The sequence below is a fragment of the Taudactylus pleione genome, unplaced genomic scaffold (assembly GCF_031769625.1).
Source record: "Taudactylus pleione unplaced genomic scaffold, aTauple2 ptg000333l, whole genome shotgun sequence".
NCBI classification, from domain to species: domain Eukaryota; kingdom Metazoa; phylum Chordata; class Amphibia; order Anura; family Myobatrachidae; genus Taudactylus; species Taudactylus pleione.
Genome location: NW_028284734.1, coordinates 9,056,374 through 9,185,589, shown reverse-complemented (window position 1 = coordinate 9,185,589; position 129,216 = coordinate 9,056,374). Strand labels below are relative to the sequence as shown.

Genomic DNA, 129,216 nt, shown 5'->3' with positions numbered 1-129,216 from the left:
CCAACTTATTCATTTCTATTGATGGTATTCCAGTGGGGGGTGGTTTACCAATTAATCCTATCGTCTCCTCCTCCTTTCTAGCCTGACTCCTCCCAGTCTGTTTTTATCACATATGTGTGTTTAAAAAAACAGATGGATAGTATATATATATATATATATGTTATATTTTAAATTAATTGGTCCGTTTGTTTGTCTGTCTGGTTATGCATTCATACACCACAGCCCTGATTGGGCTGAAACCAACAGAAGGTGGTCCAGTTGGTTCTGAACCCGGTTTATCGCTGGTTAGGGTCCCGGTCAGACCTCCCGTTGGTGTATGCTGGGCAGAACTTTAACCCAGGGAGCCTGTTCTGAGCCTTCCACTGTATGTATTTGAATGAAAACTTCACAGAGTGGTAACATTGGATCCCAGAAGATATATTAGGAGGTTGAGGTCCCGCGCGGATCTCCCGTTGGTATATGCTGGGCAGAAATTTGACAGGAGACGCTGGGCAGAACTTTGACCCAAGGACCCTGTTTTGGGCCTTCCACTGGATGGATTTGGATTAAAACTTCACAGAGAGGTGGCAATTGGTCTAGGATGCCTAATGGAGTGGTTGGGGTCCCGGTCAACCTCACGGCAGCAGAACTTTGATCCAGGGAGCCTATTCAGACCCGAGGAGCCTGTTCTGAGCCTTTCACTGGATTGGTTTGGATGAAAACTTCACAGAGTGGTAACATTGAATCCCAAGTGGGTTGAGGTTCCGATCGAAGCTCACATTGGTACCCTGGGCAGAACTAAGCAGCAGGGATGAACTAATGCAGGCTTATGAGCAACTTATGAGATACATCCAGACTCTGGCAGACTTTGCAATCAATATAAAATCCTCCCAGCAGGGAGGAGTGATTGCAGCAGGCACGGGGGGGCGCAATCGCCCCCTCTGGATCCGCCACTGATTCCGTGATTCCTGATCGGATGTTGATTGGGGTGTTAGGAATAATATAGTTGCAGGAGAAAAGCTACCTCCAGTCACAGTGTAAGTGAAGAATTTTATTGGGAGGGGGGATGCAGCTTTGCAGTCCCTAGGTCAAATCTGCCACGGCTGCTGTCTGTTATCCTGCTGGCGTTGTGTGGAATCCAAATATGCAATCGCCCCCCTCTGGATTCACCACTGATTCAGTGATTGTACAAATATGCCAGGGATCCTGAACTGCCTCTGCTGCCTCAATATGCTGGGGGAACTTCCACAATCGTCATAGTACAGGGTATGGCTTAACCTGTTTCCTGGCTCTCTGCATGTTTCCTTAGAAGCGGCTGCTAAGTATTTACTAATTTGCGTGTTGCTGGCGCGGCCAAACCAGGGCGCCCTCCTCTATTTGGCGCCCTGCTTGGCCACATGACCAGCATATTGGTAAAACCGGCGCTGGTTAATAGTAAACTTAAGTAAGTCTATTGAGGGCAGAAAGATCAGAATGATCCAACATCTCAGGAAATGAACGGTCCATGCTGATGTACTCAAGATTTATTACAGATTTATACAACTGCGAAGCCTTACATCAACTACGATTACTGGTGTTCCTGCCGGTGGTATCTATATTAATCTGTATATTTGTGGTGGTTTATGACCACCACCCTTGGTACGCATGCCATTTTCTGTTTTTATTCTGATTGCTTAATAAATATTTCAACAGTTTATACACTATCTGGGGCCCTTTTTTTCTGCTCTGCCTTTAGAACGAATACTTTTCCCATTTTAGATTCAGGTAATTAGATGGGGAAGATGCCGACCTAAATCTGGTTCTGGTTTCTGTGCAAGTGGACCAGCGGTGCTGCTCAATTGAACTTATGAGACTGGTTCATCGTTTCAGCAGTCTACTCTGAATCTTGTTGTTCAACAAAAACATCGGAGAGGGACTTGTATATAGTGCACTGACTTGCACTATATATATATATATATATATATATATATATATATATATATATATTATAGCATCTATTTTGTTTTTGGTTGCAGTGCAGTGATTGCATTGTTGTCTATGCCACAGCTTGAATCGACTCATTTGTTTTAACCACAGAAAGAAACAGAGATCAGGATTATTATGTTGGCAGATGTGAAACTTCAACTCATCAGATTTGTATGCATCAGTTTCCTTGTATTGTCCACTTCCATGAAGTCAGACATGAAGTGAAATTAAATTAAACTGATCATATGCTATGGAGAAGTAAGTTTGTAAGAGAACTGAAATGAAAGTATCTTTCCTAGATTGATACATGGTAAAGTTCTTTTTCAACAAGTTGTTTCTACACATTTCACACATTGCTCAAGGCCATCTCATTGTGGCAGGGGATTTCAATCTTGTTCTTGACCCCAGGCAACTGCTTTACATAAGCAGTACTGTATGACCTTCATGACTCATACTGTAGTTTTGGTAAATATTCTCGACCAAAGACTACACAAATTATTCAGCCTCTCGCCAGGCATACTCCCACATAGATATTTTTTTTTTTGTAGATTGCCCAGGTGTGAAAGTGGGGCTGGCAGGACACGTGCCCTAGGTGACGAAGAGGAGGGGATGCCAGCAGGGGAGCCAGAGTCATGTGAACTCTGTAAACTGGGTATGGAGGGTGGGCAGTTGGTAGCATATAGTTATCTCCCTTCTGATGGCTCCTCCTCCTCACAGCTTTGGCAGGACCTGCCTGGCCGCTACTTCCTGAACGCTGCTCTGGCTGCAAGAAAACCAAGTAAGATCTCCAACAGCTAAGTTAGGGTATAGGTAGTAATGGATATAGCTTATATAATCGAATAGGAGGGTAAGGGGTTAATGCTTTATTGGGGAAAACTTAGATGAAGGGGTTTTTGTTTTGATTTTTTAATGGACCGAGGGAGGTAATTGGGGATTAATGTACATGCATGGAATTATTTGATGTTAGAGCTGGTCAGAATACCGACAGCGGCATCCCGACACCCATAGGAAGTTACGGTGAGTATTTTTTTAACCGCTACCCTAACCAACCCTCCCCGTTGCTTAACCCTAACCTCCTCCCTATTGCCTAAACCTAACCTCCCCGCACCCTAAACATAACACCCCCTCCCCGCACCCTAAACCTAACCACCCCCCTAGTGCCTAATCCAAACCTCCCCGTCTCCGCACCCTAATCCTAACACTCCCTACCCAGTGCCTAACCCTCCCCCTAATGCCTAACCCTAACCTCACCCTAACACCCCGATACTTACCTTTGGGATGCCGGCGGTCGGGATACTGGTGCTGGGATCTCAACCTGTTTCGGCGTTGATATTCAGATCGTCAGCATCCCGCATGCCAGGATGCCGACTACATCCCATTTAACCATGTGGATTATGAAGGTAATGATTATAAGGATGTACTTAGTAGTTTTTGAGGAAGGGCTGATTATTGATAAAGGAATGATATTGTAAGGCGGTCAAAAATACTCTCTGTATTATATGGGAGGCACTGCACTGTTGTATTATAATGTATGCTCCTTTTAATAGTGCAGACACCCCAGAACTACAGAATAAACACAGCAGGCATTGGCACCTAAATGTAATGGGTTCTGCCCTCACCCTAGAATTATTGAGCTTACAATGGTGATGTATGTATTAAAGCAAACCAAGCGTAACAACTATGTGGGGTTTAGGTTGATCCTTAAATGAATTAATACAATTCCACAAGCTATAGGCTTTTTACCTCACTGAATAAAGACTTAGATTTATGTGGAAAAGTTTTGGCCCCTTAGTCAGACTTACCCCCCTCCTTCTCGGTCTTCTAGATACAGACTAGGGCCCGTATACAATTAGAGGTGATTAGCCATGATCTGCAAAATTTTTTTTTCGATGCGCGGTTTTCGCCTGTTTCCGAAGTATAGCCCTATTCAATTCCAAGATGTTTTCACCAGGCGAAAACTCCATAGGCAAATCAGGCAAAAAGTTTCTACACCCAAAAGCAGGAGATAAGATGTGCAAAATCCCTATTTTGGGGTACAAATGTGGGGACTTGGTTCAGAACCATTTGGACATCCTTCCTAATGACTAATTAAGCAAAAAAGACATGTGATTTTATAATTTATTTTATTTATTATTATTACCAGTTATTTATATTGATGTATCTGAGTAAAGCCATTTCACATCAGCCATTTTAGAGGTCAATTACCCGCAAAGGATGTGAGTTTCTTCTCGGTGGAACGAGATAAGATCCTTTGGATACAAAGACGTTAATCAAGCTACACAAACAATTATCAGTTAAAAAGACATTAATTACAAAGTAAAAGTAAATTATTAACACTTAACTTGCTTGTCAGATCATCTACTCAGAACATAAATGGTTTCTTTCCCAGGAGCCCCTAGAACACCTTGGAGATGGATCTCTTACATCGAGCAATAGGCTGATTGTATAATGACAAATAACAGCTTACTGTATATAAGAGAAAAACTCCTACATAAGCAGTTTAACAAGTATAAAGGTCATGTTTGGAAATATACATACATAATAATAGACAGTAAGGGGCACTGTTGCCTCAATTATGAATGTTGGAAAAGTATGGTGTATGTACTCAGATAAATTGAAGGTAAGACAATGTTTACTCAGGATTAAGGCCCTCATTCAGAGCCGTACGCTCTGAGCAGAGCGCACGCTCTGAATGAGGTTCGCCCTCCATAAAAATGGAGCGTCCTCCTGGACGCTCGTATAGCTGTGGGTCACCACCCACAGCCTATACGAGCGTGCAGTTTGATGGTCGTGACCATCGCGACCATCGAAACTGCGAGCCGGAGCCTGCGGTTGAGGTTTTCAACCGCAAGCTCCGGAGTGATTTTGGCTCTATCAGAGCCAAAATCACTCCCACTGACATCACTAGTGATGTCAGTGGGCCGGCTTCTGACGGGAGGCGTTCCCGTGGGAACGCCCCCGTCAGGGAGGCACGCCCACCAAAGGGGGCGTGCTGTCAATCAACATCGACAGCACGCCCCCTTTGATCAGACACAACGAGCGAAAGACTTTCCTTCGCTCGTCGCGTCTGGCGCATGCGCACGACGGAGCTCCCTCCGTCGTGCGCATGCTCAGTGCAGAACATCGACCCACTTGCGAGCGGACAGCGGCTCGCGAGTGGGTCTGAATCAGGGCCTAAGTTTGTCTGGTCACAGTGAACTTTGTCCTTTTCTTAGACACCTTTCTGTCAAAAACACCTTATGCAATGTCTGACCACCTCCTAATGTCTGACCATTATTTAATGCCTGATACATTTATAAAATCACTGCACACAATAGGGCTTTCAGCAACCATTTTGTGCACTCCCATTACAATCCACCCTTGGTTTTATCATGTAGAAGGCATTCATTCATGTACCACCTTTCTACCACTAAGGTAATACACATCATCAGGTACACACACAATCATCTGACACTTGGACATATTGAGTCCTTGATGGTATCTGATATTGTCCTGTGTGAGATCACACTAGATTCCAGTTGTTGTAAAAGTCTCATGTAAAGTCAATGGCCCTCATTCAGAGCCGTACGCTCTGAGCAGAGCGCACGCTCTGAATGAGGGCCGCCCTCCATAATTATGGAGTGTCTTCCAGGACGCTCGTATAGCTGTGGGTCACCACCCACTGTCTATACGAGCGTGCAGTTTGATGGCCGCGATGTTCTTGACCATCGCGATCATCGCCACTGCGAGCCGGAGCCTGCGGTTGAGTTTTTCAACCACAAGGCCCGGAGTGATTTTGGCTCTGACTAGTGATGTCAGTGGGCCGGCTTCTGACGGTAGGCGTTCCCTCGGGAACGCCTCCGTCAGGGAGGCACGTCCCCGGCACGCCCACCAAATCAACATCGACAGCACGCCCCCTTTGATCAGACACAACGAGCGAAGGAAAGTCCTTCGCTCGTCGCGTCTGGCGCATGCGCACGACGGAGCTCCCGCCATCGTGCGCATGCGCAGTGCACAACATCGACCCACTTGCGAGCGGACAGCCACTCGCGAGTGGGTCTGAATCAGGCCCAATGTCTCCCCACCCTGCATTGTGTGTGATCCCTTGCAATTTAACAGTCTTCCCTTGTTGCCATCAGGCACTGTCTCTGATATAGTAGACAAGAAAGCTCTGGTATCACAAGCCCGGGATAAACATGAGGGACATCATCTTTCTTGATAATACATCCTGAAAGAAGGAAGAAATGGTTGAGTCTCAATATCTAATACAACATAATACATCAGTCCTATAAATATAATTTTCTACTTAAATATTTCAGTGTAGTTGCTTAACAGCAAAATCTACACCTTAACACTTGTTAAATCTTACTAAACAAACAGAATAAAAATTTTCTTTAATCAGCTGCTATACTGTAATAAACACATATACATCCTACTGTAATATCTAATCTATATATAACATTAAACTTTTCAGTTCCCTAAACAAAACATTCACACTGGCAGTTTTGTGGTTAGTAAGAAATGCAAATGATCATCCAGTGTACTCTGTGCTGTGTTTGTTTAAAGTTTCTCAAAGATGTTTGTCTCTGTCAAATGTGACAGTTGTCTGCATTGTCTCTGTCCATGGTTTGGTATAAGGCTTGCTGGAATGTAATATCAGCTCCTTCATAGCAAGTCTTTGCATAATCAGTGCTGCGTCTGCAATGAATTTCACACTATTCAGGCTATGGGCATGTGTATTAGCATGTACAGAGGGTGAGTGACAATCACCAAAGAGTAGGTGTCCACCGCAGTGCAGCAGAATTTTGACTCCCCCCATGTCCAGTGGACACAGGGCCAATAAAAGCTATCTGCCACACCTGTCCTGCTCGTTCTCCTCTGTATATAGAGCCCATGTCTTCGGTTTGCTTTTCCTTGTAGTTCCACAGCTGACCTGTTTTGCATTTCTCCATGATGTTTCTTGCCATCAACTGTCATGGGAATTCCTTTTCTCTGGGCCTAGTTATACGTGCCTTCTGCTCCTCTGCGGCCACACTGCACATGAGCCCATTCTCCCAGATTGTACAGTTCTCTCTGCTCTTCAGGGGTAAGCACCACAGTTCTGCCTTGAACCTGTACATCCGCAACTTCATTGCCGTCTAGTCCAGTGTGGGCATGACTTGGCCCATGGACACAGGCCTACGGTTGCACAGGGCAATGCCACCCCAGATTACTTTGCCATTGACTTGCCAGTTGTTCTGCTTCCATGTCGGCATCCAAGTGTTAGGCCTTACAACACGGCTGTCTGTGCAGAGAACTATAGAACTTTGTGTTTCTTTCAGCCCTATCAGCACAGCTCGCAGATCTGCATATTGGTTTGATCCAACTTCACTGCTATCATACAACAGTTCTTGTGTAACTGGCTGGAATGGTGCTGCTGTCCAGCAGTGTCTTTGCATTGTCAGTGTGGCTAACCCATCTGTGAACCACACAAGTTGCAGCATGTCTTTTAATTTGGCAAACGACTCCTGAACTGGTCTCCCACCTATTTGCAGTAGGGGTAGCTCATTTTCTTCATTTCCCTGTCTGAAAGTCTGAAAGATTGCTGCATCTCTACAGAAAGAGTCCATAAAAGTTCTGTATTGGTGCAAGCAGCACTATTATCAAGTCCTGGTATTGTTGGCAATAATGTTTTAAACTTGACAAGCCCAGCAGACTGGACTGCTGTGATATAACTGGCACAGCGTAAGGGCATTGTTGTTTCATGCGTATCCTTTCTTGTAAGTACCATCGTCCATGTATCAAAGACTGATTTTGCATCCCTCTGTTATGCACAATCCATTCCTCTGCTTTGAACTCCCAGCAACCGACATGCCAGCTCTGGTAACTGCTGTTGGTGACTGTGCATCTTTCAGTTGATTTAAAACCATTGACTGATAGGGTTTTATCAGGCAATACACTGGGGTCTGATCTTTCTTACTCACAATCTGCTTTTCTGCAGTACAAAACAGTGTTTACATCCCAAATTTTTCTCTGTTGCTCTCTGTTATCAAACAGCATTTCCCCAATCAGTTTGTATGCTGTGGGTGCAAGACTGTTGTGCATTGCCATATGTGATGGCTCATTGGTTATCAGTGTGTTTCCCACCACTACTGTCTCATCAATAACTGATAACCCATAAACATGATTTGCAAAGCATAAATTTTCATCATTGTGAAACTTCACAGTAACTCTCTGGGAATCATGCCATATAAATGAAATCTCATCATATGGACAGTCTTCTGTCTCAGGGGTATGGAATTTGACTGCAATCCTACCATCTCCCGTTCCCTGGCTCTTGCTAATTCCCATTCATCACTGGACATCATAACCACTCCCCCATCATCACTTATCCCCAACCTTTTCTGATGGGCACTCAGGCACTTCCTGGTTCTTGTTCAATTCACCACATACAGTAAACTGGGCAGAGATTGGTAATTAAGATTTACCATCATTAACCTCAAGAGTGCCACAAACCAATGTCATTTTGTCAGAAACATCATTTTCTGATACATCTTGCACACATTTGTTTCCATTTAATTTAGAATCAAACTCTTGTTCTAACAATGTGTGAATATCACAGGAATCTTCAGATTCATTCAAAGTTTCTATCTGAAAACTTTTTTTCTCAAAGGCAGCTGTATCTGATTTCTCTCCCTCAGTAGCTGCTAAGAAATGAATCCCCTCACTGCCCCTCCCTTATGAATTCACGGGACACTGTGGATTCAGGTTTCGTCTCTATCTGTGAGACAGGTTTGCTTATCACTGCTGCATTCTTCTGCATAGCTTTTACACTCCCTCCTCCCTTCACGACATCTACGGGACTACGCAAAATTTCACTATATTTACTCTCATCAATAACAGGCAGTGAAAAAACAATATTATGCTTTCTCTGGAAAGCAGCCAGCTGAGTTTCCAATTTCTGTTTTACAATATTTCTTAAACATAAAATGCATTTTTCCTTGTTTGTATAAATCAAAGACCGTAAATAGACAACATACACATATACTGTGACATACAGTATACACTCTGTGACTGATCAGGTCACACCTCCCTCATTAAAATGAGACAGTGGAGCATTCCTTCAGGACAACACTGAACCAAGAAGGCAATTTACAATGGGTTTACACAACCCTAAACCATCAGCTACACATCCTAAGCAAATTTATGACTGTATCCCACTTCTGACACTGTTAATGTTCTCGGTGGAACGAGATAAGATTCTTTGGATACAAAGATGTTAATCAAGCCACACAAACAAATATCAGTTAAAAATACATTTATTACAAAGAAAAAGTGAATTATTAACACTTAACTTGCTTGTCAGATCATCTACTCAAAACATAAATGGTTTCCTTTTAAGGAGCCCCTCCAACACCTTGGAGCTGGATCTCTTACATCGAGCAATAGGCTGATTGTATATTGACAAATAACAGCTTATATAAGAGAAAAACTCCTATATAAACAGTTTAATAAGTATAAAGGTCATGTTTGGAAATATACCTAAATATTAATAGACAGTAGGGGGCACTATTGCCTCAATTATGAATGTTGGAAATCTTGCCAACAACTGTGTTTTATGGTGTATATACTCAGATAAATTGAAGGTAAGACCATGTTTACTCAGGATTAAGTATGTCTGGTCACAGTGAACTTTGGGCCTGATTCAGAGCCGGACGCTCTTTGAGAGCGCTCGTTCTGAATCAGGTCGTCCCTTTTTTTTTTTTTTTTTTAAAGTCGGCCCCTGGCCGCTCGCATAGCTGTGGGTGACCACCCACAGCTTATGCGAGCGGCCAGGTGATGGTCAAGACCATCGCGACCATGGGGCTTGCGACGAGACCCTTGTGATAGGGTCTCATTACCGCAAGCCCCAGTGGACTTCCTGCTCTAATAGAGCAGGAAGTCCGCCTACTGACATCACGTGTGATGTCAGTAGGGCTGCCCACAAGTAACAGGCGTTCCTTCAGGAACGCCTCCATTTGTGTAGCCACCCCCCCCGCCCTGCCTACAAAACGGAGCGAGTTGTCAATCAACATCGACAGCCGCCCCTTTTGTAGTGAGTCCCGGAGCGAGAGAATTTCTCTCTCGCTCCGGGGCTCGCGCACGCCGGAGCCGGCTCCGGCATGCGCAGTGGGGGACCATCGACCTGCTTGCGAGCACTGTGCGCTCGCGAGCGGGTCTGAATCAGGCCCTTTGTCCTCAAAAACACCTTATGCAATGTCTGACCACCTCCTAATGTCTGACCATTATTTAATGCCTGATACATTTATAAAATCACTGCACAGAATAGGGCTTTTAGCAACCATTTTCTGCACTCCCATTACAGAGTTGCGTTGCCACAGCGTTAAAATGCCAGCAACATCCCCACATCTCGCGGCCCGATCTCAGCCAGAATGTACTTATTTTTGCTTGCAGCCCCATGGGGCTGTGGGTAGTTTTGGGGGAGTTCAGACGTAAGGTGCCGCTGTTGCCGCCCTAAATTGCACCCACGGTGTATTTGCGGGTAATTGTATTGACCCCTTCAGGCTGCAAGCAAAAATGAGTGAATTTGGGTGGAGAGCGGGCTGCGAGATGCAGATTATTTTATCAGGCCTGATTCCTGCTGATTAGCATCTGGTGAGTAATCTGTCTGCTGTTTGTTGAGTAGTAACTCTATACACTGACAGTCTACATGGAGTAACACTGAAGATACTCATTCAGCTTCCACCAAAACATAATGTTGCTCACTTAGTCTGGCATTTGTCTTGGTTTCATGGAAGAATCTTTGACTGGCAGAGCTATACTCCCTTGGCCATCACTCAGAAGGACCCTCCTCTCTAAGCAGATCCATAAGTCCCTCTCTCATTTCTTTATCTTGCCCTCACTGCTCTGCTCTCTAACACACTGAGGGCCTGATTCAGACCTGGTCGCAAGCGCTGTGCGCTCGCAACCGGGTCGATGGTGGGCAGGTGCGCATGTGCACGACTGAGACGGCTCCGTCGTGCGCATACGCGAGACCCGGATAGCGATGAGCACTCCATCGCTCCGGGTCTCGAAACAAAGGGGCGAGCTGTGGATGTTGAGTGACAGCTCGCCCCCTTTGGTGAGCGGGCCGGGGGAGTGGCTGCCCAAACAGAGGCGTTCCCATGTGAACGCCTCCGTTTGGGGGCGGCCCCACTGACATCACGAGTGATGTCAGTGAGAGAGATTTCGGGTCTGTTAGAGCCGAAACTCTCTTGGGCTTGCGGCAACGAGACCCTACCACAAGGGTCTTGTCGCAAGCCTGATGGTCGCGATGGTCTTGGGGTCACCCACAGCTATGCGAGCGGCCAGGAGGCCGTTCTAAAAAACAAATAGCCCGGCCCTGATTCAGAGCGAGCGCTCTGTCAGAGCGTCCGGCTCTGAATCAGGGCCTGATTACACTACTCCTATCTACATGCTTGTCTGTTCCCTGCTCTTTATCTTTACTTCTGCTGCTTTTTTTTACTGCTTCTAATGCTTTCTCTCTCTGGGGTAGATGTATCAAGCCTTGAAGAGGGATAAAGTGGAGACGTTGCCCAAAGCAACCAATCATCTTCTAACTGTCTTTTCAGAAATTGTGCTAGATATAGGGCTATTTTTCTGGAAAATAGGTTGAGGAACTGGGGCTGGAGAAAAACATATATAGAATATATAGAGAGAAACACAGATGGTTAGCACTCCGAGACTGGTAAATCGTGAACCAATCAACGTTTCGGGTTCAGGAACTCCATGAGGGAACACTGATGAAGTGCAACATACAAACGGTAAATACTTTCATTGAGCGACTCTCCCCATCCGGCATCCAGAGCCCCACTTCCGGTTGCGGCGATGATGTCATCCTGGAAGTGGCGTCAACCAGTCCTCACTACTGTGCGCTAGCTGGAGCAGATTTGTTGCTGGGTCTCAAGATGTCTATGGCTCTAATAACGGCAGAAATATGATTGTTAGAGTAAATTATGTTAGATGGAGTGCACTCCGGTGCTGCCCGCAATCCAAGGTGCCCACAAGGTAAGCTTGACTTTTGGCAGTCACTAGGACCTACCGGAGCTCAGCCAGCAGGCCCAACCTCTGAAATGCACTAGTACAAATGTGCAGCGTCTCAGTACGTCTTTCCTCCATGGTGTTCCATTCAAATGGAGGAACTTAAAGACTCTCCCACCATACAGCACTATATGACCACTGCTGTAGTTAGGGGCAATAGTGCTTCCACCCACATGGGCACTTACCTCGATCTTGCCTGGTGCACTACAATGCCCAGCAACATCTCAAGGCTGCTTTTATATGTTTATCACTATTATACCTATGACATCCCTGTATTCTATAGGGATGGCCATTGACCATCGATGGTTTTACCATCAATAGTAGAGTTCCTCTATCAATGACACAGAGCAAAACAGTGGTTTTTTTTGTCTTCTCTGTTCAGGACACAAGGCATAGCTCTGCCCCTGATATAACCTGCAAAGCCCCACCCCCACTCTCTGATTGGCACGCAGCCCGGCAATTATTAAAGTAGGGATGAACATTGGTGGATGAAACTATAGATGGTTGTCAGCGGATGGTTTCATAGCATCGAGGTCAACCACAGATGGCCATTCCTATTATTTTATGCTAAATCTTATACCTGTTTCAATAAAGAACTAATTAAGCTGTAACACATGTACACTAACCACCATATTTAACACCACATATATTCTGGCCAAGTATATTGTATCCTGATTCATCAATCTGTCTGGAGGACTATTGTACCCAGCACTTCTCGATGCACTTAACATTGATAGATCATCTTCTGCTACCGGCACTCTGTTAGTAGGTCCTAGGTGCAGAGTGTTGTCACAATTGCTCTGCTAACGGGCTATGGGCCTGGTCAGCGCCAATGAGCTGACAGATACTGCCATCATCCCTGCTCAAACAGTACATTAGACATCTCTATCTACCAAGCTAGTGCAAGTGGGATCTGAACCGAGGCCGTCACCTTGAGAGAATACAGCTTCCAAAAGTACAGATACCCTCGGTGGGGAACAAGCTGATACCATAATCAGCCAAGCTGCAAATGATATGGAGTAAGAGGATCTGAGTGAGTACGGACAGACTCTTATTCACCTGCATAAGAAAAAATGTACAGTGCAGGGAGCAACATGAGTTTTGAGAAGCTGGCAGATACAGAAAACTTTGCTGCATGGAAGTTTGCCATGGAGATGCAGTTAAAGTGGGATAAGTTATGGAAGGTCAATAGCTATCCTGGTGATAATCCAAATTCTGAAGATGTAGATAGAGCCTAGGGGACAATTGGTCTGGCAGTGGAATTACATGTTTATTCTATTATCCACTACAGCACATGAAACAAGGATAGCTCTGCAAATCGCTTATGAAGATAAAGGACTAATGAGAAGAATTAATTGGAGGCGCACATTATATGCAACAAAGCTTACTGCATTTGAGAACATGAACGATTACATAGACAGAATGTTATACATCTCAGCAATTGACCAGTTGGCATCATAATCAATGAAAAAGAGCTTGCTGTGGCGATGTTGCAAAATCATACGCAAGAGTATGACTTCTTGGTAGTGGCAATAAAATCTAGTACTACAAAGCTAAACACCGAAACTGTACATGCAAAATTATTGTTTCAAGATTGCATACCTACAGAAACAACTGAAAATTCTGTACTGCTGTCTAAAAGTTCAAAGGACAAATAGCCTAATTACAGATGCTTCAAATGTCACAATCAGGGCCACTGAGAGGGGGGGCGCAGGTACTATTTACCCAGTCCCAGGCTTGTTGATAAGGTCCTATAGGGGTCTGGGTCCTCCGCCACTCCCCCCCCAATTACCCATGAGCAGCAACAGCAGCCTGCTGTGTGTTGGGCTGTAGTGGGATCAGGGTGGCTACGAGCAGAAACGTGCATTTCTATACATCCATTAGTTAAGGAGCCTGATAAAAGAATTGATTTGACCTTGAGCGAGGGGGTGTGTGCGGGATGGAGTGCATTCCTGAGCTGCCTCCATGCCAAGGTGCCCAGATGGTAAGCTAGCTCAACAGTCACTAGGACCTGCCAGTGCTGAGCGAGCAGGCCCGATCTCTGACATGCGTCTCCGTGCATCTTTTCTCCCTGGTGTTCCATGTACCCAACACATCACATTGACTGATCATTTTCTGCTACAGACACTCTGCTAATAGGTCCTAGGCCCAGAGTGTTGTCACAGATTACTTTGCTAACAAATTACGCCCATTTTGAGACCAACATTTTGCATCAACCCCATAAATCTTAAGCTATGACATTGAACATCCCTAAAAACAGACTGAAATTACAGCAAGTGAACTACAGTAGATTGTAACAGAACCATTTTCTATGTACCAGTCTCTGTGTCAGTCTGGTGAATGTCTTGTATACATATTTCTTAATGTCTAGGAATTTATTGCACTTTACACACTGGTATGTACAAATTTTATAGTGAGTTAACTTTACTATGTTTAGAAAGAGAAGGACATTTTTATCTTTCATGTTGCTATAATTTTTCCAGATTATTGCTGAAATAGAGGCTCATGAGCAGCTCAACGCTTGATGCATTCAGACGTGACAGACCGCATAATCAATCCACAATCTTTGATCCTGGCAAAGCTTAGCATATGGAGTTTACAAACAGCAGGGGAGATTGATTGCAGCCACACAGTGCCACTGCGGGCAGGCCCCCTTCTGTCTGGGAACAGGACTCCAGTCTGGTATTCCACCCCCCCAGGTGGCATGGTCTTCAATGTTGGCCTGGAGAGTGATTTCAGGGGGTGATTCAGCTGCAGACGCAGTGGCTGAAATCATGTAGATTCTTGATTATTACTCATCTGCGGCAGCCGGCTTGCGTGACCCCATGGTCACTCAGCCAGATGAAGGGATCACAGATGATCCGATGCTACTTCCTTGGAACTCCTGTAAGGGTGTGTTCATAAAATTGTGAGAATATGCAGACCAGGAAAAGGACTCATTTAAGTCTGGGAAAGGAACAAAGGGCCTGATTCAGCATGAATCGCTATTCTCCTTATACGCACGTTAACGCAGTTGCTAATATCAGTGGTGATATGTAAATGTTTGCATTCGTATTGCGATCGCAGCTTTGCATAAGGATGCCCACTTCCCCTTACTCACATCCGTATGCTTTGACAACATAGACAAACAATCGGTAACATTGGACCCATATGCACAGTTAAGGCAGGTCAGACCTCACTCATGAATTGCTTACTTCTGCGCACGCTATGAGACCTCAGGCTGCGTATTGTATCACTGTGTATAATTTATGCATGCCCCTGCAACTCCGTTGAAACACACTGGCACACCTGCTTTCGCCCGACCACCCCACATCACAGCCCACAAATGGCACTTCCTGTCATTCACTCTGCCATGGGTCTGCATAGCCCCTGTGATGACAGTCCCGCTCGCAGTTGCTAGTTTGTGCACTGCGATGCATATATATCTGCAGAACGCATCAATAGGCCGATTGTGTGCATATAAGCAACTGCGATCCTTGCTAAATCAGGCTCATAGTGTGTAATGATGATGATGATCAGGGGCAAATGCAGGATTTCTAGAGAGGGGTTTCCTCATGCTTGCAGACATTCTGGCTGCCCTTTTCGGGAGGGAGAAGCTAGATCAGCATAGTGGGGGGGCGTGGCCGGATACCTTACCCAGCATTTATGGGTGGAATGGGGGGGCGTGTACACAAGATCACATAATTTTGTCCCCGCCCCTGCTACACAATGCTGATAATACCGGCATTGTGAAGAAGGTGGCGGGGCCAAGATTACGTGATTCAGTGTGAATTGCGTCATCGCCCACCCTCAACCGCAGAGGGGGCTGGAGGGAGGGTAGGCAAGTATGGGTTTCCTAATGCTTGATTTTAGAGCTAGTGTGGCCATGTAGAGGGAATAATTAGCACCTAACAAGCTAGAATTTGCCTCATACAAAGTACAGTGTATGTAATACATCAGACAAGGGGGTTGGATTGGGCCACTGGGAGTTCTGAAAAGTTCCTGCTGCGCTGGCTCAGATGTGCCCCGTCCCCTTCTATCAGGAAAACGGGGAGTGTCTCAATGCCTCCGCTGCATGAAAGCCAGGCTCAATGTCTAACATTTGCCATTCTGGCTGAGGACAAGGAGGGGAGGGTGGCAGGGAGGGCAGTACGGCCGGTGCCTCAGCTCACCCACCACACCCAGCAGCTGCAGTCACAAGTTGAACTGTCTGCCAGACACACATTCACTGTATGGAAGGAGGGGGTGAGCCGGGTGAGGTCGGAGCTGAGCCATTACCTCTGTTCAGCTGTTTGCAAACACTCTGCTGACACTGATTAATGATTTCTTCATTGTTCAGGGATATATTATGCTTTTGTGAATATAGAAAGGTTTTTTGTAGTTTAATTTCTATATATCGTGCACATAAAATAAATCATTTACAGCATGGGAGCAAGTTGAATGTAAATATCTGTGCATACATGCCTACCCTCCTGATTTTTCGGGTAACCCCTCGCACCCCCGGAAGGGTAGGCACTACTCCCGCTCTCTGCCCACTTCCTAGTGAAGTGGGCAGAATGGGGAGAACTTTCGCAGTGATCGTGGGTCCCTGTTAGGGGGCGGGGCTTAATGACGCAATTGTGCATGAATTGCATCATTTAGCCCCACCCCTTATGTAAGTTTGCGCCAATCGTAATTCGCGACGAAGGGGGTGGGATTTAATGACGCGAGACATCAGGCCCCGCCCCCCGTCGCGACCCAATCTTTTTCCTCCCCAGGTTTTTTCCGGCAAGGAGATAAAAAATGTAGGCAAGTATGTATCTGTGATATGTGCCTGGCCTAAACCAGATGCACTTTCTGACCGGTAACATAACAAACTGCATATTGATGGAAGTGCTTACAGCCCTGAGTCGGACACAAGTTCAAATGTGGGCTGATTCCCAGGATTTCACCAGACTGCGCATAAATGTCGAAGGTCGATGTTTGCCGACTATCAATGTTTTTCTTTCGATGTTAATGTTTTTACCATTCGATGGCAGCATTCCGGTGTTTACTGCCATCGAATGGTAATTCGATGGTGTTCCAATGGTGGCTTCTGTTCTACCTAGAATCAATGCCTCCCCTGTGTGCTGTGCCTCTGATAATCTTCTTGACTCATGCTGCTGGGATCGTTGGAGGCTGTCTCTCACTGCCTCAGGCCTGGCCCTCAGTCCCTCCCACCCTCCCCTCTCTGCTAGCTCTGATTGGCTCTCTGAGACAGTGAGAGCCAATCAGTGTGCAGCCCTGGCCCTGCAGCAGCAGTCACTCACAGACACACAGAGTGACAGCTAACAACGTTTACACCTGCAGAGATGGAGAGTGATTCCTCTGCTGGTGCTCTATAGCTGCCCATCCACTAGACGATTAAGTTGAGCGATTGAATGATAACAATAATTCAATTGTTTGCAAATAGTTTTCAAAAATGTCTCGACCAGCGATGCGCGTGCCTGCTGGTTGTTTAGACATCTATCATCGTGCAAACATACTGGACAACCTGACGATAACGTCAGGTTGAGCATGTTTACAGTTGATTGATGAGCCTGCACTAAACGACTGCTCGTTCACTGCAGGCTCATCACAGACTGACAAACGACTGCACGATTACAATGTCGTAATCATTCAGTCATTTTCATGTCTGCTAGTGGATGGGCACCTTAAGAGGTTCGTTTTCTTTGAGTTATAAGTATATTTTACATATGTTTTTAGACTTCACTTTCTTGTTGCTTTAAGTGCCAGCAGCAGCAGCGTGGCAGTGACAGTGTTTCTCATTCTCCTCCTCGTCCTCAGCCTGCCTTGCCTGGGGTTTTGTTTTTACTTCGTGTCCGAGCCTCCCCCCCAACCCCGCCCCTTTACTATTCACATGAATAGTTTTTACCATTGAATGTTTTTATGCGATGGTCAGTTACCATTACATCGAAAGATTCAATGGTGGAAGCACTGCCATTATATGATGGTGGGCTTCCGATGTCCAGCTGGCAGTTTCAACTCGAGTTGGTTCCAGCCGCGAGCCCTTCATAGCTCGTGGACCGACAGCCATTTGGGGCTGCCGCAGCGGTGGCTCCTGATTTGCTGCCGGGCTGCAAGCTCCCATTGGCTCGCACCCTCTGTGTGCGCGGTATGCCTGGAGCAAGAGCAGCAATACGGCAACCGCCTGCCAGTGGGGGAGGGGGGAAGCAGCAGCAGCAGGGGAGAAGCTACCTACAACTGCTGCTGCATATTGGTGAAGAAGTACTGTACTGCTCGGACGGGCAGGAGCAGCTGCAGGGGATCTCACTTCACATACAGATATTGCTGTGGTGGAGACATACCAGGTATAGAGACTCCCGCTCTCACCCCCTCACCTTCCGCTCTCACTACCTCACCCTGCACTCTTGCCCTGGTCACACCCTCACCCTGCTCTCACACCCTCACCCTGCGCTCTTGCCCTGCTCACCCTAACCCTGCTCTCACACCCTCATCCTCCTCTCACTCCCACACCTCACTCTCACACTCTCACCCTGCTCTCACACCCTCACCTTTCTCCCACACCTCACTCTCACACCCATAACCTCACCCCACCCTCACCCGGCCCTCAACTTTATAGACATGTTATAACACCCACCCACACAGCCCAAACTTTGACAATTTTTTTAAAACAGGTTTATGCACCAGTTGATGCCCCACTTCCGCTGTAGCTCCAACCACAATATCCTCAGCAATGGCAACCTCTGACATATTGCCCCCCGCCACCCAAGGGAAGGGGCCCTGTCTGTTTTGTCAATCCCGGGCCCCACATTGATGGCAGCCCTGCGTACCATGCCTTCACACACAGATGGAGACTGAAAGTGTGGATGGATTACTGTGAAATAGGCATTTATGGGCAGCTACCACACGAGAGCACGTCATTATTTATTTCTGCTTTCTGTGATTTGTAAGTTAATATTTACTTAAATGATTATTAAGATGAATATTGACAAAATATAACATTACAACAATGCTGAGAAGTCATGTGATGGGAATTTTCTTTCTGACTTCCTTATACCAATACGCTGAGAAACAGAATGGAATGTGATTTATGTACACAATTCACTACATGTGACTGACGTTATGCTGGGAGGAGCTATTTCTTTTAACTTATACATACAATTCCCTTCTTTGTTCTTTCTTACTACAGACAAGTGTTGGAGCTAAGGTAAGTTTCATGTATTATTCACAGGCTGCAATAGGTTGCAGCATATCACAACAAACCAGTGTTTACAATGTATTATGTTTTGAATTATCACAGTCTGTATTTAAAAGCATTTGCTATGTTTAATACGAATCTCACTCTGAAGAGCTTGATGCAGATTTATTTCGATAACAGACTTTAGAGATAGCAGTGTTCGCTGGAAGGGAAGCAAGCATTCACGTAACTTACTAACAGGTCTTAGCTCAGCTATTTAGCACTGGAAGCTTTCTTTTCCTTTAAGTTAATCAAATATAAATAATATACAGTGGTGAAAGTAAGGCAGTACCATCAAACTATTAGAGGTCGCTATGTACCGCCCGACTACCTTACCGCCACGGCACCGCTATTATCTCCACAGTGCGACGCTGTGCAAGTCATAATGTTAAGTGCCGCTACAATACATCACCCCCATTGTGCTTTATAACCATTGCAGGGAAATTATACTAAATATTCCATTTGAATGAATGGCGGTAAGGTGCAATCAGGGAGATTACTAGGGGTATATTTACTAAAGTGAGAGTTTTTAGAAGTGGAGATGTTGCCCATAGCAACCAATCAGATTCTACTTAACATTTAACTAGCACATTCTAGAAGATAATAGATAGAATCTGATTGGTTGCTATGGGCAACATCTCCACTTCTAAAATCCCTCACATTAGTAAATTTACCCCATAGACTCTTCAGGGAGTCAGGGAGATTGAGTCTCCCTTACAATCAGGGAGAGTTGGCATGTATGTGTCACACCACCTGTCACAACCCCTGCCCTGGTTGCATGCGCCTAGAGTGCCGAAGAATGGGGGCATGTTGCTCTTGCAGGAGATGAACCAGGGCACAGGACTAACATTTTTTGGTCTAGTTGGGGAGTGCTGCTTTTCACAGATATTTTTTTATATTTTTCCCCATACTTCAGGGTGAAGAAACTTTTGTCTTTATTACGTTGTTTCACCCCGAACACTGGTCCTTTTTTTTAGGACCGAAATGTAATAATAAAAACTTTGTTTTCCACCTTTGGAGATTGCTTTTCATTGATCTCTTTTTATTGCTTTCAAAGTTTGTTGTGTAGCTGTACTTTATCAATATATTTTTTTTATGATCCATTTCACGACATCAAACTTAATGTGTGCTTTATACATGGTCTTAAAGAGCAATCTTTTAGGCCCCTATTTACTACAATCTGCATGTAAAATGCGGTTGTAGTGTGATATTTTCGACTAAATTTGCATTGCGAATTTAGGAAATATCACTTGGATGCACCAACATCTTCATGCAGGGCATACTTGCTGCGCCATTCAGGGGGCGTGTAATTCTCCACCCAAAAGGAATATCTAGTTCCACCTATGACTTTGAATTCTACGAGGTGTTAGGCACTAGCGCTATAGTGTTTCTCACTTAGATGTCGGAAGCTGCTGGGCACACGAGTTGTCCAGACTCGTAGGTAAGTATCATAAAGGAATGGGGAGGTTTGTGTCCAGCGCTAACCTAAAGAGTGATGGCTTAAATCAATATGTGACCTGTACACATCCTTAAATACTACGTGTTCAGCATATAGGAAAACTTGAAAAAAAGGAAGAAAACAGAGTGGGTATATGTCTAAATAAATTGTATTTATTATAAAAATTTAAATTGTTGTAATAAAATATGGCAACAGTATTGGCAATAGTACCTGTTGGTATGGCACTTACTAGGAGAAGGCAGATGGCTCCTTTAGGGTGCCTCTTTCCGTAGGTTAGAGCTACACCTACGTGCACCTATGGCCAGTTGCTCTAGAGATGATTGAGCTGTCAATAATGTGCTCAGTACAAAAAACCTCCTTGTAAAACCACCCTGGTTGCAGGTTACATAAGTGGACTCCTTAAGGGTGTCCCTTTCCGTATAGCACTTAGTGCCTACGTCTCCCTTTTAACACTAATCGTGACAACCTTCCGGGTGTATGTATATAGTCTCACTTGCGTCAAAATACCTTATGCTTGGGTATATGGCATAGGTAATGATGGATCTCTGTTTATGTTCACACACTGTCCTCCTGTATGTGCGTGTCAAGTCTTATGGAGGTACAGATGTAGTGAGGGGTCTTGGTCTGCCCTTGCTAAGGGGTGACCTTCCGCATGATTAGCTGTAACATATGTCCCCTCAGAAACAGTGCTGAACAGAAAAAATGTGTGTGAGTATCCAGCGGCGGCGTCCCGCACTGCTGGTCTTACCGGTGGTGATCACTTTCGTGTGGAGCTTCACCGCATCCCGTGTGGACTCTGTCAGCCGATGGTTGGAGAATCACCTTCCTCCTGCTGAGACGTCGCTTGTTGAGACTGAGTCCGGGAAACGTTGTGCCGCGTAAAGCTGCACCTATCAGGAATACATGACTAAGATACACAGCAAGTCCAAAATACAAAGATCGAAACAAAACACTAAAATACTAGAAATAGCCAAGAGAAAGTGCAATTTCTCGATCTTGAGATATTTATAAGTGACAATCAGATACATACAAGAACATATAAGAAAAACGTAGATGTAAATAGTTACATACTATCTACCAGTGGGCACCATAAAATTTGGCTTGAAAACATACCAAAAGGACAGTTTAGAAGAATTAGGCGCAATTGTTCAAAATTAGAGGATTATGAAGAACAAGGCAGACAACTAAGTGACCAGTTTATTGAAAAATCATACGATCCTATAATAGTGAAACAAGCTTTTACAGAGGCAAAATTAATGGAAAGACAATCACTGTTAGCAAAAAAGACGTTAGGAGATAAAGATAAAAAAGAACAGATTTATTTTATCACACAATTTAATAAATCAGCCAACATAATCAAACAAAGTCTGAAGAAACATTGGGACATTTTACTACAAGATGATGATCTTCACAAGATACTTGGGACTACTCCAGACATTGTCTTCAGAAAAGCCCCAGACATAAAAATGAAATTGGTGAAAAAACAAATAAAACCTACTTCCTACATACAAACCTCATTACCATTTACAGAACAACCTAAGGGATTCTTATACCGTGGCAAGTGTGCAGGGTGTTAAAACATGCTAAATAGAACCACAAAAAGACACGTAGAATTCCACTCCAATACAGTGGATAAAACTTTTCGAATTAATCAACAAATCACATGTGATACGAAAGGGGTCATATACATGCTCAGATGTGGTGAATATATAGGCAGGACGACAAGACCACTCAAGAACAGGCTGTATGAACATATATACGGAACATCAAGATTGGCTATGACAACCATAGTGTCTCAAGACACTATAAGGAGGTACATAGATCCGATCCATAAGGTTTGTTTTTTATAGCCATAGAACAACCACAGAGAAATTGGAGAGGGGGCAATCATTTGAACATCTTGGATAAACAAGAGATGAAATGGATTTTTAATTTGAAAACTATGACACCGAAAGGATTGAATGTAGACTTTAACAACAGTATACTAATTAAATGATTGATCTTGGAATATACTAGTGGAATGGAGATATTATATAAAGTGGATTCATTAACTAGAGACACAATAGATATACACATATAACTATGTAGGGTTAACAATGTGCGGTAAGTACATTAGTATCCAATAATAAATAAGGGCACTATGAGCAAAAAAACAAAACAATGAGATCGTGCACACTACCATACCAACTACAATAACTGGCACATTGATATATATAGTTATCCTCCGTTTTATACTGATATACAATTTCAGTTATATTTATTTATTCATTAGTATTTGTCTACTACTTTTACAATAAGTATTAAGAATGTATCAATCAGAAATATAACGGAATCATTTAGATATTGGGGTAGGTTTAAGATTCATAAATTTCCCCACTATGTGTACCATAATAGATTCATGCACAATACCTAATTGATTAGAGTGTATGGCACGTACAGTTTTTATATTATAGTATATAAAACAATAGATTAGACATCCATTAAACATCATCACTGAATAATATAGAGTGATCTACACCACTTAGAAAGCGCGACATTGCGGTCAAGCTACATAATATATTCTCTTAATTTTCACTTTCACAGAGTTATCTCTGATAATGTGCTCCATTCCCCACTTTTTTCATGCATAACATAGAGAGATGCAATGTAAGAACGGATTTAGTGACATACAGCCTTAGTGGATCCACCGGTTTATTTACAAGTACATTCATATTAGGGGTGAGCGGGTTCCGATTTCTGAAATCCGAACACCCCCAAGCCCCCCCGATCCGAGGCCGATCCAAGTCAGGCTCGACTTTTCCCGCCTGACTCGGATCTGAAATCGAGGCAAAACGTCATCATCCCGCCTTCCGGGTCTCGCGGGTTTTGGATCCTATATAAGGTACCTGCGTCGGCGCCATTTTCTCACTCGGCTGTGGACAGTGAAGAGGGAGGGTGGGAGTTAGGGCTGGCTGGGCTGTGTAGTGTAGTGCAGTGTAGTGTTGTGCTGTGCTGCGCTGTGCTGCTGTTGTCCATAGGGGCTGTGTCCACTCCTCCAAAGTCCATAGGGGCTGGCTGTGTTGTGCTGTGCTGCTGTTGTCCATAGGGGCTGTGTCCACTCCTCCAAAGTCCATAGGGGCTGGCTGTGTTATGCTGTGCTGCTGTTGTCCATAGGGGCTGTGTCCACTCCTCCAAAGTCCATAGGGGCTGGCTGGACTGTGTTGTGCAGTCAGTTGTCCATAGGGGCTGTGTCCACTCCAAAGTCCTGTGCAGAGTTCCAGTCCTAAAGGGGTGCTGTAGTGTTGTCCAGGGGGTGCGAATTGTGTGCGCAGTAGCCGCACGTGCATCAACAAAGTAGTGCCAAGCGTGCGCCTGTGTCATAAGTAAAAGGCCGGCTGGCTTGACCGTTAAAGGGTGCTGTAACCCCAAAGTACACTCCAAACAAAATTAAAAAATATTTTCTGTGTTTGTGAATTGTGTGCGCAGTAGCTGCACGTGCATCAACAAAGTAGTGCCAAGCGTGCGCCTGTGTCATAAGTAAAGGGCCGGCTGGCTTGACCGTTAAAGGGTGCTGTAACCCCCAAAGTACACTCCAAACAAAATAAAAAAAATATTTTCTGTGTTTGTGAATTGTGTGCACTGTGGCTGCACGTGCATCAACAAAGGAGCAGCGCCAAGCGTGCGCCTGTGTCCCATAAGTAAAGAGCCGGCTGGCTTGACCGTTAAAGGGTGCTGTAACCCCCAAAGGGCACTCCAAACAAAATAAAAAAATATTTTCTGTGTTTGTGTGCGCCTTAGCCGCACGTATATATCAATATAACTTAAATGGAGGACCAAACTTTCTCAGATAAAAATAAAATAGGGAAAGATCGAGAACCACTTCCTCCTAGTGCTGAAGCTGCTGCCACTAGTCATGACATAGACGATAACATGCCATCAACGTCGTCTGCCAAGGCCGATGCCCAATGTCATAGTAGAGGGCACATACAATCCCAACTGACAAAGTTCAGGAAAATGACCTTGAAAAAAACATTTAAATCATCTGAAGAGAAACGTAAACTTGCCAATATGCCATTTACGACACGGAGTGGCAAGGAATGGCTAAGGTCTTTCCCTATGTTCATGACTAGTGGTTCAGCTTCACATGACGATGGAAGCCCTCCTCCCACTAAAAAAATCAAACGAGTTAAGCTGGCAAAAGCACAGCGAAGAACTCTGCGTTCTAAGGAGATATCACAAATCCCCAAGGAGAGTCCAAGTGTGGTGGCGGTTGCTATGCCTGACGTTCCCAGCACTGGACGGGAAGAGGTGGCTCTTTCCACCATTTGCACGCCCCCTGCAAGTGCTGAAAGGAGCACCCACAGTCCACTTGCTGATATGCAAATTGAAGATGTCACTGTTGAAGTACAACAGGATGAGGATACTGGTGTAGCTGGCGCTGAGGAGGAAGTTGGCGAGGAGGATTCTGATGGTGATGTGGTTTGTTTAAATCAGGCTCCGGGGGAGACAGTTGTTGTCCGTGGGATGAAAAAGCCCATCACGGTCATGCCTGGGCTGAAGACCAAACATTCCACCTCTTTGGTCTGGCAATATTTCTATCCAAATCTGGACAACAACTGTCTTGCCATATGTACCATATGTAAAGGTGAAATAAGTAGGGGTAGGGACGTTAACCACCTAGGAACATCCTCCCTTATACGGCACCTGCAGCGCGTTCATAAAAAGTTACTGTCAAGTTCAGAAACTTTGGCTAAGACCGTAAGCAGTCCAGGGACACCTAAATCCCTTTGTCCTGTTGTATCCAAGCGCCTGCAAACCACACCGTCAACTCCCTCCTCGTCAATTTCCTCCTTAGGATCGGAAGTAGTCCTGCAGGCCATGTCACTGGCACGACTGACTCTCCTATCCGGGATTCCTCCGGAGGATCCTGCATTGCTACGCCTCCTGCTGCCACTGCTGCTGTTGATGCTGCTGGGAGTCGTTCATCATCCCAGAGAGGAAGTAGGAACACCACTACTTTTATTAAACAATTGACCCTCCAACAGTCCTTAGCGAGGAGGATGAAGTACGACAGCAGTCATCCTGAAGCAAAACGTATAACTGAGGCCTTGACTGCTATGTTGGTGCTAGACGTGCGTCCGGTATCCGCCATTAGTGCAGTGGGATTTAGACAATTGATGGAGGTAGTGTGTCCCCGGTTCCAAATTCCATCTAGATTCCACTTCACTAGGCAGGCGATACCGAGACTGTACAGAAACGTCAGAAAAAGTGTCCTCAGTGTCCTGAAAAATGCTGTTGTACCCAATGTCCACTTAACCACGGACATATGGACAAGTGGAACAGCGCAGACTAAGGTCTATATGACTGTGACAGCCCACTGGGTAGATGTATCACCTTACGCAGCAACAGCAGCAGCGTCACCAGTAGCAGCATCTCAGAAATGCCAGCTCGTTCCAAGGCAGGCTACGCTGTGTATCACCGGTATCAGTAAGAGGCACACCGCCGACAACCTCTTAGAGAAACTGAGGGAAATCATCGCCCAGTGGCTTACCCCACTTAGACTCTCCTGGGGATTTGTGATATCTGACAACGCCACCAATATTGTGCGGGCATTACATCTGGGCAAATTCCAGCACGTCCCATGTTTTGCTCACACAATAAACTTGGTGGTGCAGAATTTTCTGAAAAGCGACAGGGACGTGCAGGAGACGCTTTGGGTGGCCCGAAAAATTTCTGTCCACTTTCGCCATTCAGCGACTGCGTGCCGAAGACTGGAGCGCCAGCAAACACTCTTGAACCTGCCCCGCCATCACCTGAAGCAAGAGGTTGTGACGCGGTGGAACTCAACCCTCTATATGCTTCAGAGGATGGAGGAGCAGCAAAAGGCCATTCAAGCCTATACATCCACCTATGACATAGGCAAAGGAGTGGGTATGCACCTGACTCAAGCGCAGTGGAGAATGATTTCTGTGTTGTGCAAGGTTCTCCAGCCCTTCGAACTTGCCACACGTGAAGTCAGTTCAGACACTGCCAGCTTGAGTCAGGTTATTCCCCTCATCAGGCTTTTGCAGAAACAGCTGGAAAAAGTGAAGGAGGAGCTAAGACGGAGCGATTCCGCTCGGCATGTGGGACTTGTGGATGAAGCCCTTCATTCGCTTTGCCAGGATTCCAGGGTGGTCAATCTGTTGAAATCAGACCACTACATTTTGGCCACCGTGCTCGATCCTAGGTTTAAAGCCTATGTGGTGTCTCTCTTTCCGGCCGACACAAGCCTGCAGCGGTGCAAAGACCTGCTGGTGAAAACACTGTCAGCTGAAGCGGAACGTGACACGTCAACAGCTCCTTCTTCATTTTCTCCTGCAACTGGGGCTGCCAGGAAAAAACTTAGGTATCCTAAGCAACCCACTGGCGGTGATGCAGGGCAGGCAGGACCAAGTTTGGACATCTGGTTCGGACTGAAGGACCTGGCAACAATTTCTGACATGTCTACTGTCACTACATATGATACTGTCACCATTGACAGAATGGTGGAGGATTACATCGGTGACAGCATCCAAGTAGGCATGTCAGACAGTCCATACCTGTACTGGTAGGAAAAAGAGGCAATTTGGAGGCCCCTGTACAAACTGGATCTATTTTACCTGAGTTGCCCCCCTCCAGTGTGTACTCCGAAAGAGTGTTTAGTGCAGCCGGGAACCTTGTCAGCGAAAGGCGTAGGAGGTTGCTTCCACAAAATGTGGAGAAGATGATGTTCATAAGAATGAATTATCAACTCTTTCAGGGAGACCAGCCTCCAGAACGTACAGAGGGACCTGTAGTGGTGGATTCCAGCAGGGACGAGTTAATACTCTGTGAGGATGAGGATGTACACAACACTGAAGAGGGTGAGGAATTGGTGGATGAGGAGGATGAGGACGACATCTTGCCTCCGTAGAGCCAGTTTGTTCAGGGACAGATTAATTGCCAGCTTGTTTTGTGGGGGCCCAAACGAACCAATCATTTCAGCCACAGTCGTGTGGCAGACCCTGGCGCTGAAATAATTTCTTTGTTAAAGTGTGCATGTCCTGTTTATACAACATAAGGGAGGGTGGGAGGGCCCAAGGACAATTCCATCTTGCACCTCTTTTTTTTCTTTGCATTATGTACAGTTTGGGGCCTAGTTTTTCAAACTGCCATCCTGTCTGCCACTGCAGTATCACTCCTAGATGGGTCACGTGTTTGTGCCGCCCACTCGTGTCGCTTAGCATAGTCATCCAGCTACCTCGGTGCAACCTTTTGGACATAAAAACACTATTGCGAGGTGTGAGGTGTTCAGAATAGACTGGAATTTAGTGTAAATTAAGGTTATTGAGGTTAATAATAGCATAGGAGCAGAAAAACCAACACATTCTGTGATTTTAGCTGTTTTTATGTTTTTTTAAAAAAAAAATACAGATCCAAAACACAAAACCCTGAACCCAAAACACGGAAGGGTTGTTTTGGCAAAACCAATCCAGATCCAAAACACGAAGAAAGATCCAGATCCAAAACACAAAACACGAAAAGTGGCCGGTGCACACCCCTAATTCATATAACAGCAATGAATCCAGAGAAGATCGAGGGATAAGAAACATACTATATAACCATGATTGACAGGAAGAGTCACGCCCATGCGTCATGATTGGAGGACTGATGAATTTAAGCAACACCCATGTGCTTGCGTGTAACCTTGAGGAAGGCCCACAGGCTGATACGCGTTGTTCCACACGCGACACGTGACCCCATACCGGCTGCTTGCATATGCAGCAGGAGACAAAACAGCAGCTTCACGAGGCACACCGTTTCCAGGACTCAGGACCTCATTCAGAGTCGGTCGTTGCGGCCGTGCGGTCGTACGGGAAAAGGGCCGGATATACAAATGATGCACTCGCAAGTTGCGTCCTTAATATCGGATCGGTAGCTGCCTGACCAAGGGGAGGATGCGGCCGGAAGTCAAAAATATACGCCCCCTTCTCGTATGCATTACACGTCATCTCCGGGCATATAAGGATTAATCGAGACCTTCGGAACTGGTCGTAGAGCTTAAGGTAGACCATCCCCTCTCTTAAGCACTACGATCATGTCAGTGTAAAAACATCCCATGTCACGTGTGCTATGACTCTACTTTGTTAATTATGCACTCCCATAAAACGCAGTTCGCATAATTAGGCACGCCTGCGTTCGGATCTCCACTCCCCCGTTTTCAAGCACCTTCCCCTGTTACCACCCACAAACGCCTCATCCTGTCACTCAAACTACCGACCTGGCTATGTTCAAGGAGAGAGAAATTTCTGATCGTAGCAGCTAGTTTGCGCACGCGCATTGCGATCTTTACGCATGCGCAGTTTAGCGAACATCGGTGGCGTACGACCGTGCGGCCGCTACGACCTACTCTGAATGAGGTCCTCAGTCTCAACAAGCGACGTCTCAGCAGGAGGAAGGTGATTCTCCAACCATCGGCTGACAGAGTCCACACGGGATGCGGTGAAGCTCCACCACGAAAGTGATCACCACCGGTAAGACCAGCAGTGCGGGACGCTGCCGCTGGATACTCACACACATTTTTTCTGTTTAGCACTGTTTGTGAGGGGACGTATGTTACAGCTAATCATGCGGAAGGTCACCCCTTAGCAAGGGCAGACCAAGACCCCTCACTACATCTGTACCTCCATAAGACTTGACACGCACATACAGGAGGACAGTGTGTGAACATAAACAGAGATCCATCATTACCTATACCATATACCCAAGCATAAGGTATTTTGACGCAAGTGAGACTATATACATATACCCGGAAGGTTGTCACGATTAGTGTTAAAAGGGAGACGTAGGCACTAAGGGGGTCATTCAGACCCGGTCGTTAGCGCCGATGCGCTCGGACCGTGTTGATGCCCCCCCACAGAGCATGCGCGCGACAGCGCCGGCGCCGTCGTGCGCATGCGTGACACCCACTACGACCGACAGCGCCGGTCGTAGCGGGTCTTGATCCAAAGGGGGCGAGCTGTCGATGTTGATTGACAGCTCGCCCCGTTTGGAAGGGGGGGTGGCAGCCCAAACGGGGACGTTCCCATGGAAACGCCTACCGTTTGGGGGCGGCCCCACTGACATCACTAGTGATGTCAGTAGAGAGCTTCTGGCTCAGACAGAGCCGAAAGCTCTCCGGGGCTTACGACAAGGGAGACCCTACCCTAGGGTCTCGTCGTAAGCCCCGATGATCGCGATGGTCAAGACCATCACCTTAGGCGGTCGTAAGGCTGTGGGTGTTAACCCACAGCCTTACCACCGCAAAGGAGGACGTCTTGAAAATTCAAGACGTCCTCCCCTCATTCAGACCGACCGCACGCTCTGTGCGACCGGCTCTGAATGAGGTCCTAAGTGCTATACGGAAAGGGACACCCTTAAGGAGTCCACTTATGTAACCTGCAACCAGGGTGGTTTTACAAGGAGGTTTTTTGTACTGAGCACATTATTGACAGCTCAATCATCTCTAGAGCAACTGGCCATAGGTGCACGTAGGTGTAGCTCTAAATTACGGAAAGAGGCACCCTAAAGGAGGCATCTGCCTTCTCCTAGTAAGTGCCATACCAACAGGTACTATTGCCAATACTGTTGCCATATTTTATTACAACAATTTAAATTTTTATAATAAATACAATTTATTTAGACATATACCCACTCTGTTTTCTTCCTTTTTTTCAAGTTTTCCTATATGCTGAACACGTAGTATTTAAGGATGTGTACAGGTCACATATTGATTTAAGCCATCACTCTTTAGGTTAGCGCTGGACACAAACCTCCCCATTTCTTTAGTTCCACCTATGGGCATATCTTTTCACTCAAGGGAGTATCCTGCAGTGGCAGGTGAAAGCTGTAGTACTAATAGCAGCACGGGCAGGGTAGAGGGGTATGGAGGGACAGGATAATGCTTGGTGGGAAGGGGGAATAGGGGGTGCAGTCACACACATACAGTCCACACATATACACATACATGCAGTCCCACATATATACACATAGATGCAGTCCCACACATATACATAGTCCCACATATATACACATGCATACAGTCCCACACCCACAGTCGTATACATACAATAGCACACATACACTGTCACACACATAGATATAGTCATACACATAATTACAGTCTCACACTTATACACAGTCACACATACATAACACATACACACACATACATACTGTCACATACAAATACACAAACATATGTACTGTACTGTCACATACATAGATATAGTCATAATTATGCACAGTGTCCCCCCTCCTTGTTACTACCTCTGCAGTTCTCCTCTCCCTCATGCTGATTGCATCCTGCTGTACACTGGTCCATGTAGCCCCGCCCCCTTACCCCTGCACAGACTTCTCCCTTCCTCGACCTCTTCTCTTCACTGTTAGTTCCTTCAGCACGCAGTACACTTTTGCACTACACAGCTGTGAAATCAAAGGCATGGGGGACCCGGAGCACTTACCCTCTGTGCTTTCCTCCACCCCCCTTAATTCCAGCTCTGGACCCGTTATTACTACACTACTGCTTTCCTGCCTTCTCTCCATCTCTGCCCCTCCCGGTTTCTCTGCCCGCAGCGCAGCTCCCATCACAGGGCGCCCCCACCCTGAGCACTAAACACTCCTACCTACAGTATTACTTACTTATGCAGGGGGTAGGAGGAACCGCTGCTAACGCTGAAGCAGGAGAACAACTCTCGTCTCTGCCTGCACGCTGACAACTCAGGCTCTGCTGGCTTCTGCTTCCTTCATGGGCGAGGCAGCTTACGTTACCAACAACCCCGCGGTGCGTGGCCAGCCTATTTTAAAGACCGATGTCAGATGGTGACCTGGCCTCTGTCACAACGAGGCTGTGGGGAATGCAGGGGATTTTATAAGGGTTGCGGGGGAGCGGGAGGCTTGTAAAGAAATACGGAGCCTTCTGCAAGAATCGGGAGGGTTGGCAAGTATGATGCAGGGACAGAGCTTACGATAAAGCTCTGACCCTATGATACCTCTTTGCACACTTCTCAAGGGAATTTTTCGCAAAAAATACTCTTGAGATGGTGTCTACGCATGCACCTGTGGCTACAACCCCCACACCAGGCCCCCCCCGCGTGACTTTCCCCGCAACTTTCTCCTTTCCCCCTCTAACAGCTGACAATTACCAGTGATCCTTTGAGCTCTCTCCTCCGGACAGCTGGTCTCCAGGCTCCTGGTCTGTGACCCCGGTCATCTAGAGTGTGCTGTAAACTGAGATGCCGGTTTAGAGCACAGCTGGCCGGGGTCACGGTGCAGGAGCCCTGGCGACCAGCTGACTGGTAAGTAAGCAGGTAAGTGTTAAATTTTTTTCTTTTACAGTGATCAGCTTGTGGTCTATTTAGACCACACAGCTGATAACAGGGGGCCAGCTTTAGTTTTTCACGAAAGCTGCTCCAAAAGCCCTTTAATACATTTCAGTGAAACTAAAATAATGTGAAAAGGGCGTGATAACACCCTAAGTCACATTATTTTAGTAAAAAAGGTTGATAAATAGGTGCCATTAGGTGCCATAATCTTATTGTGAAGGGACCTAGATTAGAAAGCTGTGCATTTTAAGTTCTTTACTCATAAGGGGGAAATTTATCACGATGTGATAAATGTTTTTAGTCTTCACTTTGCAATGTGAAAATGTGCATTTTCACACAAATTTAGCAGTAATCTCTTGCTGGGAGATGGCTCCGATAAAAGCCCATTCTGGTGAAGAGCTGGAAGCAGAGTTTGCATCCAAGGCACTTACTACTCATGCGTGGTCGTCGGCCGGTGCATGCGTCAGTGTAGAACGCAGGAGAGGGATCTGTAGGATTCCTCTCCAAAAGAAACCTTGATACAGGCAAATGCCTTCTTCACATGGCATTAGCTATCAGGGCCAAGCTCCAGAATAGAAAGCTATGGAGGTTGCTTTACGGTTAGAAATAGAGAGGCTGTGGCAGATATCAGAGATATCTGCTGTGGTCCCTCCATATTAAATCCGGGGGATCCTTAATATTTTGCAGGTACCCATGGAATTTTTTTTTCTTCAGGGGATATTCTGCAAATCTTAAATGATAAATAGGCCCCTAAATATTGCAAGTAGCACCCTCTTACCACCTTGTCTTCATATTAATACCCAGGGGCAAAGCCAGGTATGTTTTGCACTTATATTAGTAACACTTTAATTTTTTAGGTAAAATTTGCTGATGAGCGGCGGCATGGAAAAGCCACTGCTTCGCAGGGCCGTAACTAGGGTAGTGCGACCTGTGACATGGCACCGCACAGCAGGAGGCGCTGTTCGGGCCTGTCAATTTTTAGTTTTATTATCATTCTCCTCTTCTTTTATCCCCAGCCTGTCCTGGCCTCCCCCAGCTCTTCCCTGGCCCTTCCCCAATGAGGCCATGGCCCTCTTTTTCGTCTTATGTCCCTATCTGAAAAATAGGGGGGGAGGGGCGCCAATGCTCATTCTGGTATAGGGCACCAAAAAGTCTAGTTACGGCTCTTCTACTTAAAAGTATACCCCTATGTCTTGTTTTATTACTCTTTGTCCCAAATAATTGTAAAGCAACAGAGCATGCTGGCACTATATAAATCTTAATAATAATCTATTTTTGTTTATTAAAGTTTCATGTAGGAAATGGCTTCTGTCAATCAGAGTGAAGATGGCGAGGATAATGTGGATTTAATTAATTTTAAAGAGCCGGTTCCTGTAGAGACTATAAACAATCTTTTAACCTTTTTCTCTGGTTTCGGTTTTCCCACTGATAATCACAAAAGTCATGTCGCTATACGTCAACAACTGGGGACAAGTTACAATTTTGAAATGAGATGTGAGGCCAGGAGATTGAGATCTTTCCATTCACATGACAAATTGTCAAGTTGGTGTCCAAAAGAGATGGCCAGTGCTGGGCTATATTTCACTGGTGTCAGCATCAGCGTCCAGTGCTTCTGCTGTGGGATTGTTTTCAACTGCAAATCTTTAAGAACCCCACCAGGCAAATATCATGCAAATCACAACCCAACCTGTAGTTTCTTAAAAGGAGAAGACATTGGCAATATTTCTAAATACGAGGTAAAGGTTCAGCATTCACAGACTGACCAGGAATCTCTGCAGGTATATATAACAGAGGAATCCAGATTAAACTCTTTCACAAGTTGGCCTTTCTATGCCAGGATTCAACCTGCACAACTTGCCATTGCGGGGTTCTTCTTTACTGGTGAGCTCACATATGTGTTATTTATGTAAAGAGAAATGGCAGGTTCAGATGTTCTTTGGTTATTTAAAAATCTAAAACAAATGTTAAGTAAATAAAGTTTTATGCGCTAATCATCAAGCAGTCATTTTATCCCACATAGTGTAGTCAGCTTAATAACATACAAGGAAAAATGAACTGTTGGGTAGACAATACCCCACACAAAAGGCATAACCTACCCAAAAGTTTATGTAACTTGGATAGGGCAGCCATGATAGAGCATGCAGGAGCCAGGATCTCAGTGTTATGGGCAGGTAGAACATAATGAATCCATCTGGCTTCTTCACCATGGGACAAGTGATTAAACTTTATGGTCAGGAAGGATTCATATGAAACAACCAGCAAAGAGGTGCTGTATGATCAACACACAAGAAAGGTGAGCGGTTTCAGGAGCCTGGTCTTGGCGGTATTTACTTACTGTAGTTGACATTCATGCACCAGTAGGGGTGCTGAAAGTGAAAACCAGTAAAAGTCTAAATAGTATGGTGGATCAGGGTGGCATATTAAGCCTAGGGACACCGGGAGGGAGTGGGAGCAGGTACTAATTACACAGGCTTGGCCTTGTAGGGTCCCGGTGAGCTTTGTGGCAGGCCGCATTATATTTTCCATTCAGTTTTTTTTCAATGCCGGCATGGCTACGCCTCCCAGATTTGGTCTTGTCCCTTTACATCAACTGGGCTGACTGAATGTCTTGACGGCCCATTCTGGAATTCCATGCTATTTTTTTATAAAATAGGTTCAGGAACGTATGGGGTAGAAGTGGGGGGAGCTGTGGGTGATGTGGGAGGAACTACAGCAGGGCAGGGGCATCAATTGGTGTGTAAACTTTTTTACAAACAAAAGTCAAAGTTTTGGCTTTTGGGGGTGGGTGTTGTTATAACATGTCAATCTATAATATAATATGTAAAACTATGCAAATACCGAAATATAGGAGAGACGATTGCTGTAAATTTACGCACACACACCCACCCACAGGAAACCAGAACCCATACTAAATATATAGGGAAAGCCACATTGATTCTACATATATAAGAAAAGCAGGATCTATATTTATATTGAAAAAGCCAGATTCATATCAAATACATTGAAAAAGCCAGATTCATGTAAAATACATTGAAAAAGCAAGAACCACTTAAAAAAAACATTAAAAAAGCCAGAACAACATAAAAAAACATTGAAAAAGCCAGATCCACATAAAATACATTGAAAAAGCCAAATCAATGTAAAATACATTGAAAAAGCCCGCATCACATAATAAAATACATTGAAAAAAGCCAGATCCATGTAAAATACATTGAAAAAGCCAGATCCACTCAAAATACATTAAGAAAGCTAGAACCACAAATAAAATAACTATGAAAAATCCAGAACCACATAAAATACATTGAAACAGCCAGAACCACATAAAATTTTTTGAAAAAGTCAGATCCAAGAAAATACATTGAAAACTTTTTCTTAACACTATATAAAACCCCATTTATTATATATTTCCAAATCCTAAAGGTAGAAGAGACACTGTACAGTGCTTCTCCTGTGCCGGCTGCCTAGGACACTGGGAGGAAAATGATGACCCATGGAAAGAACATGCCAAATGGTTTCCTGAGTGAGTAACAGAACATCTACTGTAATGTTCAGCGGGCCACAAGAGAAAGGTAAGCAGGAGATATCTGTGATATCTCCTGCTTAACCTTTTTGATGAATGGCCAGATTTTTCTACAATTGCAGGTGAAATTATTAATTTTTACCTGCTTATGTAGAAATTAAGTGATGATGAAAAGGTCACAATGACTCCACTTTTCCCACTATCTGGTCATGTTTTCAGAATGTATATTTTTTGTGCTTGGACATCAGCATATAACACTGTTTTCTTGTACTCTACTGCTTTTATACCTAGGGTATGTTTTATTTTTCTTATTGAGAAATTTTTATTTGATTTTCACATAACAAAAAGAAACATATACCTAAACAAGAATCAAAAAGCCAATTAGCAAAAGGGCAATTACATACATGCTTGTGTTTCAGCATATTATCAACATACAAATACTTGCATATAAGGGTCATCTAATCAAATCAGTCCCTCTCCAATACAATAGTAGCTGTCACAAGGCCATGCCCAATTTTTGTGCGCACGCCTGTGGTATGACATTATGCAATGGCCCCTGTAGTAGTGCCCATTATGCAATGCCCCCTGTAGTAGTGCCCATTATGCAGTGCTTCCTTCCTGTAGTAGTGCCCATTATGCAATGCCCCCTTTAGTAGTGCCCATTATGCAGTGCTTCCTGTAGTAATGCCCATTATGCAATGCTTCCTGTAGTAGTGCCCATTATTCACTGCTTCCTGTAGTAGTGCCCCTTATGCAGTCCCCCTGTAATAATGCCCATTATGCAGTGCTTCCTGTAGTAGTGCCCATTATGCAGTGCTTCCTGTAATAGTGCCCATTATGCAATGGCCCCTGTAGTAGTGCACATTATGCAGTGGCCCCTGTAGTAGTGCCCATTATGCAGTGGCCCCTGTAGTAATGCCCATTATGCAATGCCTCCTGTAGCAGTGCCTTTATGCAGTGCTTCCTGTAGTACTGCCCATTATGCAATGCCCCCTGTAGTAGTGCCCATTATGCAATGCCCCCTGTAGTAGTACTGTGTTTCCTGTAGTATTACCCATTATGCAGTGCTTTCTGTAATAGTGCCCACTATGCAGTGTTTCCTGTAGTAGTGCCCATTATGCAGTGCTTCCTGTAGTAGTGCCCCCTGTAGTAGTGCCCCTTATGCAGTGCTTCCTGTAGTAGTGCCCATTATGCAGTGCTTCCTGCAGTAGTGCCCATTATGCAGTGCTTCCTGTAATAGTGCCCATTATGCAGTGCTTCCTGTAGTAGTGCCCATTATGCAATGGCCCCTTTAGTAGTGCCCCTTATGCAATGCCTCCTGTAGTAATGTCCATTACGCAATGGCCCCTGTAGTAGTGCCCATTATGCAGTGCCCCTATAGTAGTGCCCATTATGCAGTGCTTCCTGGAATAGTGCCCATTATGCAATGTCCCCTGTAGTAGTGCCCATTATGCAATGCTTCCTGTAATAGTGCCCCTTGAGCAATGCCCCCTGCAGTAGTGCCCATTATGCAGTGCTTCCTGTAGTAGTGCCCATTATGCAGTGCTTCCTGTAGTAGTGCCCATTATGCAGTGCTTCCTGTAGTAGTGCCCATTATGCAATGCCCCCTGCAGTAGTGAACATTATGCAGTGCCCTTATAGTAGTGGCCATTATGCAGCATTCCTGTAGTAGTGCCCATTATGTAATGGCCCCTGTAGTGCCCCTTATGCAATGCTCCCTGTAGTAGTGCCCATTATGCAGTGCTTCCTGTAGTTGTGCCCCTTATGCAGTGCCCCCTGTAGTTGTGTCCCTTATGCAGTGCCCCCTGTAGTTGTGTCCCTTATGCAGTGCCCCCTGTAGTTGTGCCCCTTATGCAGTGCCCCCTGTAGTTGTGCCCCTTATGCAGTGCCCCCTGTACTTACCTGACTTCACTCTGGGCACTGCTTCCACTGTCGCTGACTGCTGGATCTAACTGGATCTGAATTGTTGACATACAAACATAGAACTCTGTCAACAGAATATACCTACGGTATGTTTAATGGTGCTGTCCCATCCCCCGTTCCCTTCCACCCCTTCTTCTCCCCATGTGTTTTCCCTGTTCATTATTAGCTAAGCATAAACTTTTTTTTAATCTATTTACATATGTTTACAGATGAATAGTTTCGTAGTTAGTGAAAACCTTAAAGTAACTATAACTTACAATAATAGTAATTATTACTGTGGCCTTTTATGACTGATTGTTACCACAATGACGCTTGTTTGTTTTGCAATATTTTATTAATATTTTGTAATGTTATGTTAATCTTATTGTTATGGTATATCACTACTTGCTGAATGAGTAGTGCCCATTATGCAATGCTTCCTGTAATAGTGCCCATTATGCAATGCTTCCTGTAGTAGTGCCCCTTATGCAATGCTTCCTGTAATAGTGCCCCTTATGCAGTGCTTCCTGGAATAGTGAACATTATGCAATGCCACTTGTAGTAGTGCCCATTATGCAATGCTTCCTGTAATGGTGCCCCTTATGCAATGCCCCCTGTAGTAATGTCCATTACGCAATGGCCCCTGTAGTAGTGCCCCTTATGCAATGCCTCCTGTAGTAGTGCCCCTTATGCAGTGCCTCCTGTAGTAGTGCCCCTTATGCAGTGTTTCCTGTAGTAGTGCCCCTTATGCAATGCCCCTTGTAGTAGTGCCCATTATGCAATGCTTCCTGTAATGGTGCCCCTTATGCAATGCCCCCTGTAGTAATGTCCATTATGCAATGGCCCCTGTAGTAGTGACCCTTATGCAATGCCTCCTGTAGTAGTGCCCCTTATGCAGTGCATCCTGTAGTAGTGCCCCTTATGCAGTGTTTCCTGTAGTAGTGCCCCTTATGCAGTGCCTCCTGTAGTAGTGCCCCTTATGCAGTGCCTCCTGTAGTAGTTCCCCTTATGCAATGCTTCCTGCAATAGTGCCCATTATGCAGTGCTTCCTGGAATAGTGCCCATTATGCAATGCCCCTTGTAGTAGTGCCCATTATGCAATGCTTCCTGTAATGGTGCCCCTTATGCAATGCCTCCTGTAGTAATGTCCATTATGCAATGCCCCCTGTAGTAGTTCCCCTTATGCAATGCTTCCTGCAGTAGTGCCCATTATGCAGTGCTTCCTGGAATAGTGCCCATTATGCAGTGCCCCTTGTAGTGCCCATTATGCAATGCTTCCTGTAATGGTGCCCCTTATGCAATGCCCCCTGTAGTAATGTCCATTATGCAATGGCCCCTGTAGTATTTCCCCTTATGCAGTGCCTGCTGTAGTAGTTCCCCTTATGCAGTGCTTCCTGTAGTAGTGCCCCTTATGCAGTGCTTCCTGTAGTAGTGCCCATTATGCAGTGCCTCCTGTAGTAGCGACCCTTATACAGTGCCTGCTGTAGTAGTTCCCCTTATGCAGTGCTTCCTGTAGTAGTGCCCCTTATGCAGTGCTTCCTGTAGTAGTGCCCATTATGCAGTGCCTCCTGTAGTAGCGACCCTTATGCAGTGCCTGCTGTAGTAGTTCCCCTTATGCAGTGCTTCCTGTAGAAGTGCCCATTATTGGGCACTTCTAAGGGAGACCACTACTGGGGGCACTGCATAGGGAGGACTACTACTGGGGGCACTATTTAAAGGGCACTGCATAGGGGTCATAATCATAAGTGACCACGCCCATTTGTGCCGCACGCGCACATAGGGTGGGGGGCTCAATTTTTTTATTTGCCCTGGGCTCCAAATACCCTAGTTACGCCACTTCTGTAAGATTAGACAGAATGATATAATTTTATCCACTTTTGCTCTTAAACTCTTGTGTAATTGGTTTATAACTAATTTTGTTGGTATTTGTTAACCTGTGCTCACGGTGGACAGGTAGACATATCCAGTACAGACAATTACTTGCCGTTATCCAGTAATTTGTGGATTGGCTATATGGTATTGTACTGTACACATATGTGAACATAAATCAATGTGATTAAAATATTGTGCAAATGTGACATGGGATAAATATATTTCATGACAGTTTATTCCTAACAAATATATTTTCTCTCTTAGGTGTAATTTTCTCACACATAAGAAAACTCCTGATGAAATCAAAGCATATATTTCATCCTACAGTGGGTTTGACGGATTCACGTTCTCATTATGTTGGTGTCTGAGGCCTTAGATAAAAACATTCTTTGTTGTTGGACATGCCAAAGGTTAAATGGGATATTATTGACAGAGGTCAAAACACAAGTTACTGAGCGACACATATAGTAAAACATCCATGGAACCAAAGACAGCATATGCATTTAATACTGTACACATGCAAGGTCTCTAATGCAGAAATGTGGAGTCTCTCAGGCCTAGGAGTTTGAAAGTCCATGTACACTAAATTCAGGGTCAAATGCAGAAAGTACAATCAGGAGCAGGGGCACAATACGGACCGTTCAGATCCAATGGCCGGATTCAGAGACACTGCTGTGTCTTTGGATGCAGCGGTGATGCGAAAATATATTAATGCTGCAGGGGGCGCCTGAGGACAAAAGACGCCCACTGCTGGCATCGCATATCCGAGTGCTGCATCTGAAGATGCAGCATCGGATAAGCATCGCCACCATCGGTCGCAAGATTGGCCATTTGAGTAAGCCTAAGGCTACTAACAATGGCTGTCTCATCTCCGTAGCCAAGGCTAGTAAATCTGTTATGGAAGATGCAGACACTTGCCTCAGCTTTCCCACAGAATGGAGGCGACACTTTGTTACCAATCACTGCCCCCTCATGATTGACAGGCTGTGGCTGTTTGGGAGGAGGTGATGGTCCCTCACCTACTCCCAAACAGCCACAGCCTGTCAATCATGCTGTGGCTTAGAGGGAATGGCAAGCGATCTGGCAGTACTTTGCTATTTTTCCATCGATGGTAACCATACCAATGACCATCCCTACTTTACTTATCTGCTCCCCGGGAGATATCTGGGGAGCAGACACTGGTGACCGCTTAGGGGAGCATGGACGGCTTACTACGTCATTAGGCCCCGGTTTCGTGTCGTTTAGCTCCACCCACTCCATATAGAGCCACGAGTCACGGCATTTATCTCCCCATCCTGCCCACTTCACTAGGAAGTGGGCGAGATGCGGAAGATGTGGATACTCTTCTGGAGTTGCAGGGGGCTCCCCGGCAAATCGGGAGCCTCCCGACACTTCCGGGAGGGTAGGTGAGTATGCATTGACATGCTTTCTTCATTCTTGGTGATGATGGTGTTTTCCAGCGCATCGACTGGTGTTTTGTCTCAAAATTGTACTGGCAGCATTTCAGGCACCCTGCTAGCCAGAAGAAAGAGCTGTGGGGCGGCAACAGTGCTGCCCACAGAGCCCTTGCACTCTGTGTGGCAGCACCGGTTGCACACCAATTTTCCTTTTGTAACAATTTTCTTTGAACTCTTTTGCTACAATATCCATTTAGGCTTATATATATCCTATCTAAAGAAGGCTGCATTAGATATTTGCAGAAGGACTGCACAGTCAGGTTTTCTAGATAGGATTTTCACAACTTAACAAACTTAACAAACGCAAGGGACCACCAAGGACCAGGGATGCCTAGTGGGGGGAGAAGGGCGGGTTATAATTACCCAGAACTGGGCTTACTAAAGGGGCCCCACCTCCCTCCTACCTGCAGTGGGAGACGGGAGACTGCTCACTGCAACTGAGCAGCAGCAGTCTCCTCTGTCTGTGGGGGGTGCAATCACACTAATCGTGCCCCCCAAGGATTTGCACCAGGCTAGGGGGCTCACAGCACCCCCCTCCCTGGCATGTGCGGTGCTGCAAAAAGTTTTTTTTTCCACCATGAAGTCTTTCCCTGCTGAATTGCTCCCAGTGAGATTGAGAATTGTTGGTGTACTTTGGGCAATGCAATACTGCTGTCAATGTTTTGAAAACTTTTTGATTAAAGGCTGTGTGTTTTACTAATATAAATGTGTGTTTTATTCATATAAGTGTGCATTTTACGCCTATAAATGTACATATTACTCCTATAAATGTGCATATTACTCCTATAAATGTGCATAATACTGCTATAAATGTGCATAATACTCCTACACCTCTCACAGCGACTCAGTCTCACCGGGCGCCATATGGCGTATTGAAATTCGGTGTATGAGGACACATCTGTATTTTTTAAACTTTTTTATGATTCTACTGTATTACATTTCAATGCGTCCAAAAATATTGTGATTAATATATACCTTTTATTCTAGGGAAAACATTTCTTTTCTGCTGCTGGTGATCAGAATCTCCCCACTGAACCAAGTAAGTGCTTATAGATTCACTGAGTAAACACTAAAGCTGGCCATCCACTATACAATTTTCTGTCAGATATTTGTCCAATCTGGCTGGTTGGAATGAAAACCTGGTAATGTATGGGAGCAAATGACAGTCGTCCATTTGCTCTCAAACACTGGAAAATAGCCAAAAATGGTTGTTCAGACAAATTGGTTAAAACACACAAATGTAACAAATTTGAACAATTTTTTTTGTCCTTTTTTCAGTGTTTAAAACCATATGATCGACTGTCATTTGCTTCCTTACATTACCAGGTTTTCATTCCAACCAGCCAGATTGGACAGATATCTGACAGAAAATTGTATAGTGGATGCCAGCTTTATAGTAATTTATACCGAATGTATAAATAGTAGATGCAGGCCTGGGACCACATTTTGTGGCCACTGTTGCTGTTCTGCCCCCTCTGTACCCTGCTGCCCCCCCACCCCCACTAGCAAGCCACAACATTTACCATGTCTCATCTGTATAATAGAAATTTATTTACTCCCCCGACACACACATACATACCCATAATTATAAAATATATGTCAAAATGTAAACATCCTGTGAGAACATGAGACAAAACATTTCTAAGTTGGTAAAGGACAGTTGATTTATAAAGTAACAGATACATATTATTATACTGTAATTTGAGAAAGATTAAATATTGCTTATTTCAGCATTGTAGAACTTATTTATTAACACATATGTATATATATAGATTTTTTTTCACTTCTGCTTTAGTATTTTTCTTTCTGTTCTAAAAATGATAATTTTAATGACTAAGCCGAAATCAGTTCCTCGTTATTATGTTTTCTACATGTCAAATGTGTCTAAAATAAATAGGATTAAAATAAAATAAAGTATACTCTGCAAAATGATATGTAGGCAAAGTACCCATATTAACCTCCAACACAAACAATAGTGCACAATAACAGTAGGCATTTTAGGTACCAATATATAATACAGGGAGCATCCCAGAGACTGATATACAATACACAGAACATTCCAGAGGCTGCTATGCAGTGCATAGAACATTCCAGAGGCTGCTATGCACTGCATAGAACATTCCAGAGATTGATTTACAATACAGAGATAATTTCAGATAGCTATATACAATAATATACAATACAGAGAGTATTCCAAAGACTGCCATACATTTCAGAAATTATTCTACAGACCGCCATTCAATAGAGAGAGCATCATAGCTTACCTTACAATACTGAGACCACCCTAGTGATCACCACACAATACAGAGAGCATTCCAGTGACCGACCATTCAATACAAAGAGAAATCTAGTGACCTAACCATTGAATTGAAAGCGAAATCCAGTGACTTATTTCCTTTATGGGATGGGTATAGGATGCCAGCGCTCGGGATTCCGGCAGTCAAAATCCTGATGCCGGCATCCCGACAGGATTAGGATACCGACACTTGGCGGTCAGTATCCTAACCCTCCCCCTACCCCTGCACTTCCTCCCCGGTGCATAAACATAACCTCACCCCTCCTAGTGCCTAAACCTAACCTCCCCCCCCACACCCTAATCCTCCCCTCTTAGTGCCTAACCCTAACCCTCCCCCTAGTGCCTAACCCTCCCCCCTAACTCCGCTACTCACCTTTATGGATGCCGGTGGTGGGGATGCCTGGCTCCAGGATTCTGACGTGTCAAGATTCCGTCGCTGGTATTCTATGCGCCGGCATCCCAACTGAATTACTGACGCCGCAACCCACTTAGGGATCAGGATAACGGCGTCGGAATCCTGACAGCCGGCATCCTGATCATAAGATGGCAGTCTTAGCCTCGGAGGGGAGGGTTAGGTTTAGCCACCCTTGGGGGGATTTAGGGTTAGGGTCAGGCTGCTGGGAGGGGGGGTTAGGGTTAGGCACCATTGGAGGGAGGTTAGGGTAGGCACCCCCTGGGAGGGTTAGGTTAAGGGTGCAGGGAAGGGGGCAGGGCCGTAGCTAGGGTAATACGGCCAGTGCCATCGCACAGGGCACCACAAGTCAGGGGGCGCTGTTTGGGCCTGTCAAATTTCTGTTTATTATCGTTCTTGCTTGTAGCTTCCTCTTATTTCATCCCCAGAATCTCCTGGCCTCTCCTATCTCTTCCCTGGTCCTTCCCCATGAAGACATGGCCCTTTTTTGGGTGCATTATGTCCCTTTGAAAAATGAGGGGGGCGCCAATGCTCTTTCTGGCACAGGGCACCAAAAAGTCTAGTCATGGCTCTGGAAGGGGGGGTTAGTGTTAGGCACCACTGGGGTTAGACCGGCATCAGGATTCTGACTGTTCGGGCTGCCACTGCCGGGATTTGAACTGGCGGCTACTGAACCTCCGGTATTTCATACCCAGCCCGATAGACACACCTAAACTGAACTTAAACAGGTACGAAAATTAAGAACTATCTTCAGCGTAAAGAAGAAAAAGGAGTCCTGGAAGTGATGATATGGGCCCAGGGCCGGATTACCAATGGGGTGGGTGGAGCTTCAGCTCCAGGCCTGCTATCAAAATAGGCCCACAGCATCTGTTGTGCTGCGGCAGAGAGGAAAAACAGTTTTCCTGCTAGGCTGCTACATCCAGCCTCCCCTGTGTGCGGCTGTCTGAAGCTCCGCCACCGGCACCCGACCACCCCCTCCCTACCCTGTCTGCGGCTGTCTGAAGCTCCGCCCCCAGCACCCGACCACCCCCTCCCTGCCCTATCTGCGGCTGTCTAAAGCTCCACCCCCTGAGACCCCGGCAACCGACGGCCGCTGCCCACAGTCCAGACGCCGGACTGTGACATGGACTTAAAGGCACAATGGAAGAGTTCAATAGCCCTTCCTGCACCGGGTGTCTCAGCTCCGCGCCGCTAGCCATCACAGCTGCCACCCCCGCCGTCGCCACCACAACCTTAAGCAGCCGAGCAGTAGGAGGAGCTTATCGTCGTGAAGGAGGCCGTAACAGGGTGACCGATCCGAACTCTGATGGCAGTGCTGGTGACTGCAGATTGGGATGTCAAGCTGCTGATCCCAGCCTAATTCAGTTAAAAGGTATGAACACACTGACTGTGTATTTTATTCATCATTTATATATATATATATATATATATATATATTTGTATATGTGTGCAGGTACTGTCCATATGTATGTGTGTGTATATATATATATATATATATATATATACACAGTGTGTGTATATATATATATATATATATATTTATATTGATTGTGTGTGTGTGTACTGTCCATATGTATGTATGTGTATATATACAGCATGCGTGTATGTGTGTGTAAAAAAAATAAATACTATATATATATATATATATATACACTCATTTAGCCAGCGCCTCTGTCTCAATCCCCTGCTCAGCCCCACCCCTCTCTACTGCCCTCCCCCCTCACGAGGCTCCATTCCGCCTACACCCCCTGTCGCAACTTTGTCCCCTCCCACTTCATCACGGGTCCATTCCGACTTCACTGCCACCATACTTACCGCAACGGCCGATCCACTACTAACGCTGCCCTGTCTCCCTCGCAGTGGGAGCCATTGAGGAGACGTGATGGCGTTGCACAATTATTATGTAGCATATATGAATATATGTGTGTGTGTGTATGTATGTGTGTATATATATATATATATAATATATATATATATATACATACATACACACACACTTCAGGGTGCACACGTACATGTTATAGCATATATTTTATGCACTATAAACGAGTAGCGACTTTAGTGTGTATTTTTGTATATCGGGGACACAACACTGTGGCATAATGTGTATCTGGGGCACTGGAATGTAAAATAAAGTATTTTGGATGCATAACAATGTGGCATAATGTGTATCGGGACTCTGCGAAGTGGCATATATGTACTGGGACACAGTGGTATATAGTGTACCATGGGCACTACAAAGTAGCATAATGTGTAACAGGGACATGACATAGTGTCATATAGTGTACTGTGGGCAATGCAAAGTAGCATTATGTGTAAAGGGGTCACTACAAAGTGGCATAATGCGTCTTGGGGTGCACTACCATGTGGCATAATGCAAGATTCTAGTCCTGGTGACTAGGTATTATTAGAGCCAGGTGTGCTACAAAAGTACAAATATTTTTAATTGTAAAGAAGAAGGCGGTTCGTAGTGCATACCCACCACATTCAATCAGTGTGGCTCCACCTCCTACTACCATTTGACTGTGTGAGGTGAAGCCAGAGCTGCCTCTGCCATCCCGCATGTAATGGGGGAATCAAAGGACAGACTAACTCTCTCCCAGGCCACATCACCGTGCTTGAGTTCCAGCCATAGGGTACAGAGCCCCACAGGGGACGATGAGTATTGAGATCCCACCCAGCCTGACGGAGTTGCTGCAGGGCTACATGGTAGAGGTCCTCTGTCAGAGGCCTACGGACTTGGAGGACTTCGCGAAGGGTGCACTACACCATCCTGAAGGAGACCTGGCTGCAAGATGACACAGGGGCCACTGTGGCTCCTGGCCTCATGCCTGCAGAGTCAACTTTGTCAGGGAGCCCATGCAGACTGTGTCCAACAGGGAGGGGTTGGATGAGGACTCCGATGCTTCAGACTGAAGGTAAGAGGCCAGGGCTCGGTGCCTTCCTAGCGCTTCCTAGCTAACACATCGTAGAGTAGATAGACCTGTAACCCCGTCCTGGGGCTCTTACAGATGTGCTAGACCAGAGGTAGGCAACATGTCGCATTCCATCTGATGAGGAACTACACTTCCCAGCATGCCCAAACAGCCAAATTGTTGCAGGGTATGCTGGTATGCGTAGTTCCACAGCGGCTCTGAATGAGGGCCAGAGTCTATTAATGTTTCCCCAGCTGCTAGTCCCCTTTTAGCCGGGAGATAATTTGACTGATGGGTGTAAGATAGCAGGGATTGGATTTATTACTTACTGCTCCTCCCTCACTGCTCCGCCTTCGTCCTGCTCGGTTCGATGGTTGTGCCTCAGCTCTCAGCACTCTCTGGCCCAGCTGTTCGTCACCAAGAAGGGGGAAGGCTCAGGGGTGGCCCCTGTTGATGCTGCTTCCTCCCAGCAGTGTCCGCGCAGTTCTCTGGTTGCTCCGCACCCGGACCTCCTGCTGTCAGCGACGATCCTCGACGCTCACATCGATCCCGGCAAAGGTTTTTCTCACAGCGCGCTCCGTTAAGTCCCGTCTCCTTCCCCTCAGGCAAAACACTCCCAGCGGCCCCCGCAAGTCTCTTTTATAACAGCGGTTGCGCGCCGGTCACTTTCCCGCTGACCGCACGCGCTGCTCTAGACACTGGCCACCTATGTTAGTGCAGAGGGATTCAAGTGTCCCCTCTGTTGTGGCTGGAATGTCCTGCTCCTGGCCGCGTGCCCACTGGTTCCCTATGTCCAGAGTGGGTAGCAGGCTCCATTGTCTCCTCATGAGGGGGTGCACATACAGAAATACAAATGACACTTTTTAATAAAAGAACTGGTATTTTGCTTTACCATAGGAACAGTGTAAATATATTAACTGAACTGTACCCTCTAGGGGTCACACTACATCCACAGAAGATCTGTGGTTAGTAACAACCTCCCTGCCAAGTTCCTCGAAAAACTGTGTGCAAGTGTACCTAGAAGAATTAATGCTGTTCTGGAGACAAAGGATGGACACACCAAATATTAATTTGATTTAGATTTCTCTTCTGTTCATTCACTTTGAATTTTGTTAATTGATAAGAAATAAACTATTAACACTTCTGTTTTTTTTTTTAAATCGTTTATTAGATTTATAGAAAGAAACAGCAAAACAGTATGTCATCTCAATAGCTATAAAATCTAGTGAAAAACATTATGCCATATAGAGAATAAAAATAATACAATTATAAATAAACCATATAGCAACATATTCAGCAATAGAAAAAATCACATTGAAATAAAAAACAAACACAATAGACAACATAATATTGATTCCTCAACAATATAAAACTTGAAAAAGACACTGGCCCTCATTCAAGAAGCGACCGCTCACTCTGAATGAGGGCGGCCGCTTGCTTTTTCTAGTGCAGCCTCCTGGTCGCTAGCTAAGCTGTGGGTTGCCAATTGATATTTAACTGCACAGGAGTTGTGAAGGATCAATTTGTTAGTGTTTTTGGAAGCCTGGTCAACTGGGGCACAAAGTAATAAGTTGGTAGGGGAGAGAGAGAAAGGTAGGGTCACAACTGACGATATAAGGGAGCGGATCGTGTTCCAGAATGGAATAATTTTTGGGCAGGTCCACCAAGTATGAAAAAAGTGCCAGTTTGGCCACAATGTCTCACAGGTCAGAAGTATTAGAAAACATTTGATGAAGGCATTCTGGAACCAAATACCATCTAGTGAAAACTTTATATAGATTGTCTCCAATAGCCACACTGAGAGAACATTTAGAAATAGCAAGACGTATTGTTTCCCAAGTATCGTCGCATAATGGATGTCCCAAGTCTGCTTCCCATGCTAGTTCATGTATAGATAGTGAGGAGGACTCCAATGTCAATGTCAAATAGAATGTTAGACACAGTCGGATTAGGGGACTCCTTCCTTACACACACAGCAGCTGGGAAACAGTACACCAGTCTGGATTCGAGTACAAGCTGGTTGGCACCAGTCTTTATTGTGCAAAACAGAAGTAACATAAAGAAAACATAAACATAAATCCTAGCCCTGTCTGGGCTCTAACTATACAAATAAATTCCCTTACTACAAAGCCTGGTAGGGCCTAACACCCTGACCAGCAACAAAAGTACAGCACAGCACTTACAGATAGCACCAATTGTCTCTGAGCAAACTTTCTGCCTGCTCTCCCAGGTGAGACACGCCCCAAACAAACCAAGCATATCTTGGCCACTCTCAGCTGGAAGCCCTAATGAGCCTGTTACCAGGCTGAAAGGCCCAAAACCTGGAGTGGCCATGGGTGGAGCCCTCCCACTCCTCTCACCCACAACCCCCAGGACCCAAACCGGCTTTTCTAGCTCAAGCCTGCTACACTGCAGACTTTCTCCTGGGGTTTTAAAACACATAGGACAGGACTCTGGGATAAACATACCTGCCACAGACCACTTTACCAGTGATCCTATCACAAATGGTAAAGAAAGGATATAGTACGCCTGCCTCATGGAAGCAATGGTGAAAGGTATCTTGATAAGTTGAACAAATAGAATTAGAGTGAAATAAGAGGAAAGACCAGGAAAGAGTCCAGTGGAAGATAGCGCACACAGAAATTAGGAGGGGACACTTGTAGAGTCCAAAGAGGTACAAGGGACTCAGGGCCTGATTCAGACCCGCTCGCAAGGCTGCATTTGCAGCGTATCTGCATTTCTGTGTTACTGTGACCTGCTCAGGATATACTCACTATCCTGAAGCTGGTCTATTATTTGGTGTCTTTTAGTAAACTTTTTTTTGCGACTTTGAAACTCGCACCCTATTACATTGGGCGAGTTGAATGTTTTAAATGGGAAAACATCTGGATTAAAATTTTAAAATGGCGATTTTTAGAAACTATTGATCTGACACCCTATTACATTGGAGAGTTGTGAAAAAGTGCAAATTTACCACAAAACTCACAATCTACCAAAACAGACACCCTATTACATTTGCCCCTAAATATTGGCTACAAATGGTAGCCAGGGTACCATTAAATAAGCCATGTGACAAAACCTAGAAGAAAAGGTAATCGTCTGATGTACAACCTGTGGGTAAATAACAATTTATAGGCAAGAGAGAGGAAATGACATAAACAAAAAAAAGTATAATATATAAATTCCACAATAAGTGATAACAATCAGCTTATGCAAAAAGGATATAAATCTTAAGTGATGATATCATAGAAGCAGGACAAATACATTCGACAGTAACAGACTGAAATGTACAGGAACCAGCAAAATTAACAAAACCCATAGGGCAGGTATGAGTTCTTCTTTAATGAAGAATGGGGAAGCTCAAAGGTTGTCTCTAGCGGAATGGGAAGGGGGTCCAGAGTCTTCTAGATGAGTCAATAGGTCTTTGTCCTCTATAGGATCTCAGATAATCGTTTTGCCATGAAGATCAACTATAAGCTTAAAGGGAAACCCCCAATAGTATCGAATTCCACGAACTCATCAAATCTCTAAGTTATCTTTGTTTAATAAGTGTGGTAGGTGCAAGGTCCAGATAAAATTGAAGCTTGGCAGCTTTGTAGAGAATAGGAGGTTTGCCACGGGTCGGAGCTAAAATGGATTCCCTGTCTTTAAAGCTGAGAAATCTCATAATGATCTCTCTGGGAGGATCACCCTCCCGAGTTTTGGGACGGAGAGCCCAATGTGCCAGTTCCAGTGGCAGTTGATGAGAGCCCAGGTTAGGGAGAAAAAAAAAAGAATAACCTGTGCAAGTAGGGTTCTAAAGTATCCGAAGTAATTGATTCAGGCACATTACGAATATGACGATTATTTCTTCTCTCTCGGTTCTCAAGATCCTCATTCTTCGTGTGGAGATCAGAGAGTGCTTGAGTAATATGGTCTAGATCTCTGTGGGTCTCTGTCTGAGATTTATGAAGAATGTCCTGACGAGATTCCAGTTTAGATGTTCTAGAGGCCAGGGAAGAAATATCAGACTTGATAGACGAAATGGCCTTGTCAAGTTTGGTCTCCAAGGATTCTTTAAAGTCAGTGAATAGTGACCGTAGGGCTAGTATATCTTCTATGGTGGAAATGGCAGGGGAGGGAGGGCTATCTTCATCCAAAGGTGGAAGTGATGGAGAAGGAGGATTTTGTGATTGAGGCATTTTGTAATTTCTTGAGAAATGTTGAGTAATGTCACCACCCACTGACTTCTTGGCTATTGTGTTGAATATGTTCATGGCGGTAGAAATGAGTCACCAGTAGTGGAAGATATAGAATAAGGTTAGGCCAGTTAATAAACTCCCAGAGAGCATAAAGCCAGGTAATCAAATAGATATGGGGAGGGTGTTAAGATATCAAATGTGTGGCTAGACAAGGCAGTTTTGTGATAACTGAGGGACAGTCAGTAGTAGCCTATCAGCAGTTTAAATGTCGTGTCACTCTGCTATTTTGAGAGGGGAGTTTACTCCCAAATATCAGTAACGTTGCTATAGCTACCTAGGGAAAGAAAAAAGCTGAAATAATATACTTTAGTATATGGTGGAGCTACAGCAAACTGCCACAAGACAAAGCTAGAGCCTTGGATATAAAAGTTATCAATCTGGTAATACGAGTAACCTGAATCAAGGCAATATAATAAAAAAGGGAGCAATTTAGTGATATTGCATGCCTGATAAGGTTATCAGGCTTATTAGAGAAGAGCAGGGGATAACAAAACCCATATAAAATAGGAGGCAGCAAAGGATGGCAACTGGAGCAACACACTGCCAAATGTTAGTGGGGGACATGAAAGGGGAAGCATGGCTGAGGAAGGGAGAGACAGTAGTGTCCCACAGTGCTCACCCCTGCCAGCCAGGAAGACTAGGAGGTCCCCAACAGGCTCTCAGCAGGTTGCAGTAAGGGTGATTGGGGTGAAGGACACCAGGTGTGGACCAGCCGACAGCCCAGGTGCCATTGGGATCAAGGTAGCCGCAGGAGTAATGGCCACCGTGGGAGTAGCAGCCGGAGTCTTCAGCCCCCTCAGCCAGACACAGGGCTGTGGCAAGTCAGTGGGAGCAGACGCCCAGGTACCGCGGGGGTGTAGGAGAGCAGCATCTCGGTCACAGATGGGGTGGTAGTGTTGTCTGTTCTTCAGGGCTACGGAGGGTCCCGTTGGCGGCCGGTCCCAAATTGAGTCCCCTGTTTAGGAAGGATGGATAGGCAGCAATCTGTGGAGACGCTAGGAACCCCCCCGATTCCCCGGACCGAACCCCCTAGGCGTGGAGCACCTAGACACCACCTGTGCAGGTTGGTGGCATAAATAGGCGGTAGTGATGGCAGAATACACCAAATTAGAGGCTTCAGCCGGGAGCTCCCATGAAGCACGTCTGCTCTCTCTTCTTGTCAGGCCACGCCCCCCCAACACTTCTGTTTTTTAAAGCATTCTTACTTTGCAGCATTTTTTCCACAACCGCCTACAACTTTTGCACATTACTGTACATAAATATACTATTATATAGATAGTATATACTGAACAACATGTATTTAAAGAAAAGCCCTTAAAAGTCAACTAATTAGCAAGCACACAGAAAATTATACAACATGCTTATATGAGATGGGTTCTCCTGGCTTATGTCAAATTACGCCACTGACCATAACATGTTTATAGAAGCTAATTATTGGCCAAAGAGGCTCTTACACTAATTGATGTGATTGGTTCTGATTCAGGGAAGTAGGCTAATACCGCATACTGCACCTGTGTGTGCAGTGGATGTGCGAAAATATGCAAATGTCACAAATGGCTGGAATTGTAGTGAGATACCCACTGGTGGCTTCGCAAATCTAAGAATCTGCATGCGAGGATGCAGCTGGGGTGGCGGGTTTATCGATAATTAGCTTCCTGAGTAGCCTTATGGTCGCTTAGAATAGCCTTGAGGACTGAGATGCCAGAGCCATGTTTCCTGCTTACAGGATCAGAGATGCAGACAGCAACACACCCCCTAAAACGCTTGCACACACTTGTGTTTTTGTCGATAGTCCCTGTTACCCCAAACGCTGCTGGCCTGTCATTCACACTACGATTAAAAAGTCGCAGCGAGTGACTACGATAAAGTACCTTGTAGCAGACCAGTCAATAGCTACAGATGTGTTCATCCAGTAGATAGTTGCATTCTGCCCACATTCATTAATGCAGTTTTTCCCAGAATCCCATCACAATCTTTGTTCCGCATTAGTTCTGCATTAGAAATGGTAAAATGTTTTATGCAGTGCATTAGTTTACGAAAGCTATTAACAGACTTATGCCTATTTATTATGATACAGTAATATGATGTAGCAGCAGAGTATAACATAGTAATATATTAATATACAATGTTTATATGTGTTTCTAAGGCATGATCAGCTTGAACATCTTTGAGGATGAGAACGTCCGTTTAGAGTCATTTAAGAGATGGCCTCCGGATGCCAACATACAGCCTGCTGCACTTGCCAGAGCGGGATTTTTCTACACAGGTTACTGCTTTTTTTGATCATTAACCATAACTAATTAACCAGTGTTAATTTTGACAAGGATTTTGAATTTAGTTTTAGTCTTGTATTTAAACTTGTAGTTGGTTTAAAGTCACATTTTAGTCTCTCTTTTTTTGCTTTGTTTTAGTCAAAATTTAGCCATAGGATCTCAGCTTTCATTATAGTCTAATTTTAGTCATTGTTTTAGTCATAATTTTTGCAAACAGATTAATGATACTGTAATGGATTTTACTGAAGAACTTTTCTCTAAAGTTCCCTTGAGAATTTGAAGTCAGCATACCTTTACCTATGTGTTTAGTAATCTAGGCTCAGTAAGCTAAGTAAGAATGTATTACATACTGACTTACCATAGTGCTCCTCCCATATATCATACACATACTGACTTACCGTAGTGCTCCTCCCATATATCATATACATACTGACTTACCGTAGTGCTCCTCCCATATATCATATTCATACTGACTTACCGTAGTGCTCCTCCCATATATCATATACATACTGACTTACCGTAGTATTCCTCCCATATATCATGTACATACTGACTTACCGTAGTACTCCTCCCATACATCATATAACTACTGACTTACCGTAGTGCTCCTCCTATATATCATGCACATACTGACTTACCGTAGTGCTCTTCCCATATATCATACACATACTGACTTACCATAGTGCTAATCCCATATATCATATACATACTAAGGATACTGCCTTTGAACCTCTATATACCCCTGCCTATACCTTCTAATGTCCTGCCTATAAACCTCTAAGGATGACGCTATTTTGAGTACGCAGTCATACAGAAAATAATGACTCCAGACCTAGAACCTGTGGTTCCAAAGCACAAAGTATTATTCAAGCAAAAGTACAGCAGTTACACACTATGATCCTCATATAATCTTAGTGCAAAGAAATTATACAGACCCAAGTACAGTTATACATACGCAGCGCTTTCTGGACCAGATGTAGGCATCAGCAAGAAACCCCCGTCAATCAGCATTCAGCACGACGACTAGGAACCCAGGGTCAGAGCACACATATTTATACCCCCCAGGAATAAACAACACAATAGAGAAGTTTGTTGCTAATACCATTGGTCCTAAAGGAGAGGGCATATGTTACAAGACATTTAACAGGTTGGTTCAAATAGACACAATCCAGCCTCTAACAACTGGTGGTCTCTGGTTTCCCGCCTTATGCAAATCCTAACAGTTGTTCATATAATGTACATTTTGTTGCTTGAAGTCTCTGCGGTCCATAAGTTGAAAATGCATGTTGCGATCTCTCCATCGATATTACCGGAATACTGTTGAGAGAGTACGCATCAGTACAATACCAAACATGGCTTATTTATCACGTATAAAACCTTAGTCACAAAATAATCTTTATTTCATAGCAATTATAGTAAATGTGCATACTTGAATCTTATACCTTAAAGCTTATGGAACCTAGTATGTGAATATGTAATGTGTGAGTATGTGGGGTTTGATGTAAAGACGCTAGTTAACTTGGGGCAGATGTGTGTGCATGGAGCTAATATTCAGCGTTTTCATACAGGGTCTTATGCATTCGCTAATATGCGACTAGTTAACAGCACAATTGTGCGTACTAATGTGTGTATGAGAAATGGTGATAGATGCAATCGCATGATGCTAATAGTAATATCGCCACATGTACTAAAGTGTGAGTTTATCTAAAATGGCGCTTAGGCGGCCATTCTCAAAATGGCGTCTTGTGATCTCATTTCCAAGATGGCGTCTTGTGGCCAGTCGCAAGATGGCGTCGCTGCGATCCAATTTTAAACTGATCTTGTCTCAGCCAATTATCCAGCTTCGACAATACTGACTTACCGTAGTACTCCTCCCATATATCATATACAGTACATACTGACTTACCGTAGTGCTCCTCCCATATATTATACACATACTGACTTACCGTAGTACTCGTCCCATATACATACTGACTTACCTTAGTTCTCCTCCCATATATCATGTACATACTGACTTACCGTAGTGCTTCTCCCATATATCATATACATACTGACTTACCGTAGTGCTCCTCCAGTATATCATATACATACTGACTTACCGTAGTGCTCCTCCCATATATCATATACATACTGACTTACCGTAGTTCTCCTCCCATATATCATGCACATACTGACTTACCGTAGTGCTCCTCCCGTATATCATATACATACTGACTTACCATAGTGCTCCTCCCATATATCATATACATACTGACTTACCGTAGTGCTCCTCCCATATATCATATACATACTGACTTACCGTAGTGCTCCTCCAATATATCATATACATACTGACTTACCGTAGTGCTCCTCCAATATATCATATACATATGACTTACCGTAGTGCTCCTCCCATATATCATATACATATGACTTATCTTAGTGCTCCTCCCATTTATCATATACATATGACTTACCGTAGTACTCCTCCCATATATCATATACATACTGACTTACCGTAGTGCTCCTCCCATATATCATATACATACTGACTTACCGTAGTGCTCCTCCCATATATCATATACATACTGACTTACCGTAGTGCTCCTCCCATATATCATATACATACTGACTTACCGTAGTGCTCCTCCCATATATCATATACATATGACTTACCGTAGTGCTCCTCCCATATATCATGTACATACTGACTTACCGTAGTGCTCCTCCCATATATCATATACATACTGACTTACCGTAGTGCTCCTCCCATATATCATATACATACTGACATACCGTAGTGCTCCTCCCATATATCATGTACATACTGACTTACCGTAGTGCTCCTCCCATATATCATATACATACTGACTTACCGTAGTGCTCCTCCCATATATCATACACATACTGACTTACCGTAGTGCTCCTCCCATATATCATATACATACTGACTTACCGTAGTGCTCCTCCCATATATCATGTACATACTGACTTACCGTAGTGCTCCTCCCATATATCATATACATACTGACTTACCGTAGTGCTCCTCCCATATATCATGTACATACTGACTTACCGTAGTGCTCCTCCCATATATCATATACATACTGACTTACCGTAGTGCCCCTCCCATATATCATACACATACTGACTTACCGTAGTGCTCCTCCCATATATCATATACATACTGACTTACCGTAGTGCTCCTCCCATATATCATATACATATGACTTACCGTAGTGCTCCTCCCATATATCATGTACATACTGACTTACCGTAGTGCTCCTCCCATATATAATATATACATACTGACTTACCGTAGTGCTCCTCCCATATATCATATACATACTGACTTACCGTAGTACTCCTCCCATATATCATGTACATACTGAATTACCGTAGTACTCCTCCCATATATCATGTACATACTGACTTACCGTAGTGCTCTTTCCATATATCATGTACATACTGACTTACCGTAGTGCTCCTCCCATATATCATGTACATACTGACTTACCGTAGTGCTCCTCCCATATATCATATACATACTAACTTACCGTAGTTCTCCTCCCATATATCATGTACATACTGACTTACCGTAGTACTCCTCCCATATATCATGTACATACTGACTTACCGTAGTGCTCCTCCCATATATCATGTACATACTGACTTACCGTAGTGCTCCTCCCATATATCATGTACATACTGACTTACCGTAGTGCTCCTCCCATATATCATGTACATACTGACTTACTGTAGTGCTCCTCCCATATATCATATACATACTGACTTACCGTAGTATTCCTCCCATATATCATATACATACTGACTTACCGTAGTGCTCCTCCCATATATCATATACATACTGACTTACCGTAGTGCTCCTCCCATATATCATGTACATACTGACTTACCGTAGTGCTCCTCCCATATATCATATACATATGACTTACCGTAGTGCTCCTCCCATATATCATGTACATACTGACTTACCGTAGTGCTCCTCCCATATATCATGTACATACTGACTTACCGTAGTGCTCCTCCCATATATCATATACATACTGACTTACTGTAGTGCTCCTCCCATATATCATGTACATACTGACTTACCATAGTGCTCCTCCCATATATCATATACATACTGACTTACCGTAGTGCTCCTCCCATATATCATATACATACTGACTTACCGTAGTATTCCTCCCATATATCATGTACATACTGACTTACCGTAGTGCTCCTCCCATATATCATATACATACTGACTTACTGTAGTGCGCTTCCTAAACCTAACCTTCCCCTCCTAGTGCTTAAACCTAACCTGCCCTGGCACACTAAACCTAACCCTCCCCCTTATTGCCTAACCCCTAACCCTCCCCCTAAGTCCACTAATTACTGTCGGGATGCCGGCGCCAGTATTCTGACAGGTGTCGGGATTCTGATACCTGCATTGTAGCAGCCAGTATTCCAACGGTCTGGATTATAACTACCTCCCCTCCAAAACATTTATTGTAAGTGGCATATTGGAAACTAAGCAATTGCTTCATTTTAGGAATATCAGACAATGTGAGATGCTACGTATGCAATGTCGGCATTCATGCATTTGAACCTGGGGAAGACGCATGGACAGAACATCTGAAGCACAGTCCTAAGTAAGTATACATTGGAATGTGCCATACCGATCCAAATCAATGTACTAAATGCTTATCAAAGTTTAAGTCCCCCCTTCCCATTGTCATTGGTGCCAGTATCTGTTTGAATTTCTATAGGCATCTCATAATGTAGAATTAGCCTTTGTAACAAGTTAAAAGCAGCCTCTTTCATGAATAGCTGGTTGAGTATAACTCATGTGTCCACAGCAGTTGCACAATATAGGGCCACAAACTTTTCATAGGGGCTAATGAACCGACGTTGCCATACTACTGATGTAGTTAGAAATGATATTCCCCAGTAGCAGGCCAAGTTTTCAATTCCAAAATGATTCAGGATTTGTGTGGAGGAGATATCCATAATTTGCTCAGCAAGCATGCAAGTTGATAGAGTTCTATATTAGGGAGCGCTGATCCCCCTACGGATTTAGGATGCATCATATATTTTCTGGCTAATCTTACACTCCTTTGTGACATGATTCTAATTCCAATTTTCCACATGTATCTGTTAAGAACAGCATAGAATTTAATGAGACAGGAAACTGGGAGCATCCTAGGTGTAGATCTAAATATATATAGCAGTTTGGGAAAGAACATAATTTTGAGCGCTGCCAGACTACCCATCAACCAAACCCTGTGGTTCATCCAATCCTTTGTCAAGCAAATTTATAATCTGAAGCACTAACAACAGATCCAGAGAGACATTAATGGTAAGGACTTCTATGATTTTATTGTATTTACCTTGTAATATGAGGTATTGGAGTAAGCATCCTACACAGAGGTCTCAGGAAAGATCAGCATGTCATCTGCAAATAGACAAAGTTTATGACAGACACCATAACTTATAGTGCTGCTGATTGATTCAGAATTATGTATCTTTTCAATGGCTAAAACAAAGATGAGTGAGGGAAGTGAACAGTCCTGTCTGATTCTATTGCTAATGGGGTAGCTGGATAACAAGAAACCATTGCCAAACACCACAGCCATAGGGGATGAGTATAGAGCATGACTGGAATTGAAGATTTGTAAAGTAGGATGGCCCTCGTATAACCCAATTAAATCTTTTCAAAAGCTTTTTCAGCATCTAGTAAGAGCAGAAAAGCAGGGAACTAACCTGGGTATGCTATTCCAGGATATTGAACACCTGTCGCATGTGGCTTGAGTCTTGTCTCCCCAAAACAAACCCAACTAGATCTGGATTAATTTACTGAGGAATTAGGGGTTCTAATCTATGAGCTAGCAATTTAGCATATAACTTGGTCAGTGTTTAATAATGCTATCTGGTAGTTATGTGCATGGGCTGGGTCCTTACCCAGTTTTAGTATAGTGATGATCTGGGCCTCAAAATCTCTGTAGGAAAAGATCCAGGGGATGCTGTCTCAAACACTCTCACCAGAATGGGAGTCAGCTTTTTTTGAAACATAACATAAAAGTTATTTGTATAATCATTTGAGCCAGAAGCTTTGTCCCTTGTATAAAAGGTTATTACATGTTTGACCTCAGATTAAGGGAAGTCTGAGCCTGGTAGTCCAATGATGGAGAAACAGCAATAGACAATGGAGTGGGTTGTGGGTAGCTGGGTTGTCCCTCAATTAAGAGAGACCAACATAGTATATCAAGGGTATTGGTCAATATAGCACTATCAAATTAAATCAGACTTTATTCTGCTCTAGCAGTTATGCCCCTAAATTTCCTGGCCAATAAATGGGATTCTCTATCATTTCTAGTGAATGTATTTGGGACTCATTTTAGGTTTTAATATAATTTATCTTAAAGTTGAAGGCTATCTGTATCCCCATGTCCATCAGCACAGACTTAAGGAAACTCCAAAACTAGTAATAGAGGTATCTCTGGTGAGAGAAGGTAGTTACCTAATCTTCAGGGACTGGCAGAAGGCACCAAGCATCTCATAACATCAAAAAAGGAATAGTGGGGATGGTCCGACCAAAACATGAAGTAATTTATTGTCTGATGGATTTACTGTGAAGTCCACTTATCAGATAAGGCTACATCAGTTTGAGAGTATGGATGGAAAGAGGAATAATATGTGTAATCCTAAACTGTAGAATGAATCGCTCGCTATGCGTACAACAGGCCATATTCTGAAAGGATCTGGTGAAAGGTCCTCGAGGGATCATATAAGTGGGGAGTATAGGTGGGCCTGTAGGAGGAATGGTCCACAATGCCTTTATTTTAAGCTTGTTAGAATAAACCTTAAGTTCCTCTGTGACATGATTCATTAACCAACCTCTTCCTAGCACACAGTGCAGTAACAAGGTAGGACTGGCCATCAACTATCAATGGTTATGACCATCGATGATTAACCACTGATGGTTTATGGTTTCACCATATATAGTGGAGATCCAATGGTGCTCTACAACTCCCAATGTGTTTTTTTATTTCTACACTGGGACACAGAGCCTAACTCCACCACCTGATGCAACCCACAAAGCCCAGTCTCCACCTCTGATTGGCCCATTGTTCAGTAAGTTATAGAGCAGGGATGATCATCGGTGGGTGAAACCATCGATGCTTCCCCTGTCAATGGTTTCATACCATTGTGGTTAACCACTTATGGTACCATCTATGGTGACTATCGATGGTTAACCCACCTATGGTCATCCCTAAAACAAGTCTCCAGAGCACCCTGTGCTGACCCCGCCACCTAAGTGTATGACATCAAGACGTTGCACAAAGGCCGCCAGTACCCAGAAGTGCAGCACTGCTGGAGCGGCTGTACAGAGGGCAGGGTGCATGGCCGGACCATCCAAAGGACACTCCAGACAGCAATGCTGCCTCAATACTGACTGCAGGGTGCCATTCCAGGCACCCTGCTAGCCAGAAGCTAGGACCGTGGGGTAGCGATGGTGCCATCCATAGAGCTCTAGTTATGGCCCTGCTTGTGCCAAAAGTGCTTTCTCATCTGAATTAAACTTGCACTTTGCATGTAGCCATGTTTCCCAGAGGTCCTTGATTAGTCCACAGCCCTGTTTAAAAACTGGAGCTGTGTGATGTTTTGAAAAGCGGCGTGAGCAGGAAGACCAATGAGAACCTGCAAACATAGACACTGGTTTCTCATTGGTTCTCGTGTCCCATATCCTTTCTGGGGAACAAAACTGTTGGTGGTTGTGTTGCATTAACATGCAATTAACAATTTCAGTTGCTGTATTCCTTGACCAATGTTTGTTTCAATGAATAATAGGCCTGACTCAGAGATTTACACAGTGCAAATATTTACAGAGTTAGAGCGCTTATTTGTCATTGTGTATGCGCGAAAGTCACACTGTGCACTCAGCGATTGGTTTTCGATTACGCTCACACAGAGCTTTCACTCGCAAAGTGAGTGACAGGTAGTAAGCATTTGGGGAAGGTAACGGAGGTGGTTAAAAAAAACGTAGGTTGACCATTCAAATGTTGTTTCATGATCGTGCATGAATTAGCCATTGCAATCTCCTTCGCAGCATGAGAGCTGCATGTCAGGACAGACGCAGTGTTTGAGGCAGGTCAGACTTTCCTCAGAGCTGTGTGGCTGCCTGATCTGGGTGACGGTCCTGATGCTTACGCTGTGGCACGTCGTCAGATTGATATGAGAAGGCAGTAGCATTCGTCCCTATGCTCGGGTAAGCTGTGGAGTCATTCGCATATTTTCACAATTGCGGTCTATGAGAGATCGCAGCTGCGATGGCATTAGCATAAATCTCTAAATCACGGCCACAGTTTATAAAATAAGTAATAAAGTTTCCGTACAGGGCACTGTCTTTGTGTTTGATTTGTTCATTATGAACATTTATTACTATTTTTCAGCTGTGAATTTTTGCAAAAAAGATGTGAAATAAAACCAAAAGATATGGAAACTGCACAAGATGCAGATTACCAGCATTTACAGGTAAATGTCTTCTATGATTTATTTATACTTATTCATGTTAATTTCACTTTAAAAAAACACTTAAATCAGTAATGTTAAGACAAATGACAAATGTTTACCAACAAACTTGTATTATGTGTCTGCTATGCCAAATGCTCATCTCCTGTAATAAAGCCCAGACTGACTGTTCTTCACAGTATATATTTATTTACTAGACCTTTATCCCATCCAGTCTTATTTCTTGTTTCTCAGATTATTCATCCAATTTGTTTTCTCTGCAGTTTGCTAAAGAAAGAAAAGAAGTTATTCCTGATGAAGACAGTGGTGAGTCTGTGTGTGATGCCAACTTGTACAAAGATGTAGGGGTTTATTTAGCTGAAGAAAGTGCTTTATTTGCTCCATATTTATATAATTGAAAAGTGTGGAGATATCAGTTATTTCTCTGCCTTCTCACTCATCTGTCTAGTTCTTGCAGCTCTAATAGGGTTTAATGGGGCCTGTCCTGACATGGTATCTAAACAAATAGAAGCAAAGCTTCTCTCATTTTTCTGCCAAACATAATGGCATCTCTTGATGGTGTTACAGTATGTGTCTTTTCAGGGCCGTAGCTAGGGTAGTGGGGCCAGTGCCTTGGCACAGGGCACCGCAGGGCAGGGGGTGCTGTTTGGGCCTGTCAATTTTCTGTTTATTATCATTCTCACTTGTAGCTTCCTATTATTTCATCCCCAGCATCTCCTGGTCTCCCCTATATCTTCCCTGGCCCTTCCCCATAAGGCCATTCCCCTTTTTTGGGTGCGTTATGTCCCATTGAAAAATGAGGGAGGCGCCAACGCATTTCTGGCACAGAGCACCAAAAAGTCTAGTTACGGCTCTGTGTCTTTTTGTGCCTGCTGAAGTGAAGATATGCAGGGAGTAGACGTTCTATTCCAGCTTTCACACACAAGTCAGCGCTGCCTCAGCTCCAACCTACAGTAGAACGTCACCATAGGTGAGTCCGGGACACTCTATCTGTGCGTGTGCTAAGTGGTGCAAGCGCAGAACAGAAAGAAAGGCATTATGCCATCTTTCATATACAAAAAGCTAAACAAATTCCTCGCTGGGACAGTCCTTTATTGATGGTCCCGACATATGTTCTTATTATATACTGTAGATATAAACAGAATTAATTTGGCCAAAAATTATAAAATCTTTCTATTCTTCACTTTTCTAAATAGAGCCTTAAATAATTAGAAACAAATGTATACAGGAAATTACAATCATCAATTCAATTCAATTCAATTCAGCTTTATTTGGCCAAGTATACATAAATACATAAATATACAAGGAATTGGATCCGGGTTAACACATCCCTTGAGTTCACAACAACAATACCAAACAATCATACCACAGCAGCAACCCCCCATTCCCTCACTTCATCTCTATATCACAACAACGAATTTACATTTGGAGCATAAAGGTAGCAAGTGCATTGGTTCCTGCGTGGAAACCCAGATCATCTACCACTTTATATGGTTCTAATAACAAAATATTTTGATTAAGCAATTGGCCTGCATTTCTGCTGAGTGCTGCTCTTCCATGTCTCCAGCTGGTGCTCTGTGTGGGGGCTCCACTGTGGCATTGAGAACACTGTGTACTGTAAGTGACACTTGTCCATTGGTCTTTTAGGAACTCCCCATACATTGGTGCCTTAGTCAATTGCTTGGTTCAGCTAATAATAGCTCCAGCTCTGCAATTCAGAATTAACTGAATTGTATTCTCAGGTCAATTACATTTTACTATAATTGCTCAAATATGTTATTATTTAATTAAATGGGTTTAAGAAATACTTAATGACTACTATATGCTTTACTTTGTAGTCTAAATACATTACTTAGTATATTGATAATTTATGAATTTAGTGGAAATGTGTGCAAGATTATTGCAGCTTTGACTATCTACTGCTGCCGATATATTGAGTTCTGTAGTTGCTTGGCTGGGTCATGGATTGTTGAGACCCTGTTTGGAAAAAGTGTAAGGATTATTAACCTCCTAACTCACTTCTCAATACCATATCTCAACCCATGACTGCACTTATTTGTACAATTAGAAAATCATGACCCAGGTATGCAAAATAATGCAGACATTTCACTATCTCCCTCACCTGAATACATACCCCCACCTCTGTTATTTATCATATGTAATCTCTCTCCCAATCCCTCTTCATCTCCCTCCCTGTACCTATTTCCCCACCCCTTTTCTTCCCTTAAGCGTACAGTGAAAGGTTTGTTAATAGTGGTGTGCTGTCTGGTGCTTTTCCAAAATGGTTCAGTTCCTTTTACCCTCTTCCAGCTACTGATTGCACTAAATGGGAAGTTCCTCCAACAGGGTATTCTCATGTAACACGTCTGCTTAAAAATGCCACCTTACCCATTCATACTGCAACCGCCTTGAAGGAGACTACAGATAGATGTATAGAAGCTTGTCATAAATCCATATACTTTCTTACAGGATCTATTACTATTCCTGCTAGGGCTATGGCCTGTCTGGCAAAAGCCATTGAGAGTTTGGCAGAGATCCTAGAAGAGGCATTTCCCACTGATGCTTCAGCGGAACAACTATCCTACGTATCTCACATTAGAGATGCAGCCTCCTACTTGGGTGAAGCAGCTATGGATACGTCTCTCCTGGCCTCCAGGATATCTGTATCACGGCCAGGGTTTCTCGGCATGGTGGTCAACGGGTAATACCTGTGAGGTCACTGTGGCGGGGGGTGTCTGGCGGCGCTGGTGTTTGGCAAGGGGCATTGGCTGCGCATGGTTCTGTGCTGGCACATTGTCACTAGGGGCTGGTGAGGCCTGGCAGTGTTTCCGTTCCGCTCGGCATGGGCACCACCATCTTGCCTCCAGCCATGTGATTCAGTTGTCCAATCCTGGTGGGTCATGTGCTCTCTCCAGCCAGTCATAGCGCGGCACTTGGTATTTAGGAAGGTCCAGAGCCTTCCTTCCTTCCTTGCCAGTGCAACGTGTTTCTCAGCTACAGCTGAGAGAGAGTACCTGTGCCTTACCTACCTCCTTGGAAACGCTACCTAGCCTGTTACCTTGCCTGCTCCAACCCGCTGGACTTACCCTGCACCCTCCATTTACCTTTCCCCTTGCCTGAGTACCTGAGCCTGCTGTTTCCCTGCACCTTGCCTCCACTTACACCCAGCTGAACTTCATTACCTCTGCCTGCATTTGTTTTCAGCTGACCATACCTGCATATTGGACTGTTCCTGCCTGTCACTTTCTGGACAGTCTCCCATTTACTCCATGCCTGGACTATTTCTTTTACCATTCCCATGTCTGCCAAGTCACTTATTAAAAGTTCCACTTTTTCATTGCTTCTGTGTCTGCTCCTATCACCACCCCGGGTCCACAACAAAACTAGAACCTCACAATCTGCCACTTTGGTAGTGGCCCGCCGTATTGTTTGGCTCCATTCCTGGAAAGCAGATTCAGACTCAAAATGGGATCTGCAGTCTCTGCCTTATTCTGGAGACATCCTATTTGGTCCAGAATTATATAAAATTGTGACTACTTTGTCAGCTTCCAAGATGGCGTTAATGTCCACTGCATATAATACAAAGCCTCGGACATCATCCTTTCAGTCCTTTCGCCCTCAAGAAAAAGTCAATGGTCAGTCCACAGCAGCAGACATCAGCCAAGGCCTCCAAGCCTAGGGCCAAACAAGCCTGGGCTACTAGATGTCCACCTGCCAAGTCTGAGGACAAGCCTACAGCATAACGGGGGGAGCCTCTCCTTGGGGTAGGAGGCTGACTTCTTCAATTCGCCTAGGTTTGGCATCAAACCACGTCAGATGCTTGAGTAAGGGAAGTGGTCTCCCGTGGATATGCCCTCTCATTCCTGAGGCGACCCCCCAGCAGTTCTTTTGCACAGGACCTCCATCGGACCCAACAAAGGACCTGGTGCTCCAAAAAGCCATTCAGTCCTTACTGCAGTGATTTCCAAACTTTTCAACTCGAGGCACACTACACAAGATTTTAAAATTGCCAAGGCACGCTATCCAGCTATGCGGTGTGCGTGGCCAATGAAAAAACATAAATATTTGCTCCCACATAAAAATATACACACATATCGGCCTCCACAGGAATAAAACACACTACATTGGCCTCCACAGGAATAAAACACTACATTGGCCTCCTCAGGAATAAAACACACTACAGTACAAGTGCGCTGACCTGACTGCCATGGCACACTTGACAACCGCTCGAGTCACACTAGTGTGCCACAGCACAGTGGTTGAAAAACTCTGCCTTACTGAATTCAGGAGTAAAAATTTGGGTCCCCTCCTCACAACTGGGCAAGAGCTATTATTCTACCTTTTTCTTAGTTCAGAAGTCCAATTAGACTCATTGTCCTATCCTCAAATCTCTGAACAAGTTTATAAGAGTGCCCAGGTTTCGTATGGAAACCCTCCGCTCCATTATCTTAGCTATGAAGCCTGGGAATTTTATGGTATATCTAGACATGTAGGATGCTTACCTACATGTACCTATAACACCTTCTCATCAACAATATCTCCGGTTTGTTATACTACAGCAACATTACCAATTTCAGGCTCTGCCGTTCGGCCTTTCAACAGCCCCCTGGGTCTTTACCAAGATCATGGCAGTTATGGCAGCCTCTCTTCGTCATCAAGGGATCAGTATGCTCCAATACTTGAACAATCTGTTGCTGTTGGCTAGCTCCCCAGAGACTCTTCACTGCCATCTGCAGGTAACCATTGCCTTTCTACAAATGAATGGTTGGCTGATCAACTGGAAAAAGTCTTCCCTGACACCCTCTCAAAGGATGGTACATTTGGGAGCCCTCCTGGACTCTTGAGTTCAGAGAATCTTCCTAATGGCAGACAAGATTTCAGCAATAGAGCTCCAGGCCCCTACACCTGATTCTCTCCAGGTGGAATGGGCTACCCCATCTGCTCCCAGATGATGAGCCTCCCCATAGAGGTTCGCCTGTCCCTAGCCTGGTGGCTACAGACTTCCATTTGAACAAGGGTTGTCCCCTTTGGATCCCGGACTGGGCCCTCCTCACCCCGGACGCAAGCCTCTGAGGATGGGCTGCAGTAACCGGCCAGCACTCCTTCCAGGGCCAATGGTCCCCAGTCGAGGCAATGTTGCCAATCAACATCCTGGAACTTTGAGCCATCTACAGAGCTCTCACTCTGGATCAGAATATTCTGACAAACAGGCCAGTACAAGTACAGTCTGACAACGCCACGGCTGTGGCCTACCTCAATGACCAAGGGGGCACTCTAAGTCAGTCAGCAATGACAGAAGTGTCCCGCATTCTCACATGGGCCAAACGCAATCTCCCAGCCATCTCCGCAGTGTTCATCCCGGGGATTCTCAATTGGTACGCTGATTTCCTCAGCCATCACGACGTGCATGCAGGAGAATGGTCTCTACATCCAGAAGTCTTTCAGCTTCTGGTGGACAAATGGGGTCTTGCGGAAGGGGATCTCATGGCCTCAAGACACAACAACAAACTTCCAATTTATGGAGCCAGAACAAAGAACCCTGATGTGGCCTTCATAGAGGCATTGTCTGTGAAATGGAACTTCCATTTGGTGGATCTCTTCCCTCCAATATCCCTGCTTCCTTGAGTGCTTCAAAAGTTCAGACATGAGGGAGGCACAGTCCTGTTAATAGCTCCGGCTTGGCCCAGATGTCATTGGTACTCCAATCTTCAAAGACTCTCCATAGATGTTCCTCTTGAACTTCCTCTATGAGTAGACCTGTTGTTTCAGGGTCCATGTCTACATCCGGACCTAGCCCGTCTGTCTTTAACAGCTTTACGCTGGAGATCTCCCTCCTAATGGCTAAGGGTTTCTCCAGCTCTGTGGTCCAGACCATGCTCAGAGCACATAAACTGGCCCCAGCCTGGATTTACCACAGAATATGGCATACATATTTAAAATGGTGTGCTCCAAGAAACTATGACCCTTAAGGCTTTCAAGTTTCTTGAGTTCTTTCTTTTCTTCAGGCTGGACTGGATCTAGGCCTCCGCCTAGCATCTCTGAAAGTGCAGCTCTCTGCTTTGTCTCTCTGTTTTCAGTGCAGAATTGCTCCTATACAGGATGTTCACACCTTCATGCAAGGTGTTCTACTTATACAACCTCCCTTGTCCCACCTGTGGCTCCGTGAGATTTGTCAGTGGTGCTCCAAGCACTTCAGGAACCTCTATTCGAACCCCTGGAATCAGTGGAGGTCAAGTAGCTCACTGCGAAGACCCTGTTTCTTCTGGCTATAGCACCTGTCTGTAGGGTATCAGATTTAGGGGCGCTTTCATGACGCTCATCCTTTTTAATATTTAATCAGGACAGGGCTGTTCTTCTAACACGTCCAGGTTTCCTTCCCAAGGTGGTTTCTAGCTTCCACCTGAATGAGGAAATTGTGGTTCCGCCATTTCATTCACCAGACCTCTCGGCAGGTGAGGCCTCTTTGGATGTGGTCCATGCTCTGAAGATCTACGTGGACCGTACTACTTCCATCAGGAAATCTGACTTCCTCTTCGTCCTACATGGACTCCATAATAAGGGATGGCCAGCTAACAAACAGACTCTGGCCAGATGAATTGCATGACTATCTCACAGGCTTACACAAAGACTGACTTTCCTGTGCCGGCTTCAGTATCTACTCATTCTACTCGCTCTGTGGGTCCCTCGTGGGCAGCTCGGCATGGTGCCTCAGCTGAACAGCTATGCAAGGCAGCCACCTGGTCTTCTGTCCACGCCTTTCATAGGTTTTATGCCTTTGATACATTTGCCTCTCAAGATGCTTTCTTCAGGCCTAGTGTGGTGAATAACATTGACTCCGACATGTGATGTTTACTCAGAATGAGTAGTCATGCACAATTGCACACACAGCTAACAGACAGCACGTAGCGATTAACCATTTAACTACATGTGAACATTTTCTACCAGTTTGTGTTCTGCTGTCTTCTTTTTCTTTCTCTTCCAACCTATATGTTTTTCTCTCTGTCCTAATCATTCCCTACTTTGCTTGCCATTATTAGTTTTTCATCAATCTTGCTCCCTCACTACTGTGCTCCTCTCTCCTCTGTTCAGTTAATATTTATTGCTTGCCCCCCTCTGAACCCTGGGGCTGGCCTAAGGCACCCCTAACTTATGAACTTGTGTACATTGCACACCCTGCAACCATTACAGATGTGCCACTGTGTTAGTTGTATAAAGGAGAGTTTTGAAAAAAAACCTCAACTCTGAGGGACATAGTTGTCTATGGGAGTCTATTCATGAAGTAGAGAAAAGCCCTGTTTTACTGAAAACAGGGCTTTTCCCTGCCTGAATCTATTCATAAAGGGGGTTACCGTGGAGAAGTGCTTAACTTCTCCAGTGGCAGCCTCGCTCCGTGGCTGGATTGCTTCCCCATACACTAGTATGGTGAGTGCAATTCATAGAAGCACAGAAAGCTCTGTTTTCCTTTTGCAAAATCCATTCGCCAACTCGGGATGGCGAATGGATGCTTGTTAGGGGAGAAGAGCAGTGAAGACAGCTGTCTCCCTGCCTTCTTCCATGTCTCTCCTCCCCCTTCACAGACAGCAGCCAATCAGAGGAGGCCAGGGCATTTTCATATACCGGGTTTCCTCTGAGTTATGACTGCCTGCTGCCCAGTCTGTCCCCATCTTTTCCCTGCTGTCGCCACCGCCATATTATTAGTAAAGTGACCTGGTGCACCTTCTCCTAACTGCCCGACGCTCATTACCACAGTTCCCCGCGCACCCCTATAGTTAGGAGACCCAGCATATTCATATGCTGGGTCACCTCTGTCCTGACTTCCCGCAGCCCCTACCCTTCTTTGGCTGGCTCCCACTCCCTGTCGCGCTCCCTGCCATTCCGCCTAATCCCCTCGCTGTTCCCCCAGTGGATGCTACTGGTGGCGCATGCGCAGACAGGTCCAGCATGCCGAGCTTATGGAGGACCACAGCTGATACAGGATTGCAGAGTGCTTGGTTTTCATATCGCTTTGCAGAACAGGTAGGTGTACATCAATGGATAGATAGCACTACTATATATCGAATTGATATGGTACCATATGTAGTGGTAATTATCAGTAGCCACTTTATTTTGCACATGCATAGACACCTATTTATGAAAGCAAAAAAAAAAAAAACAACAACTTCCTCCAGCATTTTATGCAGAGAAGGCAATATATTTCCATATCTAGTAAACTGCAAAGTGTGTAAAAATTACAGAAAAGCAGGGGAGAGATAGATCACTTCCTGCATCTCCCACAACACAAGGCTTTTCCACCTTCCATGTAACCATTATGTGCATGCGCTGATATGCACATACACTCTGGGCTACAAACGTGTTGCCATCTTTTGCATTTGTAAAAGGTGACAACGACAGCACACCATCTATGAGCCTCTGACAAAGCCGACGGAAGCCGGGGCAAATTGAATCGACCCCTTAATATTTAAGATACAACAAAGGCAAGGAAACCATAGAAGCGTAATAAAAATACTAGGGTCATGCCAAAAGCAAAAGTGTTCTAATAATTCTAAACCGTATGCCATTTTCAATCTCCCAAAATGTATGGCATATTCCTCCAGTCAACTCAAAAGTAGAAATTGGTGAATTTGCAGAGCCAAGTCATACTTACCAACATTTTATCACACCTACCCGAGAGATGCCCGGAGAGAGGAGACACAGGGTGGCCGGGCGGGGCCAGGCTCCTATGTAATTAGGCCCCGCCCCCACCATGGCAAATTAGCGCAAATAGCAGAACGACGAGGAAGAGGCTGGGCTTAATGATGCAGGTTTCTGTCATTTAGTCCCACCCTATACATACGTGGCCGCGATTCCTGCCAATTGTGCCGTGATTCACGGCTACTATTTCCCCATCCAGCCCACTTCACTAGGAAGTGGGCGGGGTGCGGGAACTCCGGAAACTTTCCGGGGGCGCGGGGGGCTCCCGATAATTCGGGAGCCTCCCGCAACAACTGAAAGAGTAATTAAGTATGAATCAAATGCCTTTTAGCTGCTACTCGAAAACTGTGTATAGGCCTGTAGCAGGACTGGAGGTAAATCAGACATGCATTGGGCCAAGATGCAAATCCACACGCAATACCGATATTTACGCAGAATGATCGATTGTTAGACATTGCACATGCTTGAAAGCCATACTGTGCACGTGCAGTGACTGTTTTGCGATCACAGGTAGTCAGCTTTTGGGGGAGGTAATGAGAGATGGTTAGAAAACGCAGGCATCGGACCATTTAAACACTATTTCAACACTATTTTCATGCATATTAGCCACTGTGTCCTTGCTCATAGCAGGAGAGCCCTCTGCTTGTTTGGATACACACTGTGTCTGTGGCACCTTAGACTTACTCAGAAAGCTGATGGGCGTGAGCGGCGGATGTGAGATGCTTTCATGAGCTTCTCTGAGCACTGGACGCCGAGTGAGTCGTTAACAACGTAACATATTTTTGCATGAAATGTCACCGCTGTGGCTGCATTTGCGTCCACATCTGAATCAGGCCCATTGTTCAAGGTAGTGTGCACGGAAAGAATGCGTATGTTCACCATATTCAGAGTTGTACGCATTATAAGATCCAAGTGCACCAACATGTGCGCCAGGCTTGTTACAAGTTATCATTAGGTTGCAATTCCACCTGCACTACAGAAGGTAAAAAAAGATACTGCTCCAAACGCACCTATTTTTTCACTTATGTCCAAGTCATCATTGGCCGCATTTGTGCAAACACTTTTTCACAGAGTTTTGCCCTATTCTTTCGCCTCTTCTGTTGTACGTGTCAATGCAATCAAACTGTGTATGACTCTACACCACTAATATGTTGCACACCCATTTTATGAGTATCCGCAGTGCAAATTTACAAAAGATATATTCCGCAAACGGGTGTAAGTACAACTCTGACAACCCTTATGGAGAGATTTATCAAACCTTCTAATGAGAACAATTGGAGGTGTTGCCCATATCAACCAATCAGATTCTAGCTTTCATTTATCTAGTCAGTTTATGACAAATGGTAGCTAGAATCATTGCTATGGGCAACACCACCACTGGTCTCATTTGCATATGTAAAGCGTATGCTGCCATTACCATTTTTAAGATGCAAATCTTTCCAGTGCTGTCCTAAGTGTTTGTCAATGGGATGGATGCAGAAATATTTTTAAAATCTTTGTTTTGGGGGAGGAACAGTTGTTAATGCAGAATTAGGGCTAAATGTAATGGAGTGCTAGTGTTCAGTAACAAACCAACTTGCATCTTCTCACGTGTTTAGAAGTTGCGAGCTGGTGCCGAACTCTCAAATGTAATAGCCTGCAAACTTTTAAGTTCAAGGCTATTACACTATGCAAATCGGTGCGAGTATTTCCCTATGTAAACTCAGACCTTCTAATGTGACTTGCATTACAAGGTCAGTGAGATCTGTGAAGGCTCCTGTGTTTAACAAAATAAAATATAGTGTGAAAATTACGTAGGGGTCCCCTGTATTTTAGGAACCAACACTGGGCTCTGTAGAGCCTATCGTGGGAACTGCTATATTATAGCCTTTGATGGTATCTGCAAAGTTCACCTCAATTAACCTTGCGGTTACCATCAAAGGCTACAATGTATTTTCCACCATTGAAGTCTATGGGGGAAAGTGTGAGACAGGCTGACCGCCTATGGAGGCGCCTGCTGATTGGCTAGCAGCTCCTGCAATGACAGGAGACACGGGGGTCCCGGTCATTTGCACGGAGTAAGGGTATGTGTAAACATACTCTTCTTCCTGTCCATACTGATTTAGGGTAGACCTTTTTTTGTTTTTAACCCTGTGGATGCCTACATGGACCGAAGAGGATGTAAACTACGGTAGGAATAGGTGAGTATTGATTTATTTTTTTAAAGGTGTTGATTCTAGGTGAGTATGCGTGAATGTGAGTATGCATGTATGTTTTAATAAAACTTTACTGTCACGGTGTGTCTGTCTTGTCTTTCTTTTAATATTTCTTTTGCAAGTGAACTGCAGGTACCAGCGGTACTTGTGGTTCTCCAAGTACCAGCATGCGGGCTTGCTGGGACCTGTAGTTCTCCAACAAAAGACGATATTAGTTAATCTATTTTTTACACCACACATTTACACAATCAACCTGGAACCCACCGGCCAGGGGTGCCGGGGATAGGCTCAGGCTATCAGTCCTGGCCTCGGGTGGCCTGGAGAGAGGGACCCCTTTATTGGGGGTCCTCACCTCCCTAGGAATCCCCGGTGAAAGGGGTCCCCTGGCTGTGGCATTACACCCCCGCTGGAAAGAGTTTGGTGCTGGTTATGGTAAATACATCTCATTTTGTCCCCTGTATTTCCACAACCAGGACCCGCTCAGTGTAGTTCTTAAAATTCAGGAGACTCCCTACACATTTTTTCCACTGTATTTTAAGATCCAGGACAGGCTCTACAGAGCCCTAGTCCTGGTTCTTGAAATATAGGGGACCCCTTTGCATTATGTCCCCAATATTGTTTTTTTCCCAAACATTTTTATTGAATTTTAATACAAACAATTGGGGTACAGAATAAAAAAAGTAGAAGGAAGGAAAGCCAGGTACATTGCATAACCAGAAAATCAATACATATGTATATGAAAAATAATTGACAGAAGCAAGGTCTATCATTGGACCAACATATCACACTTCAGATTGGGGGGAACTAAGAACAGTTAGATGAACAGGGGGGTTATATATAATAGTGTCCCTGTTCCTCTCTATATTCTCCCCACCTAAACCATTTCATATGAATGGAAGAAGCGGAGAAGGAATACTTACAATCCATTGTCTCAAATAAAAAAATTACAGATAAGCAGTTCGGATTCTGTGGAATCTGAACCGCTCCAAACATTGGGGATCCGAGTCCGGGTGTTCCCTGCCTGACTCAGATCCCCGTTCGAGGCCGAGCCACAGCCTCCTGATGTTGGATTCTTGCGAGAGAATCCGACGTCAGGTCTCCTCTAGTGTAGGGCAGACCGCTGTGATAGCGGTCTGCCCTACACAGATCAAACACACAGCCGCCAGCGGCAGCTGAGTGTTTGTAATAGCAGCCAATGAGAGTCACACAGACTCTCATTGGCTGCTGCACGGAGGGAGCCGGTTGGAGCTCACTCATGAGCTCCGTCTTCCAGCTCCCTCCTCAGCGCGTGACAGCAGAGCAGACCGGACGGTGGCGGAAGCGGGGATTCAGGTAAGTTTTTTTTTTTTTTTATGTGTGTGTAAGGGGACATTAATGGGGAGTATACTACTACTGGGGGCCTGCTAAGTGGGGGGCCTGCTAATGAGGGGTATACTACTACTGGGGGTCTGCTAGTGGGGGGCACTACTGCTACTGAGGGCCTGCTAGTGGGGGGCATACTACTACTGGGGGCCTGCTAAGGGGGGCATATTACTACTGGGGGCCTGCTAATGGGGGCACTACTACTACTGGGGGCCTGCTAATGGGGGGGGCACTACTACTACTGGGGGCCTGCTAAGGGGGGGCACTACTACTACTGGGGGCCTGCTAAGGGGGGGCATACTACTACTGGGGGCCTGCTAAGGGGGGGCATACTACTACTGGGGGCCTGCTAAGGGGGGGCACTACTACTACTGGAGGCCTGCTAAGGGGGGGCATTACTACTACTGGAGGTCTGCTAAGGGGGGGCATACCACTACTGGGGGCATGTTAATGGTGGCACTACTGCTGGGGGCATGTTAATGGGGGCACTACTACTGGGGGCACTGCTACTGGGGGGCATACTACTTGGGGCATGCTAATGGGGGCACTACTACTGGGGACTTGCTAATGGGGGCACTACTACTGGGGGCACTGCTACTGGGGGGGCATACTACTGGGGGCATACTACTGGGGGCATGCTAATGGGGGGCATACTACTGGGGGGCATACTACTACTGGGAGCACTGTGTAAGGGACACCACTGCTGGGGGTATTGTATAAGTGGCACTACTACTGTGGGCATTGTATAAGGGGCATTACTACTGTGGGCATTGTATAAGGGGCATTACTACTGTGGGCTTTGTGTATAAGGGTCACTACTGTGGGCATTGTGTAAAAGGGGCACTACTGTGTGTCGTAACATAAATAAGAGATACTACTTTATGGTGTAATGTGAATCAGGGGCACTATGTGATGGAATGTGTATAAGATTGTGCACTGTGACTCCTTGGGCCGTAGCCCACTATGTAACGTACTGTGATTCTGCTGCCGTACCCCACTGGGTGGGTGCACTTCTTTTCATTTCTGCCACTGCTGTGTGGCAATGTTTAATAGATGTGCTTTAAATTGTGGTGTCTGTGCCACTGCGCCGCTGCTTTGTCGCTTAGTAACTAGTCAGCTCACTGCAACCTTTGGCCAATAATGTTGAAAACAATATTATAAGCTGTGAGGTGGTCTAAATTGACTATAAATGACTGGAAATTAATGTTATTGAGGTTAATGATACTCTAAGAAGAAAAAAAGGACCAATTTATGTGATTTTAGCTTTTTTTGTAAATTTTTGTGCAAAAAAATCCAAATCCAAAGCCAGTCACCGCAGTTTGGCGAATCCAAATCCAAAGCCGGGCGACGAATTAGAACCAAATCCAAATCCGGCAAAAATGGTCCGGCGCACATCCCTAATAAAAATGTTTTTGAACTTTATTTTTAATAATTGCAATATTGGGTAGAGAGGTGGTCTTCCATAAATGGGCGATAGAGGCTTTGGTGGCTACTAAAATATGACCCACAAGATATATATCTCCACGAAATAACCTCCCCGAGTAAAAGTGAAATTGTCCCCTGTATATTAAGAACCAGGATTGGCATTACAGAGCCCGGGTTGGTTATGCTCGTGAGGGGAGGCCTGAAGCTGGTCTATTGTTTTTGGGAACTTTCAGGCAGTGATATGTGCGAGTGCAGCACTGGCACTCCATTACATTGCCCGTGTTCTATCTTGTGAATGGGAAAACATCTGGATGTGAGATTGTCTTTACCGAGTAATAGTAAAGTAAGAAATATGTGAGTTTATCTATAGTCGCAGACTCGCGCCCTATTACATTTGTGAGTGTACATTATATCATACTTGCCTATCCTCCCGATTTGGTCGGGAGCCTCCCGAAAATCGGGTACCGCTCCTGACCTTCAGGGAAGGCAGGCAATCCTCCCGGCTGCCGCCCACCCCTCCTATCCCACCCGCAATTACCTTTGAATCCCCCACAGCGGGGGGCAGGTGATGCGATTCACGTTGAATAACGTCATTTTGGCCCCGCCCCCTGCTTCACAATGCCTGTAAAATCAGCAGTGGCAGAGCCAAAATGACGCGATAGCGTGGCCCCGCCCACAAATACTCATACTCTGGCCGGCCCCTCCTCCTTTTGCTGGCCACGCCCCCTGTCATACCGATCTGGCTGCTCCCTCCCGGAAGGGGCAGCCAGAAAGTCGGCAAGCCTGCATTATATCTGGCCCTTACTGTTTTAAATATTTTTTGAAGAATGGAATGTGATATTGGGCCTGAAGCAGAGTTGTCCAAACCACAGGTGGAAATTGCGTCCACTAAAAAGGCCACAATTGCAGCCATTTGCAAAGAGGCCACTATGTTAATACGCATGCCTGTTGACAACAGTGGCATATGTGTGCCAGGCATATGTTTTAAACCATTTTAAGTACAACAAACACTTTTGCTATTTTTCATCAATTAAACTTAAAAAGAACTCCTCTGTAATACAGCAGAAACCACTGCCAGTCTCATGTATGGAAAAAAAAGGTTTGGCTTAAACAAGCACACAAAGACCTAATATATCTGGATCTCTATTGCAGGTCACATTCATCATTATCATCCACTACTTGTACCTGCTCCCGATAAAATACAGCTTTCTTTCCAGTCTGCCTGTGTTCCAAATTACGCAAATATGTCCTTACTGTATTCCGCCCACATTAGAACACTCCCAACCCAGCTATACTGCTGCAAGCAGGTGTCAGACTCACACAAATATGCATGAGTGCCATTGTTCTGCGCAGAGCAATGTGTCCAAATATGCTATGCCAACTGGCAGGGTTGGATTAAGGCTTATGGAGGCCCCCTAAGTATCTAAGTTGTGTGGGCCCCTCTAATACAATTGACATCCTGTCATTGTCCCCCATATGCCCAACAGTGCCTCTTGTGTGATATACTGTTCCCCCCCCAATGGCCCTGAGTACTCATCTGCCAAGGCTGGCAACTCTTGAATGCTTCCGGCTCTATGTTCTTCACGGATGTGATGTGTCACTTAATGCTGATGAGTGGACTTGGGAGCCGCCCTGCACTGTATGCAGCACTGGTTGTGTGTGCAGAAGACAGAGCCATGGCAGCCCAAACCGGAAACAGGTGCAGCTGGACACCTATTCTCTGCATTTGCAGGGTCACACCGACCCTGTGTAGCGGCCCCTCTGTGTGGGTGGGCCCTGGGGTAACCTCCTCTGTCACCACCCCCTTAATCCAGCTCTGCCAACTGGTGGTGTACTTGATTGTCATCAGGTCCAATGTGTTTACAGTATGTGATGTGATTGGTAACTAATTATATATTCTGTATTGTCAGGTTTAAAAGTCCATATGGAAGATTGGTCTGTTAAAGCAACTGAATTAAGAAGATGTCTGATGGATCTGTACAGTGATTCTAACTTCAGGAAATTAGCACCATTTCCGGGTTCCTCCCATGTTTCTGTCGATCTCAGTTCATTGTTTGCAGACATCTCTGTTGGGTTGAAGGACACCAGAAATCATATAGTGCGGCAGCTCACATTTCCGGATATTCTGTTTGAGCTGAGGGACATCACTATGATAGAAGGAGAAGCTGGCAGTGGGAAAACAGCTCTGCTCAGGAAGATTGCCATTCTCTGGGCCTCCGGGAGGTGTCCTGTCCTCAGCAGGTTCAGCCTCGTGTTTTATATCTCTCTATCCTCCACTGAGAGCCATCATTCTCTGAGTGACATCATTTGCAAGCAACTGCTGGGATCCACAACATCTCTTACTGAAGAGACTCTGGGGGACATCATACAGCAATTAAAGAATCAGGCCCTATTTCTCCTGGATGACTATGGTACGATGGACTCCACTCCAGGATCCACAGAAGAACTTATACTGAAGAATCCCTGGAACAGAGTGAGTCTGGCTGTCACAGTGAGAACTGACAAGGGGTGGAAGCTGCGTCAATATGCGAGGAACATAATGAGCATCCAGGCCTTCCCCCTCTCTAGCTCAATATATATTTTTAGGCAGCTCTTGTCACACAATATGTCATACATTGAGAGCTTTTTTGTGAAAATGAGTTTTTCTGAATCAATTCAGGCTGCTTTAAAAACACCCCTTTTTAGCTTCTCTCTCTGTATATTTTCGGTGCAAGACCCAAATGAAAAAATAGCAGGAGACATAGCTATATGCAAGTCTTATCTGATGCACATCATGCTCAATCATCCCAATGAGACAGAGAGACTCCAATCTGTGCTCATGTCATGTGGAGAACTTGCTCTGAGGGGCCTCTTCCAATCACACTTTGAATTCACTCATAAGGACCTTGATGAATCTGGTGTGAATACCAATGATGCTCTCCAATTTGGAATATTGAGTATGTTCACATCACAAAGACTCCACCCCATTTTCAAGTTCTTCCACCCCACGCTCCAGGAGTTTTTGGCTGGGCGTAGGATGCATGAACTTCTGCAATCTGGAGACGGAGCAGAAAATGAAAGAGGTTTGTCATACCTGCAGGAAATTAATACCTTCTTAAAAGTTGTTGGCCGCTACAACTATTTCTTGAAGCACTCATGCACGCATTCTCCTGAAACGACGAAGATGATCATTTCACACCTGTTCAGCTTGCTGAATTCTAGTGAGGCATTTGATTGTCAGAGAGAGACAAAGCTTTACCTGGAACACCACCCTGAGCTAGTGGAATTAGAACAAGTATTGACTTTTACAACTACCTTCGATTTAGGCTTCCGCAATGTATATGTGATCAATGTGTTACTGGAGTTTGCTGTTAACGTAGCCAATGAGAGTAAATACATGACTTCCTGTGCTCCCATCATTTTGCAGTTTCTCAAAGGAAAACCCATTATGGTTACTTTGCAAATTCCACAATTTTGGCTGTTTGCATTTCTGCACAGGTATCCAGAAGGACTGCAGTTAATACAAAGCCTGGAGATAGTTGTACCTCACAGTCTACATGATTCAAGCCATGAGTTTTGGAACACAGAAAGCTTTGCATCAATGTGGAATGTACCCACGGTGGATATAGACTATTCCAATGCATTTACACTTGTTTCAGATACTCTGGGAAAGAAACCAAAATTTAAGGAAGCAAGTGTAAAAATTGCCGACCTTTCCACATTTTGCTTCAGCCAGGATATTCATAAAATTTCTGTGCTAAGAATTAAATCATATGATCGTCCGGTAGAGAATGAAAACATCTTGGTTAATATCATGGCTTTCTGCAGTGTCTCCATTCACATTGAACTGGACTTAATGAATTGCCCAGGATTTCTAAACAGTATCTCGCCATGTTTTGATCAATACAAAGAGTCCATTATGAAGTGCAGCATAAAATCTATAGAGCTGACGAGAGAAGAACAAGAACTGATCACACATCTGTCTTCCCTGCAAACTCTGCATCTAACTGTCAAACCACTACCAGGTAAATCCTGTTATTAAAAGATTAGGTTAGACAAAAATACCTTTAGTTTCATCAAAAGAACAGTATACCATATAATACATTCCTAATCCAAAATACAAATATAGATAAGTAATAACTTAGAAATGTGGAAAATGAAAATAGATTAAATCTTTTATGAGGCTTTAAGTCTTCTGAGGCATTTCAACAGAGTATAACAGGCAATTAAATCAGTCTGAATCAGGACTGCCATGGAGTCCCAGGCAGAGAGGAGTGCCCCAGAGTCATTGCCAGATTAAGGTCCACATGGGCCTGGAGCTGAAATTTATGAAGGGCCTATTGTGTGCCGTGACAGTCATTGTGACTAATGATGTTGGGGTGTTGCTTGCACAGGGGTGTGGCTACCATCTACCTTGAACCACCTCAATATCCCTTCCCATCCCAACACCATTCACATGCATGTAGGCATTAAGTACACCGGTATGCATGTAGAAGATTGCAAAGGACAGCTCTCTCAGTAAGAGGTGTTCTTTGCGAATGAGGGATTTCTAAGGTCTATGACCCAGGAGTCCCGCCTGCATCCTTTGCATGTGCAGAAGGACGCATGCACTGCAGGGGAGTTCTGGGAGGGATCCGATTGGATTCCTCTCACATCCATTTGCAATTAGAAACCCCTAGGCTTCTATAGGGTAAAGCCATGTGCATATGAGAAATGCGGTCAAACCCCGAAAACGGCATTTTCGGGGATTTGACCTCGTTTTTTTTATTTTGCTGCATCCCGCCCCCGATTTCTCCACCCTTCCCTGCTGTCCTCCTCCTCCCCCCACTGTCGGAGCTCTGTGCTCTCTCAGGACGCTATTATGGCCACATCTTAATGCCTGTTAAGGGTGGCCCTAATAGCAGACCAATCAGAAAAGGGGTCTGGGATTAGTGGCACGGCCAGAGGGAAGAGATAAGCTTTATACCCCTATGCTGGATATGAAAAAATTTTAAACATTGCCATTACTCTGTGATAACAAAACCATCGACCATTTGGTGGTTAGCCAACCCTAATTAATACTGTATACTCTTATCACCTCTTTGGCCATTCCGGGGGGCTTATGAATACTGTGGCATGCAAGCTGCAGTCATTATGGGAACCTCTGCAAGTCTTCCCGTTTTATTAAAGCAGCAATCATTTTAAAGGCAAAACTGGTTTTCCCTTTAAAATTATTGCTGCTTTAAACATACGGGAAGAATCACAGGAGTACCTGCAGGGGCTGCAGTTCGCATCCTATGACATAAGTCCCCAGGTCTCTTCTAGGTATTTTAAGCCCAGTATCAGAGCCACAAAAAAATAGGAAAAAAGGTTTTTGTTTTTTTATATAACAAAAAAAACCCAACATAATAAAGCATTTCTTTTTTCATTTCTTCATTTGTCCAGTATCAGACAATTCAATTATTTGCGAGGGAGACAAGTTGCTGTCACAATGGTGTAGAAACACTGTCAACAGCAGCCATTCATTGCTCCTCTTGCGGCATGATCTCAAAACTGGCCTCCCTGATTTTTTGTACACAGCCCTGTGTGTTGCGGCATACTGCCCAGACTTGCGGGAGTGAGTTTTTTTAATCTACCCCTTAGATTAAAAATGTACTAATCACTTGCTTCAGTTGCTCAATAAAAGCGATTACACTCATAAGCTTGCACTTACCTGCCATCTTCAATTACAGTAATGTTGCGGTGAACACGACAGTCACTCCATCCACTGTGCTTCCGATCGGCCACTGGCAGGACAACTTCAGCATAAGAGAAAGAGAAAGTGTAAGATGGGAAGTAGGACTGGAAGAAGAAGGTGCAGGGCAAGAAAAAAAGTATAAGGGGTACAGGAGGATAATGTGTGTTGGGGCATGTGGCAGAAGATGGTTGGGAGAGATAGATGCAATAATGGGGCAAAGCAGAAAGGTGAGCACAGACAGGGTAAGTACAGAGAGTCTGAAAAAGACAGAGTAAGAGCAGAGGGGCTGGCACAGACAAGGGAATGGCGGAGACGCAAGCACAGACGGGATGGGCAGAGTGGCAGGTACAGATATGAGAGGAGCAGAATGTCTGGCACAGATATGAGAAGAACATAATGGCTGGCACAGACATTAGAAAAGCAGATAGGCTGGCACAAACAAGTACCGGCAGAAGCTGATGTAGACAGTAGAAGGGTAAAGAGGTGGGCACACTACAGGTAAGGGCAGGGAGACTGTTGCAGAATGGTAGCTAGCATTAAGGCTAGTACAGCCAGGATAGGATCATAATGGCTGGTTCAGACAGAACAGCAGAAAGAATGGTCAGAAAGGTTGGTGCAGACAGGAGAAGTGCAGAGAGAGTGGTACAGGCAAAAAAAGGGCAGAGAGGCTGGCATATGCAGGAAAAGAGCAGATAGGCTAGCATTTGCAGGAAAAGGGAAGAGGCTGGCATAGGTAGGGAAAGTGCAATGGGACTACAGTAGCATAGGCTGGAAAGGGGCAGTGAGGTTGGCTTAGTCAGGCAAAGTAAGAAGGGCTAGCATAAGCAGGAGAAGCGCAGAGAGACTGGCATAGTTAGGAAAAGGGTAGATAGGCTGGCATAGATAGGAAAAGGACAGGAGGCTGGCATAGAGAGGAAAGGGGCAGGAGGCTAGCATAGACAGGAAAAAGGGCAGGGGGTTGGCATAGGCTGGAAAAGGGCAGATAGGCTGGCATAGACAGGAAAATGGCAGGAGGTTAGCATAGACAGGAAAAACGGCAGGAGGCTGCATAGGTAGGAAAATTGCAGAGGGTCTAACATATGCTGGAAGGGGTAGAGGGTCTAACATATGCTGGAAAGGGGCAGAGGGGCTGGCATTGGCTGGAAAATGGCAGAGGGGCTGGCACAGTAGGAGAGAGAGGGGAAGGAAGTTACAGATATATATATACTTACCTTTGCCTTGTTCCATGTGCAGGGGAGCACAGAAGTGTTCTTAGACGCTGCAAGCCAGTGGAGCAGGCTGCAAATGAATGAAGCAGCATGTGGCTGCATTTAAAACCACTTAACTGGCTGAACACAGGGCCTGATTCAGAGCCGCTCGTTAGCGGCCGCTCGTTCGCTCTGAGCGATGTTCACACAACTGCGAATGCGTATGGATCGTAATGCGCATGCGCAAACCAGTCATTGCGGTCGGAAATCGTGCGCTCGCAAAACAGCGAGGGGCTGCTAATTTGATTGACAGAATGTATCGTTTGTGGGTGGTAACAGGGGAAGGCGCTTGAAAACGGGAGAGTGGAGATCCGAACGCAGGCGTGCCTAACGGTCAAAAGGGCGTTTAATGGGAGTGCATAATTAGTAAAGGAGCGTCATCGACCACGTCACTTGGTTGTCTTTTAGCCTGAACTGCTCGCAGTGCTTGTGGTAGGTTTTTCAGATGCCTTTCGATGTACCTGATTAATCTAATAAATACCGGAGATGACGTGTGATGCGAACGGCAAAGGGGCGTCTTTACAAAATAGCGAGCGCATTTTTCGTTCGCTCGCTCAGACATAGAGGCGTCAACAAACCGCAAAGAGCGAGCACTCAATTTAAATAGCCGGCCCCTTTTTTGGAACCACCGTCCGCAAATAGCGTCCGGGTCTGAATCAGGCCCACTGTCCTAAATCATTTGCACAAAACCTGGTCCTGTCTGCTTCCAGGCTTGGGCCTATTTTCATGGGAGGGCTTGGAGCTGAAGCTCCAACCGCCCCATTGTTAATCCGACCCTGCCCGGAGTGGCAGCAGTACAGATTTGTGCCAGGCCACAAGCTGATGACAGCTGCTGCACCAGCATGCAGACCATATTCGTAATGCCGCCAGTGCTGTTCTCAGCAGCCGGTCAAGTCACTGGCGTCTCCGAGCCCAACCCACCCCCTGCACGGCAGCCTCAGTAGAAGATAGGTTATGGCTACATTCCCTTCAGCAACAGCACTCTGACGTCATCAGTTTCTATCCACTTGGACATAGAGAGGGAACAGCCACATGTGGCGAGCGAAGCGAGCCTAATGCCCAAAGTGTGGCGAGCAAAGAGAGCCCGTGAGGGTACAAAATTCTACTATTGGTGGCCATATACTACAGTTGAGACAAAATACAAGCGTTGTCAGGGCATGGAACGGTATACAATTGGGTAGCCGGCTGCCTTAATACCGGCAGCCGGCTTCCCGACTGTCATATCCCGGTGAGGGATGAAATGTCAGGCATCGAGATGTAGACGCCTGACATTCCCCTGACGCCGGGAGACCAGCGCCCGGCATCCCGATCGAAGGGATGCCGGGCGCCGCGAGCGGACAGCCGCGGGCTTTAGGTGTAGGGCCCCCGGGGGGGACTTAGGGTCAGGCACCTCCCCGGGAGGGTTAGGGTTAGGCACCCCCGGGGGGGACTTAGGGTTAGGCACCCCCCCGGGGGATTTAGGTTTAGGCAGTGGGGAAGGGAGGGGGTTAGGCACTTAGAGGGGGGAATTAGGGTTAGGCACTTGGGGGGGAGGTTAGGGTTAGGCACCCCTAAGGAGGGTTAGGGTTAGGGGGTTAGGTTAGTATATACTTACCTATCCATGATCGGGATTTCCAGCGCTGTCGGGCTTACGCTGCCGGGAACTCTGCTGTTGTTGGGCTGTCACTGCCGGCAATCGAACCGCCGGCCATGGGGCCGGCGGTATTTCATACCGATTCCCATGGAACTGCACTTCTGCCCTCACTCATCGTCACGTAAGGGTGCTTTATCAGCCACGAAGGATAGGTGTAATCGGTTTATCTCAGCGAGTACAGTTCGGAGTACCGCCTGGTAACAGGCTGCACTCTGTGACAAGGGACCACAAGTAGGAAGCTGGTGCTGTTTGCATGTAACCCATCTGGTGGAAAAGTCATTGTAGTTTTATATATTCTACAAATATATATATATTAGGGGTGTGCACCGGCCACTTTTCGTGTTTTGGTTTTGGATCTGGATCTTTCTTCGTGTTTTGGATCTGGATTGGTTTTGCCAAAACCACCCTTCCGTGTTTTGGGTTCTGGGTTTTGTGTTTTGGATCTGTATTTTTTTTTAAAAAAGCATAAAAACAGCTAAAATCACAGAATTTGTGGGTTTTTCTGCTCCTATGCTATTATTAACCTCAATAACCTTAATTTCCACTCATTTCCAGTCTATTCTGAACACCTCACACCTCACAATAGTGTTTTTATGTCCAAAAGGTTGCACCGAGGTAGCTGGATGACTATGCTAAGAGATACGAGTGGGCGGCACAAACACGTGGTCCATCTAGGAGTGGCACTGCAGTGGCAGACAGGATGGCAGTTTGAAAAACTAGGCCCCAAACTATACATAATGCAAAGAAAAAAAAGAGGTGCAAGATGGAATTGTCCTTGGGCCCTCCCACCCACCCTTATGTTGTATAAACAGGACATGCACACTTTAACAAACCAAACATTTCAGCGCCAGGGTCTGCCACACAACTGTGGCTGAAATGATTGGTTCGTTTGGGCCCCCACAAAACAAGCTGGCAATTAATCTGTCCCTGCACAAACTGGCTCTACGGAGGCAAGATGTCGTCCTCATCCTCCTCATCCACCGATTCCTCACCCTCTTCAGTGTTGTGTACATCCTCATCCTCACAGAGTATTAATTCGTCCCCGCTGGAATCCACAACCACAGGTCCCTCTGTACGTTGTGGAGGCTGGTCTCCCTGGAAGAGTTGATAATACATTTTATGAACATCATCTTCTCCACATTTTGTGGAAGCAACCTCCTACGCCTTTCGCTGACAAGGTTCCCGGCTGCACTAAACACTCTTTCGGAGTACACAATGGAGGGGGGGCAACTCAGGTAAAATAGAGCCAATTTGTACAGGGACCTCCAAATTGCTTCTTTTTCCTGCCAGTACAGGTACGGACTGTCTGACATGCCTACTTGGATGCTGTCACCGATGTAATCCTTTAACAGACAGACGCACGCTTGTCGCTGCTGCTTTGAGGATGCAAGTGCGGCTACAGCCCACACAATTCACAAAGACAGAAAAAAGAAGAAGAATATTTTTATTGTTTGTGTAGCACACTTTGAGGGTGTCACCACCCTTTAACAGACAGACGCACGCTTGTCGCTGCTGCTTTGAGGATGCAAGTGCAGCTACAGCCCACACAATTCGCAAAGACAGAAAAAAAAAGAATATTTTTATTGTTTGTGTAGCACACTTTGAGAGTTACACCACCCTTTAACAGACAGACGCACGCTTGTCGCTGCTGCTTTGAGGATGCAAGTGCGGCTACATCTCACACAAGTCACAAACACATTAAAAAAATAGTTTTTTTTTTTTTGGAGCACTTTGAGAGTTACACCACCCTTTAACAGACAGACGCACGCTTGTCGCTGCTGCTTTGAGGATGCAAGTGCGGCTACAGCCCACACAATTCACAAAGACAGAAAAAAGAAGAACAATATTTTTATTGTTTGTGTAGCACACTTTGAGGGTGTCACCACCCTTTAACAGACAGACGCACGCTTGTCGCTGCTGCTTTGAGGACAGTATCATATGCAATGACAGTAGACTTGTCAGAAATTGTTGGCACGTCCTTCAGTCCGGACCAGATGTCCAAACCAGCCCTTGACTTATGACACAGGCGCACGCTTGGCGCTGCTACTATGTTGATGCACGTGCGGCTACATCGCACACAAGTCACAAACACATTAAAAAAATAGTTTTTTATTTTTTGGAGCACTTTGAGGGTTACACCACCCTTTAACAGACAGACGCACGCTTGTCGCTGCTGCTTTGAGGATGCAAGTGCGGCTACAGCCCACACAATTCACAAAGACAGAAAAAAGAAGAATATTTTTATTGTTTGTGTAGCACACTTTGAGGGTGTCACCACCCTTTAACAGACAGACGCACGCTTGTCGCTGCTGCTTTGAGGATGCAAGTGCGGCTACAGCCCTCACAATTCACAAAGACAGAAAAAAGAAGAATATTTTTATTGTTTGTGTAGCACACTTTGAGGGTGTCACCACCCTTTAACAGACAGACGCACGCTTGTCGCTGCTGCTTTGAGGATGCAAGTGCGGCTACAGCCCTCACAATTCACAAAGACAGAAAAAAGAAGAATATTTTTATTGTTTGTGTAGCACACTTTGAGGGTGTCACCACCCTTTAACAGACAGATGCACGCTTGTCGCTGCTGCTTTGAGGATGCAAGTGCGGCTACAGCCCACACAATTCACAAAGACAGAAAAAAGAAGAATATTTTTATTGTTTGTGTAGCACACTTTGAGGGTGTCACCACCCTTTAACAGACAGACGCACGCTTGTCGCTGCTGCTTTAAGGATGCAGGTGCGGCTACAGCCCACACATTTCACAAAGACAGAAAAAAAAGAACAATATTTTTATTGTTTGTGTAGCACACTTTGAGGGTGTCACCACCCTTTAACAGACAGACGCACGCTTGTCGCTGCTGCTTTAAGGATGCAGGTGCGGCTACAGCCCACACATTTCACAAAGACAGAAAAAAAAAGAACAATATTTTTATTGTTTGTGTAGCACACTTTGAGGGTGTCACCACCCTTTAACAGACAGACGCACGCTTGTCGCTGCAGCTTTAAGGATGCAGGTGCGGCTACAGCCCACACATTTCACAAAGACAGAAAAAAGAAGAAGAATATTTTTATTGTTTGTGGAGCGCACTTTGAGGGTTACACCATCCTTTAACAGACAGACGCACGCTTGTCGCTGCTGCTTTGAGGATGCAGGTGGAATCTAGACGGGATTTGGAACCGGGGACACACTATCTCCATCAATTGTCTAAATCCCACTGCACTAATGGCAGATACCGGACGCACGTCTAACACCAACATAGCAGTCAAGGCCTCAGTTATACGTTTTGCTTCAGGATGACTGCTGTCGTACTTCATCCTCATCGCTAGGGACTGTTGGAGGGTCAATTGTTTAGTAAAAGTAATGATGTTCCTACTTCCTCTCTGGGATGATGAACAACTCCCAGCAGCAGCAACAGCACTAGGAGGAAGTGGTTCTTGATCTTTCCCTATTTTATTTTTATCGGAGAAAGTTTGGTCCTCCATTTATGTTATATTGATATATACGTGCGGCTAAAGCGCACACAAACACAGAAAATATTTTTTTATTTTTGCTGGAGAGTAGTGCACTTTGTGGGTTACACCACCCTTTAAGAAATGAGCCAGCCGGCTCTTTACTTATGGGACACAGGCGCACGCTTGGCGCTGCTCCTTTGTTGATGCACGTGCAGCCACAGTGCACACAAGTCACAAACACAGAAAATATTATTTTTTTTGGTTTGGACTGGAGTGTACTTTGGGGGTTACAGCACCCTTTCACGGTCAAGCCAGCCGGCCCTTTACTTATGACACAGGCGCACGCTTGGCACTACTTTGTTGATGCACGTGCGGCTACTGCGCACACAATTCACAAACACAGAAAATAATTTTTTTTTTGGTTTGGACTGGAGTGTACTTTGGGGGTTACAGCACCCTTTAACGGTCAAGCCAGCCGGCCCTTTACTTATGACACAGGCGCACGCTTGGCACTACTTTGTTGATGCACGTGCGGCTACTGCGCACACAATTCACAAACACAGAAAATTATTTTTTTTTTGGTTTGGACTGGAGTGTACTTTGGGGGTTACAGCACCCTTTAACGGTCAAGCCAGCCGGCCCTTTACTTATGACACAGGCGCACGCTTGGCACTACTTTGTTGATGCACGTGCGGCTACTGCGCACACAATTCACAAACACACAAAAAATATTATTTTTTTAGCACTTGGGGGGAGCACCCCTGATGGACAGAGCACCCCCTGGACAACACTACAGCACCCCTTTAGGACTGGGACACTGCACAGGACTTTGGAGTGGACACAGCCCCTATGGAGAACTGACTGAACAACACAGTCCAGCCAGCCCCTATGGACTTTGAAGTAGTGGACACAGCCCCTATTAACAACAGCAGCACAGCACAACACAGCCAGCCCCTATGGACTTTGAAGTAGTGGACAACAGCAGCACAGCGCAGCACAGCACAGCACAGCACAACACTACTCTGCACTACACTACACTACACTACACTACACTACACTACACTACACTACACAGCCCAGCCAGCCCTAACTCCCACCCTCCCTCTTCACTGTCCATAGCCGAGTGAGAAAATGGCGCCGACGCGGGTACCTTTTATAGGATCCAAAACCCGCGAGACTCAGAAGGCGGGATGATGACGTTTTGCCTCGATTTCAGATCCGAGTCAGGCGGGAAAAGTCGAGCTCGGATCTGCCTCGGATCGGGGGGGATCGGGGGGGTTCGGATTTCAGAAATCCGAACCCGGTCACCCCTAATATATATATACACACACAGAGAGAGAGAGATATTCCATGATGGCAGTACGCAGAATAAATATACAGGCAGGCTGGATTACCAACGTTTCAATGCTTTATGTATTGCATTTCTTCTTCAGGTTCCATAGGGTCCACAGGAATTACCTTGGGATATATAGTTGGACAGCATCCATTGCACGAAACAGCAGAGCTTTGGAGCTCCCAGCATGCACTGGTCCTCCTCCCTATATACCCCGCCCCCAGCCACAGGCATTCAGTTTTTTTGTTAGGTGCGTGGCAAGATGCACCTGTTATAACAGCTTTTTTCTTTTATGTTACCTTAAATTTATGAAACTTCAGAGTTTAGCGGTATTAGTCTCAATAATGATGCTCTACTGCGGTTCCATCTGCCTCCGCCGACGCTGAAACACCAGTTTCGCTGTAAGCCCATAGCTTCTCGGCAGGCCTCAGCGTGGCTTAGCCCGGTCCGGGACTGCGGTCGGGTAAACGGACTGAGGTTGGGTAAACAGAGATGTCGGGTAAGGATTTCTCTCTGGGAATTATGCACAAAGCAGTCCCTAGCCTCTGGTGTTGAGACGCGCTAGAGGCCGCTGCGGGTAAAAGACGCTCTGCAATTCCTGAATAAGGCGGCCAGGACCACATCGTCTGTTGCCGGGGAAGGGTGGTAAGATGAACTAGTCAATGTCTTATTATCTTGTAGTGCAGCATCCCCGGCCGTCAAAAATCGCAGCTTAGGAGAGATAAGGCGCTCCTCCCTCCAGACGCCAACTTCCGGGTACAGTTTCCCATGTCTGGTATAAATGACCACCTCATGTGTGAGACGCGCGCAGTTCAGCGTCTGTCCACGGCTGTAGCGTTTGGTCTCAGAAGTTTGGTCTGTCTCTCTATATACCTCTCCCTTGGGTTTGCCATATAGCGTACTCTATATCCTACCATCCCCCTCCAGGGGCCGGTTTAGTTGATTGAGTCCATATTGCTGTAGCAATTGCACGTCTTTTTGCATTGGAATGTGGCTGTATGCCAGCTGCTGTATGCACACTGAATAAGTGCTCCAATATTGGAATATTTAGACCATCTACAGAGAGCTGGACAGATAAACTGACACACTGTATACTGGTTCCACATGTCACTTGAAACCTCAAAAAAGGTCAGAGATGGAAACTTTCCATGGTGTAAACCTGTATTTTTAATTCAATAATTTTTTATTGACATTTTTTAACATACATACAAAACAAAAACAGAATATACAGCAATTAAGCAGGATTAAATATGGAAAATAAATATAGCATACAATGAGCAAGTGTGTAATATTGCACATAATAGTATATTATGGTATAGAATAACAGGATATATGGAATACTCTTCATATATATTTAGAACAAAAGGGACTCGAAGGCGCCATTCGAGCGCATAAAAGATAAGAGAAATACAGTATTCAAAATAAAGTGATACATACAACCTGCCGCAACTAGCTTAAACATAAAATTGCATATCAAAATATAGAGTAAGATCAAAATAATAAAACATCCACATCTACCCAAATATCAAAATAAAACATATATCCCTAAAAAATAAAAATAATTATTAAAACAACCCCTTCCCTGGACCCCCCACCCTGTATAACCTAACCCCAACTCAGGCATACTTGGATCCCTAAATACTCCCCAAACACACTAAGCTACCCTAACTACCCTACACTACATAACCCCCCCATCCAGAAATACAGGATAACAGAAACCCATGTATCTGATGAGAGCAATAAACTAATGACCCTAAGCTAGGTTCTGCCCAGCTCTCCCTCATTTTACTTGAATGGTGTTTCTTCCATATAAAATACATAGCATTATACTTCTATATAAGAAAACCAAATTAGCAGAGTAATTAAGTAATTCAAACAACTGGATAAATAATAATAAACAAAAATAAAATATCCAAAGAGCAAAATATTAGGATTCAAAATATTAATCCTAATCTGGCCAGGCCTCAGCCTTTTGTAGGATTATATAAATAGTCCCATCCCCATCTCCCCAAGAACACACTATGGAGCATGGAAGCAATAAATACTGTAAACTTTCTGCCAGCGGAGAGTAGATAAAAAGGGTCATGAAGTACTGCAAGGATAAATCCCGGAACTTTAACTTGTCATTTGGAAGTGAAGAACGGATCTCTGTAAATACCTCATCAAATTTGAAACATCCATAAACCGAGAGGGCATCAGAATCAGAGGTAAACACAGACCTCGGACAGGATATATCCAAATGTTGCACTGTAGCGGGAGACATGCGGACAGCAGCTGCAGAACTCACAGACACGATCATCACATCCTCAAGCTTGGTAAGCAGCCTTAATTAATAGCCTGGATAATTTGCTGCATAGAACTAGCCATCTTTGAGGTACGTAGCCACTGGTGTAGTAGTCTCAGCAAGACAGGATAACCTGAGCAGCAGCCAGGAGGGAAATCAGTGGCAAGGTGATGGTGGCTAGCACACCACCAGAGCTTACCAGCACACAGCCACAAGGAGGTCAACAGCTGGGGAGGTACAGTATCAGACAGCAGGTATAAAGGAGAAATCCCAGGAGAAATCCTCAGATGACCGCTGAAGTCGGGAACAACAGGGCAGATCAGCCGCAGCTGCAGAGATGTTGGTGCGCAGGGAGCCTCGCAGCCACCGCCCAAGAAGACAAGATTGCTGACGTCCGCTTCCAATACTCCCCAACCGATACAGACAAGAGCCGACAGGAGACACACACCGGATCCCGCAAGACACAGTCAGGCACCAGGATAGAGTCCACAGGTAAGTATAATAACAGGAGTCAGCCCAAGGAGCTGGAGACAGTAAAAACAGGCCCCAGTGAGAGAGGACCTGGCTGCTGCAAACTCCTGGAAATAAACTGGGAAACACTGCTTGCAAACTTCCACCTCGGAGCCCAGTTAATCTGGAGAAGGTAACACACTGAAATATCCAGTTTGGGGGAGAAACAACCAGAAAAACAGGATAATTGAAGGATATATGCAGGAGAGCTGGCAAAATGCTTCTTTCTCCTAACTACTCCAGGCCACGCCCAGAGTAAACCTGTATTTTTAATCAATTGCACACAACACTTAAAACATAAAATTCCACTTCCACCAATAAGAGTGACCGCATACCAGAAAGGGCCTTTACAAAAGGCAATTAGAAAGCATGAAGGGATAAATCCCGGGTTACAACACCTCCAGGTTTCAGATGGTTCACCTTCCAAAGCTCCCCCAAGGTAGCGATCTCCAGTCTTTATCAAGGTGTCACCTTGATAAAGACTGGACAGTTGAAACGCGTCGGTGGAGTAAGGAGATCACTGTAGCTTGGGTGGCAAAGGCTGTGGAAGATTGGACGAAGTCTCTGAGGGAGACTATAGTCGACCCAACAAGGGAGCAGAAGTTCCTTCTGGACCAGATACAGGAGGCGGCTGTGTACTTTGGGGAAGTAGGTATTGACACAGGCATCATGGCATCTAGGGTCTCGGCTTACTCTGTGGCAGGCCGGAGAACCCCTTGGCTAAGGAACTGGAAGGCAGATCCAGGGTCTAAAAAGGCTCTAGAATTTTACCTTTCACAGGCAAGGTGCTGTTTCGACTGGGATTACATGACATCATGACTTCGTTGGCTACACCGAAGTCTGCGGAGTTACTATCTACATCTACTTCTAGAAGGCAGTTGTCATCCCGATTCTTTCGTCTGCAAAATAAAATGAAGAAATAGTCCTCGGCCAGACAGGGTCAGTCTCATAGAGGTATATACACAAAAAACCAGCGCTGAATAAGTTGGACGGTGTTTTATATTACACCGTCCATCTTATTCAGCGCTGGTTTTTTGTGTATATATTTGTATGTTGTTTCCTTATAGGGACTGACTGTCCCTCTATCACCAGCTGCTTTGTGACAGCGCGTCCATCCCCCCTTTTTATATTCAGTCTCATAGAGGACCACCCAGGAAGTCTTGGTCAACCAAGTGACCGGTGTCCAAGTCAGACAGTAAGCCTACTGCCTGATGGGGCGGACCTCCCCCTGGAGGATGTCAAGGTTGGAGGCCAACTGTTACAGTTCTCCCAGGCCTGGCATCAGACAACTACAGATGCCTGGGTGCGAGAGCTGGTTGTTCATGGTTATGCCATAACATTCCGAAGGCATCCCCCCCAGAGGTTTGTGATTACAAATCTTCCTGATGACCAAGTCAGAGTCTTGGCTTATTGGGAATCTGTGGGGGCCCTCTTGAACTCAGGAGTCATAGTCCCAGTTCCTGTGATGCAACAGGTAAGGGGTTACTACTCAAATTTATTTTTGATCCTAAAACCAAATGGGTCACAACGTCCTATCCTGAATCTTAAATCTGTCAACAGATTTGTCAGGGTATCGAAATTTTGTATGGAGACTCTACTGTCGATTATGCTGGCAATGGAGCCGGGAGACTTCATGGTGTCGCTGGACATTCAGGATGCAAATCTGCATGTCCCGATTGCAGAATCCCACCAGACCTTTCTCAGGTTTGCAATGGATCAGCAACATTTTCAATTTCAGGCTCTATCCTTCGGTCTGGCCACAGCCCCTCGGGTATTTACAAAGATAATGGCAGTCATGACGGATTGTCTCAGACGACAGGGAATCAGGATCCTGCCATATCTAGACGACCTCCTGATATTGGTATCCAGTCTCAGGAGATGTTGCAATGTCATCTACGAATTACTATTGTTTGCTTAAAGGAGCACGGCTGGGTGATCAACTGGAAGAAGTCTTCCCTGTCACCAACTCAGCGAATGGTGTACCTGGGGGCATGGCTGGACTCTCTGCAACAGAGGATCTTTCTGCCGGAGGACAAGATTGCGGCACTACAGTCTCGGGTGCACAGTCTGTCGTACAAGCAAGCAGTGTCAGTCCATTTTGCTATGCAAGTTCTGAGCTCCGTGGTAGCTACATTTGACATGGTGGCTTATGCCCAGTTCCACTCCAGGGCCCTACAGCTGTGGATCCTGGCCCAGTGGGATGGTCAGCATCATCAGATAAAGCATCAGATGATTTGTGTCTCAGCAGAGGTTCGGTTCTCCTTGGCTTGGTGGCTGGAGACGATTCACTTAGACAAGGGTCATCCGTTATGGGTCCCGGAATGGGTATGCCTCACCACAGACATAGGTCTATGAGGATGGGGAGCAGTGATGGGTCAGCACACCTTTCAAGGTAGGTGGACAGACCAAGAAAGCCGTCTATCAATAAATATATTGGAGCTTCGGGCAGTGCACAGGGCACTTCTTCTGATGCAGGACATTCTTTAGGACAGGTCCGTCCAGGTTCAGTCCAACAATGCAATGGCAGTAGCCTAAATAAACCATCAAGAAGGCACAGGAAGTCTGGCAGCCATGAAGGAGGTTCCTGCGATCTCGGCAACTTTTATCCCAGGTGTGCTCAACTGGGAAGCGGACTTTCTAAGTCGCCAGGTCATACACACTGGAGAATGGGCTCTTCATCCAGAGGTGTTTCAAATCCTGGTGGACAGGTGGGGGGTACCAGACGTAGACCTTATGGCATCATGTCACAACCACAAGGTCCCCAGGTATGGGTCCAGGACAAGGGACTCCTCAGCAGCCTTCACGGACGCCCAGGCGGTGAGATGAAAATTCAGGTTAGCGTACCTGTTTCCTCCAATCTCCCTCCTCTCAAGGGTTGTCAGGAAATTCAAACAGGAAGGTGGCAGGATGATTCTAATAGCTCCTGCCTGGCTCAGGAGGCATTGGTTTTCGGATCTGACACGTCTATCAATAGACAGTCCATTTCCACTGCCTCTGCGGCAGGACCTGTTAATGCAGGGCCCCTGTCTTTAACAGGATTTACCTTGGCTGGCTTTGATGGCTTGGCTCTTGAGTGTTCCGTTTTAAAGGCCAAGGGGTTTTTTTCTGTGGTGTTACAACAGGAAATATGACCCTAAGATATTCAAGGTGGCCAGGGTACTTGGTTTTCTCCAGGCTCGATTAGACTTAAGTCTTCGCCTGGCTACCTTGAGAGTCCAAGTTTCGGCTTTGACTGTTTGATTTCAGCGCAAGACTGCTTCTCTGCCGGATGCTAGAACATTCATGCAGGGGGTACTGTGATGGCAACCTCCATTCTTCCCACTGTTAGCTTCATGGGAGTTGTCTCTGGTTCTCAAGGCACTGCAGATGCACCTCTTTGAACCTTTGTATAAGGTGGACTTGAGATGGCTGACGGCGAACACGCTTTTTCTCCTGGCTATCTCTTCAGCTCGCAGAGTGTCTGACCTGGCAGCTCTGTCATGTCGCTCTCCCTATATGGTGTTTCATCGGAATAGAACTGTCCTCCGTACCAAGGCGGGCTACCTTCTAAAGGTGGTTTCCCGTTTCCATCATATTAATGAGGAAATTATAGTTCCGGCCTTTCAGTCTTCTGACCTGTCTACAGGTGAAGCGTCCCTTAATGTGATTCGAGTCCTCAGCATCTATGTGGATCGGACTAAGTCCATCAAGAAAACAGATTCTCTATTTGTGTTGTATGAATTCCACAAAAATGGCTGGCCAGCAAATAAGCAGACTTTGTCCCGCTGGCTCCGTATGACCATTTCCCAAGTCAATACTCAGGCTAGTCTCCCTGTTCCTAACAGGGTGACAGCCCATTCCACTCAGGACAGGGTGCCTCTGCTGAACAGCTCTGCAAGGCAACCATCTGGTCTTCCGTGAGTACGTTCATAAAGTTCTATGCTTTTGATCCATATGCCTCCCAGGATGCTTCCTTTGGGCGACGGATTCTCCTATCTTCTCAGGAGCATCCCCATCCCTTAGGGAACTGCTTTAAGACATCCCAAAGTAATTCCTGTGGACCCTATGGAACCCGAAGAAGAAATACAGAATTATGGTATAACATACCTTTTATAATTCTTTTTCTTCGAGGTCCATAGGGTGGACAGGGCACCCACCCTGACGCACCTGGCCTCAGATGGACCTGTTCTTAAAGCTTTATATCACAGATTCCCTCTTCGCTTGTTGAGTGTTTTCTTGTGAAATTTTTCTTTCTTCTCCATTCTCCATCTCTTGCCGCGAGGCTTAGTCACGAACTGAATGCCTGTGGCTGGGGGCAGGGGTATATAGGGAGGAGAGCTAGTGCATGCTGGGAGCTCCAAAGCTTTGCTGTTTGGTGCAATGGACGCTGTCCAACTATATATCCCAAGGTAATTCCTGTGGACCCTATGGACCTTGAAAAAAAATAATTCTTAAAAGGTATGTTATACCATAATTCTGTATATTCGTCAGGGTGCTGACGAAAATGCAATACATAAAGCATTGAAACATTGGTAATCTAGCCTGACACTATATTTATTCCGAGTGCCACCATCATGGAATCTCTCTCTCTCTCTCTCTCTCTCTCCCTCTCCCTCTCTCCCTCTCTCTCTCTCTCTCTCTCTCTCTCTCTCTCTTCCTCCTCACCATGTATAGCTATCCTTGTATCCTGAATAGATCCAGCCCTCCCTGCCCTGCATCCCCCTTGGTCCAGCGTTTCCTGCCCTGTGCCCCCATATTAAAGTCCACCCTTCCCTACCCTGTGTTAGCCCCACTATTTATATCCATCCCTGTGCCCCCAACAGGTCCAGCCCTCCCTGTCCTGCACTGCCCCTTAGTCTAACCCTCCCTACCCTGTGCCCCCTAGGCCCAGGCCTCTCTGTTATGCATCCTCTGTTGGTCCAGCCCTCCCTGCCCTGCATCCCCAGGCCCAGTCTCCCCTGTCCTGTGACCCTCCATTTGCTGCCTGCCCTCCCATATCCAGACATCACCGGTCTCCAATATATCGCCCCCACCACCCACCTTTCCCTTGTGCCCTTCACAACCCCCAGGGGTGCCTAACCCTAACCCCCCTTCCCCTAGCCTAAACCTAACCTACCGGGGGATGCCTAACCCTAAGTCCCCCCCGGGAACCCTAAACCTAACCCCCCCCCCGCGGCTGTCCCCGCCTGTCGCCCGGCTTACCTTCGATCGGTAAGCCAGGTGTCGGGCTCCCGGCGTAGAGAAAATGATAGGTGTCGGGATTTCGACGCCTGTCATTTAACCCTTGCCGGGATTGTACAGTTGGGAAGCCAGCGGTCGGGATTCCATCCATCGGCTTCCCGACTGTTTCCCTGGAGAAATAAATGTAAAAATAAGTGTGATGCAGAGTTACATGCAAGCAGATGGATCCCTCAACGTTTAGGACACAACAGCTGAGCGCATGCATCCATTCCGAGTTGTACACATCTCCGTCGCAGTCATATCAGTGGCAACTCCACTTGCAGCTGAATGGGTGTAACTGGCAGTCAATGGTGTAGTCGCATATAAATTAAGCTTAGTGGTAAAGTGTTGAGGGCATGGAATGTAATCTACTGTATGGAAGGTCAATGAAAACGGTTGAATCCCAGAAGATATTTTTTTTCTCATACAAATGTTACATAACAAAACTATATATTCTCTTTTACAGAGTACTTGCTTTCAAACATACACAAACTGAAAGAGTTGAAAGAAATTGTGCTGGAATGCTCAGATGGTGAATGGGACGTAACTGAGATTTTGACAGATGAATTTAAAAGCCTGAGTGGGATTGAAAGACTAGTGTTTAAAAAAGTTAATATGAAAGGACAGACTTCCCGACTAGGTAAGTAATATACTTTAATAAAGTTAATTTTTATCTATATTCTTAGTTTTATGGTGTTCTAAATTTACAGCAGACACAGTAAATAATTATACATGAATTTACTACCAAGTAAAACAACAACGAAAACAAACAACAATAAACAAAATAATATTTGAAACACAGGTTATGGTGGACTGGTGTATACATTACCCCACTGCATGATACCTGGTAAAACCAGACACTCATGCCTAGTTCTGGAGAATAATAATAATAATCCATAATAAAGATTGCCTTGATAGATTTTGAGATTAGAGACCATGAAAGTTCCTTTCAATTATTGTCAGTAAGTTAAACACCTAAAGATTCTGGATAATGCAGTTAGATGGCTTACCTACAGTAGCACCTTCCTGGTATACTTAAAATAAACAATATTGGTGTTCAGCTAAATTTTTCCAAAGACATTTATCTATATTTGAAAGACAGTTCCATCTATGCATATGGTACATGCCAGTCCCAGAATAAGGCAAGCCCTAACCAGGATTGGCATCTGCCGATCATCATCTGTGGTCCCACTCTATGTAGTGTGGCTGGACGACTTACTGTACAAGTGTTTTGGTGACATAGTTCAGCTTAAAGTTAATGTTTGGTTTTGATTTTGGCTTTACTTGGGCTTCCCTATAAGCGCTGTTCTGAATTCCTGCCATGTGTCCTGCCATCTGATACCACCAGCTTTTAAATTCAAGATCCAGGACACACAGCAACCACTTGCAGGCTTTCCTTACATGGGTGAGTCCCAGGGGTCAGCTCCTCCAACTGGCTAGCACTAAGAGTCCACAAGATTCACATATCGGAACAGTAGACTTTCTCAGAACCTCGTAAGAAGAATTAAAAGAGAGAAAGTGAATCAAGATCAATTGATGCAATGTCTCTAGGTCTTTTCTCTTTGCCTAGATACACAAACACTAGAGGTGGTCAGACTCCTCTTGCATCCCTACTAATTACTGCGCTTGGTAATAAGTTATATTTAAAACAAATGCATGATAAATTTATAATTCCTTCTATGTCCCGCCATTACTCATATGCACCCATGACTGGGTCTGGACTCTGGAGAAGTGGAGACATCTATTTGAGGGGGCTATATTTTCAGTGACCATTCCTAACCTCAAAATGCCCAATACTTGAATCCTCACCAAGCAAGGAAGGGGTTATTTTGTTATTGTTATTAAATTCTTGACCACCTATTGTCTGTGTCTCCAAAACAGCAGAGCAGATATTCTGTCTTCATCTTTCAACTTCTGATGTGGAATCTCTATCAGAATGCAGCCCTATTTTAGATACCTTTCTGAATTTTGCTTATTACTCCTTTGCAATGTTCTCCTCCTCCTGGGAAAACTTTTATTTTTCCAATTCTTCCTCCAACATTACTACACAGGTCTGATCCTTATTGTTTTGCCGGGCATGAAACTATAAGAAAGACTTTGACAGAGTCACAAAAATGACAACTACAGTAATTTCTGCTTGCTCCATTTGTGCATGCTAAGGTGTCTCAACAAAGCCCTCTTGGTCAGGGGCATAACCAACAGTATGGGGGCCCCATAGCAAAATTTCCTCAGGGCCCCCATATGTCTACCTATACAGTGCCCATGTAGTTGTGCTCATTATGCAATGCCCCCTGTAGTTGTGCCCATTATGCAATTCCCCCCTGTATTAGAGCCCCTTATGCATTGCCCCAGTAGCGCCCATTATGCAGTGCCCCTTATTTTGTGCCTCCAGCAATGCCCCTAATGCGGTGACCCCAATAATGCCCCTAGTAGTCCCCTTTATGCTATGCACTCAGTAATGCCCCTAGTACTGCTCCTTATGCTGTGACACCCCTCCCCTGTGCAGTACTTACCTCTCTTTGCGCTCCAGTCCATGCTGTCACGTCAGCTCCCTGCATAGACGCTGCCGCTGACCGGATCTGACTAGATCCAGCAGCAGTCCAGGCTCCTCTCATTGCAGTTGAGGAGGGTGACGTCACCCATGCACCCGCACACTGCATCACTGGGAGCGCTGGCATCTGAAGCGATCAGAGGTGTCTTTAGTCTCTGATCACTTCAGAGACCAGCGTCCCCAGTTGCACCAGCAACTTGGCCGGCCATGATACAGAGCATGCAGGGGGACGCTTGCTGGGCTGGCGGGTCCCCTAAGCCGCCTGGGGCCCCATAGCAAGCACACACCCTGCACCCTCTATAGTTACGCCACTGCTCTTGGTCCTATGCTTCCACTAATTGTTCTGCATAAACTCTGGACTCAATAATCCATGGACTTTTTGGCTGACCAATTCTCTAGTGCAGCCCATTTCATCCCCTTGAAAGCTGTCTATTTGCATGGTGGTTTTGGGTTTGTGGGAACCAGTTATATCCAAATTCATGAGAACTTTCTTCAAGATTATTATTTCTTCAAGTTTTCTGCAGTTTACCGTCTGCAATCTAATGGCTAAAATTAAAAAGGGGGGCTGGCCTACACATCCTAATCCAAACATAAATAAGAATTGATACCATACTGAGCCTTGCAGTTCTAATGCAGAAAAAAATGAAAATGCAGGTGCGCACTCTGAGCATTAAGAATACTGATGATCGAAATATTTGTAATAAACTTCAACAATTAACATGGTTTTTAAATAAGTAAGGTTCTTAGGGCCTGGTTAAGGTTGGTTCGCAAGGTTGTTTGCACACACCCGCTCGCTGTGAAAATATGCTAATGAATGCAATCGCACGGCAACCGCAGCCCTATACCAAGATGCCCACCACTGTATAAAGCCTGCCCACTTCCCATGACATGCATCCACAAGTCAGTGAAAACATCGGTAACATCGAACCCATACGTACAGTTGTGGTTGACCATGACCTGTCGCATAAACTGCTTAACTTCCTGTCGCCAACTAGATCTCTGGCTACGTATACAATCGCACAACTCATGTAACAACGTTCAAACGCACAGGCACGCTTGCGTTCGCCCGGCCACCCCTTCGCTCTACCCCCAACGGTCACTTCCTGTCAATCACTGTGTCATGGGACTGCGTGCTTAGGCCCTCATTCAGAGCCACTCGCTATTTGCGGTCGTTCGTTCTAAAACAAGGGGTGGCTATTCAAATGAACCGTTCGCTGTTTGCGGTCTGTTCACGCCTCTATGTCTGAATGAGCGAACAAAACGTGCGTTCGTTTTTTTGAAAAATACGCCCCCTGGCCGCTCGCATCCTACGTCATGTCCGCTATTTATTAAATTAATCGAGTACATCGACAAGGGTATGAACTGCTCGCTATTCTTGGGGTTGGTGTTTGCTACCACAATTTTGCGAGCAGTTCTGACTATAAAATAACCCAGTGACGTGGTCAATGACGCTGCTGTTTTAAATATGCACACCCATAAAACGCCCGTTTTGACCTTTAAGCACGCCTGCGTTCTGATTTCCACTCCCCATTTTCAAGCACCTTCCCCTGTTACCACCCACATACGCCTCTTTCTGTCACTCAAAATAGCAGGCATTCGCTATTTTGCAAGCACATGAATTTCGGCTGCACTGACTGGTTAGCGCATGCGTATAACGATCCGTATGCATGCGCAGTTGGGCTAACATCGCTCGGAACGAACGAGCGGCCGCTTACGAGCGGCTCTGAATCAGGCCCTTACTGCGATCAATTCCCGATCGCAGTGGTTGGTTCGTGCGCGCGCACTGCAATGTATACGTGTGCGCAGAATGCAAAGATCAGCCAGCTGATCAGCTGAATGCAAAGATCAGCAGCCTTGCGAACCAATCTGAATCAGGCACTGAGTACATATTTGGCCAAAGATGTTTGCCCACCTACCACGTCACGGTTAACCTCATATGGTGGTTCCCTTACATACCTAATACTGACACATTAAATAAATCTATCTAGGACTTATCTTTAATATAGCCCATTTAAATGTGTTTAGTGCAATGTAAAGAACCCATACCAATTAAAATTGTGGGTGGTGACAGGGGCTGGTCTTTGAAAACGGAGGAGTAGATGTTCGAACGCAGGCATGCCTGTGTGTTCTAACGGCGGTTTATGGGCACACATAATTAGCATGAAAGCGTCATTTTACATGTCACCTGGTTGCATTTCACACTGCAGTGCTTGCGGCGGAGTAGGGTCGACCTCAAAGGCTGCGAGCAGCTCTGATGGCTCTCGATGTTATTGATAAAGCATACACTTCCTGGAGATGATGTGTGCTGCGAAGGGAAGGGGGCGTCTTTAGACTGGCGTGCGGTCGCTCTGTCGACGCAAGACATAGTGGGCGTCCTCTTGCCTGGCCGTGTGATCATTTCCTATGCATATATTAGCAGCTGATGGCTGTGTGCGAACGCAGCTTAGCGAGCGGGTCTGAATCAGGCCCTGAGCCCTGTAGTTATAATGCAGAAAAAAAGAAAATGCAGGTGCACACTCACTTGCATGTCCTTATGGTGGACATCACGCTTTCTGTAGGGTAAAGAAGCTGTGAGATCCATTTTAAGGACATGCAAATGAAAACATTTGTATCCCTGAAATAAGGGTAAAAAATCTTGGCTCCAAGAGTGGAAATCTTATGCAAGGTACACACTAGAGCTAGACCATGTCTAGTGGGTATGACAAAGGCAGCGGCGGGACAAGGGTGGGGTGTCAGCATCGGTAAGTGCATACACACTTGCCTATGCTGGAAGCGATGGTGTGACGATGTCACAATGTCAATGGCGATGCGCAGGAGTGCACATTGTCAATGACATAGCCGGAACACACTGTCCGAAGTAGATGATATGTCGTCCGATTCGCCAGATGGGATGACATATTGTCTAGTCTAGTGTGTACCCGGATTAGCAGTTAACTGTGAATAACTGCAATCTGTGAAATTGTATTTTTTAATAAATTTCAAGATATAACTTTTTTTTTGTGTGGTGGCCTTAGACCATCACTACATTGGGTGTTCAAATTTAGTTGGCAAACTTAAAACTACAGTATTGGCATAAGAATTTTTTCATGTATAGAATAACTAATATTGTACCAAATGCTTCAAGCCTATAAGGAACTTCTATTCCCTTTTTTCTTACAGTAGAGAATACCTAATATCATAAACAATAACTTCACATCTGTAAGGAGCTTTTACTACCTTTTTTTTTCCTCACAACTTAATACAACTATTAATATTCTATTTGTGCACCTCCTGGTGGTTCTTAGGAGATATATATATATATAATGTCCACAGAAGTGGCAAAAGTCATGGGGTAGGTGCCTAGTGTCTTGTAGAACCTCCCTAGACCTGTGAAGTGCAGCAATTCAACGTGGCACATGGCATTGATTTCACAAATGGACGGAAGACCTCTGGAGAGATGGTGACCCATGCCATCTGGATAGCTTCCCACAGCTCCCTGATATTTGTGGATGAAGGTTCTTGAGTGTGAATGGACCTCTCCACCACGTCCTATAAAAGCTGAATTGGGTTAATGTCGGCCGAACTTAGTGGCTACACCATTTATTGGGACTCTCCAGAATGCTCCTTGAACCAAGTTTGGACAACTTAGGACTGATGACACAGTGCATTATCCTGCTGGAATATTCTAACTTTGTGGTGGTAAATGAAGTCCATGAAGGGCTGCAAATGTTCATCAAGCAGGGCAAACGTAACAGTTACCAGTCAATGACATGTTCAAGTGGACCAGCAGACACAACCCATGCTACATGAACACACCCCACACCATTATGGAACCACCATCAGGCTGCACGATGCTTTGTGAAAACTAGGGTCCATGGCCTCATGGGGTCTATGCCACACCTGAACCTTACCATCAGTCTGAAGCAATTGGAACTTTGACTCATCGGACCACATGTAGTATTAACAAGGAACTCTGGTGGGTTTTCTGCTTCCATATCCCATGGAAACTAAAGAATGCTGACCTGCTGGATATGTGTCTGGTACCTCCTGCATTGAATGTGGATGTGATTTGAGCCAGTGGCACTTGTCTGTTACCAGGGACAATTCTGGCCAGACACTGCTGGTCATGGACATTAAGCACACGTGGTCAGCCACTGTGCTCTCCACGGTGGTTGGTAAAGCCTTCCCTGAGGTATTCCCGGTACACATGTGACACCGTAGATCGAGGAATGTTGAATGTCCACACAGCTTCAGAAATGGAATGTCCCATTAGTCGGACACCCACTATGATGTCCTGTTCGAACTTCGACAATTCACGTTGTCTTGCCATGAGCAGCCTAGCCATTGTTTAAATGACTCAAGAGATGTCAGATTACAACTGATGCCGTTCTGGGCAGTTTCAAGATATCACAGTATGGTGGCACAACCTATTATTACCTTTACATACTGCTATACCATGAATTTCTGCACTTCAGTGTATTTATATGATACAATATATACAGTATATCCCTGGTTTAGGGGTCTGCCTGTACATTTTGGCTAATCTCTTGAGCCACTGGACAGATATTGATGGGGTTTTCATTATTCTATACAGCATTAGTCAAGGAAGAATTAGGTGTATGAACCTTTCATCTGTGACAAAAGGGAGCTGAGCAGTGACGATTTTAGTGAAGCAAAGTCACATAAAAAAATCGTGCACCAAGCTGCTGTATATGAGCTGGCTGGGGTGCTCAAATAGCAAGGCAGTGAGAGTCAACCAGTGATAGCAATGTGCCCTGTTGCTTAGCAGAATCCTAGAGAGGGGAGGGAGTAAGGGACTGAGCATGATATCGTCTGAGGCAGACAGAGAGTAAGAGAAAGCCTGTAATAAACCCATGAAGATGCACTGGTGCAGACAGTAGCCAGTGGAGGCATAGCTACCACAAAATAAAAAACAAAAACCTAATTATCTGAAAACCATTGAATGATTTTCATTCGATGGTGGCAAATATCGGATCACCACCATCAAATGGTAATAACTATCATTGGAACAAAAACATTGATGGTTAGTAACCATCAAATTTTGATGTCCATCCCTACGCTGAACCTGCAGGCGGACTCTGGTCACCACTTCTCCACTGTGAAGTGCTTCCTCTACAGCGTGATATTCCCGCTCAGCCACACACCCTCGGTGAACAGGAGGCATCTCCCATTGAAGTCAGCACATTTCTCGGATGGCTGCACCACTGCAAAGAAGCTCAACAAGAAGCCCAGGTATTTACAGTGTACATTGTGCAAAGAGGACATTACTCATCGCCATGTTTGGCAGCTGGGCAGTGGTGCGCATGGATGCGGAAATATGCAAAAGTGCCCCAGGCCCAAGGGACATGCTGCTGATAATGCTTACGATAGCTGCAATACAAATCTATAATCCATAATCCTCCTGCCATTCCCAGCACATTCCAGTGGCCAGACTCCATCCAGCTGCAGGGTAGCAGGTGGTGGTGGTGGGGGTTTGTGGTGTCACTGGTGTGCAGAAGTGAGAAGCAGGGGGTTTGTTTAAGATGCAGGGGACTGTGGTGACATGGCGTAGGTTGTTATGAGATGCAAGGGGCTTTGGCAAGATGAAATTTCTCCTGTGCGAAGGCGGGGCGGGTCGCTAGTATATATATTAAAGAAATAAGAAGGCACTGAAATGGGACTTGTTGTGGACTTAAATATAGTAAAGGATTAGCAGCAACGTTTCAGAGAATCCATTCTCAAGCTAAGGAGTTTTGGATTCTCCGAAATGCCGCTCCTGGGCTTTCACTATATTTAAGATAAATTCACAAGTATCATTTGAGTGCCTTCTTCTTATTACATATCATATTACATATTAGGGGTGAGCGGGTTCGGATTTCTGAAATCCGAACCCCCCCGAGCCCCCCCGATCCGAGTCCGATCCGAGTCAGGCTCGACTTTTCCCGCCTGACTCGGATCTGACATCGAGGCAAAACGTCATCATCCCGCCTTCCGAGTCTCGCGGGTTTTGGATCCTATATAAGGTACCCGCGTCGGCGCCATTTTCTCACTCGGCTGTGGACAGTGAAGAGGGAGGGTGGGAGTTAGTGCTGTGTAGTGTAGTGTAGTGTAGTGCTGCTGTTGTCCACTACTTCAAAGTCCATAGGGGCTGGCTGTGTTGTGCTGTGCTGCTGTTGTTAATAGGGGCTGTGTCCACTACTTCAAAGTCCATAGGGGCTGGCTGGACTGTGTTGTGCAGTCAGTTCTCCATAGGGGCTGTGTCCACTCCAAAGTCCTGTGCAGTGTCCCAGTCCTAAAGGGGTGCTGTAGTGTTGTCCAGGGGGTGCTCTGTCCATCAGGGGTGCTCCCCCCAAGTGCTAAAAAAATAATATATTTTCTGTGTTTGTGAATTGTGTGCGCAGTAGCCGCACGTGCATCAACAAAGTAGTGCCAAGCGTGCGCCTGTGTCATAAGTAAAGGGCCAGCTGGCTTGACCGTTAAAGGGTGCTGTAACCCCCGAAAGTACACTCCAGTCCAAACCAAAAAAAAATTATTTTCTGTGTTTGTGAATTGTGTGCGCAGTAGCCGCACGTGCATCAACAAAGTAGTGCCAAGCGTGCGCCTGTGTCATAAGTAAAGGGCCGGCTGGCTTGACCGTTAAGGGTGCTGTAACCCCCGAAAGTACACTCCAGTCCAAACCAAAAAAAAAATTATTTTCTGTGTTTGTGAATTGTGTGCGCAGTAGCCGCACGTGCATCAACAAAGTAGTGCCAAGCGTGCGCCTGTGTCATAAGTAAAGGGCCGGCTGGCTTGATCGTTAAGGGTGCTGTAACCCCCGAAAGTACACTCCAGTCCAAACCAAAAAAAAAATTATTTTCTGTGTTTGTGAATTGTGTGCGCAGTAGCCGCACGTGCATCAACAAAGTAGTGCCAAACGTGCGCCTGTGTCATAAGTAAAGGGCCGGCTGGCTTGACCGTTAAGGGTGCTGTAACCCCCGAAAGTACACTCCAGTCCAAACCAAAAAAAAAATTATTTTCTGTGTTTGTGAATTGTGTGCGCAGTAGCCGCACGTGCATCAACAAAGTAGTGCCAAACGTGCGCCTGTGTCATAAGTAAAGGGCCGGCTGGCTTGACCGTTAAGGGTGCTGTAACCCCCGAAAGTACACTCCAGTCCAAACCCCCAAAAAAATTATTTTCTGTGTTTGTGAATTGTGTGCGCAGTAGCCGCACGTGCATCAACAAAGTAGTGCCAAGCGTGCGCCTGTGTCATAAGTAAAGGGCCGGCTGGCTTGACCGTTAAGGGTGCTGTAACCCCCGAAAGTACACTCCAGTCCAAACCAAAAAAAAAATTATTTTCTGTGTTTGTGAATTGTGTGCGCAGTAGCCGCACGTGCATCAACAAAGTAGTGCCAAGCGTGCGCCTGTGTCATAAGTAAAGGGCCGGCTGGCTTGACCGTTAAGGGTGCTGTAACCCCCGAAAGTACACTCCAGTCCAAACCTAAAAAAAAATTATTTTCTGTGTTTGTGAATTGTGTGCGCAGTAGCCGCACGTGCATCAACAAAGTAGTGCCAAGCGTGCGCCTGTGTCATAAGTAAAGGGCCAGCTGGCTTGACCGTTAAAGGGTGCTGTAACCCCCGAAAGTACACTCCAGTCCAAACCTAAAAAAAAATTATTTTCTGTGTTTGTGAATTGTGTGCGCAGTAGCCGCACGTGCATCAACAAAGTAGTGCCAAGCGTGCGCCTGTGTCATAAGTAAAGGGCCGGCTGGCTTGACCGTTAAAGGGTGCTGTAACCTCCGAAAGTACACTCCAGTCCAAACCAAAAAAAAATTATTTTCTGTGTTTGTGAATTGTGTGCGCAGTAGCCGCACGTGCATCAACAAAGTAGTGCCAAGCGTGCGCCTGTGTCATAAGTAAAGGGCCGGCTGGCTTGACCGTTAAGGGTGCTGTAACCCCCGAAAGTACACTCCAGTCCAAACCTAAAAAAAAATTATTTTCTGTGTTTGTGAATTGTGTGCGCAGTAGCCGCACGTGCATCAACAAAGTAGTGCCAAGAGTGCGCCTGTGTCATAAGTAAAGGGCCGGCTGGCTTGACCGTTAAAGGGTGCTGTAACCCCCGAAAGTACACTCCAGTCCAAACCAAAAAAAAATTATTTTCTGTGTTTGTGAATTGTGTGCGCAGTAGCCGCACGTGCATCAACAAAGTAGTGCCAAGCGTGCGCCTGTGTCATAAGTAAAGGGCCGGCTGGCTTGACCGTTAAAGGGTGCTGTAACCCCCGAAAGTACACTCCAGTCCAAACCAAAAAAAAATTATTTTCTGTGTTTGTGAATTGTGTGCGCAGTAGCCGCACGTGCATCAACAAAGTAGTGCCAAGAGTGCGCCTGTGTCATAAGTAAAGGGCCGGCTGGCTTGACCGTTAAAGGGTGCTGTAACCCACAAAGTACACTCCAGTCCAAACCAAAAAAAAAATTATTTTCTGTGTTTAGCCGCACGTATATATCAAATCGATATAACATAAATGGAGGACCAAACTTTCTCCGATAAAAATAAAATAGAGAAAGATCAAGAACCACTTCCTCCTAGTGCTGAAGCTGCTGCCACTAGTCATGACATAGACGATAACATGCCATCAACGTCGTCTGCCAAGGCCGATGCCCAATGTCATAGTAGAGGGCACATACAATCCCAAATGGCAAAGTTCAGGAAAATGACCTTGAAAAAGACATTTAAATCAGCTGAAGAGAAACGTAAACTTGCCAATATGCCATTTACGACACGGAGTGGCAAGGAACGGCTAAGGTCGATCCCTAGTATGTTCATGACTAGTGGTTCAGCTTCACATGACGATGGAAGCACTCCTCCCACTAAAAAAATCAAAAGAGTTAAGCTGGCAAAAGCACAGCGAAGAACTGTGCTTTCTAAGAAGATATCACAAATCCCCAAGGAGAGTCCAAGTGTGGTGGTGGTTGCGATGCCTGACCTTCCCAGCACTGGACGGGAAGAGGTGGCTCTTTCCACCATTTGCACGCCCCCTGCAAGTGCTGAAAGGAGCACCCACAGTCCACTTGCTGATATGCAAATTGAAGATGTCACTGTTGAAGTACAACAGGATGAGGATACTGGTGTAGCTGGCGCTGAGGAGGAAGTTGGCGAGGAGGATTCTGATGGTGATGTGGTTTGTTTAAATCAGGCTCCGGGGGAGACAGTTGTTGTCCGTGGGATGAAAAAGCCCATCACGGTCATGCCTGGGCAGAAGACCAAACATTCCACCTCTTTGGTCTGGCAATATTTCTATCCAAATCCGGACAACAACTGTCTTGCCATATGTACCATATGTAAAGGTGAAATAAGTAGGGGTAGGGACGTCAACCACCTAGGAACATCCTCCCTTATACGGCACCTGCAGCGCGTTCATAAAAAGTTACTGTCAAGTTCAGAAACTTTGGCTCAGACCGTAAGCAGTCCAGGGACACCTAAATCCCGTTGTCCTGTTGTATCCAAGCGCCTGCAAACCACACCGTCAACTCCCTCCTCGTCAATTTCCTCCTTAGTCAGGATCGGAAGTAGTCCTGCAGGCCATATCACTGGCATGACTGACTCTCCTATCCGGGATTCCTCCGGAGGATCCTGCATTGCTACGCCTACTGCTGCCGCTGCTGCTGTTGCTGCTGCTGCTGGGAGTCGTTCATCATCCCAGAGAGGAAGTAGGAACACCACTACTTTTACTAAACAATTGACCCTCCAACAGTCCTTAGCGAGGAGGATGAAGTACGACAGCAGTCATCCTGAAGCAAAACGTATAACTGAGGCCTTGACTGCTATGTTGGTGTTAGACGTGCGTCCGGTATCCGCCATTAGTGCAGTGGGATTTAGACAATTGATGGAGGTAGTGTGTCCCCGGTTCCAAATCCCGTCTAGATTCCACTTCACTAGGCAGGCGATACCGAGACTGTACAGAAACGTCAGAAAAAGTGTCCTCAGTGTCCTGAAAAATGCCGTTGTACACAATGTCCACTTAACCACGGACATGTGGACAAGTGGAACAGGGCAGACTAAGGACTATATGACTGTGACAGCCCACTGGGTAGATGTATCACCTTACGCAGCAACAGCAGCAGCGTCACCAGTAGCAGCATCTCAGAAACGCCAGCTCGTTACAAGGCAGGCTACGCTGTGTATCACCGGTTTCAGTAAGAGGCACACCGCCGACAACCTCTTAGAGAAACTGAGGGAAATCATCGCCCAGTGGCTTACCCCACTTAGACTCTCCTGGGGATTTGTGATATCTGACAACGCCACCAATATTGTGCGGGCATTACATCTGGGCAAATTCCAGCACGTCCCATGTTTTGCTCACACAATAAACTTGGTGGTGCAGAATTTTCTGAAAAGCGACAGGGGCGTGCAGGAGACGCTTTGGGTGGCCCGAAAAATTTCTGGCCACTTTCGCCATTCAGCGACTGCGTGCCGAAGACTGGAGCGCCAGCAAACACTCTTGAACCTGCCCCGCCATCACCTGAAGCAAGAGGTTGTGACGCGGTGGAACTCAACCCTCTATATGCTTCAGAGGATGGAGGAGCAGCAAAAGGCCATACAAGCCTATACATCCACCTATGACATAGGCAAAGGAGGGGGTATGCACCTGACTCAAGCGCAGTGGAGAATGATTTCCGTGTTGTGCAAGGTTCTTCAGCCCTTCGAACTTGCCACACGTGAAGTCAGTTCAGACACTGCCAGCTTGAGTCAGGTCATTCCCCTCATCAGGCTTTTGCAGAAGCAGCTGGAGAAAGTGAAGGAGGAGCTAAGACGGAGCGATTCCGCTCGGCATGTGGGACTTGTGGATGAAGCCCTTCATTCGCTTTGCCAGGATTCCAGGGTGGTCAATCTGTTGAAATCAGACCACTACATTTTGGCCACCGTGCTCGATCCTAGGTTTAAAGCCTATGTGGTGTCTCTCTTTCCGGCCGACACAAGCCTGCAGAGGTGCAAAGACCTGCTGGTGAACACACTGTCAGCTGAAGCGGAACGTGACACGTCAACGGCTCCTTCTTCATTTTCTCCCGCAACTGGGGCTGCCAGGAAAAAACGTAGGTATCCTAAGCAACCCGCTGGCGGTGATGCAGGGCAGGCAGGACCAAGTTTGGACATCTGGTCCGGACTGAAGGACCTGGCAACAATTTCTGACATGTCTACTGTCACTGCATATGATACTGTCACCATTGACAGAATGGTGGAGGATTACATCGGTGACAGCATCCAAGTAGGCATGTCAGACAGTCCATACCTGTACTGGCAGGAAAAAGAGGCAATTTGGAGGCCCCTGTACAAACTGGCTCTATTTTACCTGAGTTGCCCCCCCTCCAGTGTGTACTCCGAAAGAGTGTTTAGTGCAGCCGAGAACCTTGTCAGCGAAAGGCGTAGGAGGTTGCTTCCACAGAATGTGGAGAAGATGATGTTCATCAAAATGAATTATCAGCTCTTCCAGGGAGACCAGCCTCCAGAACGTACAGAGGGACCTGTGGTGGTGGATTCAAGTGGGGACGAGTTAATACTTTGTGAGGATGAGGATGTACACACTGAAGAGGGTGAGGAATCGGTGGATGAGGAGGATGAGGATGACATCTTGCCTCCGTAGAGCCAGTTTGTGCAGGGACACATTAATTGCCAGCTTGTTTTGTGGGGGCCCAAACGAACCAATCATTTCAGCCACAGTTGTGTGGCAGACCCTGGCGCTGAAATTATTGATTTGTTAAAGTGTGCATGTCCTGTTTATACAACATAAGGGTGGGTGGGAGGGCCCAAGGACAATTCCATCTTGCACCTCTTTTTTTCTTTGCATTATGTACAGTTTGGGGCCTAGTTTTTCTAACTGCCATCCTGTCTGCCACTGCAGTGTCACTCCTAGATGGGTCACGTGTTTGTGCCGCCCACTCGTGTCGCTTAGCATAGTCATCCAGCTACCTCGGTGCAACCTTTTGGACATAAAAACACTATTGTGAGGTGTGAGGTGTTCAGAATAGACTGGAAATGAGTGGAAATTAAGGTTATTGAGGTTAATAATAGCATAGGAGCAGAAAAACCTACAAATTCTGTGATTTTAGCTGTTTTTATGCTTTTTTTCAAAAAAATACAGATCCAAAACACAAAACCCAGAACCCAAAACACGGAAGGGTGGTTTTGGCAAAACCAATCCAGATCCAAAACACGAAGAAAGATCCAGATCCAAAACCAAAACACAAAACACGAAAAGTGGCCGGTGCACACCCCTATTACATATCCTTAGGTGTGCTTTTGTTGTGCACCTAGGCCATTAATACAGGGAGGCTTGTGACTGTCTATGTGCATATATTATGTCAGAGGTTCCCAAACTCTGCCATTACAGTCCAGGTTTAAGGATATTCATGCTTGAGCACAGGTGACTTCATTAGTACCTCAGTCAATTTGATTTAATCATCTGGACTCAAGCATGGATAGCCTTAAAAAAACTAGGACTATAATGGCGGTTTGGGAAACTCTGTATTATGTTATTGATGATTTGAGCCACTAAATAAAAGTCCTGGGTTACTCAGGTGATAGTTAATCTAATAAGTAATAGTGCTAAATATTGTAGAGATGTTTCTGTAAATTGACTAAACACCATTGTACCTGTCACAAATTACTGTTGCCCGTACTTACCATATATGCATCTTACTTTGCAGCAGAGTTTATTGAACAGTTCTCCAATCTGATCTCCTTCACACTGAGCTCCAGGTGGTGCCCTGAGGTTGAGAAGCTTATTACTTCATTGTGTCAGAATGGAAAAATGCAGGAAGTCTGTATATCCAACTTTACATTATGTAACAAGGAGATAATGCATCTGGGTAAGATACTCTGAGTTCTAGTCCTTACTATTCGGCTATGTACACATGGAAGGTTATTTACTCACCTGACTCAAAGATGCAAGCACATGCTGAAACCACTACAAACAATTAGCATCTTGGTTTTGTCTGTCTAGTGCAGGTTGGACAATAGATCATACTTACCGAGTTTATGCCTCTTCTCCCTGGGAGCTCAGGGAGGAGATGCTCCTGACAGCTGATGGGGGTGGGGCTGGTCTGTTCCCATTATTAGGCTCTGTGGACCTTATTCAGAGGCGGCCGTACGGTCTACGACCGCACGGCCGCCTCGATGTTTTGCCAGTGCACATGCGCCCGAGGGAGCCGGCTCCCTCGTGCGCATGCGTGAGACCCGCTATGACCGACAGTGCCGGTCGTAGCGGGTCTCTTTCCAAAGGGGGCGAGCTGTCGATGTTGATTGACAGCGCGCCTCGTTTGGAAGGCGGGCCGGGGGGTGGCAGCCCAAAAGGAGGCGTTCCCATGGGAACGCCTGCCGTTTGGGGGAGGCCCCACTGACATCACTAGTGATGTCAGTGGAGAGCTTCCGGCTCTGACAGAGCCAGAAGCTCTCCGGGGCTTACGACAAGTGAGACCCTACCCTAGGGTCTCGTCGTAAGCCCCGATGGTCGCCATGGTCTATGACCATGGCGACCATCACCCGAGCGGTCGTTAGAGCTGTGGGTGTTAACCCACAGCCTAACGACCGCAACAGAGGCGGGCGGTCAGAATGCAAGTGGCCGCCCAGTTTCTGAGCGACCGCTTGCATCCTCCGACTGCCTCTGAATGAGGCCCTGTCTCCTTACAGCATAATACAGTGATTTGCATTGTCACCGCCCAAAAATGCCAATCTCACGGAAAGTGTGATCAGTCAATGGACTGATCAACCCGTATGCAGGAGCGATCTCCATCCATGTGCGTATGCTGGATGTGGCATATGTGCAGTCGCCGGTTTCTTACTTTGGCACATACATGTGTATCTGTGAGATCCATCCACATTTCCACGTCCGGCTCAGAATCAGGCAGATTATTTTACCAGCTAATACAGAGAAATGTATGATTAAAAACTTTATTATGACAGTAGTTTGTTCATATATGTTTATGTGCTGTTGTAACCAGCAATATGCAGTTAGGACCATTAGATCTTTAAAAATATGATACAGGAAACATAATAATAATAATAATAATAATAATCCCACGATTTGCGGGATTATTCTTCCCATAGTGCCCACTTCACTAGGAAGTGGGCAAGATGCGGGAGGGCTGCCTACTCTTCAAGGTGTGCGGGGGAATGCCCGCAATTCAGGAGAATTCCGCAACTACTGGGGGAGTAGGCAGGTATGCTGCTGTTACTGCTCCTGTACAGGGGGCACAGAAGTAAATGCACATGTTCACCTATAGCTATAAGTTGTACACATAATTGAGGTTGGACAGCCCCTATAGTACGTTTAGAGGTCTACTTACTAAGTAGTGTTAGGAGACAGAGTGAAAAAGTGATAAGGTGCCAGCCAATCAGGTCCCAACTGTCATTTTTCAAACACAGCCTGTGAGATGACAGTTGGGAGCTGATTGGCTGGCACCTTATCACTTTCTTATTACTTTTCACTCTGTCTCCTAACACTGCTTAGTAAATAGACCCCTTAGTGTCTTAGCCATTATCAGTGCGCACTCACAACAGCCCTATACTTCAGTCAAAAGATTCTCCTGAAAATAAGCGTATATACACACAACTCTGTATAGCCCTCAATTCTGTTGATGCATTCTCATTAACTGTACATTTCCTATGTAAGAACGCCCCCTTATTTCCCAGTTACACCCATTCAGTTGCAAGTTTAGATGTGCCTGAGATGAGTACAATTCTGCATCACACATAGTTGCGTGTACATGGTTCTGCGGCATGCGTGGTGCAGAAACACAAAATGTGCAGCGCAAACAGACTCGTGGTCAACTGCACATCAACCCCGCAGTACCTCTAGACAAATGTTTCCCAAACTCGATCCTCATGGCACACTAACAGTCCAGGGTTTAGTGATATCCATGATTGAGCACAGATGGTTAAATCAAAATAACTGAGGTACTAATTCAGACACTTGTGCTCAAGTCTGGCTATCCTTAAAACCTGGACTGTTATACCTCTTTTAGACACAATTTCCCCCAAAAAACTGCTTTTACCTGGTATTTCAGTGCCAGGTCACTTTGCCAGTCCCAGCCTGAAGCCCCTTTCAGGCAGAAAAGCAAATTACCGGGTCAAGCATTTCTACCTGGTAATTTGCTGATCAACACAGGTGTCTGAAAGGGTCAACCCGGGAATTTCGATCCTGGTTGATCCATTTATACCCCTTTTACACCGGAGCTAAAACCCGGGTTATTGCAGGGTTAACCCAGGAAGCTCCCTGGTGTAAAAGGGGAGAGGGTTGGATCACCGGGTCGAGTGACCCGGCAATCCAACCCAGGTAAATATCAGGGTTTAACACGGGTGTAGCCCATAAAACCCTGCTGTGAGAACAGCGCACTCTGGGTCACGATGACCTGGAGTGCGCTGCTAGCCGGCCGATTGGTCTGGCTTCAGTGGCGCTTGGAGATGACGTCATCTCCAAGCGACCACTTTCACGCCGGGAAAGCCGGGTCTATGCAGACCCGACTCCGGTGTGAGCGGCGCCGACTCAGGGAATATCCTGAGTCTGTGCCAGCTAAATTCCGGGTCTGATCCGGAAAGGAACTCTGTTCTAACTCCGGGTCAGACCCGGAATTTTGGTGGAAAAGGGGTATTCAACAGAAAAGGTCCCATGATGATCAGCAAATTACTGGGTAAAAGTGTTTTTCAGGTAATTTGCTTTTCTATCTGAAAGGGGGTATTAGTGTGCCTAATGGTGTGACTATGGTTGTGAACCCCTGCTCTGGACACTTCAAACAAATCCACAAAAGCAGTCCATAGGGGTGTTTGTAGTTTATTGAAAAATTTTATTGAAATGAGCTATTAAATATTATTCTCTATCATTAGTAGTTCCAGTATCAATTACAGTATAAGCATATGTAAAAAATAATCGCAATTTAGAAAATTACATTTTTAAAAATGTATACACTTTTTGTTGGATAAAATGTATATTTTTTTGTGCTATTTGGGTCTGCAAACAAAGTACAAATTTGACTATTTTGCATGTTTTAAATGTATGACATAATACTTATTTTGCTCTCACTGTTTATCTTTTGTCCTTTTTCCTTTTTAAAAAAAAAAAAAAAATCCTTCTAGCTTCGGCATTACCGTCTCTTAAAAATCTCAAAGTTTTGGAGATCGAATTTAACTATTCGGTGAAAGTTGAAGCAACGAAAAAATTTGGTATGAATATATTTATTATTTTTTCAGTGCATTTACTACTAGAAGATACATATTCTGTGGTCATGCTAGGAGATTCATTATGGTGGGTCTAATATTGTACAGCATAGACGTGTTTGTTAAAAGAATACTGCAAAAATTATTCCACTCAAATACAAAAACAACCAAAAATATTCCAGAAATTGGATAAACTTAGTGCCTAGCCCTAACCCTCCCCTAGTGCAGCGGTTTACAACAGTTGCAAAGTGTGCCACAGTAATGTGTGGTCCGGGCTGCCGCTGAGCTCTTCTTGGAGGCTCAGGCGCGCCCGGGCCGTCACCTGCATAGACATGGCAGCGTGACATCACAGGTCATGTACGCCGCGTTGCCTCCTGCAAGCCTGCCCTGCCTGCGCTAGTGACCGAGCCAGCGCTTCCTACCTGCCCCGTGCCAGTGACCGAGAAAGCGCTTCCTGCCCTCCTTGTGCCAGTGACCGAGCCAGCGCTTCCAGCCAGGGGGGCCGGTGAGCCAATCTGCTTTTTTTTTTTTCAGTTGGGGAGCAATGTGTTTTTTTTTCTGTGGGGACCAATGTGATTGTTTTGTTTCTGTAGGCACCAATGTGTTTGCTTTTCTGTGGGGGCCAATGTGATTGTTTTATTCCTGCGGGGGCCAATGTAGTGTGTTTTATTCCTGCTGGGGCCAATGTAGTGTGTTTTATTCCTGCTGGGGCCAATGTAGTGTGTTTTATTCCTGCGGGGGTCAATGTAGTGTGTTTTTTTCCTGCGGGGGTCAATGTAGTGTGTTTTATTCCTGCGGGGGCCAATGTAGTGTATTTTATTCCTGCTGGGGCCAATGTATGTGTGTTTTATTCCTGCTGGGGCCAATGTATGTGTGTTTTATTCCTGCTGGGGCCAATGTAGTGTGTTTTATTCCTTCTGGGGCCAATGTAGTGTGTTTTATTCCTGCTGGAGCCAATGTAGTGTGTTTTATTCCTGCTGGGGCCAATGTAGTGTGTTTTATTCCTGCTGGGGCCAATGTAGTATGTTTTATTCCTGCTGGGGCCAATGTACAGTAGTATGTTTTATTCCTGCTGGGGCCAATGTACAGTAGTATGTTTTATTCCTGCGGGGGTCAATGTACAGTAGTATGTTTTATTCCTGCTGGGGCCAATGTACAGTAGTATGTTTTATTCCTGCTGGGGCCAATGTACAGTAGTATGTTTTATTCCTGCTGGGGCCAATGTACAGTAGTATGTTTTATTCCTGCGGGGGTCAATGTACAGTAGTATGTTTTATTCCTGCTGGGGCCAATGTACAGTAGTATGTATTATTCCTGCTGGGGCCAATGTACAGTAGTATGTTTTATTCCTGCTGGGGCCAATGTACAGTAGTATGTTTTATTCCTGCTGGGGCCAATGTACAGTAGTATGTTTTATTCCTGCTGGGGCCAATGTACAGTAGTATGTTTTATTCCTGCTGGGGCCAATGTACAGTAGTATGTATTATTCCTGCTGGGGCCAATGTACAGTAGTATGTTTTATTCCTGCGGGGGTCAATGTAGTGTGTTTTATTCCTGCGGGGGCCAGTGTGTTTTTTCATAGGTCGCGCACGCCATATCGCCAGATGGTGTGCCTTGGCAATTCTAAAATCTTGTGTAGTGTGCCTTGAATTAAAAAAAGGTTGAAAATCACTGCCCTAGTGCCTAACCCTAACCCTCTCCCTAACCCCGCTACTTACCTTTCGGATGCCGGAGGGCCGGTATGTTGGCATTCTGACCGTCAGTATCCCCTTTGTCGGGATACCGTATGTATCCCCTATGCCATATCACTGCTACCTGTACATACATATTTTTTGCACAGACTGTAAGCATAAATGCAATGGTGCTAGTGGGATGTATGTATAACAGAGGTGGTGACACAGGGGTACTAGGGATCTCTGTAGTGCTGAGGAGTCTCCCTTATTGGAGACACTCAGGAGCACGTTCTTCACTCTGGGATGCTGGAAAAGAAGATGCGCAGAGAACTGCACATGCACAATAGCACACTTGTCAGGTCGAAGGTTTTCAGAGAGATCTACAACTATCCTTCCATTTCCGACCACAAAAGCAGCCCCCATAGATTTCTATGAAGGCTATTTAATTGCATATAAAGAGATATTTTGTATAAAATGCCTCTTAGTATATAAAAAGAAACAATCTGAAGTTATGAGGGCTGGACAGATTTTATTTTTTATTTTTTTGTACTCAGTTTTTGGTTTATATTATTTAAGTTTATTATTTCTATCAGGACACTCTATTATTATTATTATTATTATTATTATTAGTATCCTTTATTTATATGGCGCCACAAGGGTTCCGCAGCTCCTTACACAGTACATTAACAAATAAGCACACAAGAAAACAGAATTTAACAGTACAAACAATACAGGACAGATACATGATTTATACATTGCTGCATAACACTTATATAAGCAGCATGGTGTCTGTAACCAAGGGTTGGGTGCTGTTGTAAATTAGAGTATAATTAAGTGAAGGATGAGCACATGAGGGAAGAGGGCCCTGCTCGTGAGAGCTTACATTCTAGAGGGGAGGGGGCAGACAAACATGGATGACACAGATGGGCTGGATACAAGGGTCACAGTAATCTAACATCTATGGAAAGGTTAGTCTAAACTTAAGAGGAGAAAAAAAAAAACAATGAGTACAGAAAACTTGCACCAACCCTCATGATTTGGGGCCACAACCAAAGACCATTGGAGAGGTCATCTTGCTGCGTGGATTGGTAAGGTATAGTTGGAGTGGATAAGCAGATTGCATGGAGAGATTAGTCAATTCTGACCACCTAACAGCCTACAATATTGTTTTCATCAAGTTTAGGCTAAAAGATTGCACCGAGCTAGCTGGACTATGCTAAGCAACAGCAGTGGGCAGCACAAACACGTGGCAGTTTAACTTCAAACATGGCATATCTGAAGTGACACCACAGGATAACAGTTTAATAAACTATACGACCCTATAGCAAGAATGTTTTCATTAATCAAGAACTAGATCAAAGGCAGTACAGGGAAATGGAGGTGGAGTATGTACAGTATGTAGCGGAAGGCAGGTAAAGAAAGGAATGATTGATTAGTTAATTAATTTAATTTAATTGTTTTACTACCTAACAAAATTATGAGGAGAGGAGGAGGGGTAGTATGGCCAGCAGGTCAGCCTCCTAATATTTGTATTCTCTTTAACCCTTGTCAGGAATCCTAGGCTATTAACATTGTATTATTATTAGAGATGTGCGGGTTTGGATTGCTGGAATCTGATCACACCCGAACTTAGGGGTTATGAGTCGAAAAAAGCAAGGGCTTGGGTTTGTCCGCCAGACTCTGATCCATAAACGAGGCAAAAGTCATCCTCCTGGCGTCAGATCATGTGTTTTGGATATGATAAAAGTCCTTCCCTCATGGTTCGAGGGCCATTTCACACAGGATGTCGTAGGGTTAGGGTGTATGGGGCAGGCTATAGTGTGACTGTGGGCTACTGTATGTCACACTCAGAGTGTCATCATCTTCAGTGAAGGGCTGTGGACTGCAGCACTGTGCCACACTGAGCAAGCCACTGAGGGGAGCACGGGGCCAGGCACAACTGTTCAGTGCTCCTGGTGGCCCAATACGACCAGGGCCGGTGCAAGGTTTCTTGGCACCTTAGGCATTTCTTCAACCTTGCTCCCTCCTCCCCCTCTCAGATAGCTACACAAACCCTTATGCAGTGCCCCCAGTAGTGCCCCTTATACAGTGCCCTAGTAGTGGTCCCCCTATGCAGTGCCCCAGGTAGTGGTCCCCCATGCAGTGCCCCTTATATAATGCACCTAGTAGTCTCCCTTATATAGTTCCCCCAGTACTAACCCCCCGTTGCAGTGCCCCCAGTAGTGGTCCCCCCGATGCAGTGCTCCCAGTAGTAGTAGTGCCCCCAGTAGTAGTCCCCCACCTATGCAGTGCCCCAGCAGTAATTCCCACCTATGCAGTGCCCCCAGCAGTAACCCCACCTATGCAGTGCCCCCAACAGTAACCCCACCTATGCAGTGCCTCTAGTAGTAGTCCTCCCAGCAGTGCCCCCAGCAGTAGTCGTCCTCCCAGCAATGCCCTCAGTAGTAGTTCACCCAGCAGAGCACCAGTGGTAGTCCCCCCCAGCAGTGCCCCAGTGGTAGTCCCCCCCAGCAGTAGTCCCCCCCCCCCCCCCCCCCCCCCCAGTAGTAGTCCACCCCCCCAGCAGTACCCCCAGCAGTGATCCCAGGTCCAGACAGACACACACGTAAAAAAACAAACAAAAAAACCCCTCCAATTACCTTAATCCCTGCTCTGGTGTCCGCTCCTCTGTCTCCCCGGGGTGGCCCACTCTGCATGATGGGAGAGACGTAATGACGTCTTTCCCATCACCCACTGCGGGAGCCGGAAAATGGAGCTCATGAGTGAGCTCCAGCCCGGCTCCAGCAGTGGGCGCAGCAGCCGATGAGAGTCTTGTCTGTCTCTCTTCGGCTGCTAAAACAAACACACAGCTGCCGGTGGCGGCGGCTGTGTGTTTGTTACTAGTAGTGTAGTGCGGGCTGCACTTATGTGCGGTACGCACTACACATTATTCCAGAGGTGCCCTGCAGTGGCCGGCGCTCTTAGGCAGCTGCCTAAGTTTGCCTAGTGGTAGCGCCAGCCCTGAAGAACGACCCTAATCATGTATATGCACAGCAGATGCCATTTTCAGTTGTATCTTCTGCACCTTGTATGGGATAGATGTAAGTGCTATTGAAAGAGATGAGGCTGCTATCATGGTCAGAGCTCTGGTGTATGCAGTGGCGTAACTAAGGGGGGTCGTGCAGGGCGTGTGCCCTGGGCGCCGTCTTAGTTAGCCAGTGTAGTGCCGACCGCAGTGAGTTCGGTCAGCACTACACATTATACACAGGACCAGCGCTAGACTGGAGCAGTGGCCGGAGCCGGAGCATGGATTCAGGTAAGTGTATTTTTTCTATTTTTTTTCTTGTATTTGTCTGCACTAATCGGAGGGAGGACTACTACTACTACTACTACTGGGCTGGGGGCATTGCATCTGGAGGGGAGACCTCTACTGGGGACACTACTGGGGGGGGGAACTACTACTACTACTGGGGGCACTGCAATGGGAGGGGGGACCTCTACTGGGGACTACTCCTGGGGGGGTACTACTACTGGGGGGACTATATAAGGGGCTTACTACTAGGGGCACTACAATGGGGGGACCACTACTGGGGGCACTACATTGGGAGGACCTGGACCACTACAGGGGGCACTCTATAAGGGGCACTGGATAGGGGTGATCACTACTGGGGCCCTGCATAAGGGGCACCACTACTGGGGGCACTGCATAGGGAGGACTACTACTGGGGGCATTATATAAAGGGCACTGCATAGGGGGTACCACTACTGGGGGGCACTGCATGGGAGGGAGTATTATTGGGGGGCACTGCAATGGGAGGGGGGACCTCTACTGGGTACTACTAATGGGGGGACTATATAAGGGGCCAAACTACTAGGGGCACTGCGCTGGGGGCACTACATTGGGGGACCTGGACCACTACAGGGGGCACTGTATAAGGGGAACTGGATAGGGGTGATCACTACTGGGGGCCTGCATAAGGGGCACCACTACTGGGGGAACTGCATAGGGGGGGACTACTACTGGGGGCATTATATAAAGGGCACTGCATAGGGGGGTACCAATACTGGGGGGCACTGCATGGGGGTGGAGTACTACTGGGGCACTATATAAGGGGCACTGCATAAGGGGGACCACTACTGGGGGCACTATAAAAGGGGCACTGCATAAGGGGGGCACTGTATAAAGGGGAATTGGATAGGGGTGATCACTACTGGGGGCCTGTGTAAGGGGCACCACTACTGGGGGCACTGCATAGGGGGGGACTACTACTGGGGGCATTATATAATGGGCACTACATAGGGAGTACCAATACTGGGGGCACTGCATGGGGGTGGAGTACTACTGGGGCACTATATAAGGGGCACTGCATAAGGGGGACCACTACTGGGGGCACTATAAAAGGGGCACTGCATAAGGGGGGGCACTGTATATAAGGGGGAACTATTGGGGGGCTGCATAAGGGGGGACTACTACTGGGGGCACTTTACAAGGGGCACTACTAGGGGTCTGCAGTAGAGGGACCACTACTAGGGACATTGCATACTGGGGGTACAGCATAAGGGGCACTACTGGGGTTAAGGTGCATATGGAAAGGAATGTTCAGAGTGACGAGAAAGGGGTGTGTCAAGCTTGACACGCACCATCTTTAATTGACCACGCCCTTGTGACCACGCCCATTTCCCCCACACTCACCTTCGACGTGCGCACATAGGGTAGGGGGGGGGATCCATTTTTACATTTGCCCTGGGCTCCAAATACCCTAGTCACGCCACTGGGTGTATGCATTCATAAATAGATGCGTATGACTCTCAATAGAGGTGTACAGTCACATTAGTATTACATTCACTAAAGGCATCTCGAATTTCGATTGCATTATGTGTGAAATATAATCAGACCCATTTTTGTCTATCTGTTGATCCATCTGTCTGTGAATGTTACTGTGATTGAAGTGGCGGTATGGTAAGTGAATGGAATTTGATAGTATTACAATAGAAGCAATGTGATAAGCATCTGTGCAGGTTGCCTAGGAGACACAGCAGCTTTTCTTCTAACCTAGGTTCTCTCATTCACTGCAGATCATTCATTAGAACTAGCCTGGAATTCAGACTCCACTCCATTACCCAGCCTTTAAGTTACTGCCTTGCAATTTCCCCTGTGACAGTTTCTATCTGTGCTCCTGATTGTTTTAGTGTTTTAATTCTTGGTTCTGACTTCAGCTTCTCCTCAGGCTGTGATCCTGTTCTGCACTTCTGATCCTCAAAGTGTTCTTGACCATTCTTTTGCCTCTTTAGCCCTCGATATTAAGTTTTCTGTTTTTGTTTTACATTTTTTGTCTAAACTTGGTATTATGTATGTTACTGTATTTTACACCTCTTGCCAGAGGTTGATTACCTTACCCTGTAGCAGTAGCAATGTTGTTGTTTGTTGTTGTTATGTTGTGATGCTGCAGAACCTCTTGCCAGAGGTTCTTGTATCCTTTTTCATTTACTGTATTTGTAACAATAATAGTGAACTTTGCCTGTGGTTGTATTTGTATTGTTTATTTGTTCAACCAGATTTGCATCCCTTTTATCCTGCAGAATTACACTAACCATAAATAAGCCATTATCACCCAAACTGAAATCCTGGAGTCATCTAAGTACCAATAGAAATACCTGGCTTTAATGGAAAGGTAGCTGTGAAGAGTCTAAGAGGAGGGGGTATTTATCAATTGATAAAATCGTGAGATATAAAGTACTAATCAATCAGCTCTAACTTATACATACTGTGTTTGAAAAATGACAGTTAGTAGCTGATTAGTTGGCACTTTGTCTCACAATTTTATCTCCATCCAAGCTTTGATAAATATCCCCCTTAGAGAGGAACGTCTGGCACAATATGCATCCAAGAAATCTTCAAGCAACACATTAAGTACCTCTCCCAGGGGCCTATTCATCAACACTAAAATAACGTTTTTAAGGACATTTTCCTTAAATAACCTTATTTTGGTATTCATGAACAGACTTAGCACAGGAGATATCACAGATATCTCCTTGCTAAGTTCCCCTGCGTTAATTTCCACACTCCCCATACATTAGTACATTAGTATGGGGATGTGGAAATTGTGGTATTCATCAAATTCCGAAATTATGAATTTTCGGAGTTTGATGCAGTTACTATTCGCCACTGTGAGGTGGCGAATAGCAGAATCGACTTACCTGTATCCGCGTGTGCAGGTTCCCCGACGAGTCCCTCCGACGCTCTGCTCCGTCCTCAGGCTTCGGAGGCTGGTCTGTCATGTTTTCTCCCCAGCAGAGCACAAGAAAGTTTAGAAAAAGAAAAAAAATTTTTTTTTTTTCTTTCTAATCTGTCATGTGGTCTGCTGGGAAACCACATGACAGACCAGCAGGAGGGAGCCGGAGGCTGCTGCCGCGGACAGGTAAGTCGGGGGTGGTGGAGGTAAGCGGAGGGGGGGAGGGGGGTCGGGGGGGTACACAAACTTACCGCATCTGTAGGCAGTGCTGCGCATGCGCTGGTTTTACAGATGTAACAGCGCATGCGCAGCACTGTTTCCAGATGCGATAAGGTAGTGTAGAGAGGGAAAAGTATCTATTTCCCGAAAAGCTGTCATCGCAAAAATGACAGCTTTTCGGAATAGATACTTATGGAGAGGTGGAATGATGAATTCCACTTATAATTAGGTAGAACTCCATGAGAGTTCTAAAGCTAATTATCACCAGAGAATTTTTAGGTTTAATGAATAGGCCCCCAGTCCTGCCATTTCCATCTCAAAAATATTTCCAAGATCAGAGCTTTTTTCACCATGGATGCAACTAAGACCCTCATCCTCTCTCTGAGCATCTCCAGTTTGGACTACTGTAGCCTCCTCTGGCTTCCCAGAATCCCACCTCTTATCACTCCAATCTGTCCTCAATGCTGCTGCTTGGCTCATCTTCCTCTCCAAACATTCTACATCTGCCTTCCCTCTCCTACAAGCCCTACACTGGGCTCCCCTACTCCTTCAGAACTCAGGGGGTCATTCAGACCCGCTCGCGAGCGCAGGACGCTCGCAAGCGGGTCGATGTTGCCCCACTGCGCATGCGCACGACGGAGGGAGCTCCGTCGTGCGCGAGACCCGGATAGTGACAGGCTCTCCGTCGCTCCGGGTCTCGCACCAAAGGGGGGCGTGCTGTCAATGTTGATTGACAGCACGCCCCCTTTGGTGGGCGTGCCGGGGGCGTGGCTGTCAGACGGAGGCGTTCCCATGGGAACGCCTACCGCCTGAAGCCGGCCCCACTGACATCACTAGTGATGTCAGTGGGAGTGATTTTGGCTCTGATAGAGCCAAAATCACTCCAGGGCTTGCGGCAGCGAGACCCTACCGCAGGGTCTCCGTCGCAAGCCCGATGGTCGCGATGGTAACCCACAGTTATGCGAGCGTCCATAAGGCCGCTCCATTTTCAGGGAGGAGGGACCTGATTCAGAGCGAGCGCTCTGGTGAGAGCGTTCGGCTCTAAATCAGGCCCTCAGTTCAAGGTTCTTACACTCACTTACAAAGCCATCACTCAATCCTCTCTCTTTTACATCTGACTTAATCTCCCTTTACACTTCTGCCTGCCCACTTCGCTCAACATATGCAAGCTGCCTTTCCTGCCATCTGGTTACTTCCTCCCACTCCACATCTCTACATATCTTAAAAAGGGTTCTCAAGACTCACTACTTCATCAAAGCTTTCCAGCTCTCATCATAACCCGCTGCTCCATTCTCCTTCCTCATTTTCTACCCTATCTGTGTCACCCCTGTCTGTCTGTCCCTCCCTTTTAGAATGTAAGCTCTCATGAGCAGGACCCTCTTCCCTCATGTGCTTCTCCTACCCTTACTCATACGATCATCTACTCCTTACTCCCCACAACACAAGGGCACCTAACATCCCGATCGAGCGGATGCCGGGCGCCGCGAGCGGACAGCCGCTGGGGGGAGGGTTAGGTTTAGGGCACCCGGGGGGGACTTAGGGTTAGTCACCCCCCCGGGAGGGTTAGGGATAGGCTAAGGGGAGGGAGGGTTAGGGTTAGGCACCCCCGGGGAGGACTTAGGTTTAGGCAGCGGGGAAGGGGGGGGTTAGGGTTAGGCACAGGGGGGGAGGTTAGGGTTAGGCACCTCTAAGGAGGGTTAGGATTAGGGGGGTTAGGTTAGGGGATACTTACCTTACCACGATCGGGATTTCCAGCGCTATCGGGCTTCCGCTGCCGGGCTCTGCTGTTTTGTCAGGCTGCCGCTGCCGGGATTCGAACTCCCGGCCATGCGGCAGCCGGGATATCATACCGATTCCTAAATAAGAACATCCTTATTGCATGCACTGGAAGAGACAGCAGAACGCCCCTATTCTCTCCCCCCCCACGCTCTATCACCAACATTGACATTATCTCATTATATTCCATACCAAGGGTCTCAGTGCAATTGACTTAGTGTGTGAATTCAGTGGTTATTGATATATAACCTGACAGTGCACATTAGCACTCACTGTTCCAATTTTTGTACATGTTTTCAAATGTTGTTGTTTTAGTTTATGTCTGCAACTAAATTGTACGATTTGTAAGCACTTATTAAGTATAACTATATTTGTACTTACTATCACAGTCTGTTGCTATTAGCCCATCATTCTATGGTTGCAAACCATATATACAAAAGGTTTAGCGCTGAATGTTCTATTCGTTGTATTCATGTCATTTATAAGGCTAACGAACCCTTGAACTGCCATATAAATAAAGAATAATAATAATGTTAATAAATAAAAAAAAACAGCACTTATTGCAAAGTCTTCCACTTACTTGACATGAAGCCATGGGATGATGAACTGGATATGGCAAATCTAGAAGAATGTGTTAGGAGTGAAACTTATGGATCTGGTTCTAAAGCCTTATGAGGTTATTATTGGGATTTATAACAAGCAGTAGGAAAAGTGGGTAAGTGTGTGTGTGTGTGTGTGTGTGTGTGTTTTAATTTAATTGACTATTCTGCATTTTTATTTGCTATTCAATATTTCCTGTGCCCCTGAATATTTGATCCTCAGCCGAAGCGCTACCATCACTCAAGCTCCTGGAAGAATTTAGTTTCCCAGGTGGACCTGCAGTAACGGAAACAGTGACATGTTTTATACAGCAGTTGCAGTATATGCCCAACCTCAGGAAGATAATTATCAACCATAATTTACTGAGTGACAGCAGCCTGCTGGAGTTTGGTAAGTGTTGTGATATGTCACTGACTGTATAGTGACTAGAAGGTAATCATAGGGGAAGAAGCAGTTACAAAACTTCAGTTTAATTTTTGCTTAAACTGTTTAAACATAGCATTGATTTAAATCATATAGGACAGTATTTAATAACAGCTTTTTATATAGAGCTACCATATTGCATTGTTTTACTACTGGGAACACAATAGCAAAACAATACTGGGTGTTAACTAATGTAGCCCATCAGCAATCAATTACGGCAATTCTCTATTCTGCCGATGCCTGGGTCAGATCATCGGCAAATTCAACATGTTGGACAATCTTGATTCACTGATTCTGACCCAAAAATTATTTCAATGAGCGAGTCGGATTTTTAACATGTTGCATTTTGCTGATCGGCTGAGAAATCGCTGATCATTGGAGTTGGGATCGGCATCGGGGAAATTGCCCGAGATGTATGGACCGCAAAACCAACAAAAAGGTAAGAGGGCCCTGCTCGCTATCTTACAATCTTTAGGGAAAAAGGAATTTGATGCATTAGGTTAAGTGCTAAATATAGAAAATACTTAGTGGGTTGTATGACCTACTTATACAGCAACGCTGGCAGCAATTTTGTCCTGGAATCAGTGGGTTGTTTGAGCATTCCAATCGTAATGACACAGCGGAAAGGTGAGTATCAGCCGCAGGGGGTTGGGACACTTATGTTTAGGTTTAGGGGCCCTGGGGGACATTAGCGTTAGGTTGCGGGAGGGGGGAGGTTAGGGTTAGGCTCTGGGTAGGGGGGTTAAATTCAGGCACCACCTGGGGAGTTTAGGGTTAGGCACTAAGGGGGGAGGGTTAGGTTTAGGCAATTACCAGGGAGGTTAGGGTGCAGGGTAGGGAGGGTTAGTATTAAGGTACAGTACTCACCATTCCACTGTCGGGATTTGAACCTTCGGGATGCCGCTGTCAGTGTACTGACAGCAGGCATCCCGTCCATCGGTATTTCATACCGATGCCGGGTAAATACTAGCTGCTTCTGCATGTAGCCCACAAATGCCAGACATCTTTATTATTACACTGCAATTAAGATTTCAGTTTGGACACACCCCTCCCAAATCTACATCTCTTTGAACATGTTAAATCTGCCCCCCCCTGCAGTGCAGCATGGCTTTACCAAGGTGCACAGCTACTTGCTATTCCCAAATCTGAATCAGGCCCATTGTTTGCAAAATTGGGGAATATCCTGCAAAAACTTTTTTTCTTGATAAATAGACCCCTTAAACCTATGTTACTTTGACATTGGGTACCATTGTGCAACAGGATTCCACTAGTTGGTGACAGCCTATGGTACGATGAAGTCCATGACAATTATATATCAAATTTACAAAAAAAAGTATTTTATTTAGATTATATTCCTGCTTTATTATTTTTATAACTTCTTATTCTTTAAAACATGTGATTTCTTTTTCAGCAAAAGTGTGTGCAGATGGCCATTTAAAATATCTACAGAATTTAAATCTTGACAACAATCTCAACGTCACACAGACTGGATGGAGAGATTTCTTCCAAGTTTTAGATAATCTGCCAAAATTGAAAGAACTAAATTTTTCAAGAGTGTATTCTCATCAATTTAAAACAGACCCTGTAACTCTGATTGCCTTAGTTCAGTGTGTGTTCAGGCTGCATAGCTTGACTTTGCTAGTCATGTTTGGATGGCTGCTGGACAACAAAGATATTGAAATGTTTAATGCAATGAAATCAAAACATCCACAGGCAAAGAGCTTAAGGCTTATGTGGCAATGGATACTACCGTTTCCTTCAATTGTCACAGAATAAAAAATAAATTTTCTCCACCTTGTCATAGTGCCTGTACGTATAAACTTTGCCTTCTTATAAGACCTTTATGTTTTTGTATATTAGTATTTTAAAGAGAACATGTTGTCCACATACAGCAGAAGAAATTATTTTATGTGTTTACAGTATGTTATGTGACCATGCCCTTTCTGTATTAAGCTAATGCTTGCCAGCACTTCTTCCGCTTGTCCAGAATACATAATGAGGTGCAAGTCAACGTTACTCAAAAACACTTACACGTGCAATACGTTAATGTAAATCTTCAACAAAATAAATTGTGTGTCTCCAATTCTATATAAGCTCCTTTTTTTGATATATTAATCTGCCTGGGCTGCGTCTTTTCAGAACCATTGAAGATCTGCAAGTGTACAGTATCTTTTGTTCGTACCAAAAATAAACAGAGTCTTCTTTATTGGGACATACGTTTCTGTACTGAATTATTTCTATGACAGTTTTGGATGTCCCACTGGGATAGTTTCACCATGGAGATATGGATAAGATAGGGCTTGAAGTGACTAGGCATGTTGAATATAATGACAATGATGAAATGATTACTTAACTTTAGTAGTTATATAGCTCCTTGTCTCAATTGCTTACTTATAATTTTCTCACTATTTCATATATACATTTTGTATGCAATATATTTGATATTCAAGTGTTTGTCCTGGTTCTGGTGACATATATTATTGTTGTTGACAGAGTAATTCTAACTTTTTTTTTTAATTGAGTAATATTTTATTAATTTTTCAAAAACAGCAAAAAAATAAACAAAAACACACCTATTATCAAATATTATATCAGACATAAAATGTAGTTATTCTGGAACCATAACTTCTCTAACAATTAACATATTTCATGAGTCTAATGGGAGTGAGGTATGTTCTATGTAAAATGCACATCTGTATTTGCTGGAATCTGATTGCATTAGTTGATCTCTAGGGGATTCCATCACAGTACTCCATGGTCTTCACAATGATGGGCATTTAAAAGAAAACCATGTATATGTGAGAGTGTTCTACACAAACTAAGGATCATTAAAAAATGTTTAATAGGTGATTCTACTATATGTGGAGGAGAGTCCAAAAATTTATTAGATCGAGCATGTCTCAAATGAAGGTGCTTTGTACAATATATGACTTCCCCCAGTTTATTTTTAAGCCAGAATAAATACCATATGTATGTATCACCTGAAGAAGTACCGGCATAGGGCATAGAGATGGTATAATCTGAAAGAAAAATCAGTAAATCATCATCATATAAAGCCACATTGTCCATAATATCCCTAATTCTAAGGCCTACTATATCAGGGTGGGATCTTAGAATACATGCCATCGGTTGGATTGCCAAAGCAAATAGGATCAGAGATCCCCTGTCTCGTTCCCCTAGATCAGGGGA

General features: G+C 45.4%; 1 protein-coding gene across 2 annotated transcripts; it reads left to right on the top strand.

Moving 5' to 3' along the window:
• Window positions 1-19,111: 19,111 nt before the first annotated feature.
• LOC148509031 (baculoviral IAP repeat-containing protein 1-like) lies at window positions 19,112-128,239 on the top strand. 2 transcript variants are annotated; one of them, XM_088443774.1, is made up of 15 exons: window positions 19,112-19,150; window positions 33,270-33,862; window positions 35,402-35,501; window positions 39,540-39,619; window positions 41,718-41,771; window positions 52,743-52,862; window positions 57,407-57,506; window positions 61,308-61,389; window positions 61,650-61,692; window positions 76,970-79,063; window positions 96,877-97,050; window positions 111,620-111,781; window positions 115,044-115,130; window positions 125,827-125,994; window positions 127,439-128,239. In XM_088443774.1, exons 2-15 carry the CDS (start codon window positions 33,283-33,285, stop codon window positions 127,801-127,803), a joined length of 4,209 nt encoding a protein of 1,402 aa, XP_088299900.1. In that variant the 5' UTR covers window positions 19,112-19,150; window positions 33,270-33,282; the 3' UTR covers window positions 127,804-128,239. The 2 variants fall into 2 exon arrangements, with proteins under 2 accessions (XP_088299900.1, XP_088299899.1); XM_088443773.1 differs by lacking the exon at window positions 19,112-19,150 and having other exon boundaries at window positions 33,789-33,862; window positions 39,540-39,631; window positions 41,720-41,771.
• Window positions 128,240-129,216: the final 977 nt, after the last annotated feature.

What these genes read in the sequence shown, in the direction of transcription:
- LOC148509031 (XM_088443774.1), top strand. Translation starts at nt 33,283, where the DNA reads ATGGCTTCTGTCAATCAGAGTGAAGATGGCGAGGATAATGTGGATTTA. An exon ending in GAATCTCCCCACTGAACCAA is followed by an intron (nt 41,772 to 52,742) that starts GTAAGTGCTTAT and finishes TGTGTTTCTAAG; the next exon opens with GCATGATCAGCTTGAACATC. An exon ending in AGCGGGATTTTTCTACACAG is followed by an intron (nt 52,863 to 57,406) that starts GTTACTGCTTTT and finishes GCTTCATTTTAG; the next exon opens with GAATATCAGACAATGTGAGA.